The 144,179-nt window shown below is 43.8% G+C and overlaps 2 protein-coding genes across 2 annotated transcripts; both read left to right on the forward strand.

Annotated features, from left to right (window-relative positions):
• Positions 1 to 8,906: 8,906 nt before the first annotated feature.
• LOC311241214 (eukaryotic peptide chain release factor GTP-binding subunit ERF3A-like) lies at positions 8,907 to 73,511 on the forward strand. The gene is made up of 14 exons (XM_084329969.1): positions 8,907 to 9,382; positions 11,288 to 11,332; positions 23,819 to 24,073; positions 32,510 to 32,543; positions 32,796 to 32,873; positions 37,374 to 37,554; positions 50,895 to 51,049; positions 53,739 to 53,885; positions 55,816 to 55,909; positions 56,410 to 56,490; positions 57,520 to 57,693; positions 60,672 to 60,761; positions 69,004 to 69,172; positions 71,714 to 73,511. The coding sequence occupies exons 1-14, from the start codon at positions 9,184 to 9,186 to the stop codon at positions 71,764 to 71,766; spliced, it is 1,755 nt and encodes a 584-aa protein (XP_084186095.1). The 5' UTR covers positions 8,907 to 9,183; the 3' UTR covers positions 71,767 to 73,511.
• Positions 73,512 to 94,901: 21,390 nt separating this feature from the next.
• Positions 94,902 to 96,178, forward strand: LOC311240395 (transmembrane protein 238). Its single transcript, XM_084328982.1, has one exon. It carries the CDS (start codon positions 94,952 to 94,954, stop codon positions 95,507 to 95,509), a length of 558 nt encoding a protein of 185 aa, XP_084185108.1. The 5' UTR covers positions 94,902 to 94,951; the 3' UTR covers positions 95,510 to 96,178.
• The last annotated feature ends 48,001 nt before the right edge of the window (positions 96,179 to 144,179 follow it).

Below are 144,179 nucleotides of genomic sequence, written 5' to 3' on the forward strand. Positions count from 1 at the left end.
AATTAAATCGCTGTATACTGAAAAATGAAATATTCCTCTGACACCAGGGGCAAGAGAGGTCTGGAGAAATTTGCAGTATAATAAGTTTGTGTACAGTATATATAGCTATAATATTATATATATATGGCTATATAGTTTTCTCCAGATCTCTCAGCAAAGCCTGAGGTGTGGCCAGCAGTAGCAACCCCTCCCCTATACCCACTCAACTCCAACCCACACATCAGACCAAAGCAAATAATATAAACAAAGTACAATACCAAGAGGTGCACTTTGCCTAGAGGTCACCGTCACTGTTCGACGGCAGTACAGATTCTACCTTAACTGTGATATATTGTGATTTTATAATGTCAAATGACATTATATCATTATACATTATAATTACAAAGTCTTCAGTAAACAGTAAATGTATCTTTATCTGTTACAACATTGACATTTCATTAGTATTATCCTATTGCACCGTACTGTAATACTCGGTGGTCCAATCAATAAGTAAAGGCCCGGAAAATGTTTATCTATGGGGAAAGTTTCAGGATACCATGCGTATGTACAGTATTACGATACCATCATTATACCATACATATGCATCACAATACCATGCTGATGTATCACGATACCATTTGTATGTATCGTGATACCATGCGTATATGGACTCGGAGTACCATGTGACTGACGCACTCCATTACTGTAACTGCAGGGTTGTTTCAAATGAACACCGCCGTAAAATTGCTGTCAGCTTTTTTGCACTCTTACTGTAAATAATTACTTGACTACTTTATTTAATTTTTCATACATAGTGTGTGTCTTAATTTCAATATTTTTTAATGATTAATTTATTCCTGTTAACTAAATCAATAACTTTTGCTTAAACGAGAACTACTTTGATGATGAAGAATTGGGAATCTTGGCTCAATGTTCTGTACCTCTTATCGTTGATCTCGTTTTAATGTTAGGAATCTAACTGAACCTTTGTTAATGTGCTCAGTGCTGCTTCTATACCATTTATCTTCCAAAGGGAATGTTGTCTATGATTATAGTGCAGAAAGTTTATGACATATTTGTTGACATTCCTGCTCAACACTATGATTATCTGTAATTATTAAGAGTCGCCTGATCCCTGCGAGCCAATCACACTTCACAGTAGTCATAATGTCAGGCCGTGGATTTTCATGTTTAGATCATAGTTTGGAAAAACCTTCCTCCCTACTAGCCCTGGTGTTGTCATCAGTCTGAATTTTAAGGATAGTCACATTCTCAACCGTTTAAATTTGCTTCTGTAGATCTGCTAACACTGTGCCAATGCCATTGACATTTTATTTTTCATTTGCTTATTAGGAATATGTTGAGCAGGTATTACATGTGACATGCTTTTTAAATGGTACATGAACCCACTGGTCACTCAGTCACTACCACACCCACCTCTACCCCCTCCACCCTCTCCCACCCAACCCACTCAAACAGGGGATTGAGTACATTCATTAATGACAATAATCATTATAATTTTGAAGAGATTTCTGGCTATATTGATTATATTTTCATAAAGACAACAAAAATAGCTGACCAAAGGGAATATCATTTCAAGTAGACATGTGTCTCACATTTAGATTGATACATAAAGCCAGCTTTATAAAAATCAAATGGAGGCTGTACTTTATTAAAGTAATGTGCATTAGCTTGAGAAAATCCAACCTGAATAGACTACTATAGTTTCATCTTGTGAAGTTTATGCCTGCGGACATTTTTTCTTTATTTTTTGTTCTTTTATAAAGATGCTATTTCCCTTGGTTGAAAACGCTATAGCTGAACTCTTGAGCTTGTAGGGTTTGCCATGCCTAATGGCTTTATTTCTGACCACAAATTTATTAAGGTGATTTATATTGTGTACACAAAGGGTTTTTCATTTAAAGTAGATTATTATAAAAAATGTTTTATCTGTTGTTATTCCTGTGCAATATTTTAGATTTAATTTTCCATGTGAGAGAAAGTAACTGACAATTTGATATTTTATGGAACTACTAGGGATTATTTTTGATACCCTGTTAATTTGGTTAGATTTCTTATGTGTAACTATGTATGTAGGCTTAGAAGGCTATTATAATACACCCTATATGCCAAAAGATGGTTGAAGTGCACTAGTCGAATGTTAATGTTTAAAAACTGATGGAATAAAAAAAGAATCAAGTAATAGAAAGAAATGCAGATTGGTATGTTGGGAAACCAATCAAGTTTATTAAAACGTGATTAATCGGTTGTCCTTGTTTTCTAATCATTGACTTTATTATTGGCTCAGAATATGGGAAGAATGATGTGGCAAAGCAAAGTGACAATTTGTCAAATGTAATGTCAAAATGTAACTGAAATCTTTTAGTGATCTCATTCTCGGCTTAATTGTCTTTTGCGCTCCAATGAGTCCAATGAATGAGGCGATTACAATATGTGATTATGTAGCCCATAAATGCCTTTGAGGAATTTGGCAACTCTTGGATATTGTAAAGACTGCAATAGGTTGGAGGGCACTCAAAAAACTGAGCGCCCTCCAACCTAATAAGGCCACTGGCCATGACAATATCCCCTCCAGATTCCTCAGAGACTCAGCAGCCGCCATCACCCCAGTCATCACACGCATAATAAACCTCTCCATAAAACAGGGACACGTCCCCAAAGACTTCAAAATTGCGAGAGTGACCCCCCTGCACAAAAAAGGCAGCAAATTACTGCGGCATGATCATGGTGGACCTCCAAAAGGCTTTTGACACTCAATCACTCCATTCTGATTGACAAGCTAAAAGCAATTGGTTTTGATTAGGGATGCTCGATATTAGCTTTTTTACAGATACCGATATTCCGATATTGTCCAACTCTTAATTTCCGATACCGATATCAACCGATACCGATATATGCAGGGTTTCCCCCCAAAAAAACTGAATAATTTCAGGTAACTAATAATTTCACTGGATGCATTCAAAAGGCTTTCTAAATGTAAGCATTATCTGTGCAAAATATGATAATTAAAAAAGTTAAAATTAACATTACATATCTCTTGTTGTTGAATTAAACCAACATGCATACTTTTGACAATAAATAAAATAAGAATTGGTTCTTACTTGCTTGCCTGGGCAAATAAAGGTTAAATAAATGTAAAAAATATATATATATTGTTATTGTTTTTTTTGTTTTTGTTTTTATCGATATTTTTTTATATCACATTTTACTGCCGATAATATCGGACATCCCTAGTTTTGATAGTTTATCAGTGAGCTGGATGCAATCCACGCTGGAGGCGTGTATACTTTCCGCAACAGAGTTCGCTTTCCGGGTTCCTCTGATTGGCCGCGACCCCCACGTGACCCGCCCCCCTTATCGCTGCCGCTCGCCGCTGTGTTGCAGCGCAGAGCGCTCGCTTCCTGAGTCAAGAAACGCGCCACTCTGAAGTCAAGAAACGCGCTGTTGGTAACACCACCCACTTCAATGACAGAGCTCTCTTGTTTAATAATATTGTTGCGTCATCTTAATATGCTGCTTATGCAGTTATCAGCTGTATTTGGCATAGACGCCTGAGTCAAGAAACGCGCTGTTGGTAACACCACCCACTTCAATGACAGAGCTCTCTTGTTTAATAATATTGTCGCGTCATCTTCTGAGTCAAGAAACGCAGTCATCTTAATGTGCTGCTTATGCAGTTATCAGCTGTTCAAGAAACGCAGTCATCTTAATATGCTGCTTATGCATAAGCAGCACATTAAGATGACTGCGTTTCTTGACTCAGAAGATGACGCGACAATATTATTAAACAAGAGAGCTCTGTCATTGAAGTGGGTGGTGTTACCAACAGCGCGTTTCTTGACTCAGAGGCTTGACTCAGGCGTCTATGCCAAATACAGCTGATAACTGCATAAGCAGCATATTAAGATGACGCGACAATATTATTAAACAAGAGAGCTCTGTCATTGAAGTGGGTGGTGTTACCAACAGCGCGTTTCTTGACTTTAGAGTGGCGCGTTTCTTGACTCAGGAAGCGAGCGCTCTGCGCTGCAACACAGCGGCGAGCGGCAGCGATAAGGGGGGCGGGTCACGTGGGGGTCGCGGCCAATCAGAGGAACCCGGAAACCGAACTCCGTTGCGGAAAGTATACACGCTACCTGGAGAGGAGAGAACAGATGGTGGAGGTAAACTGTACACTCCCCTCCCAGTGAGCTGTGGTGTTCCAAGTGAAGGATTTGGGGTGCTTTTTCAATGTATGTGATGTATAGATTGGGGGGAGGTGACCACAGCTAAATGTTTGATCGAAATGTGCATGGTTTGCTTTAGAAAACGGTGATAGAAGAAGAGGCAGTAGCCAGCAGAATGTTTAGCAGCCAGCCGAATGTTTACATTCCTTGTAGGAACATCTGAGATAAGAGCGAGTGTCTCCCAGAGCAGGAGGGAGAGAGGTTCATCTTAATGAAACGTGAAATGTGTGTAAAGGTTATTAACGCAGTTGTCATGAGAACACGTCGCATGACAACCAGAAGGCGGGGCCGTCGTTGCGACGACGAACATCTATAAGTCGAACGGTGTTTCCGGGTGTAGGGCAGACTAGAATCTGACCAAGAGCAAGTAGGACTGAGATCACACAGAAGACACTCTCTCCTCTCATTGAGAGGAGGGGGGGGGGAGGAAGAATGCCACATCATCACTAGCTTCGGCTAACGCGAGGAGGGTTAGGCTAAAGACCAGGCCTGAACACTATTGGACTGAATAACAAAAGGACGATAGACGAACACACCGAAAGATCATTAGAATAGACTCTTCAAGGACGATACAATTTGATAACATCTGATAACATCTGATTATGAGGTTCTGTTTATAGCAATAAAACAACGCTTTTCCTCATAAGGTATTTCACGGTGTCGAAGTGTCGAATTCTTACGGAGGTGGAGAATTAGTATGGTTTATGGATTGCACTAACGGGGGAGATAAGGATCTTATCAGCCAGTGTCGGAGAGACGTCAGGACCATTAAAATGACACAACGCAGAGGAATTGGATGGAGAGCCAAAACAGATGAAGACGTGATACTGGCCAGTTTGATCAGGATCTTACACAAGGAAGCATACTAGGACTGTTACTGTTCCTAATTTATGCAAATTACATGTCATCAGCTTGTGACTGCTACTTGTTCCTGTTTGCGGACGACTCAGCCCTGCTGGTCTCTGACAGGAACAAGTTGCAGGTTGAAAAAGCCCTCAGCTCTGAACTCAGCAGAATCTGCAGTTGGCTCGCTGATAACAAACTATCGTTACACCTGGGTAAAACAGAGTCCATTCTCTTCGGATCAAATAACAAACTCAGCAAGACCAACGGCTTCAGTGGGTGACAATATTGTCACAAGGAAAGATGAAATTTCATACCTGGGTTCCATCCTAGAGGAAAATCTTTCCTGTGACAAAATAGCAACCAATGTAATAAAAAAAGTCAACCAACGAACAAGATTCTTGTACCGGATCTCCTCTCTGGTAAACAAGAATACCCTGAAGACTAACAGGAGCACTCCTTCAAGGGTACTACGACTATGCTTGCACATTGATTGTTTGATTGATTGAAAACTTTATTAACAGATTGTAGAATTGGTACAATACAGTACGGCTCAATACATAATTGTTAAGGGGATGCAGACCAGAGAAAGACTTTCGTCTTGTTTACATCAGGGTCCCCCATTTTGAATTCATAATGACATATATGACATACACCACATACAGATATATATCATGACATTTATGACATACAGGTATACAGTACTGTTACATTTGTGACATACAAGATATGCAAATATACAGTACTGTTAAACAGATCCTAACAGAAAATATATACATACGAGGGGGAGGAAACTGTACATTAGGAGGGGGTGGGAGGAAACTGTACGGTGGGAGGGGGGGGGGGGGGGTTGGACATTTACGGGGGCCAGTTTCGAGTTGCAGCCTCCTGTAGGTGCTCTTTGAGAGCGGTTTTGAAGGTGGGTAGGGATTCACATTTTTTTTACGGCTGTGGGTAGGGCGGTCCACATTGATGTGTGGCATAATTGCGAAACATGTTTAGTCCCTTGTTTGTGCCGAATCTGGGTTGAACATGATTTGTGGAACTCCCTCTGGTGTTGTGGTTGTGGTATAACCCTGACCTTTGGGAAGCATTTCGACATGTATTGATTGATTGATTGAAAAGTTTATTAACAGATTGCAGAATGGGTACAGTACAGCTCAATACATACAATTGTTAAGGGGATGCAGACCAGAGAAAGACTTTCGTCTTGTTTACATCAGGGTCCCCCATTTTCAATTCATCATAACATATATGACATACACAACATACAGATAGACAGTACCGCTACATCTATACATTCATGACATACCAGATTTGCAAATACAGTACTGTTTGTGATACAAAAATTGTCCAGAAAAAGAGTGTATATACATTTGACGTAGAAACTGTACATTGGAGGAGGTTGGGTTGGGTGGGGGGCTGTACATTGGATGGGGGGGGGGGCACACTGTACATTGGAATACTGACAAAGCCATACTTGGTCATTTACTGTACAACTGGGTTAGGACATTTACAGGGGCCAGTTTCGAATTGCAGTCTCCCGTAGGTGTTTTTTGAGAGTGTTTTTGAAGGTGGGTAGTGATTCACATTCCTTTACAGCTTTGGGTAGGGCGTTCCACATTGATGTGGCATAATTGCGAAACGTGTTTAGTCCCTTGTTTGAGCCGAATCTGGGTTTAACATGATTTGTGGAGCTCCCTCTGGTGTTGTGATCGTGGTATTCACTGACCTTTGGGAAGTATTTTGACATGTACATGGGTAACCCACCTCACCCCTGCCCACTTTGACAACCTAGGATGGCTTAGAGTAGACGACAGAGTACAGCAACTTGCAATGGGCCTGGTCTACAAGATACACTATACGACTAAGGTACCCATGTACATGTCAAAATACTTCCCAAAGGTCAGTGAATACCACAACCACTACACCAGAGGAAGCTCAACAAATCATGTTAAACCCAGATTCGGCTCAAACAAGGGACTAAACACGTTTCGCAATTATGCCACATCAATGTGGAACGCCCTACCCAAAGCTGTAAAGGAATGTGAAACCGCTCTTAAAGAGCACCTACGGGAGGCTGCAATTCGAAACTGGCCACCGTAAATGCCCAAAACCCCCACCACCTCCTAATAGACAGTCTCCTCCCCACCGCATGTATATATTCCCTCCCCGCCGTATGTATATTTCTCTCCCACCCACCCACCCCCTCCTAATGTACAGTCCCATCCCCATCATATGTATATACTCTGTCAGGATCTAGGGGTAACAGTACTGTATATTTGAATATTTATGTCACAAATGTATCAGTACTAAATACCTATATGTCATGTATGTTGTGTATGTCATAAATGTCTAGGGGAGAGTGGGGTGAGTAGTGCCAAGGGGCATGTAGTTCCACCCCTGTTATCTAGAAAACCATAGAAGAAGTTGGTCATGTGACAACATATTTTTGAAGAGGCATCCATTTCACTCAACCTGCAGAGAAGGGAGACACCTGGCTTGAGAGGTAAGCACATTTAAGTTCAAAAAACTGTTTTTTGCCCTCCAAAGTAAAATTTGTATGATCAAGGTTTTTTTATTGCTGTGTTTGAACAATTATAGACAACTTTGAAAACAGTTCACACATGTTTTAGTGCTTTAGTAAGCTACACCATGAGTATATACAGTTAGCATGATGCTAGCTCAAAACAGCTGGGGGATGCATTTTTTTCAAAATGGTAGGCTTGGGGTGATTTGTGCCAAAGGGCCTGGGTTAAGTTGTGCCAGATATTCTCTTTGTTAAGTTGCCCCAACTTATTTTATTAACTATATATATTACTTTATTGTATTTTATTGTTATTGTACATTGCATTCTTGCATTTGATCACTAAAACTATGTGATATTTATAATTTTAGACCAAAATCCATCATGCCACGTAGATATACAAATGGAAGACAGACAGGGTTTCAACTCCTCTTGAGAAGTTGGAAAGAGCAGTGAAAGAGGTGCAACAGGGGAAGACTATACGTCAGGTTGGAAAGGAGATGAAGATCTGCAGGATGCTTTTACCGCTTTTGAGATTAAAATGATCTGTTTTACATAAAATTATCAATGGCACAATTTACCCCAGTGTATTCTCTCTAATGTCACAACTTACCCCACACCGGGGGCAAGTTGTGCCACAAAACCACTTTTTTTTCTAAAGCTATATTTCTGAAACAGTTTATTTAAGATCCAAAGTGATTGTCCCCAGGGATGCACAACATCCTAAACTATATGTACATATTTTAGTTGGGGACATTACTGTAATCCCCTTGCTTTAAAGGCACTTTAAGTAAAAAGTGGAACTACTCACCCCACTCTCCCCTATATGAATTGAAAATGGGGGACCCTGATGGAAACAAGACAAACGTCTTTCTCAGGTCTGCATCCCCTTAACAATTGTGTGTATTGAGCCGTACTGTATTGTACCCATTCTGCAATCTGTTAAATAAAGTTTTCATTCATTCATTCATAAATCTAAATTAGATGTTTATTTTGTTTACGTGTATTGCACTTCCCCGTGCATTACATTAAAAACAAACTAGCATGTGATCGTATGAAGTTTATTAAACTGAGAAAATAATGACTTGTCTTGTCTCCCAACTGCTTAAAAAACGTTGAATGTGCGGTTCCTGAAAAGGTCAGGAGCCGCGGACGTTTCCGATCGTATTCGTACGCCTATGGAAATGTAGTTTTTATGATGTTACAGGGTCCCTAGTGTGAACGCGGTCGGCTTCTGAATAACACATCATATCCCAGCATCCACCGCGGCCCTGCTCACATCAAGTCGAGGAGAGTCAGAGCAGCACAGCACACGAGGACTGGCTGGGAGTTGCTGAGTCGAATCTCCCTTCCGCGCGTCCCTTTACCGAGAGAGTAAAGACTCAGAGCAAACCGGCTGTTTTATTTCACCTGAAGCGGAGACAAAAACATTAGACGTTGAGTGGGGGAAGTTTTATTCGTTTTTAGGGGTGACTTCAACATCGGGGTTTTCGGGCAGAGACAGTTAACGTAGATATCACCCAACTGCGTACCGCTGTGGCTCAAAGTGTTCACACAGTAGTAGTAGAAAATCCAAGAGAGCCCACGATGGACCCGACAGACACTGCGCCCGACTCCTGGGAACAAGAGGACGACGTGGAGGCCGGCACCACGGTCGACGGGGAACTGGACGCCGCGTTCATAGCCCTCAATGTGAACGCCAAGCCGTTCGTCCCCAATGTAAACGCCGTCGAATTCGTCCCGTCCTTCATTGTAAAAGGGCCCTCGGAAGATCCTGATTCCGGTGGTAAGTTCGCCACCGGTCACGTTAAGAAACGAGCTACGCTAGCTTAGCTTAGCACGGTTAGCTCGGTGGCTAGTTTTAGCTCCGCTAGCTGTAGCCGCTGGAGAAGACACGCGTCTCTGAAGCCGCTCAAGAGGAGTTGAGGCTGTGAAGCAGCACCACGCCGTGTTGTTGGCCGCACGACAACTGAGCAAAACGCCTCTTTAATGATAACCTCGTCGGGTCACCTCAACGGAGATGCGTTTATTCAATGAACCCAGTGGACACGATGGTGTTCTTCTGAACAAGTTAACTGACAGCCGGCGACGTGCTAACTAACTAACGTGAACGTTCATTCTGTATTAAGCTAACGTGTGAGTGAGTTAGCCGGCGGCACGTTAGTCGGGTTCACGCCTTTAGCCTCCAGCTGCTGCCACGACGGGGCTGGTTTTAAACTCAACGTGTTGTGGAAGTAAAGTAAGTTAGCCTGTTGTCTAGTTTCTCAACCCGAGACTGTTCGTTTTGAGAAACTGGACAGGCTCGCTAACGTTGAGTTTAAAACCAGCCCAGCCGGTATAACGCAGGAGAAGAGACGGCACTCAGCGGTAGTGTTATCTTGTAACTCGTCATGGTAAAGTGTCTGTTTGAGTAGGGTATATCTGCAGAGCAAGTTGCGGCTCTGCAGATATCCCCTATTGGTCTGTTTGGCTGAACTGTTGCTCTGTGTGACTCAGGGCTGCTTGGTGTGACGTGGTTGTTTCTCTCATAGATATATAGATATCTATGGTTTCTCTAACCTACTTGTAGTGGCTGCTGGTGGGAACAAACAACTGTCATTAGACAAACGTGTTGAAGCAAAATGGAGTAAAGGAGAATGGATTATAGTTGTACCGACGAGCAATTTTGTCTAAATTTGGAAAGTTAGGTCAGCTAAGCCCATGGCGGATTGTTTGTGATTCTTTAAGTGGAAACACCTCCAGTCAATTGGTCTGAAGTCAAACGACTCCAAAACTTCTTTGCCGTTAACCACCACAAAGCCACAGTGAATTATTATTATTTAACCAGCTATTTTATTTCCAACTTTAACCATTTGACATTTTTCTCGCTCCTTCTTTCGTCTTCCCTGGTGAATCAATGTCATCATTAATCTTCGATGTGAAACAATCTTTTGGCAACTCTTCCTCTGGCCTTTGTTTGGATTCAGTTGCCATAGATTAACCGTTAACTTAGCCCTATACTATAGACTGTTGTTTAGAAAGTGACAACATTCACATTCTAAAAGGGACCCAAGTTTATTTCCTGTTGCAATGATTGCTAATGCTAATAGTCAGGAAATACATTGTGGGTCCACTCCAAACTGTTACCTAGTAGCAACATAATTCCAGTCAAACCGTCTATAGGCAATACAGATAGTGGAACCGGTTGTTTGACACAGTATAAACTGTAATAAGTAAGATTGGTTTCTTCAGAGGTCCGTGAAGGCAACGATAGTGTTTTATGTTAGGAAACTCATCTTGCTGTAGTAATCACAAATACTCTCAGAATGACCACTTCAGGAATTAACAATGGTAAATATCGCATACATTAAAGCTTAAATCCCCACATGCCATCTAGTTTAATTGTTGAACATATACCTACTGCTGGTAGGCGTACACTTGTATGCCTATTTGTCAAGGTTTAGAACCAGTCTAGTCCTGTTTACACTGGAAAGCCAGATAATGGGCTAATCCAACCAAAGGACTATTTAGCCAACATATTCATTACACTTTAGTATTAGTGGAAGCTCAATATTAGTGCAAACTCGGTATTTGTGGAAGCTCAGCATTAGTGGAATTTCAGTATTAGTAGAAGCTCAGCATATTAGTGGAAGCTCACTCTTTTCTCATCTACATTACGGTAATAGCTTACCAAGCTTTCTCCCTTTTTCAGTTGCAGTTGAAACAGTGTCCACCATGGAGGTCTCCGAAACTGCTGGTATGTATAGTGTATGTGCATTTGGGTGTGTCACTGTGCGCGTGTTCTCGCTGTGACATGTGCTACAACCGCGGCATTACTACTCACCTCAGTGGTGATTGGCTACTGGCCTCCTACTTTGTCCTCGAATTGACAGACCCGAACAGAAAGAACACTCTCAGGTCAACAAAGCCCTTTGTGGTTACTGTCATGTCATGAACCGAAGACCCCCCCCCCAATTACAGAAATCCTCTTAGGCTTCTAGGCTATATTTTTCTTTGCACACATGGCCCTGTGTGAATGCATTTGTTAATGTCTGCCGCCTCATGTGTCTATCATACCGGTCCGTGTCTTCCTGATTGAATTTAGATAGACACACAGAAAAACATTGTACGAGGGTGCGCTCCCTAAGTGCATAGCCTGCTACGTCACACAGGTGTTTTTTTCCCACACTGACATCAGTCGTCTTACGCACCGTGCTGTCTCTTGCTTTGTATGTACAAACCGTTACTCGTGGCATCATGTGTTCTGAGTCAGTTATCTTGTCGGGTTAAGCAGTAATCGGAGGTGGTCTCCTGCCTTCTCTCGTAGCAAGCCTTCATACACCTATGCACATGAAAAACTGGTATGGTCCTTTAATGTAATTATTAAAAAAGTGCCTTATAATTGTTAATACTATTAATAGTCTGGTTATTGATATAGGGCATTTATGCCCCCAAATTACAAAGGTCTTATTTCACTTACATTAAGAACATTCTGAATGTGCAAGATTCTGAGAAAGCCCTTGAAAAAGGCAGGCACTACGGTTGGGGACCGACCGAATTATGTCTACTACAGAGTAGGGGTGCACCGATGTATCTGTCGGGTATCGGTATTGGCCGATAAGCTCGAATGTGCAGATGGCAGTAGCCGATAAATTCAGTTGCGTCCTGCACAACGGCGCCGCCCCCAGTCCCCCACACACACACACAAGCTACTGCATCAAAGTTACTACTAAATATTCAACATTCTCTTTTGAGACTCCGCTTCAGACTCTTATCATTTGGCACTAAAAGCTAAACATTGTCACCGATATGGCTGTCCGCAACATGTCATTAATTGTGTACGCGAGGTGGTCGCTCAGTGACTACGTTACCATGAGCTAGGTTAGCTAGCATGAGCTACCGGGAGGTGGAAGACTAACGTTACTGGTGAAAATGTGATTTACGTTGGAATACTCCTTTGCCAACTTGCTGTACTTTGCTTGCAGGTCTCAGCCATTATTGCTGGATTATGAATAGCCCCAACTTTAGCCAAGGTAACGTTATGGCTAAACCTTTAACGTTAGTTAACGCTAGCTTTCGGTTAGCTGTTCAATGCTATTAATAACACAACCAAGCGAACCCATCACAGCTCCCCGTCAACACCCCTCTCTCGGGAAGATGGCATTTAAGAAAGTATCTGCTGTTAAAATGACACAAACATTCGTTTTGTGGCATTAACGTTATATAGTTAGTGTTACACGTTCAATAACATCAGCATATTATTTACCCGAAGATGGCAAGTAAGCAAGGCATTACTCCGTTCATAGCTCAGTTCCATTCCGTTGCTCATTCCGTACCCAACTACCCATTCTGCAATCTGTTAATAAAGTTTTCAACCAGACAAATGTATAGAAAGGCATTGTTTTATTATAACATTTGTTGCAGTAAAATCATTGTGTCTCGTTTGGTCATCCTGTGGACTCTGGAGCGCTGGTCGGCGGGCAGCTAACGTATTAGCTTGTTGTGGTTCTCGCAAGCAGATCAATGGCGGCATGCCCGGAAGTAGAAAATGAATAAACGCTTGCCGATTGGTGGTAAGAACAGCAGGAGGTGGGTGCTAGCGGTGTGACGTAATTGGCCGAATCGACTGTCAATCAAAATGGTTCTATTGCATTGGTTTGAGAGCTCTGGTTGAGAGAATAGTAGGGCTGGGCGATATGGCCTAAATATGATATCACGATATTTTCTGACCTTTCGGCGATACACATCACGATGTTTTTCCTTTTTTCCCCAAACAATTCATTATGAGGCTTACCAAGACAGTATTTGAGTTTGCAAGCGAACATTAAAGACAAAAGACTCATGCATTTAGCATTTTTATATTAGATTTAGATTATTGGATTCTTAGATTATATATTTAGCATTTTAGCCTTTCGTTTTTTTATATTATATATTAGATTAGATTTAGATGATTAGATTACATATTGTAACTATTTATTTATTTACATGTATGTATACATTTATTATTTGAACGGCTTAAGGCTATATCTGTACTTGATAGGGATGTCCCGATCCGATCACGTGATCGGAATCGGCGTCGATCACGTGCTTTTCAGAGTATCGGGGATCGGGAAAAATAATAATAAAAATCGGCAGTCAAAAAAAGATAAATTTTATTCAACAAACATGACCATGTCCACGTCTTAAACTCATACGGAGGCCTTAGTTTTGGTTTTAAAGTACATATAATATATCATCATTAATGTATTTATTGTCACACAGAGCAGAATAATTATCCACAACAAACACATTCCCCTTTAATTTTCACCGTTGCAACAAACATTCCCTTTAATTTAGACGCTACACGCTACACGCGACCACAACAACAACACGTCGCTCCCGAAACACGGTTAATATCCACTGACTTGAGCAGCTAGACTTAATGTCAGAGGTTTGGAACTAAGCATTTTAAAAGAAAGTCAAGCCAGTTGCAATGTTTGCAAGGAGGAGATTCCGCGTGGAGGAAAAACTCATGAAGCAGCAGGCTGGAGGCGAAGTTTTCAGACAAAATTTTCACCTGGAGGATAACGTTACGTGACTGAGGTTTATCGTCGGCGTTTGAGACCAGAATGGACCATTACGTAAGTCGAACACTGAATGTATACTAATGTGCAAACATATATTGAAACTTTTAATATTTCTCATATGAAGCAGAAGCACATTTCTCAGGGTGAATGTAATAACAAAAGCCTCCGCTCTCGCGCCCCGGACTATTATAAGCAACAGATGGGCTTGTCTCGCTCTGCCAGTTTCTGACAAAAATGCGTCAAAATTGATTACTAATGTGAAAGATCGGATCGGAAACGATCGGATCGATAGATATTTAAAATCACATGCTCGGGATCGGATCGGAAGCAAAAAAAGGCGATCGGGACATCCCTAGTACTTGATGTTTGTTTGTTGTGTTGCATACTTGAAATAAACTTCAATCAAATCAAACCCCCCCTCTTAAAAACAAAAACCTGTGTTTAACCTAGCCATCTATAAAACATCATGCTAAAACTGTGAAACAAATGTCCTACTCCCCTAAAGAAAGAAATACATAGCAAACATGACTCAGTTATCCAATAGTGCTGCTGCTTTTTATTTTGTTAAAATCTTTTAGTTAATAAGACTAAAAGACTACAATATATATGACTACAAGGGCCAGAAGCCCACTTCATGACGGCTTCCTGTCCTCGCAATCCATTTCCGGTTTTCCGGTTAACGTTACATTTTCAACAACAGATTGCTGCTAATTAAACACTTCATGGAAACGGAGTAACGTTAACGTTATGTCGAGTTCATACTGTTAGATTGTGATCAAACTGGCCAGTATCACGTCTTCGTCTGTTTGGCCCTCCATCCAATTCCTCTGCGTTGTGTACTTTTAATGGTCCTGACGTCTCCGATACTGGTAGATAAGATCCTTATCTTCCCCCCGTTAGTGTAATCCATAAACCATAATACTTCTCCACTTCCGTAAGAATTCGACACTTCGACACTGTGAGATACCTTATGAGGAGAAGCGTTGTTTTATTGCTATAAACAGAACCTCATGTTATCAGATGTTATCAAATTGTATCGTCCTTGAAGAGTCTATTCTAATGATCTCTCGGTGTGTTCAGATTGTCCTTTTGTTATTCAGTCCAATAGTGGTCAGGCCTAGTCGTTAGCCTAAGACCATCCTCGTGGTAGCCGAAGCTACTGGTGATGTGCCATTCTCCCCCCCCCCCCCCCTCTCTCTCAATGAGAGGAGAGAGTCTCTTCTGGTTTCTTCCCTCTTAGTCTCAGTCAGATTTTGGTCTGCCCTACCCGGAAACACCGTTCGACTTATAGGTCTTCGTCGTAGCAACGACGGCCCCCCGCCCCTCTCCTGGTTGTCATGCGACGTGCTGTCATGACGACTGCTAACCTTTCACACCATTAAACGTTTCATCCACTGTTGCATTAAAGAGGTCACCCCTCTCCTCCTGCTCTGGGCCTACACTCTCTTATCTCTGTTCTTACAAGGAATGTAAACATTCGGCTGGCTGCTAAACCTTCTGCAGTGATGGCTACTGCCTCTTCTTCTATCACCGTTTTCTAAAGCGAACCATGCACATTTCATTACCACCGTTTTTAGCTGTGGTCATCTCTCCCCAATCTATACATCACATACATTGAAAAAGCACCGTTTTCTCTCAATCCCCCCTTGATTCTTATCACCCCTTCAGAATCATAAATCATTATTTGGTTTTTCAATTAATTATGCCAAAAATAGCCTGTGGTTGAAGCAAACCAACCTCGTCTCTCGTGCACAAGAAACGAAGACGGCCCACGGTCAACCCAGTGATCCTGCTGCCTGATGTCTGTTTGCGCCCCCCTTCGTGCACAAAGGGAACCGAAACCGACCACCAAAACCAACAACATCCAACGACTCATAACCATTGGAGCCCCCCTGTCTGCTCCCAATAATTATATCCTGTTGTTCTACTGTTCTCAGTTATATCTACCTTCTATATATATATATATATCCTTCTATACATATATCTTATATATGAATCCTCCATTTATATCTCATACTCCTAATCAATGAACACAGGACTTCTCGCTGTTGTCTCGTCTCTCGATCTCCTGATTGACTCTGAAAGGAAGTCCCCGTTTGTTCATGATTCACCGCCCGTGCTCTGTTGTTTCAAAACGCTCTCTAAACAGCATCTCCGCCGTGAAGGCCCCTCCGATGTCTGCCTCGTTCTCCCCTGGGCAACACCGCCTGCGACCGCTGGACTCCGCCTCGTCGGTCATCTCCGCCCTGTCGGTCATCTCCGCCCTGTCGGTCATCTTGGTTGAGGCTCATCTCCACCGCCGCCGTCTCCTCCCTCTCGTCGTGGATCATCTGTGTACCAGGCTGCGGTGCCTGGCCCCTGCGGCTTCCTCCTCCTCCAGTCTGTCTCCTGGCCATCTCCATCGCTGTCGGTGTCATTCCCCCCTTGAAAGCAGAAACACAACACCGGCAGTCTTTCTGTACACTCGACCCTGTGTTTTCTATTACTCTACCGTGGCTTTGGGCCTGCAGCTCGTTCTCTATATATTTTTTCCCTCTGCAAGCCCCTGCCATGGCCACGCCCTTTCAGACTGTTGGACGGTGTGAGTGTCCTACAGCCCATGGCGCTATTTGTTCTCTATTAGTCCCCCACCTTCTCAACACCCATATCTAATCCTACAGGGCTGTTCCCTGTTTTGTTGTCTTCCGGCGTGACACCAGCAGCTAAACGATACCCACTCGGCGCTCTACGTTTGTCCCACGGGTGACCCCCAGCGCGCGCCAGTTCTTTCTGGTGACGTGTCCCCTCAAGACTCTGCCTATTTATTAGGTGTGAGAAGGCCCCACTGGAGATCGAACTCCCTCTTATTTCATAATTAAACTTATTTAATTAACCTGTATATCGATCTTATTATTATGATAATAACATACAACCGAGCTCTAACATACAACAGAGCAGGTTGGTTCCCTGCTCCTAACTCACATACGTACTCGTACTATCATCTAACATACAACAGAGCTGTCCGTCGCCCTATACCCTACGGGGCTGTCTACCGTCGCCCTGGAGCTGTCACCGTTGCTCTATACCCTACGGGGCTGTCTACCGTTGCCCTGGAGCTGTCACCGTCGCTCTATACCCTACGGGGCTGTCTACCATCGCCCTGGAGCTGTCACCGTCGCTCTATACCCTACGGGGCTGTCTACCATCGCCCTGGAGCTGTCACCGTCGCTCTATACCCTACGGGGCTGTCTACCGTCGCCCTGGAGCTGTCCCGTCGCTCTATATACCCTACGGGGCTGTCTACCGTCGCCCTGGAGCTGTCCCGTCGCTCTATACCACACTTTGAGTTCCTTTACAAAGTTCTACATACACCACCGTGTATACACACAAGCAGTTGGTAATCTTGAAAAAATTAAACTCCTTAATTAACTTAAACTCTAAATATTCCCCTATGGGTAATGGAAACTCCCCAGCACTACCCCCCCCCTTCCGCAATTAAACTCCTTAATTGAATTAAACTCTAAATATTCCCCTATGGGTAATGGAAACTCCCCAGCACTACCCCCCCCCCCTCCGCCACTAGGTGGCGACCTACTCCTCCATTTGCCTGTATTAGTTGACGTGTCACTTCCTGGTTCTTTATCTGTTATCTCCTCGTGGTGCTCACGGCCATTTTGACTCGCTCATAATGGCTACTCTCTCAAACAAACAAACGCTGCCCTTCCTTCCACGGCCTAAAAACACAGCTGTTTTTCCTCTCTTTCCTATCCATTATCAGGGGACGCTTTCTCAGACTAATACTCTTGCCTGATCGGACATAATACACACTGGTACAATCTCCTTTCGACTTTCCTTCTGTTATGAAAACAGTCCCGCCATAACAATTTTTCGATCTGATTCAAGCGCCCCCCCCCCCCCCTTTCCTCATCTCGCATTTACCCTCCTTAAACCAAAACTGTGCAGCCTGCCTCGTTTGCTTTTCATTCTCTGTAGATAACACCCTCGATTTCCACCATGGCTCTCTGCTCATATTATCACAGCTGGCATTCTCTGTGTCGAACTAGAAATGTTTACGTTTACGGATTCACTATCTGTTCGTTTTTATTTGGCTTAAAATCAAAACAACCGTGTGCACAGTGAACTCACATTTTTGATCGGAGCGCTGTTTCCCCTACAGCGCTGGTTCGCCTCCTGACCGCTCGACTCGCCGCTCTCTCCCGGGGCTGGCCGGCCTTGCTTCGATCATGATTCTCCCACACATTGATGACTGTTGTCCACTGTCGCCCCATTATTGAAAAAGTCTTTATCCGTTGTTCTTATCTCTTGCAAATCCGGCTGTCATCAACAACCAACTGTTCCCGTTGTTTTAATCTCTTGCAAATCCGGGTCACGGCACCAACTGTTAGATTGTGATCAAACTGGCCAGTATCACGTCTTCGTCTGTTTGGCCCTCCATCCAATTCCTCTGCGTTGTGTACTTTTAATGGTCCTGACGTCTCCGATACTGGTAGATAAGATCCTTATCTTCCCCCCGTTAGTGTAATCCATAAACCATAATACTTCTCCACTTCCGTAAGAATTCGACACTTCGACACTGTGAGATACCTTATGAGGAGAAGCGTTGGTTTATTGCTATAAACAGAACCTCATGTTATCAGATGTTATCAAATTGTATCGTCCTTGAAGAGTCTATTCTAATGATCTCTCGGTGTGTTCAGATTGTCCTTTTGTTATTCAGTCCAATAGTGGTCAGGCCTAGTCGTTAGCCTAAGACCATCCTCGTGGTAGCCGAAGCTACTGGTGATGTGCCATTCTCCCCCCCCCCCCCCCTCTCTCTCAATGAGAGGAGAGAGTCTCTTCTGGTTTCTTCCCTCTTAGTCTCAGTCAGATTTTGGTTTGCCCTACCCGGAAACACCGTTCGACTTATAGGTCTTCGTCGTAGCAACGACGGCCCCCCGCCCCTCTCCTGGTTGTCATGCGACGTGCTGTCATGACGACTGCTAACCTTTCACACCATTAAACGTTTCATCCACTGTTGCATTAAAGAGGTCACCCCTCTCCTCCTGCTCTGGGCCTACACTCTCTTATCTCTGTTCTTACAAGGAATGTAAACATTCGGCTGGCTGCTAAACCTTCTGCAGTGATGGCTACTGCCTCTTCTTCTATCACCGTTTTCTAAAGCGAACCATGCACATTTCATTACCACCGTTTTTAGCTGTGGTCATCTCTCCCCAATCTATACATCACATACATTGAAAAAGCACCGTTTTCTCTCAATACGTGTAGTGTAGTATGAACTCCACATAACGTTAACATTACTCCGTGTCCACTGTTGCTGCCACTGTTGCGTCGCAGATGGATGGTACACTCTGTTAGCTCCGTAGCTAATCCGCTCATAAACTAACTTACAGATAGTTAACGCCGGAGCTTACTCCTGGGTTTCAGGGGGCATCCCTAGCACCGAGCCACCGCCTCTCTGTCTCTGGCTAGGTGTGTGCGCTTGCGTGCGTGTATGTGCGTGTAGATGACGTAATTTTGGCAAGTGTGTGTGTGACTGACTTTTTTTTTCTGCGAGAGGGAGAGGCGAGAGAGAGAGGAAAGCATTTAGCACTGCGCTTGTAAGTCTCATCTCAGCCGCGGCGGCCTCTAACGCGAGGGCAAAACATCACGATATCCGCGATACGTTTAAAAAGTGTATTGTTAATGAACTCTACCCGATATTTATATCATATCGCCCAGCCCTAGAGAATAGTATCCATCTGCAGGCCGCCAGACGATACTGGGAGAGGGATAGTGCTACATGGCATGGTGGAATTAATACCATAAACATATTTCTTGATGTTTACTTTTTTTAAGTAAGTAAAGAGGCCTACAAATACAAACATACACATAAAGATATACAGTAGTTTCATTAAAAAATATATATTAAAAAAAATTACAAATACTTATATTTTGCCACAAATATCGGTATCGGCCGATTGTGTTAGTTGAACAATCGGTATCGGTGGCCAATTTTCATATCTGTGCATCCCTACTACAGAGTACCGATTCATGCTAGATCAGTTGGTGCCAAATTTCAGTACCTTGAGAGCAGGTAGATTAGGACCCACCCAAGTAGAAAAAAAGTTAAAAGTAAAACCCATCTAAATTCCAATGACAGTAATTGTCATTTCGTAATGCACACAGACCAGCGCAGACCTTAAACTTTAGAAGCTATAATATCTAGATATTTAGCACTGTTTCTGTGTGCAGTGAAAACTTTGCTGTTTGTGTGAGCCACTCCACCAACAGCCACACCAGCAACAGGTCCAATGCGTCTTAACATGCTTTGCATTCTCATCATCCCTGTGTGCCCAAGTCACAGTAAAACTAAACTAACATTAGCTGCTAAAGTTAATTAAACTGTTCCAAAAACAGTTAAACTAACCCCAGAAGCAGTGCATAGCGGATGACTACGTTTTGTTTTTGCGGAGATAATGCTGAGCCCGAGACCCTTTCCTTCGCTCTTTCTCTCTCTCCCACTCTGCTGTCTTTCTGTACATTCAACTAAAAGATTAGGGGCCAACTTTCAGAATTTTCATACAAGAAATAGCTTATTTTGTCTGTTTTGTGATTCACTCACATTTGCTATTAAAATAGATGTGTGCGAGTAAAGATGATATCCTACAAGCTGACAGTTCAAATTACCCGCGACTTCATTGGGCTGCATAGTTTGCTTTCACTATAAATAACAACATTAAGGCTTTGATGGATTTAGCTGTATCAATATGTAAGTGCAGAGGTTGTTTTGTGTAATGCTAAATACTTAGCAGAGGTTTTCCGCTAGTAACGGACTGTTATCCAGTTATCCAACGTTTGCATTATGCCATGCGGCGCCCAATTCTCACACAGTTGCTGTTTACTTCATCTCTAGACAAAACAATTTTTGCTATTTACATACATTACATTTACATCAGCTAATTATCCGCGGTTCACAGCTGTTTTCTTTTATGTGCACTCCATAAACTGTCCGGGTGGGTGCTGCACTTCCACATTTCTGAGTTCCACCTTTTTTTGTTAAGTCAACATTACGTTCGATTTTTTTTCTTTTTTAAATTTGTGAATTGATTCAGAATCGTCCGCATCGCCATGCATCTAAGAATCAGAATTTACCCCACCCCTAGTTGCTCCTGCTCAAACATGGAGGAATGGAAGGGGGTGGGTGTCTTGAGTGGGGTGGGTGTCTTGAGTCTTTCTCTCTCTCTCCCCTCTCTCTGTACATGTCAGGATTTTAAGTAGCCAAACGTATACACTTCACTTCATTAGGAGACAATTAGCTTAAATCATTAAGTCTGACATAAGCCATTCTTCCCCTCTCGTGTGTGCAGTCATGTCAGTGTTGTATGTGTGTATAATTGTATATCATCTTTTTTAATATAATCGTATCTCCTGTGCTGACGAGCATTAACATAGCGTGGAGTGGAGAGAACTCATAATACACATATGGAGATATATTAAAAAGCAGCTATAATTTTTGGCTGGTAAAAACATCTGTCTGACTGGTAGTTGTTTAAATCTGGCTCCTTGACTCGTTAGACAAAAAGTAACTGTTGTTCCCTGAATGCGTGTTGTGTGTGTAATATGTATATTACAGAGAAGTTTGATAGTATTTACAGAAGATGGCCAGATAATATAATGTTATTTAAACATTTTAAAACATAATGCATAATTAATGTAATGTAAAAAAAATAAAACACTAATGGGGAGGATTGTGTTGCAACAATAAATAACAAAATGTTCAAAATAAATAACTGTTCATGTTGACATTGAGAAGTTTGGATTTTTTTTTTTTTTTTTTTTAATACAACTGAAATACAATTTGTGTAATGTAAAAGTAAAGTACAGAAAAAAGGTACCATTGAATACCGGTGTCGATTCAAGTGTGAACCATATCTGACCCTGGCAGGCGCTGCCGTAACATTCCCTCTCTCCAACCCATATTCACACCAGAGATTTTACCAGCTGGCTCATTGTTGGGAGTGGCGACCCCTGGTCTACTGTCAGCACATTTTGTCACCACTGCAGCCATTTTTAACCCCACTCATCTCTTTATTAGACTCGGCTCCACTTCCTATTGTGATTATGTTGTTGAAATGATCAGTGGGAACCGCTAACCCACTTGTTGTAGAAAGTGATCCAGAACGAACCACTGATTGACTGACTGAACAGAGTCGTGGTATTTTGACAGTGAACATTTTGTCCTAACTAGGGATGTCCCAATCAAGTTTCTTTTTGCCCCGTTCCGAGATGATACAGCTGCACAGTGGACACTTCAAGTAGATCTAAATTGAGCAAAACAAATCCAACGTAGGTAAGATATGCTTGGTAATTGAATGGTTATGCTTAAAGAAAGAAATTGCCTACAACAGAGCTTTTCCTTAACACATTGACTGCCAGCCATTGTACTCATCAAAGTACCCAGTCTGCCACCATTGAAAGCCTATGGAGATGTTTACCTTCTTTGCAGGGCTATAACTTTTTAAATTGTATTGCTATATTGACATTACTATGGCCCATTCAACATCGATTATCTATCGTTCAGGATGTGGGAACGTTATACTTTTTCATTCATACAAAAATACCTTCTAGAATATAAGTGTTTTTATTGTTTTCTGCAGTAATTCCTAGAACGTGAGTTATAGGCCTAAACGCATATATAGATTATCGATTGCCGTTTCCCCCCTATACACGCTATATTAAAAAATTTAACTATATGATCGGTATACGTTATGCTTCATCATGCATGGAGGAAAGGGGGGGAGGGTCTATAATTCCTTGATCGTCAGTTAATGCTTTATGTAGTATGGGTGGATATATTGATCAGATGGTTTGCAAACAAAGACATGGACAATTGGGTATTGAGCCGTCGTTGCTGTCACCTATAAGGTCCAGCTGGAGCGTCGCGGGTGTATATATGAATTATGAATGCCATGGCGAAAAAATGAAATAATTCAATCAATCAATAACGCTGTACAGCGAGGTCTGGCGGGCAATAACGCTCTAAACTTTAAAGCGTTTCCGGCGGAGGATGTGTTAATGGTTTTAATACAAAAAAAACTATTTGATTGGACTCAACATAGCCAATCACGATCAATTAAAATGCGCCACAATCTGCTCCGATCCCATTGGGGCATCCCCAGACCTAACTTGTTTGGCTCATTAGTGTAAATCAGAAATGGTGTGCGCTTGTCAAATTTTGTGCTAGAAAGCTATTGTCATTAGTTTATCTGCTTCAGAGAACAACAGCCCAGAGGCTGATGAACTTGTAAAGAGCTGTATGATTTTGTACTGAGGCCAAAGCAGGTCATTAGCGCTGCACCCAGAATAGCAGTAGTATGTATTATGGCACGTGTTGGACTGACTAAAATACAAGCTACTTGGGGGCGTGTTGGTAGTTCAGTACACTGGGACACGAGCTGTTTGCTCGCAGCGTTCTAGGTTTTGACTATTTGTTTATCCCCTTTCTCCTGTTTCTCACTTGATCTCTTCATTGTCTACCATCCTATAAAGCGGAGAACAATATGCTTGTTTAAACTACCTGTGATAAAACAATGTCAAAAAAGTACAACGGAAAGGCACATGATATTCTAGGATCTAGTCTTTGTAGAGAACGCTCCTCTCCGGCGCCCCGAGTCTCACGCACAGTCTGTCCCGTGCAGCTCCGCTGGAGAACGGGGACGCTGAGATGACCACAGAGGAGACGTGGGACCAAAAGGGGGCAGAGCCTAATGAGGAGGAGCCAGGAGGCGGGACCGACGGCGACAGGGGACCGGTGGCGGTGTCGACGACGGAGGAGAAGGTGGCCTCGGAGACGATGGAGGAAGAGGAAGAAGTGCCAACTCCCAAGATAGTTCCCGCCCAGCCAGACGCTCCCAAGAAGGAGCATGTCAACGTGGTGTTCATCGGCCACGTAGGTGAGTGGTCACTTATTATTATTTATTACATTTCTGGGCTGTCAAAGTAGTATTTTCCAGTGTGTGGCTGTGCCCTGAGTCTAATTTATTCTGCTAAAAGAGAAAAGAAACCATCCATTATTAACACTTTGAGTGCCAGCAACGCGTTTTGTCGTTAGTTCATGCCGCCAGTTGAGTGCCGGCAACGCTATATAGCGTTTGTTTGTCGTATTTTTTTTAATTGGCGATTTGAATTCATATTTCATCAATCGAGCCTCAGGTTAGTGTTGCAGACTCTCTGAGCTCAATTGGGAAGATACCGCCCCCCATCGTCTCTCCCTGTGTAACTGCACCCCATTACTTTAGACTGATGGGGGCCGCGTGTAGCTTATTCCCAGCGGAAGAGTGCGTCGCGTGCTTCCGCGTTTTCCCTGATTGGCTGCGACGCCCATGTGACCGCGGCAGCGCGAGAGAGCGGCAGTGCGAAAATAGGCTGTCTATTGCCATTCTCTAAGACAAACTCTAACCTTAACCAGCTCCTTAACAGCGCCTAAACTTAACCCTTCTAACCTTAACCAACTCCGAAACAATGCCTAACCTTAACCATAACCAACTCCGAAACAATGCTTAAAGTTAACATGCCTAAACTTAACCGGCGAAAGAATGCACGTTAAAAAAAAAAAAAAAATTAAGGGAATCGAACTTGTCACTAACGGACCGCAGGATCCACAGCACGGCGGCATACCAGTTGAGCTAAGCGTCGAATGAAAAACATCGGGGATTACGGCTACATAATGCCGCAAGCTCTGCCGCTCCGCTCCGCGGCTGCCGTGGGGCGTGTCGCAGCCAATCAGAGAAAACGCGGAAGCACTTGGCAGCACTCTTCCGCTGGGAATAAAGAATAGGCGGGCGGGCCAGTTTGCTCATTTTACTTTTTCCGTCAAGCCAACTGAGGAATCCATTGTGATTGCCAGCCCGGAAAATGTATGGATTATGTATTTACAGTACCCAACGCTGAATCATTAAAGGGGAGATGAAGCATAGCGATAAACACATAGTCATAGCATCAAATTAGTATTTAGATAAACCACAGAAAAAATCACATTATAAAAATAAGGCGTTTCTAAGAAAAAACTATTTGTAATGTCCATTTATGAACATGTGCGGCGCCATTTTGTTGCTGACGTCACGGTGTTGGTTTGGTGTATACACTGTGGGTTAGCTGCATAGTAAACATGGTCTGTCGGGTCAGTAAAATGTTGCCTACCAAACAACGGGACCGCGGTGGTTCTGTTTGTATTGCTCCTGGCTGTTCAAACTAATTTTACCGTGTGAAAGATAGGAAAGTTGGTTCATTTCCACAAACTACCAGTGAAAAGAACAGTGTTGTTGGCATGTTGGCTCAGGCTGGCTGCACTCAGGCGGCGTGATCAGCCTGTTGGACAGGGAATGAAGATCTCCAGCGAACACTTCATTGCCTCGGATTATGTTGTTGGGGGTGGGAGGTTTGTCCAGAAGACCACTATCAGCTGAAGCCTGATGCGGTTCCGGCGTTAGCTCTCGGGAGCGATGGCTAGCACCAGCCGGGGACCGGCGTTAGCTCTCGGGAGCGATGGCTAGCTAGTTAGCACCAGCCGGGGAGCGTGTTGCTTAATAACAGCGCAACAGTGCAAAAATGCTTCCGCATTCGTCACCGCACGCCAGTACGGTAATGCGCCTTTCATTTTCCTTCGCCCAGCGCCCAGGTGCGTGCACCGGCGGCGGCGGCGGCGTGCTCGCTCAGGTGCGTGCACCGGCGTGCTCGCGAGGTGCCCGCGCATGCGCATGAGATCCCGCCTTGGTTCGTGCACAGAACCAGAGCATTTAGACCTTTTACTGTGGTTCAACAGTTTTAGTAGCAGTGCACAGAACCAGAGCATTTAGACCTTTTACTGTGGTTCAACAGTTTTAGTAGCAGTGCACAGAACCAGAGCATTTAGACCTTTTACTGTGGTTCAACAGTTTTAGTAGCAGTGCACAGAACCAGAGCATTTAGACCTTTTACTGTGGTTCAACAGTTTTAGTAGCAGTGCACAGAACCAGAGCATTTAGACCTTTTACTGTGGTTCAACAGTAGTTCATACAAGACTTTCTTTGTAAAATGTGTCATAATGACTGTAGCATTTGTGTGTGTGTAACGTACACTGTAAAAAATAAATGTTTTTTCACAGGAAATTCACTATTTTACAGATTACTTTTGTTTTTCTACTTTAAGTGTAAATGCCATACAAATATAGTAAATTACCTTTTATCAAACTATTAACCATTAAATAAAGGTTGTAATTCCTTCATAGTTAAATACAGTACAGGTTGCATACTTCATTATCTAAAGATGGTAAGTTAGAGTGTTGTGTTCACTCATAGTTAAAGACTGTAGAGGTTGAGTACTTCATTATCTAAACATGGTAAGTTAGTTAGAGTGTTGTGTTCAGTCAGACAGTAGACAAGTAGAGGTTGAGTACTTTATTATCTAAACATGGTTTGATTGATTGATTGAAAAGTTTATTAACAGATTGCAGAATGGGTACAGTACAGCTCAATACATACAATTGTTAAGGGGATGCAGACCAGAGAAAGACTTTCGTCTTGTTTACATCAGGGTCCCCCATTTTCAATTCATCATAACATATATGACATACATGACATACAGATAGACAGTACTGCTACATCTATACATTTATGACGTATCAGATTTGCAAATACAGTACTGTTTGTGATACAAAAGTGTCCAGAAAAAGGAGTGCATATACATTTGGCGTAGAAACTGTACATTGGTGAGTTAGAGTGTTGTGTTCATTCATAGTTAAAGACAGCCGAGGTTGAGTAGTTTCTTCTGATATTCCATAGTAAAGTACACGTTAACGTTACAATGTGTTGTGTTCACAACACTGTTTAGTTAAAGACAGCCGAGGTTGAGTAGTTTCTTCTGATATTCCATAGTAAAGTACACGTTAACGTTACAATGTGTTGTGTTCACAACAGCGTTTAGTCGCCTCCGACGACGCGTCGCGATAATATACTATATTCGCGAAGTACACGTTACAATCGTCGCGATAATATACTATATTCCATATCCATAGTAAATTACACGTTAACGTTACAATGTTGCGTTGTGTTCACTCATAGTTAAAGACAGTTGTGTTCACTCATAGTTAAAGACAGCCGAGGTTTCAAGTGATTCGTTGCAATGTACGCGGAAATGCCATAGCATTTGTCTAAGCGGGCCTGAAAAGAAAGGCGCTTTTGCACTGTTGCGCTGTTATTAAGCAACACGCAGCCGGGGACCGGTGTTAGCAACCGGGAGCGATGGCACCAGCCGGGGACCGGCGTTAGCTCTCGGGAGCGATGGCTAGCTAGTTAGCACCTAGCCATCGCTCCCGAGAGCTAACGCGGGTCCCCGGCTGGTGGTAACTAGCTAGCCATCGCTCCCGAGAGCTAACGCCGGTCCCCGGCTGGTGCCATCGCTCCCGGTTGCTAACACCGGTCCCCGGCTGGTGGTAACGCTAGCCATCGCTCCCGGTTGCGAACACCGGTCCCCGGCTGGTGCTAACTAGCTAGCCATCGCTCCCGGTTGCTAACGCCGGTCCCCGGCTGGTGGTAACGCTAGCCATCGCTCCCGGTTGCTAACACCGGTCCCCGGCTGGTGCTAACTAGCTAGCCATCGCTCCCGAGAGCTAACGCCGGAACCGCATCAGGCTTCAGCTGATGGTGGTCTTCTGGACAAACCTCCCACCCCCAACAACATAATCAAACCAACACCGTGACGTCAGCAACAAAATGGCGCCGCCCATGGCGAAAACAGGGAAATTATAAGCAGGATTTCACATTTTATTATAGAACCCCGTCTTACACAAGGTACACAACAAACAAACTAGGATCACATTGTTCACTGCTTCATCTCCACTTTAAACGCGAATATTTGGAATGGCGATCAGGAATTGGAATAATCTTTTTGGATAACATCTGATCTGAGGTAAGGAATTTATTTGACCACTCTTAGGATAATCAGAGCTTTTTTCACAGATATATCAACGTGTCCCATATGTGTGTGTCTGTGTGTGCTCGCTGATCAGGAAATGAGAGAATCGATATTTCAGCCCGCTTCTATAGCGTGCATAAGTACACATATACTATCGATAATCTAGCATTTATTTGAAAACTATTCATAAATAGGCCGAAAAATGTCAGTTTTTGTGTATGCCAGAATATCACGGAATCTTTATATTTTCCTTAAACGAGGGCTTTTCAAAATGCTATAAAACGGAAATGAAGCGATTTATAAAAAAAAATCCGTTTCAACAATGTTGACTGCAAACAAGTCATTGATAAGCGACGGGCAGATTAGACACAGCCATAATTTAAGACAGAGATTATGCGTTCACAACCCTATCATTGAAGTGGGTGGTGGCATTCAACCACGTTTTACCATGTTAACCAGTGGCACTGGAAGTGTTAAAGCAATACATCACGCGCACGAGTGGGTTATGAGAATTAGACCATGCCTAGGCGTGGTCGTTAGACCCCCCTAGACATGGTCTAATTCTCATAACCCACGACTGCGCATGGTGTAATGGCTTTTATACAATGGCTGATGTCATCCAACCTTATTGCTATACAATAAACACACATTAATTGAAGATGTATTGACAACCATCCGCAGAAAAAGTAGTTCCCAAAAAACAAAAACAAAGAAGTTGCCTCCATGTGGAAGCAGCTCGGAAGTGCATCCAACTGTTCTCAGTAAGACATCCAACAAACTAACACATCCAACTGTCACATCCAATTATTATTATTTTTTTTAAACCTACTTTCTATAGAACTTCATTCTTAGATGCTTCTATAGAAAGTAGGTAAAAAAAAGTTTTCTTTGCCCTATAGGAGGGAATTTATTTATTATTATTTTTTAAACCTACTTTCTATAGAAGCAGCTGGGAGGTGCGCTGTTTTAAGTGAGCGTGGATTATTGAATTGATTGACTGATTGCTAATTTTATTACTGTCCGCCTTGTTTCCAACTGGTTAAGCTTGGCGACTCTTTCGAAGTCACTCTTTCGAAGTTGGTTAAGCTTAGAGTTTGGAATCAGGGCTGGTGGTCATCGCCCTGCTCTAAAGACAAACTCTAAGCTTAACCAACTTCGAAAGAGAGCGACTTCGAAAGAGTCGCCAAGCTTAACACTTTCTTCGCCAAAAACGTCGTACAACGGGTTTCAAGTTCATGCGAATTCTGCCAGATCACGGCGTACAACGTTATTTTGATCATATTTCATATTTTCGCCATGGTATTCATATTTCCCTCACGGAGCCTTGTCTGATGCTGTGGGACTCGGCACAACTCTGCAACGCTTCAATACTGCCACCTGGTGGATGAGCGGCGAGTTGCCAAACCGGAAATGCCGGTTGGATATCGGTGCGTCTCCTAAATACGTCCGGCCACTCGCTTATCGTTGCGGGACTCAAGACACACGTCCATGTGTAGCGATCGCTGCCATAACTCAATAATCGACATGATTTGGGCTATTATTATTATACAAACCGGAAATGGATCGCCTTGATCCCCATCAAATAACGGGGATCTTTTTGCTCCAGTGTCATTGCCCAACGGTAAGAGGAGGCTGCCGTGACTTTCAGCGTTTGTTTATTATTATCCATGCAAACTGCTCTGATCTATATATCACCCATACTACATAAATCATTTAACGACGATCACGGAATTATAAATGACCCCCCCCCCCTCCGTTCACCCGCGCATGATCAGTCATAACGTTTAGGACCATGTACAGTTGACATTTTTATATAGCGTGGATCGGTATCAAACGGCATTTGATAATCTATATATGCATTTATGCCTATATCTCACGTTCTAGGAATTACTGCAGAAAACGATAAAAACATTTATATTCTAGACTGTATTTTTGTATGAATGTGTGAATGAAAAAGTAAAGCGTTCCTACATCCTGAACGATAGATAATCGATGTTGAATGGGCCATAGTAATGTCAATTTAGCAATACAATTTAAAAAGTTATAGCCCTGCAAAGAAGGTGAACATCTCCATAGACTTACAGTGCTGGCAGAGAATGGTATAAGATGATCAAACTCCGTGGCAGTTAATGTGTTAACCAGTTGGAAACAAGGCGGACAGTAATAAAATTTGCAATCAATCAATTCGCGCAATTTTTATTTTGTTCCACAATGACTCATGACCCACCAATTACATAATCCAACATTGTTTAACACATTGACCGCCGGGCATTGTGCCCATCTCATACCCCTCTCTGCCACCGTTGAAAGCCTATGGAGATGTTTACCTTCTTTGCAGGGCTATAACCTTTTAAATTGTATTGCTATATTGACATTACTATGGCCCATTCAACATCGATTATCTATCGTTAAGGATGTGGGAACGTTATACTTTTTCATTCATACATTGTTGTGTTAATACCTTCTGAATCTAGAATATAAGTGTTTTATTGGCTCAGGCTGGCTGCATTCAGGCGGCGTGATCAGCCTGTTGGACAGGGAATGAAGATCTCCAGCGAACACTTCCGGTTTTTGCGAGTGTAACTCGCCCGACCATCCACCAGGTGGCGGTATTGAGCCGTTGCAGTCACATCTAGGGTCCAGCTAGGGCATCGGGGGTTGGGTGGATGAAAAATGAAATATTGACCTAAAAAAACGCTGTACAGCGATCTTGGCAGACAACGCATGGCGGGCAATAACGCTGAAATGTGATTTTGGCGACCAATGTGTTAAGAAACTAACACATTCGCTGTGACGGAATTGTTTTTCATTTAGTCTTTATGACCCTATCAACATATCCTTTCGTAACGTTTACTGTCTGCCATAATTGTTGATGAATCTTGAAGCCCCACCTCTACTTTCCCTTTGAACCCATTGTAGCAGTCTGGGAGGGAGGGGTTCCAGCGCTCATGGTTTGGTCTCATCAGATGCGTTGGGATACCGGTTTGGATATTTGATCCTTGTACCATGATATATGGGGTATGGCATTTGGTATATGCAGGACCGCTGCAGCTGAATGAAAGCAGGAGAGACCGTTCATTAGGGTTTGTCCTCGTATCCCATTTACACCGACTACTCATGGCCTTGTCTTGTTTTCTGCTCAGAGGGGGGAAGCAGGGAGATGTTTAATTTAGGGGTGCACCGATATATCTGTTGCGTATCGGTATCGGCTGATATGTGCCTTGTTGACTGCAATCGGCTTATCGGTGGATGAGATCAAATTTACTGATGGCAGTGGCCGATAATTATCCGTCAATTTCAGTAAAGTACCATGTGGTTTCAGTCAAACGAACTGCGCAACCCCCCCCCACACAAAATTTCTCATGTCCATTACAGCCAACATGATCACGCACTAACGTTATACTGTATGCGCTACTGCATCAACGTTATAATTAACAAAGGCATTAATGTTACATATATATTACTATTTATAAATCTAGGTGTCATTAGACTAGAATAAGTCAAATTAACTTACTATCTTGGAAAAGTGAGTAGAGGCAATGGCGGACTTTCCGGAAGTAAAAAAGCAAATAAGCACTTCCGATTGGTAAGAACAGCAGAGGTGGGTGCAAGCGGTGTGACATAATTGGCAGAATCGACTGTCAATCAAAATTGTTCCATTGTGATCTACTTGACATGCAAACTCATAAACGAGTCTTGAGCAAGACAAGTTAGTCTGTTAGGTTAGTTATAAGCCAGTGAGTATTGTATGACTCAGACTTCAGCAATAATCATGAGCATTATAAAATAAAACACACATGGCATGGTGGAATACCATAAACATATTTCTTGATGTTTCCTTTTTTTAAAGTAAGTAAAAAGAGGCCTATGTTCATATCAGTGAGCACAATTTGTAACACAAAAAAGAGATACGTGTAGCCTATTTATTTTATTCATTTTATTATTTTTATTAAAAAAATTTGTGCCATGCCTAAAATAATAGTCAAGCATAGGGCTAAACATTTTCTTAAACAATTTCTATACATTTGTCTGATTGATTGATTGAAAACTTTAACAGATTGCAGAATGGGTACAGTACAGCTCAATACAACAGCTGCTAAGACTGGAGGATGAAGACCAGAAAAAAAATACTTTTGGCTTGTTTACATAAGGGTCCTCTATTTTCAATTAATCAAAACAGAGACATACTAATACAGTACTATGTAAGAGAGAGAGAACTTTTTTTCCCAGGGTACAAATATCGGTATCGGCCGATTGTTTGAACTATCTGTATCAGCTGCAAACTTTCATATCTGTGCTTCCTTAGTTTAATTCATCCCGCCCCCTTTTCATTTATTGATGACACCATGTAATCAGGCTCAGCATGAATGATGTTTCCACTCTTATTGTTTTTTCCCCTTATTTGTTAATCAACTCCTACTGTTTTCTTTCCCCTCCAGACGCTGGCAAGTCGACCATCGGTGGACAAATTATGTGAGTAACTCTTGTCTCCCTTCTCTTTAAATCTGCCCCACCCCCCTGGTATTCCAGATGTGTTCACTGTGTCAGGTTGTGTGAATGAATGAATGATCATTGCATTTATATAGCACTTTTCTAGACACACTCTTAAGCCTTCTTCACCACCACTGTAGCACCCAACCTTGAGATCTACCCATGTAGACACGCTGCTTGATACATTTTGCTCATTTCTTTCTTCCTCTCTCTCTCCCTCCCCTCCTCTGGCAGGTATCTAACAGGCATGGTGGAGAAGAGGACCCTGGAGAAGTACGAGAGAGAAGCCAAGGAGAAGAACAGAGAAACATGGTGCGCCTTTTCCCGCCAAAAGAAATTGAGCATGAAATGTCACATTTAACAATTACTGGTAGACATTTTGTTAAGTAGAGTGGTGGTATTTAGGTCCCAAGCAAGTTTATTTCCCCCTGTTCCAATGTTTGTATTTTCCTAGATAATACAGCTGCGCACGGTGCACACTTCAAGTAGATTTAAAGTGAGCAAAACAAATCCAACGTGGGTAATTGAATGGTTCTGCTTAAAGAAAAAAAAGGAACCGAATTTGATCGGACTCACTCAACATAGCCAATCAATTAAAATATGCCACAATCTGCTCCAATTCCGATCCCATTAGGGCATCCCCAGTCCTAACACTTGTTTGGCTCACTATAGTATACCCATATACTCTGTATGCTAGCATGTACAGTGCTGTATATACCGCATATATATATATTAAGGCTGTCAATCGTTTAAAATATTTAATCTGATTAATCGCATGATTGTCTATAGTTAACTTGTGATTAATTGCAAATTAATCGCATATTTTTTATCTGTTCTAAATCTACCTTAAACGGATATTTTTTCAAGTTTTAATACTCTTATCAACCTGAGTCAACAAATGATTGCTTTATGCAGTCATTTAACACAACCTCATGCATTGCAAATTTGCATCAAATTCAAAACAGTGATGCACAAAATAACTTAATTTAACAATAACAATAATTTAACTAACAAAATAATAATTTAAAACTGAATAAAGGCACTGAAAGAGGATTTCACCCGTCTAATGAACACACTAGACCAGTGGTTCTCAAACTTTTTACACCAAGTACCACCTGAGAACGTAGCTGGCTCTCCAAGTACCACCATATGACCGGTGTTAAAATACAGTCTATTCAGCTATGCACAGTTCATGCAGGAGGCAAATGTATTCCTGATACCATTATTTATTGTTAACTTTTGTCAGACACAGCCACAATGTACAAAGAGATAGCACTAGAACTACGCTTCCACACAACTCATCCAATGCAAGGGGCATTGAGAACATAATAACTAACATTCTCACATAGCAAGTGAGAAAATTAAGAACAACTGTATTTCAGCAAATGTACTTAATTCTCTCTATCTCTCTCTCTCTCTCACTCTCTCTCTCTCACACAGCAAGCAATTGTCCGTCATTCTCTCTCTCTCTCACACACGCACGCACGCACGCACGCACGCACGCACACACACTTATTTTGTTACAAAAACTTAATTTCCTGCATTCTGGTGCAGGCATTTTTACCCTTTAAATGCCAGTGTTTGTGATGGGCATCACAAATTATTGTAAAAAAGAAGAAAACACATATTCAATACATTTTTGAATGTTTACCCTTTAAATGCCAGTTTGTGTGATGGCATCACAAATTATTGTTAAAAAAAACACAAAGTAAAATATTTTCAATATATCAAATGCAAAGTACATTTTTCTGGGAGAGATTATTACAGGCTAGGCATGTGTCAATGATTAGCAGCAACACATATTTTGATGGATTTTTTTGTAATGTCAGATTTAACACCAACTCTTTTCAGAAAAGTGGGAGTATTTCATTTTTTATCTGACATTACAAGAAATCTAAAAATAAATAGTTATGATCAGGGCTGAAGTTTAATTAAAGATTTATGACTGTTTAGACTGCATTACTCTCTGTCAGTGATCTCCTGGTTGTTCCCCACTTAGATGATCTAACTATCGCGCCGCCGCAACCAGAAACACTGGTTCAGTGGCCTGACTGCACAATTTTTTTTTTTTTTTTTTTTTTTTTTTTTAAAAGCTTTTTTGGAAATGTTTTCAAGTACCACTAGTGGTACGCGTACCACAGTTTGAGAACCACTGCACTAGACAAATATCAAGATGTATCCATCAGTGGACCAATTGCATGCTTTCGCAGAGGACAAGAAGCCTTCAGTCGACTCCTTCAGACATTAAGCACCCCCCACAGCCCAAGTGGAATAATATATACTTTTTTTTGCATTCGGGTGGCATATCGGGCATTCAATAGTCTACTAGTAAGTAGGGATGCACGATAATTATCGGGCCGATATCAGCAATTATGACGTCATCCCGATAAACCCGATAACGTTATTGATAGCTCCGATAATATATAATACATTTTTTGGTTAAAAGAAATCCGGTGTGGGTGGATTTGGATGAAGGGCGCTTGTTTTTATTATAGCCTCCTCCCGTTTTGCCAGTACTGTGGTACCACTGATAGCGTGTGGTTTAGGAACAGGGAGTTTTTCACAAATCCAGCGCTCCCTTTCTTGGCTGTGACGTAGTCACGTTACATTCGGAGGCAGACAGTCGATCTGCCAATTACGTCCCACCGCTTGCACCCACCTCTTCTTCTTACCACCAATCGGAAGCTCTCATTAGTTTATTTACTTCCGGATTGTCAGCCATTATTCTACTCGGAGCTAACGTTATCTCCCCGCCAGCCACATTGACAAGTACCAGCGCTTATACATTACTGGCAAATGTCTTGTTGCACTTGTGGCAACGAGCGTTGTCAGCATCGACTTTAGTAAAATAGACCCAGACTTTTGAACGTTTCGTTCTGTCCGCCATGATGAGAGCAGAGCTGTCTGTACTCGGCAGCACCCGTGTGTGTGAGTGAGTGTGTGTGTGAGCACCAGTGATGCCACAGATTACTTGTAAAAGTAATCCGATTACTGATTATTGATTACTCATTTAAAAAGTAATCCAAGTTACTTTACTGATTACTTGATTATCAGAGTAACTTAGTTACTTTGAAAGTAACTAGGTTACGAAGTCGTCGTCGTTCCCCCAACCGTTTTTTTTTAAACGCTTTATTGAAAGTGCATAAATAGTTTTTAACTTGTTTCTCTGCACATAACGTAAATTGTTAGTGCTTCAGCTTCTGTACCATCAAGTATGGTAAAGCAACAGTCTATGATGCTCACAGCATTAGAGCAGCCAGCCAGTGGTTTTACAAAACCAGTGTATCCATTCACATCTAACAAATGCAGGCTGAACTATTCAATTATATCAACTGTAACTATTAAATTGTTTTTATAAATGTCTCTCTATAAACATACAATCAGTCTCTCTTTAACATGTAAATTAACTGTAAATCTGGCAAATAAGAGCTTTTGCTCTGCCACCATCAAATATACATTAATCAAAAGGGAAAGAAACAATCTCTCTCTTTTGCTGTTTGGCTGGCCTCCGAGTCCTCCTGTACCTAGTCGAAGCGTCGGCTAGTGAATGAATGAATGAATGAATGAGAACTTTATTAACAGATTGCAGAATGGGTACAGTACAGCTCAATACATACAATTGTTAAGGGGATGCAGACCAGAGAAAGACTTTCGTCTTGTTTACATCAGGGTCCCCCATTGTTGTGATTCCAGATGCTTTCAATGCAATTGGATGTGCTGTTTTTAGCGGTAGACAGTATTTTGTTTCCTCCGCATATGAACGTGAAGTAGTGACTGAGGCTATACGAGCGTTTTGGGATGGAAGTCTGAACAGAAACTCACTTTTAATTTTGCCAAGCGTTTTGGGGTGGAATTCTCCGACGACGGAGCCCTGCTGTCACACGATTGGCGCATATGTCACATGACGTGCTGTGAAGACCCGCCCTACTCTGCCTCTGATTCGCAGACTGTGGATGGGGAATGTGATTGTATCAAAGCAGATGTCACTCACAGACAGAGTGTCCAGTCACGCCGCGGGACACATTCTTGTGTAACCCTTTCACTGCCACACTACGTCACTCCCAAAAGAAAAACAGCTCAAAATGTATTTTTGACTGTCAAACGAAATAAAATACTGCATTCCGCCTGCATTATGAATTTATGATGAGATAGTAACGAAATAGTAACGCACAGCCACTTGGACAAGTAACTGCAATCAGATTACTGGCTTTTAAAGATTAACGCGTTAGATTACTATTTTCGGGGGAAAGTAATCCGATTACAATAACGCGTTACTTAGTAACGCGTTACCGGCATCACTGGTGAGCACAGCACAACACAGCCCGCTCCTCGCGCAGGCAGAGACACCGAGGCAGGAGAGATATAGAAAACGGCCAACAAGATTAGTTTGCGACGTCTAAATTCCCCAAAAAAAAACTCCATAATGTCTCGAGTACCGATGGCAGTACAGATGACGTCGGAGCTTATAAATACTAAAAAAAAAATGTATCCATAAATATATATATATACATTTAAAAAAAATTAATACAATAAATATCGGCTTGAGGAGCATAAAGTTATCGATATCGGTGTCAAAAAATCAATATCGTGCATCCCTACTAGTAAGTTTTGGCCAATCAAAGTCGACTATACAAATCCTTAGTCAGGGACAGGCCTAGAAAATACATTTGCCAGATTTAATGTGACTTCCTTTAATCTAATTAAATATTGTTTCCATTTGATTACATCAGTTCCCATCATGTGTGTGTGTATGTATATATATATATATCTCCCCTGTATAAAAATGTGTAACCAGTAGTCTGTTCTTGTCAGGTATCTGTCCTGGGCCCTGGACACCAACCAGGAGGAGAGGGACAAGGGCAAGACGGTGGAGGTTGGCCGAGCGTACTTTGAGACAGAGAAAAAGCACTTTACCATCCTGGACGCCCCAGGCCATAAAAGCTTTGTTCCCAACATGATTGGAGGGGCATCGCAAGCCGACCTGGCTGTGCTGGTGAGTCCACAGGGGCCCGGGGGCCTTGACTGGGGGTCATTTAATCACTGATCAATATATATAACATGTCAGAGCTGATCATTCAGACTTACACAAAATAATAGATAAATCATTACTGTTGGGGATGTGCATAGTCATGCATTAAAGCGTTCCGTCTCTAGACCGATTTCCGTCAATTTGATTGGGGAGATCCGTCCATTTGATTTGCAGTCTGACGGAATTGGCTACCTGGTATAATATGATTTGTAGATGCATACACATTGAAACAAAATTGAGCCAATCAGAGGCGCCAAATATGAAAGAGAAAAAAATTCTATCGCGCCGCGCCAAGCAGAGTCATCACTCAGCGACTCGAGAGACATGATTATGCTGCTTGCTCCGGAGGCTCGCTCCGCGGTTGCAGCTGCAGGCTATTGGACGAGTTACACATTTGCGAGGTCTGAGAAGTAGGGCTGACCTTCGAAGCTTTTTTTGGCAATCGAAGCTTCGGGGCCGAGCTTCGATTTTAATTCGAAGCTTAAAAAAAAAAAAAAAAAAAAAATTTTTAAATATTTTTAATATATATATATATATATTTTTTTTTTAAATATCTTATGTTGTGGGACTTGTACAGCACTTTGGTAAACTTTGTTGTTTTTAAATGTGCTCTATAAATAAAGTGGATTGGATTAATTAATTAATTATGTAGCCCCTTTCGTGACTGTGACGCAGCCAACAAGGTTTCACTCGGCTGTGTGATTTCATTCAAGGTGGATCGCTGTTGTCGTTTGAACAGATTTCATGGGAACTACCAATCCCCCAAATCAAGAATGTTTAAGATGAATGAAGTAAGATTTTGATTATTTGAAATATGGCCTGTGTAGACTAAACTATGCACAGAATTATGTCAGTCTACAAGGTCCGGATTCTACATGGTCCGGCAATGTAGACCTTGTAGACTCCACTACAGACCAATTATCAGTGAATGTTCATGTATTTTTAAGAAGGGCTACTTCCACAAAAAAACAAAGAACTCACCAAAACATCTCAGTAGCATCTAAATGTTCTATTTCATATGGAGATTCATATTTATTTATGTATTGCATGAATTTTATTTCCTATTTTGTTTATTCATCCCAGTATCTTTCTTTTTTATGTGTGGAATTCTACAAGGCATGTAGGTGTATGTGTTTGAGGATGATATCCTTCAAACAGGCAATAGTGATATAATTTGGGCAGTGCTGAGCTGGGTTACTTTCCTCCAGTGTATGTGTCCCCCGGCCCCACCCAATGGCCCCATGCACACACACACACACGCACGCACACACACACGAATCGAAGTAAAAGAACATTTGAAAAAAAAATTATTTTAATTTTTTAACTTCGATATTTTTTTAATGTTCGAAGCTTTGAAGCGTCGAAGTATTTAAGACGGCCCTACTGAGAAGTCTGTCCGCCACATGGCAGGGTAACAAAATAGTCTAGCCTGTTTTGCAGCCTCGCGCATCAACTCTGCTTGTTGACCGACGTCACAGCCACCACGCTGCTTGCACTCGCTGCTATACCGATTAGCTAACGTTAGCTTAATAGCGTCGGTTAAATAGGAGTAAGCCGGCCACTAAAAAGAAAACCCACCGCGGGTTTCTCAGATGAAAAGGATCAGCGGGACCACCTAACAAAAGAGAGTTTCGAGAGGAGAGGACGTTTGAAGAGACTGGCTAGGCAGCGCTACTGGGGGCTGTAGTGGTGAGTTGTTAACTTGTTCTGTGTGCCACAACTATGTCAAAAAGAAAAACAGAAACAACACGTTTGTCATTGTCGTGTTACTTCACAGTACAATACGTGAGTCCCCTGCTGTGGTTGTGAGTATAAGTTTATTAGCTTAACTCCGTAGCAACATCACACAGGTGTATCTGTAGACAGTCTCTTCCCCACCGTATATTCTCTCCCCACGTATGTATCTTTTTTCTACCATCCCCTCCTAATGTACAGTCTCCTCCCCATCATATGTATATAATCTCTGTTAGGATCTATGGGTAACTGTACTGTATATTTCTCTCCCACCCACCCCCTCCTAATGTACAGTCTCCTCCCCATCATATCATGTATATAATCTCTGTTAGGATCTATGGGTAACAGTACTGTATATTTTCTCCCACCCACCCCCTCCTAATGTACAGTCTCCTCCCCATCATATGTATAATCTCTGTCAGGATATATGGGTAACATTACTGTATATTTGCATATTGTATATGTCACAAATGTAACGGTACTATATACCTGTAGACTGTAGTATGTCCCTATGTCATGATGTCAATGTCATGTACCGTAATTCCTCCAATAGTGACCCGGGCTTGTATTTGTTTCAACTGTAGCGGGTACCAGGCTTTTATTAGGAGGAGGCATGTATAAGAGAGAGGCCTATATTTCTAATTTTCAAACGGATCATAATTAATAAATCAACATTTTGTGTCAGTTTGAACCCAGTAAAATGTACTGGGTTCATTTATTGAAACCAAGTACTGTATGAAATGGTAAACAGTGCAATTACAGGTGGTCACTGGTCATTTCAACGTTTTCAAAGTGAAATCAAGTAACTTTACCTGATTAAAATAGTGCAATCACAATACTGGTATAAACAATTCTGAGGTAGGCTTATTCTCTTGGTAAACATTAACACCATACCATTTATATGGTATTTACTACACAGCCAGCATATAACTACAATAACAAAATATATTGCCTATGGTAAATACCATAAAAACATCAACACAGTGCAACAGTGTCAATTTAACTTGAAATATAACTTCAACTGAGGTAGACTACCACAATACTGTGGTCCATCCTATTTATTGTCCATTCAAATACCTGTATACAGTAGGTAGCAACGTTAGCTCTCATAACGTTAGCCAGTTAGCAGCTCCGGGTACATTAGGTAGCAACGTTAGCTCTCATAACGTTAGCCAGTTAGCAGCTCCGGGTACAGTAGGTAGCAACGTTAGCTCTCATAACGTTAGCAGCTCCGGGTACAGTAGGTAGCAACGTTAGCTCTCATAACGTTAGCCAGTTAGCAGCTCCGGGTTCAGTAGGTAGCAACGTTAGCTCTCATAACGTTAGCCAGTTAGCAGCTCCGGGTTCAGTAGGTAGCAACGTTAACTCTCATAACGTTAGCCAGTTAGCAGCTCCGGGTACAGTAGGTAGCAACGTTAGCTCTCATAACGTTAGCCAGTTAGCAGCTCCGGATGCTGTAGGTAGCAACGTTAGCTCTCACAACGTTTCCACTTGGAAAGTAGTGTCCATCTCCTCGCTCACTTTTTTGTCCCTCCTCCAGTTATGCGTGCTCTTTACCGTCCGCTGCTTTCAGCTCGGTTGTTGTGTTACGTGCTGCGCGCGACCCGTGTTCCATACGGAAGTAAGGAGAGGTTTGCTCACGCGTATATTAGTAACCCGGTTTGTATTAGGAGGTCTGCTTATAATTGCTTAGCTCAACAGCGCACCCGGACATTAATAGAGTCTGTTTTTAATTGAATACAGGTCACTATTAGAGGAATTACGGTATGTCATAAATGTCACTATGAATTGAAAATGGGGGACCCTGATGTAAACAAGACAAACTTCTTTCTCTGGTCTGCATCCCCTTAACAATTGTGTGTATTGAGCCATACTGTATTGTACCCATTCTGCAATCTGTTAAATATTGATTGATTGAACATTTTATTAACAGAATTGCAGAATGGGTACAATACAGTACGGCTCAATACACACAATTGTTATGGGGATGCAGACCAGAGAAATACTTTTGTCTTGTTTACATCAGGGTCCCCCATTTTCAATTCATCATAACATATGACACACATGCCATACAGATAGACAATACTGCTACATCTATACATTTATGACCTATCAAATTTACAAATACAGTATTGTTTGATACAAAAATAGTCTAAAAAAAAGAGTATATACATTGGAGGTGGTTGGGTAGGTGGCGTGGGGTAACTGTACATTGGATTATCGACGAAACCTTACTTGGTCCCAAGAAGAGGGTCTCGTGTATTAAATAAAGTTTTCATTCATTCACTCTGGATCTGGTAAATCCAGTAGCAATACACACAACTGTTATGGGGATGCAGACCAGAGAAAGATGTTTGTCTTGTTTACATCATCAGGGTCCCCCATTTTCAATTCATAGTGACATTTATGACATACACAACATACATGATGACATCATGACATTTATGACTTACAGGTATAGTACTGTTACATTTGTCACATATACGTTATGCAAATATACAGTACTGTTACCCAGAGACCCTAACAGTAAATATATACATATGATGAGGAGGAGACTACATTAGGAGGGGGTGGGTGGGTGGTAAAAAATATATACAAACGGTGGGGAGGAGACTGTCCATTGTTGTTGTGGCATAATTGCGAAACGTGTTTAGTCCCTTGTTTGTATGATAACAAGCCGTTTAGTTCATGGTTCAAAGTAATGGGAAATGGGTGCTAGCTCGCCATCAATCAGAAGCTAGCCACAAGACTTGCATTCATGCTCTCCAGCACACAGCCTCCCTGCCTGGCACAACAACCACAACAGTAGGGTATATAGTCAGTCAGGACCGTAGGCTCTACAAGTAGGCTCCCTTAACACTATGGCGTCCGTCCATGTATATATACGTGTTTCGAAAAAGAGCGTTGTGGACCAGAGCCACGAGTATATACGTGACGAGTTGTTATTGTTTTATTCCATATTTATAACGCTTCTTAGGTACCCGATCCACTAGCAGGATCTTTTCACATATTTGATTTTCGAAACATGCAGTACCGGCCAGACCCGCTTAGGGGCGCCATCGCTCCACTGCAGTATCATTATGTGGATTTAAAAAAAAAATGCAAGTACAGTTCTGTGGGCGGATCATAGATCCAAGATTCCATCTTGGATCAGCTTGCCGAGCGTTTTTTTCAGCGTGGAATAATGGGATTTATGATTAGCCAGTCATCGATCTACCAGAATCCGATGACTGGTGAGGAAATGCTGCCGGCGATCACATGGCCTGACGGTAGGATAATATTACCCCAAATTACAGCTGGATTGGACATTGTTTTATAACGTAACGTGATCGATCAATGAAAATGCTATATTGAACGCACACTGTATTGCTAATCAATAATAGTAATCGGCGTTCCCCGCCGCCCCCATTTCATCCATAGATGCTCTGTAATAGTCCGGATGCTACGCAGTTTGTTTTATTTCATTCGTATATATACAGCAGAAATGGCGTTTGATATAACGGCGCCAACGTTTAGCCTGTTTTGCAGCCTCCTGCAGAAAAGCCTAGACTAAAAGCGCAATATACCTTATATTCACGACGCTATAAAATGACAACCAACCGATGGATTTTTATTTTCTTTAAGCCATTATGAAGGCACGGTTTATGCACTCAAGTGACAATGAGAATGGACAGATAGCAATACTATAAATGATATATAAAGCTCTTAGAAAGTACATCGGTTTGTTTACAATCCGCTGTCCTCTGAGGCCTAAATCGCCGCGCCCCACCGGTCGCCATAGTGTTAAAATGCTAACGCTATTAAAAAAAAATACAGTGGAGATTAAAATAAGAATATGACTTGGCCTGAAAAAAAGGTTCAGTCAGGAGATTTTTTTTGCTTTAATCCCTGTGCATAGTGCATGTTCAAGCAGGAGGAGGGGTCCCTACCAAGAAGGGGAAAAAAGGAGGCCGCGTATAAACACCAAGCCATTCCAGTTCAGACACAGACGATACTGCCACCTGTTGATAGTCGATCGGCATTGCAGTTCTAGTGTATGTGCGAAAGTGATGCAGATCGTTAGAGTGGGGATCAAAGTAAAATATCAACCAATCCAAAAATGTAATATTACGTTATTGGCACCCAACGCAAGACGAGCAAACGCGTAATATTATGTGGATGGCACTGATTGAGTTAATATAGCATACATAAACAAATCGGTCTATCGATACTCTCATCAAGCGACAATCATGAAGTTTCATTATTGCTGATCAGCACGCCTTTCAGGTTAACTGGTGAAAAAAAAGGTTTAATTGGTAACATTTAGCAAGCTCACCAGACATGTTTTGGCCATTCAAGACAAATTGAAATGAAATGTTTTCAAATGTCCAATCTAACGAATTTTGTTTGCTCATAAAATGCTTAAAATGTTAAATATGGGGCGGCCGGGTAGTGCAGCGGACTAAGCGTCTGTCTACCACCACAGAGACAGTGGGATCGAATCCAGCTGTGGTGCTTCCGGTTTGGCCGGCCGTCCATACTAACACAATTGGCCATGTTAGCGGATGGGAAACCCGGCCAGGGTGGGTCCTGGTCGTTGTAAACGGCGACTCCTACAGTTCGGTCGGGGCGCCTGGACAGCAAGGGAAGGATCTAGGAGAGGTAGTGTGACCTTCCACGCGTTACACTCTCCCAGTGAGAGTCCGCGCTGCCAGGTGAAAAGAAGTGGTGGGCTGGGTACACATGTGTCAGAGGAAGCATGTGATAGTCTCCGCCCTCCCGGACCGACGGTAGGGGGTAGAGTCCGCAACGACCAGGAAGGGGATTGGGAATTGGCATAACGACTAACATTGGGATGGGAGAAAAAAAATCTGAAAAAGGAGGAAAAAGAGAATAATAATAAAAAAAAAAAATTAAATGTGACTAATAGACGACTGTTAACTCATTCAGCGCCGGAGCGATATGCCCGATATAGGTCTAGAACGCCACCGCTTTAATCAATGGGAGGACTGCGAGATTTGCGAGTGCTTAAAATATATCGTAAATTATAGCTATGGGTCTAATACACCCGTCGATTATCAGTGAGTTGCTTCCAGTCAACATGTACAAAACGGATAGTTTTTTCATCTGTACATTTCCGTTTTATACCGTTTTGAATACGAGTATAATTTTGGTGATTCTTAGTAATACCAGGAAAAGACGCAATAATAGCCCTTTAGTGGAATACACTAAACACGTTGTCATTTTTCGCCTGATTATCGAATCTTCCTGAAATCAACGCTAGATCATCATTATTATCCTTCCTCGTGCAAGAATGAAAATAGCCTCGTAGCGCGAGGCTCCCCCAGTCCCCTCCTGCACTGAACGGCACACAGCCACACACACACACACACACACACACAGAGACAGCGTCGATCGGGGTAGAAATAAATATCAGATCAACGATCAAATTTATATAGTGTTCTTACCTTGTATCTGATGTAATGCAAAAGAAATAATCCAATTATCTGATCGCCATTCCAAATACTGCTTGTGGAGGTCCGTACCACATTACCGACCGTTACACACTGACGGGCAGGCGTGGTTACTGTTCCATGTCATCGTTGTTGAGGCCTACCTCGCCTGAAAAACCGCCCGCACGGCTCAGATCGTCCCAGAAAAGAAACTACACCATTCCCAAAGGAGTGCAATACCAGCTGGAAGGTGTAGGCGGCGGTATTTGCCCTTTTGCGAGCTCAGACCCATTCCCAACGATGACATCAGGCTGGATGGATGAAAATGTATGGATATCGCTAATAAAAGAAATAACTATTAAAACCCGACTATACTCGTGATTGACGCTGAACGGTCGGTGAGTTAACCCGACTATCGTGTCTGGCATCCAATGAGTTAATGTATAGAGACGTGCACGGGGCAGACTGCCTGCAGACAGGCCGTTCAGGGCTGTACACTGCGACGAGATGGTCGCAAATTGCGCCCTAATTTAGTCCGTGCGAGTTTAAAATAATATCTGGGGGCAAGCTTGCGAGTACTGATTTCAACCCTTCATTCGCATTTCACTCCTAAATTAATCCATACAAATTGGATACAAAAGGCATGTAGATTTATAATATTTTAACTTAAAACTAGGCTACTTTTGCGTATACAGTCATTATATTCCAAATAAAATAAGTCCCGAGTCGAGACTCCGTGCTGCTCCCAACGAATCCCAATAGTATGCAACTGCAGAGCCGCAGAGCAGGGGCGCTTTCAGGTCCGGTCACAGGCCCGCTCAACAGCGCCCCCCACCCAACGGCTGAATTGCCAATGGCTGAATTGGAGTATTGCACTGTGCAGGCACAGAGGCCCCGCTCTGCGGCTCTGCAGCTGCATGCTTTTCGCAAAATCCAGCTTCCAGCTCCCGCTGCCCAGCCGTCGTTATCAGAACACTACACACATATCATAATGTTCACGGCAAACTGTAGTTGATCACCAGGTATGTTTTATTAACGTAGAATAATTCATATAAGAAAAACGATAGGGAAATCTCTTCCCTTTCTCCACTGTTTAAAAATGCCAGGAACTGAAATTGAAACTTGCTGTGCGCCGCAGTGATATGTGTTTATTATGAAATGACAATTGCGTGTTGACACGCCCACTGCGCGAAGCCTCCAAATAACTTTTTCCAGTTTGCACATATCTATTATCTATGACTAATTCTATCTATTTTTAGGGGCAAATGCAGTGAAATAGTCGCGCTGTGGTTACATGACGTCATTGCTATTTTAGAGCTACTCTACCGGTTACAAGGTATAGTCAAAAGTGGATAGAAAACACAGTATTGTGTAAAAGTCTTAAGGCACCCAGGAGTTATATAAATTGTCTTGGATGTAAAAAAATTTTATTAGTGTCAGTAGACTACTCTTAGTATATTTTCATTAAATAATTTTTTAAAGCATCTTCATGGTTTAATAATGCAAACATATGTTGCAGCGACTTATTATAATCATCATATTGGCGTGACTGTATGCATCAAAGGGTTAAATCAAGCATTTTTAAGTGCTTTAGAGGAAATGTCAAAATATCGCGATATCATTTAGAGGCCATATCGCCCAGCCCTACTATAATGGTAAAATAGTTATTTAAAAATGTGCCCCTAAAAAATATTCTTTGCCCCTAAATTTCTCATTTAGGGGCAAGTGTGCCCCTAGTGAAAAAGCTTAGCGTACAGCCCTGCCGTTGGAATGTTCATTTGGGATAAATAAATAATAATGAGTTGATTTATTTTCGTTGCTTTGGGCTTGTGCTGCATGATGACCTTACATAATCAAATGTGATCTAACTAATTTTGTTTGCTCATAATAGCCTACTGCTGAATAACATGGAGTTATGTTCCATGATTTTATTAAAACACAAACTGCCTATAAATGGTTATCGAGCTGAGCCCCTACGCAGCGTGAAGTCAGTTTTAACCAGTGTTGTGCTAGTTACTGAAAAATAGTAACTCAGTTACTTTACTAGTTACTTACACCCAAAAGTAATGCGTTACTGTGAAAAGTAACTACGGTATTTAGTTACTTAAAAAATAAAAAAAAGATTGCTCCCATGCCCTTACAGATACTCAAAATCGGTTGATCAACTTGACAGTTTCCATTCACATCACTGAACTCTGCTAAGCAATGTGGTCTATACAAACACAAACACAAATGTTGTCCCGAGTCCCGACGTAATAAGAAATGCGCCGTGCCTAATTGTATCGCCGCTTAGGTTGAACGAACAGCCTTGATGTCGCTGGAGCGTTTCATTATAACCGTCTTGCAACGTTGTTTAAGATATCAATCGTGCATTGCAACGTTGGAATAGTTAGGATATCAATTGTGCATGAAAGGACTATATTTATATTGTTTGATTAGTATTGATGAGATTCCCTGGCAGATTCGTACAGTCAAAATCCGTTGATCAACTTGAGTTTCCATTCATTTGCATTCACATCACTGCACTCACCAAAGTCTGCGGTGGTCGAGATGTAACATTAGTCCAGCCCCTCAAACATTTTCTTTATCTCATTTCCATGTTTTATATTCTCTCTCCAAGTAGTTGGAAAAAGTGTTCCGTCCCATTTGCTGTGTGTCGCCTGGTATCATGCTAACTACTGTAGATCCCTGAAAGCGGGTGGCGAGTGGCTTCGGATGAGTCCTGGTCGTTAACGTTAGACTCTGCTACTAGCTTCGTTGAAGCATGGACAGTAGATAGTATCTTTGAGCCAAAACGCAAATGACATTTAACTAAAACGTTATTTTCTTTGTGCTCGACAAAAGAGAAATAGTGAGAATATCCATGTGTACAAACGCGAGTAGCTGGGCGCTGCCATGACAGTCAGGAGGACTATAGTAAACAAAACACGCCCACAGCACAGCGTGTCCCCGCAGGTGAGTGACACACAGACAGGAGTCAGGAGGAATGTGCTCGATCACTACCGCTCGCTATCAATCTACATCAAAATAACGCAGTAACGAACCATTCAGTAACGCTAACGGCGTTACTGAATTTCAAGAGTAATGCGTTAGAGTACTAGTTACCGCCAAAAGTAACAGCGTTACTGTAACGCGTTAGTCCCAACACTGGTTTTTTTAACAAATTTTTTTTTGTAGCCCAGGCCATTTAACAGTATTTTTCACCATTTGTATTTTCACGATGCATTGCATCCTTTGTTTTTGTCACTATCTTTCTTCATTGCATTTGTTTGTCATTTCATCCCCAAATAAATAATTTTGAGCAGACCTGTCCATGGTGCTGTATCGGGGTTCCCACGGTACCTGGAAAACATGGAATAAATTTTTTCATTTTCCAGGTATGGAAAAGTCATGGAAACTGAGCAAAAGTGAACACTTACATGGAAATAGAAACAGTTGTCCTGGACAATTGTATTGTATGATGTGTAAAATAGTAATAAAATGAAACTATTGAGCACAAAATTAAGATGAGTTTATAAAAACCCTCTTGGCATCCTATATGGTATGTTGGAATTTGATGCAGGCAACTTGGTGATATGGACTTTAAAAGTATAGTTTCAGATTGGTGGACTTCAGGAATAATAACGTTACTCGCCATCTCAATAGAAGGCTCAAATACATGCATTTCCCAGCCAACACAGGAGCCTTGACATCTACAGTCTGTCTTGTTTTGGATGAATGAGTAGAAATGAAAAATGGAAATCTTGTTTTATTAAAGTAGTTTTGACATGTGATATAGATAAAGATATTGTTTCATTGTGTATTGATTAACTTTACATTTGCGCTTCATTACTTTACAAAAGTTATACTGGCACATGGGTCTAATACAGCAATGGATTATGGGTAAATGCAACGTTAAAGCAGTGCCAATGTAAGACTGACTTTACATTAAACAAATGACAATAATATAGTATAAAGTAGGGTATTATTTGGACTAAAGAATGGTGTTGTCTCACCCTACTCGCATGTTGAGGGAGAGCACCATTCATTATACACTGAGAAACCACGGCCCGAGAGTGAGCTCTCCGGGAACAACCCCACTTTGCCCGACATTTTCTTGGCAACTGTCTTCCGGTCTGACATCCTCTGCTAACGGTCTAATCTACACTGCTGCCACCTATCGTCACAGAGGGTAATTGCAGCCACTTTGTATAAATAAAAAGAAATGGGGGGAAATACGGGAAAATATTTTAACAGGAGGACGGCGGGAGAGAAGTTTGAAATACGGGAGAATCCCAGAAAAACGGGACGGTTGACACAGGTATGACATGGAGCGCAATCTTGCTAGCCAACATTCAGTTTGCTAACTAACTAGCTACTAGCTAGTGTTGGATAGCTTGCATTGCTAGCTAACTGCCAATACATTTTCACATTAGGCTGTGACATTACTTCTATACTAGTTGACATGAATAGTCTAGTCTTGATACATTTAGTAACATTCATTCTTATATCTACTTTTAGCTATTTTGTGATTTTTCGTTTTTCTTCTTAAAAAAGATTATACTACTAAATATGAACATTTGGGGTGAGACATTTTTGAAAAATCATTGATCATGCCTAGACTGATTCTATACATCTATACTGTTAAGCTAAGCTTACTAGTGGGGTTGCTGTACTGATGAACCACAGGGGAACCAGCCTTATGTTTTCCCTTTTATGTTCATTAGTTTGATTTACAAAAGAAGAGTAGGCATACTACCCCTTCTACGTAAGACTCATAATCTAATAAGACTAATAAATAAAGGAAAGAGGGAGGAGGAAGAGAAGAGGGGCGAAGATGAAAGAGGAGGAGAAGAGAGTAGAGGATGACAGGAAAAGGGAGTGGAGAGGAGTTGAGAAGAGTAGGAAGAGAAGACAGGAGCAGACACAAGAGGGGAGGTGTGGAGAGAAGAGGACAGGATGAGATAGGAGAGGAGTGGAAGAGAGAACATATATCAATCCCAATGCTCATGTGTTTCAAAGTTCCAGTTCAATAAATAGTTTTTCATCTACAGCTTGTTGCATTATTTCATGCATTGATATGATCAATAAGACATCTCTAAGCATTTACAATGTAGCCTTGACTGGCACATCTTTTAAATTAAGTAAGTAGTCAGGTGTCCTAGGGGGTTGTGTGTGTGAGGGGAGGGGGGCACGGATGGGGGCGGAAAGCTTCAGGGGCCTATAGATCATCACTCAATATGGTACCTGGAAAATCAGGAGGTAGCATGGAAAAAAATTTCAAGGCAAGTGTGGGAACCCTGTGTATCTTTAGACTGAAGTTAGGCACTGTGCCAGTGAGAAAGTTGTATTTAATGTTGAGTTAGTTAAGAGAATAGGACCCACATTAAAATATTGGTTTATTTTTTAGAAAATAAAAAAAATATATACTGGATTACTATTACGACTACCACCACTGCCAATACTACTGATGCATCCCTATTGGCAAACTTTATATTTCTAGGTAATTAATGGAAATAACTGAAATAAGATTGCATGGGATCTCTGGGTGGCTGGCTCAATATCATCCTTGATTTCATAGAGTAGATCAAGGTTGCTTGAGGTGGCAACCTGTGTCTCCGGTTGATTTCGGTCTTGCCTAAATCAAAAAGTGATATTCTCATTCGAAATATTTCACGAGCACGCCTGGCATTACGATGCCTTCACCCGACAACGATTATTGCTGTCATGATCACCCGAGACGCTGGCAATGACACCCCTTTTATAAATGCGCTTAGTTACCACCAAATCTCAAGACGTAAATAGTGTCACTTTAATTGCGTGGTGCAATTAGCACATGTTCCACCCATATTACCTCATTTAAATACCCGCAAATGCCACCGACGCACCGAGACGCAATGCTGATGGAACGCACTTAACACCTCATTTCACCTGTTGCGCTTCCTTTGTGAATAGCAAACTGCGTTTCAGAGCTATTTGCATCGGCATAGCGTCAGAAAAAGCTGCGCAATCACTTTGTGAATTTGCCCCAGAGTATGTTTCGGCCTGCATTGTGCCCATGTTCTGGCTGTTCTTGTCAGTCTAGAAGTCCAGTTGAAACATACATTTGGAACCTTTTTTAGACCAGGAATTTGACAGCATCAATGTGTCCCATTGCAGGTGATCTCCGCGAGGAAAGGGGAGTTTGAGACAGGCTTCGAGAAGGGTGGGCAGACGCGGGAGCACGCCATGCTGGCCAAAACAGCCGGGGTGAAACACCTGATCGTCCTGGTGAACAAGATGGATGACCCCACAGTCAACTGGAGCCTGGAGAGGTGGGTCATGGATCACAATGTCCAGATGCAGTCACAAACATCTTCTAATCAATCATTCACATTTTCAATTTCAATTATTTCTCATTTTATTATTTAACCCTCAGACCCACATACTCATTTTTGTCTTTTTAGGGGGGGACAAGGGATCTTTAGGGGGAGATCTTCTAAGGGTGACAGTGGCTCAGGAGGTAGAGCGGTCGTCTGGTAATCGGAAGGTTCCCGGTTCGATTCCGGCTCCTCTCAGCTGCGTGTCGGAGTGTTCTTGACACTTGACCCCTAACTGCTCCTGATGAGCAGGTTGGCACCTTGCATGGTTGCCTCCGCTGTCTGTGTGTGAATGTGAGGCATACGTTGTAAAGCAATTAGGATAAATGCAGTCCATTTATATAAAAGCAATCCATTTAGATGGCAGGTCAACAGTAGATGCCACATAGAAGTGGTGACATCATCTGAAAGCTGGGAACCTGAAGATTAGTTTAAATTGACATGCAGCTCAGCACTGTCAAGTTGTTCTAGTCACAAATCTGTAATAAACATTGTGTTTTGGTTAGGTGCCCATTATAATAAGTTTAGAGTCTAAGGGCTTAGAACATTAATTTAAGCCTATTTGGTACACTGATTTGGTGCAAAATGTAAATGATTTTGACCGCTCCCTCAAAAATACACCATAAGAAACACAAAAGGCTGATTTTGTATAAAAAAATCTTTGACATTTGGAGATTTCTGTAAATAAAAAAACAATGGTCATAAAGTTTCATGAGGCTGTGATTATCCTCAGACAAAATAGGACAAAACTAAAGGTATTTTTTTAATACAGTGGGTTCAAGTTAAAAAAAAGAAAAAGAAAGAAAAGTCACTGCAATGAAATTGCTACTATGGGCACTTAACATCATCACACATGAATGCAATTGGGCTCATTGAATTCTCAAGCGTCTCAGATTTCAATTTATGCAATTCCAACACTGTTTAGAGACCCCGATATTAGTGCTGCACCATTAATCTATCAGTCTGTGCAATTATATAAAAAAAAATTGTGTATGCTGAATGCATGAGAGTGGAAGCCCAGGCGAGTAAAGACAAAGAGACAGCTGAAAGCCGGCCTCACCCTGTAAGCCAAACAAAACAACACAATTACAGATGCGTTTGCGAGTGTTACACCATACAACAAGACCTCAGATGTAAAATAAACAGACTATAAGAAACTACTTGGCAAAATACATGGTGCTTATATTTACCATTAGCCAAGAGGGATTTTGGAAAATGAATTGATGTAAATTCAATCAAACTTTGCAATATTTGCGGTGGGCCATGCAATTTTAACAAAATGATCGCGACTTCTAAATGTAGAAATCCGAGCCATTAAAAAGCTGTATATATGCGATGCACATTATATATGTTACGCACATAACATGGCAAGTGCTGCGGTCACAAAATGGTTAGGGAAAGTAATCATGAGTACTTGCATGATGAAACAACATCTTTGTTGGCAAACGGCTCCTTCTTATCAACACTGCTATCCAACATTATTAGATATTTTTTTTTACTTTTCTAACATATTTTTTCCGAAATGACTATTTTTAAACTTTATGGCCAAAACATGTAAAAAGAAAAAAAAATTTAAAAAATATATATATTTTTTTATCTGCCCTATCTTGATATCGGACCGATACCGATGTGTAAAAAATACTGCCATATCGGCCGATATTATATCGGCGGCCGATATATCGTGCATCACTAGGATTTAGGAATGTAAATATTATTTATAATGTAATATAAAATGCATCAAAAAATTTATAAATTATTGACTCCGTATTTATTTATTTTTAACTTCTGATTTTTGCCAAGTCCCGCAATTTTAGAAATTACATCAAGGTTTTGATAAAAGCCGGAAACCATGGCAAAGGTTCCACTGTTTTAGCCTTATACTTCACCTTGCCATGCCCATCTGCCCTGTGGTTAAGTTTGAGTTGAAAAATACACATTTCAGTAATCTCCATTTTCCTTGATAACTAAGCAAGTAGACGCATGACACCATTTATTTATTATATCGCAATTGCACTCTTTCACCCAATCGTGCACCACTACCCAGTATGTAGAAATGGTCATACACTATTTTGTTTACACATTTGTACTGCATGCAATTAACTGCATGTTATTGCCCCCAACTGCATGGGATTAGCATAAAGCAGGCATGTATGTAAAGAGGAGACTCGTGGCTACCCATAGAGCACATTTTCATTTGGCTATCCTCAGTTGATGGGTCAAGGGATCCTTTTGGAAATGACCATGGCAGTTTTTCCCTTGCCAAAATATAGCTAGCATGACATAGTTGGTACCAATGGATACCTTAGGTTTCATATGCTACATTACCTCAAAGACTCCCATGGGTCTGAGAGGGTTAAAGCCATCCTCTGCATATTCTACCCAGCCTGCCTGAATGCAAATTTGTCTAGTTTGCATCCTATTCTTAAAATTCAAACAAGGGGCATTTGCAGTCAAATGTATTATGAAGTCTCAACATGATCATACTAAAACCATTCTCACAAAACTGCCTAGGGGGTCTGGTTTTTTCATACAGGAAAAGTGTTGTTTATTTAATACTTATACCTTTATAGAGATTTAAGGTTTTGCTGCCTCATAAGTAACATTTTGTAGAATTGCTTCACACCATCCCTCTCGATGCCTCCAGGTACGAAGAATGTAAGGAGAAACTAGTGCCATTTCTGAAGAAGGTTGGCTTCAACCCCAAGAAAGACATCCACTTCATGCCCTGCTCCGGCCTCATGGGAAACAACCTCAAGGAGCCCATTGAACCTGATCTGTGCAATTGGTATACGTAAGTACCTCAGCAACTCGTCCTGCTATTAACCTCATCTTTCTCAGAGTTTAAATAAAGACTTAGGGCAGATCCCACAATCCGGCACCTCGCTGCAGAGTGGTGCGTTAGCATGCATGCTTTTTTAACCCAGCCACTCCCCCCAAATCCCTAGTCTTCTGATGGGAGAGGTTGCATCCGACAAAAGTTTACTTGAGTTCTAATTTCTTGCGGAACTCCCAAACCCATTTTTGCCTGCATTGTCTGATCTGAATGTGTCCTTTTAGTTACCTATAAAAGGAGGAGCCAGCTTCTGTTGAAAGGCAGCTGGTTTGATACATCTGGCTGGAGTGGGGGTAGGTGACCAGGGACGTTTTGACGACATGTGCAGGTAGCACCGGGCGCCTGTGTAGTTTTGTGCTTGTTTAATTCTCACAAGATCATCGTTTTTCCTTAACCTAGCTAAATAACATTGTCATAAATAAATGCTTCACCTCGCGTGCATAATTCATCAGACGGTGAATTGGACAACATGAATAGTATGTCCCAACATATGCGCAGTAGAGTGGAGATAACAAGATTACCGTATTCTTGTAAGTAACTTGTGTTCCGCTGGGAAAGACTGTTAATCACTGCATACTACAACTTGGTTTAATCCAAACGTCCATTTGTAAACTTTGTATTATGAAATAAGAGTAGCCATGTGCAGTAATCGTGAGGCCAGTGAAGATTCACAGCTCTAATACAACAATATTTAGGTTCATGAGTTGAGGAGCCTTTTAATTTACCGAAACTTGTGGATCTTGTCCAAATTTGTCTTTCACAGATATGCGTCTCCTTGCATATTCCTATCAAATCATTGCGTTTGCTGTAACGTTACTGTGCTATACTCACGAAGTCGAGTCACAGGACTCGTTCTCACCTTTTGGCTAATTATATACAACGTTGCTGAGTTTGCTTTGCTGAGAAGCGGCACTCATGTTTCAGCAGTGGCGTAACACAGCTGCTAGCTGCATATAAGGGAAACACTATTACGGTTAATTGAGTGTTTGTCAAAGAACAGGGTTGCGTAACGTTCATAACCTAAAGTGTTGTTGTGATGACGTAATCAAAACGTGCAACGTGTAACATGAGCAGCTTGACGGCTCTTCCTGTGTTCTGCAGCCTGTGATAACTAACTCCTCTTGGGAGTTGCGCTGTTTCTATAAACTCCGCGAGCAACGCATCCAATAAATGCGTCTTTAACATGCTTTATATCCTCTCCATTACTATATGCCCGTCGCGGTTAAACGTTAGCGTTAAGCTAGCTCGCTTCCATTCCTCTTTGACCAGTCTCTCGTAAGCTACGTCATCCCCCGCTAAGAGTCATGGGAGATGTAGTTAATACAACAGTCCTGTGTGTGTGTCTTTATGCAGATCGTTATGCAGTTTTAAAGCACCTTGGCTTTGTTCTGAATGCACTTTGTTGTAGTTATCCTACAGAGAAAAGAAAATGCACTTGACTTTAATACACATTTTGTTGTATGCAAAGAGAAAATGTTTAAATTGTACAATCTTTCAGCAGTCAGTCTGGAATTAATGTATGCATTCAAAAGTGCTGAATAAATGTTTTATGGGCCCATAATAGTGATTATTAATATTATTTAAGTTAAGTTTTGCCATAATCATGTCTTTTGCCATAATCGGGTAGCTGAAAAAAATAAATAAACATTATATATATATATTAATCATTTTCGGCCTTTCGGCATTCGGTTTTCGGCCAACTGTTTCCTATTTTCGGTATCGGTTTCGGCCAAGAATTTCCCATTCGGTGCATCCATAATTTATTCACTGTTGAACTTCAGCCTCGGCATCCAGATTCAAAGTGAATGTTTTGTTAACCTTTTTTATGTACAAGAGATGCTACTGGTTTTCCTAACACTACCCTGATATCCTGCTCCTATGTTCGCAGAGGGTTACCATTCATTTCACATTTGGACAGTTTGCCAAACCTCAACAGATCGAGTGACGGACCCATTAGATTACCTATTGTAGACAAATACAAGGTAAGGACCGCCATCTTCTCTTTGGATTCTGGATTGTTGTGATTTTGTAACATTGGTCATCTAGAGATGGAGAGAGAAATAGCACTAGTCCGCTGCTATCAGCCACCATGGTGTTTGTGTCAGTGTAGTGAATTACAGCTGTTAATGGGCTACATCAGTGTACTGGACACAAAGTCTCAATGGAATCTTTTAGTCTCTAGGTGAATCACAGATATTAATCTGGCTACATCAGTGTGGTGAATCTTCTAGTTTCCAGGTGAATTATAGTTAATAATAGGCTACATCAGTGTGGTGAATCTTCTAGTTTCCAGGTGAATTATAGTTGTTAATAATAGGCTACATCAGTGTGGTGAATCTTCTAGTTTCCAGGTGAATTATAGTTGTTAATAATAGGCTACGTCGGTGTGGTGAATCTTCTAGTCTCCAGGTGGATGTAGTTACTGTTTTGTATTTGTAATCAATATATTATATATCCCCTCCTCCATCTCTCTCTCCATCAGGATATGGGCACCGTTGTCCTGGGCAAATTGGAGTCGGGCTCCATCGGCAAAGCACAGCAGTTGGTCATGATGCCCAACAGGGTAAGATTTCACAGGCCTCTGCCAGCCAGCAGCCACTACTATGGGTGTGGTGCTACTGAAGCCAGGGCTAATCTTAGCTAGGAATTAATTGGCAAAGGGCATTGTTCCCATTGGTCATTGCATTTTCGAGAGGACTTATACAGAGATGAGTTCTCTGGTGAAGTCATGGGATCTGAGGGTTTCCCCCAAAATAGATCAGTTTACAGCTCATCAAATCTTTTATATATTGCATGATTTGGTAGCCACCAGTTTTTAACACGCATTCATTTATCTATTTAGATCTTAGCCAAAAAAAAACAATGCTAACATGTCAGGAACATGAGGAATGTAGATAATGGAAGTTATCCACTCAGTCTTTAAAGAGATTGACAACCGTGCTTAAAAAGTTGCCTTTTCCAGTGTAGTGTCACCATCTGGGTACCATCTTAATCATCAACCAAGCTTATTAAAGCATCGCAAAATGTCAATGGCTAAACTAAAACAAAGCTTGTATTAGGGCATTTTCTGTTGAGGTACAGTTCAAGGTGAGCATTTAGGTGTTACCCTCTCTGGTATTCTGTTTTCTGTTCCAAGCGATCCCCTCTGCAAGCATGTAACTTCATGAAGAAAGCTTTCAAGCTGCTTAGCCTAGGTTAGCTTGTTGTATTACAACTCCTATTCGAGCTCCTGGGGGGCGGGGGGGGGGGGGGGGGGGGGGTCTTCTGTTCTCGCTCCATAATTGTGGAACAAACTTCCCACCACAGTCGGAACAGCTGAAACTCAGACCATTTTTTGCCGTCGACTAAAAACATACCTCTTCAAATATTATCTAAAATGTACTATTGTGCACTTTGCTACTAATTAATCTACTATACTCATTACCTATCATGCTAATATGTCTATATGCACTCAAGAGTGTAACACTCATGTTGACACTATCTGATGTCCCTTGGCTGCCAGAGTTAAATGTAAATTATTTAAAAGTTTTAGGTTTACAAACATACACATCTACCTAATTCTCCCGATCTTCTCTCTTCTCTGCCCCTGCAGCACGTGGTGGAGGTGCTAAGCCTGCTATCGGACGACGTGGAGACGGAGGACGCGGGCCCTGGGGAGAACCTGAAGCTGCGGCTGAAGGGCATAGAGGAGGAGGAGATCCTGCCAGGCTTCATCCTGTGCAACAGCGAGAACCTCTGTCATTCCGGACGCACCTTCGATGCTCAGGTCAGCATATTCCCCCTTCAGGGCAGTAGACTTGAATCCATACAGTACCCAGGTCAGTATATTCCCCCTTCAGGGCAGTAGACCCATATCCATACAGTACCCAGGTCGGCATATTCCCCCTTCAGGGCAGTAGATCCATACAGTACCCAGGTTAGCATATTCCCCCTTCAGGGCAGTAGACTCAAATCCATACAGTACCCAGTTCAGCATATTTCCCCTTCAGGGCAGTAGACTCAAATCCATACAGTACCCAGTTCAGCATATTCCCCCTTCAGGGCAGTACATTTTACATTTACATTTAGTCATTTAGCTGACGCTTTTATCCAAAGCGACTTACAAGTTCTGTACGACAAGACAGCAAGAAGGGTACAACTCTATCAGCTGAGTAACAATGTTCATCAAGTGTTGCGTGTTACAGTGTAGGTTAGTTTATTAGGACAAGTGCATGACAGGTTAGATTTTTTTTTTTTTTTTTTTTTTTTAATCATTTCAGATAATGGTTGAAGAAGTGAGTCTTTAGTCGACGGCGAAAGATTGGACGGGATTCGGCTGTCCTAACTGGGATGGGTAGTTCATTCCACCATTGTGGGGCAAGGACTGAGAATAGGCGGCTTCTCTTTGATGACCCTCCGGGAGCTTGGATAGGAGTAGGTCTGAGGCGGCCAGAAGATGCAGAGCGTAGGGGTCTTGAGGGTGTGTAGTTAGAGACCATTGACCGGAGGTAGGCAGGAGCGGTTCCCTTTGCTGCACGGTATGCTAGGTCGAGGGCCTTGAAGCGGATACGTGCAGCAATGGGGAGCCAGTGCAGGTCCCTAAGAAGTGGGGTGACATGGGCCGACTTCGGTAGGTTTGATATCAGGCGGGCCGCTGCGTTTTGAATGAGTTGAAGAGGCTTGGTGGCAGTGACCGGGAGGCCAGCTAGCAGTGCGTTGCAGTAGTCGAGGCGGGAGATGACTGTTGATTGGATGAGGAGTTGGGTGGCTTCTTTTGTCAGGAAGGGGCGTATCCTTCTGACGTTGCTCAGGAGGAATCTGCAGGTTCTGGTTGTCGCTGCGATGTGAGCAGAGAAGTTCAACTGGTCGTCGAGGACAACACCAAGGTTCTTGGCGGTCGGGGACGCGGTCACAGCTGCATTCTCGACTGTGATGGAGAGGTCGGTCAGGGGGGAGGATTTGGCCGGCAGGTGGAGCAGTAGACTCGTATCCATACAGTACCCAGGTCGGCATATTCCCCCTTCAGGGCAGTAGATCCATACAGTACCCAGGTCAGCATATTCCCCCTTCAGGGCAGTAGACCCATATCCATACAGTACCCAGGTCGGCATATTCCCCCTTCAGGGCAGTAGATCCATACAGTACCCAGTTTAGCATATTCCCCCTTCAGGGCAGTAGACTCATATCCATACAGTACCCAGGTCAGCATGCTCCCCCCTCAGGGCATTGGGGTGGAGAGAATGACTTTAAATTGTCATTTGTAAGGTATTATTACAAAAGTAGATGGTATAGGATGGATACTGTACAACAATAGTCAACATTGTGTATATAGGTACTGGATAATAAATAATAAGAGAACAAACCATTGGCAACACTCACTCTTTTCATGACTGAATCAAAGGTTTCTAACCTTAGGAGAATTTGTAATGCTGGCATTTCTGTCCCTCCATACAATGTAAAGCATTGAAACCTTTGAAATCAGGGACCCAAATGCACCCCTCCCCCTTCCGTGGGTAGGGCTAGGTAATAGGGTAAAAGCAATGCAGACAATAGAAATACAAGACAATAATCAGAAACAAGCAGCATAAACGACAATAAAATAGCTCTCATTTACAATACACGTTTCTTTATTAGTTGTCATACAGAAGTACAGAATACTTTTATACAAAATGCTTCTTTCTGTTACGCTCCAGAGACTGTGCTAGACAAAAGGATAAGTATAAAATAAAATAAGTATAGCCAGTATAAAATCAGTGAGTGCAAAGTGGCAGAATCCACCGGCTCATCATTAGGTTTCAGAGGGTTGAAAGTAGGCCAAGTTAACCAAGGTCAGGAATGAGGAGGAACTATCATTCTAATGTTAAGATCATGGTAATCAATGAGTCAGAACCATGAGTTATTGATTCTATTTTTACTATTTCTCATTTTGACATATGAGTTTAAATGCACTTTGGCATTGCGCAGGAGTGGTGGGTTAGCCCAAACCAATATTGACTCACTCAATGAATGAATGGAAGTGTAACCGTTGTTGATATAAAGTGACTCTTGGCGCAGGTTGCGCAGGTCTGACTACAACAGGACCAGCTGTCGTTCTGCTTATGCCAGATGATGATGTCGCATTTACATAACCCGTTTCTCAAACGTTTTGTACACTGTGCTATGACCGTTTTATTTTATTTTTTTATGGATAATGATGTTTAAACAAAGAAATGTACCGTAATTCCTCTAATAGTAACCGGGTCTCAATTACAAGCCGGGTCTCTATTAATGGCCGGGTGCGCTCTTGAGCTAAGCAATTATAAGCCGACCTCCTAATACAAGCCGGGTTACTAATATACTGAGCTGCATACTGAGCTAGTTACTTGATTTCACTTTGAAAACGTTGAAATTACCAGTGACCACCTGTAATTGCACTGTTTACTATTTCATACAGTACTTGGTTTCAATAAATGAACCCAGTACATTTTACTGGGTTCAAACTGACACAAAATGTTGATTTATTCATTATGATCCGTTTGAAAATTAGAAATATAGGCCTCTCTCTTATACATGCCTCCTCCTAATACAAGCCTGGTACCCGCTACAGTTGAAACAAATACAAGCCGGGGTTACTATTAGAGGAATTACGGTATATATATATATATCCCTGGGTAAAAAAATAATTAATAAACTTATATAATAATAATAATGGATGGGTGTGGGGGAGAATACAATACACAGGAATACACATTTTAATGGTAAACCTGTGATTTCTATCTCTCTCAGATTGTCATCATTGAACACAAGTCCATCATCTGCCCGGGGTACAATGCAATACTTCACATTCACACCTGCATTGAAGAAGTGCAAATTACGGTAAGGCCTTTCTCCGATAGAGAGCCCTGTTGTGTGAAGGGAGTAGGGGGTGTGGCCTATTCCCCTTGGAAGCAGTGTATTCTGGAACATGGAACTGCAGGTTGAATTTGCCTCGCTTTTAGCTATAGAACTGCCAGATGATGATGTCGCATTTACATAACCCGTTTCTCAAACGTTTTGTACACATTGCACATCTTGTTGCTCACTTAACAAATGACTTCAATGTCCTGCTAGCACTGGCCACAGGCACTGCATTCAAATTCACCATATTTATGGTGTGTTGCTTGGCCAGTCAAGGTCACATTTTGAGATTTATGCTGGTGGTCGATTGTTATGGACCCCGCCCCACCGGTTATATGTGAATTATGGTGGCTGGTAGCTCATATGTCAGACTGATATAGGGACACCTTTTGAATGTGGCCATGCCTATTTTTCCTGTGAAGATCTGACAACGTTGGATTAATATTTGGCCTCCTTTTGCGGTAAGCTAGTTGGTTGGTGTCTTATCTGCAGATTCCTTGTAGTCTCTAGGTGATACCTTGAGGCTGGGAAATATTTATTTTTAATTGAGCTTAAAGCTGCTGATGCCTCTGGGAGTCTGGAAAACCGCTGTTGTGCGTGCTTGGGAAGTAATGCTGAGCTTGCTCTATTTTTGCTGGGCAGGTAAACCCACTCTTGCTAATTTCTCTAAAGTTGCCAACTGCAGCTGTATAGAGTGTCGTCAAAACGTCTTTGAGAAAATCAGCTTCAAAGTTGTGCAGGATAATGCGCTGAAGTTTAACTATGTTCATGTTTTTAATTTCTCAATAACATTTACATACAATAAGACATTGATTATGAAAGCCCACACATTGTTTTATCAAAACAAAGGAGCAATATTCAACAACTCATGAAATGCAATGATCCATTGTGGCATTTGACAAAAAAGAAGAAAAAATAGAAGATGGTCTCTGGATGCACATGTATCTACTATCTGCTGACCTGACTGGAGTCCCACCAGACCCACTCCTGTTCAATGCTTTCCTATCACTCAGCAGGTGAAGGTTAATAAAATGTTAGCAAAACAAAATAACACTGCCAACCCTAGCCAAGTCTCCTACATCACACTGCATTTAGCACTGGAACATTAGCCCACAGCCTCCCAGAGAAATGACATGAGTGCTAGACAAGAAAGCACACAGCTAATTTACCTTTGCGAGGTCAAGTAAACCTGTGTATCTTCATGTGAAACCTCTCCAGGAGCTCATGAGAGGTGGAAACAAATCACCATCAATATTCCAATGAATATTCTTCTTATGTTAGCAAGCAAGGCTGCACCACAGAAACCTGTTGTCGATCTGCAGTCATCACAACAAGTTATATCTTGCCACACTCGGCTTTAAAAATAGCTTATTTCCCACAGCAATACGATCACTCAACTCCATCCCGTTAACTATCTACTTACCGGTATAAGGAATCGGATTGCATGTTGCTCTACTACTGTATGTCGTTTTGTGTGTGTTGTGGCCGGTCTGTCTCTTGTCAAGGGACTCATTAACTGGTTGCTGTTTGTTGCACTATGTCTATTAGGTGCAATGTGGTCGATGCACTTTATCTACGATGTGTCGATATGGACCGAGTGCATATTCCTTTTGTATCTATTTGGTCTATGTAACTATGATGCTGTGTCTTTAACATGTACCGACATCAAATACCACTGGCAGGGGAGGAAACTAACTTTTTGGCTTACCAGCCAACTGGCGAGTATCTGATTTTTTTTACCAGACAAACTGATTTTTTACCAGCCAAAAAAAATCGCTAATTGTGATAATTACTTCTTTGTATGTCTTTGTCTAAATTGATTTTCAATCATAGTAAAAATCACACTGTCTCTACTCTTTAAAATATTTATTAGCATAAAACATTAATAACAGTCTCTACTCTTCCCAATATTAGCATACAACATGTATTAATCACACTGTCTCTACTCTTCAAAATATTAGGATATCACATATTAACATGAAAGAGGGAACTATTCTGGACTGGGTTGGGCTGAACTAGGCAGTGAACGATGCTGGGCTGGACTGGACTAGGTTGGACTGGTCTAGGTTGGACTGAGTTGGGCAGTGAAAGAACCAAGCATTTCACTGTAATGTAATAGCTAAATAAAACAACTTGACTTGTTACATTTGCACTCTGGTTGTATGCCAAATGTATTCTGGTTGTACTGTACTTGTGCTGTAAGATGACAATACATTGGAACCGAATCGACAATGCTAGGGGTTCAGCAGGTGTATTCTGAATGCCAAGTATGACAACATCACCGTTGTGAAGGGCATATGGGCGATTGATTGATTGATTGATTGAGTGGTGATATGGGGGGGAAACCCGGTAATAATAAAATGTCACTCGGCTGCATTTAAGCAAAGCCGCTCAGTATAGTCCACTATGTTGAATGCGCGTTATGGTAGCTTGTTACATGCTAGGTAGCTAGCCGGCTAATGCTGGTTGACTTGTCATTCTCATCCGACTCGAAGGAGACGCGTCGCATGCTGTTGTTCGCCCCCATGTCAGACCGCACTGATATCCGAAAGCGACGACTCTACATGCAATTATTTTCATCCACTGATGTGTTTTTGTCTAAGTTTGTCTACGTTGCAGGGCTGTACGCTAAGCTTTTTCACTAGGGGCACACTTGCCCCTAAATGAGAAATTTAGGGGCAAAGAATATTTTTTAGGGGCACATTTTTAAATAACTATTTTACCATTATAGTAGGGCTGGGCGATATGGCCTCTAAATGATATTGCGATATTTTTTGGCCATATCACGATACACAATATATATCGCAATATTTTGACATTTCCTAAAGCACTTAAAATGCTTGATTTAACCCTTTGATGCATACAGTCACGCCAATATGATGATTATAATAAGTCCCTGCAACATATGTTTGCATTATTAAACCATGAAGATGCTTTAAAAAATAATTTAATAAAAATGTACTAAGAGTAGTCTACTGACACACTAATAAAAAAAATTATTTACATCTAAGACTATTTATATAAAAACTCTTGGGTGCCCTTTTTTTGCACAGTACTGTGTTTTCTATCCACTTTAGCCAAACACACACACACACACATATATATATATATATATATATATATACTACTGTGAGAAAATAATAATTACACACAAAGGGATAATGGCTTATAGCAGACTTAATGATTTTAGAATATTTCAGATAATGAAATTAAATGTTTATCATCAACTATCCAGTTAGTATTTATACTGTCTGTAACGTTTGGCTACTTTAAATCATTGAATGTAGAGAGAGAGCGAGAGAGAGAGAGGGGGCGAGAACGCACAAGAGAGCCAGCCCCCCCCCCCCCCCCCCCCCCGGGTTTTGTTCTAGGTTCGCGTTTTGATCGTCTAAGCTGCCGTAGGTGATGACGTCACACTCGAATGTAAACAGGAAGAGTCTAACACGGAGATGGAAAGTGGATGATATACAGAAACGAATAACTAATAAATATGAAGTTATGTTTAAACTTCTGTTGTCAAGCGTTGTCACTTGTCAATATAACCCACCCCCTTTCCTCACTTTTCCACCGTCCCTGCTTCACTCGGGACCACCAGCTAACGTTAGCCTATAGCTCCGCCGTCCCTGCTTCACTCGGGACCACCAGCTAACGTTAGCCCATTGCTCGTGTCAATTAAATTGCATGTTATTAAATGTCCGCGCTGGTCTGTCTAATGAAATTACAACCGCAACATTATGTCGCCTGTACAGCCCTGGTTGTAGGCTAATGTTAGTGTAGTGAAATGCGAATGAAGGGGTGAAATCACTATTCGCAAGCTTGCGAGTAGATATAATTTTTCATTCGCACCGGCCAAATTAGGGGGCAATTTGCGACGATCTCGTCGCAGCGTACAGGCCTGCGTTGTCAAGCCGGTGGCAGGAGTCTGTAGGTCCGCTCGCAGTGATCTGTCCACTTCCCCTAGATGGGCGGCATCTTCTAGAAAATGAGTGTTCATTGGAGGAGCTTAGAGCGCATCTGTACAACGATGATGTTCATTGGTTATGGTTGGATTGAGGCGCAAATGGGAGGAATCAAGGGGGGAGTCAGAGTTCGGCTTGTGCCAGTGAGCGAATCAGCAGATTTTTTTGTTTTGTAATTACTAGTACTCGCCAGACTGGCGAGTGCTCTTCATGAATTACTCGCCAAACATAAAAAAATACTCTCATTTGGCGAGTAAAGTGGCCTAATTTCCTCCCCTGCCACTGGCCTGGGTTGTGTGGCAATACATTTTTTATTAATTTTTTGTATCTACTTTTTCTAAAAAAAAAAATATTATCCCAATTTCGTATCGCCAATTCTCTCCTTCAATTCTCCCCTCCCCTGTCTTGAACGTTGCTAGACTATGCCTCCCACTGGTCGACTGTAGTGAGGATAGAAGCCTTGCATCATGTGTCCCCTCCGGTACACGAGGAGGCAGCCTGTCGCATCTTTTCACCAGACAGCGCGGACTCTCAGTGGCGAGGAGTAACGCGTGGGAGGCTCACGCTGCCCCCGATACTTCCTGTCTCTGCTGTACATGCGTCACCCAACCGACCTGTAGGAGTCGCTGTCCACAACGTCCAATCCCATCGACTTTCCACCCGCTACCTCTGCCAATTGAGATAGTATGACGACTGGCCCAAGCCGCAGGCAATGCCGACTCAGGGAGTCGAGACCGGAGTCTCTTGCATTGGTGACGAGCGCAATCTCCGCTACGCCACCCAGCCGCCCGGCAATTAAAAGTTCTATTCTTGTCCATCAAACAGTGGAGGGGGAGGGGCACAGCGGCACAGGGCTATGCCAACGCAGAACGAGCACTAAGCACACGCCAAGAAAAGGGGAGGGAGCGAGACCGTTATGTCCTGTAGATTTTTCTTTTTTTCTTTTTATATTTTCTCCCATCCCAATTTCGTATCATCCAATTCAACCCTCCCCTGTCACAAACGCTGTTTCTTGCCTCCCACAAGCCGGCTGCAATGTGGACTAAGTCATACATAGCACAAGTCCCCTCCGGTACTTGAGGTAACAGCAGTCGCATCTTTTCACCTGCGCAGCTCGATCTCTCAGTGGCGAGGAGTAACGCGTGGGAGGCTCACGCTGCCCCCGACACTTCCTGATTCTACTGTGCAGGCGCACCAACCGACCTGTAGGAGTCGCTGTCCACAACGCCCGATCCCCACCCATCAGTTTCCCACCCCCTAATACGGCCAATGTGTATTAGTACGGACGACCAGCTAAACTGAAAGCAAATGTGGAGCGCTGGGCTCGAACAGGCAAGCCCAGCGTCTCCAGATTTCGTGGCGAGCGCCTTGCCCACTACGCCACGTAGCCGCCTTATGTCCTGTAGAAACGTATATGCATATGACTAAACAAAGGCCTTTTTTTTTTATGCCCCCACCCACTAGCCATGTTTTTTGTGAGGCATCCACACGTACCCTGACTGATGCAGGACTGGTTTACGCAAACAAAACATAGTCTTAATACCTACATCCTTTTTTGCATAGTCTAATAGTGGAATAACGTGGCCAATCCCTAGACCATATTTGAAGATCTGAGGTTAATGTAACCTCTAGAGGCACATTGTCTGTTTTTAAGCTACTGAAGCCTAGTTCAGATTCTGAACTCATGAGTCAAACTTCCTACAAAGTAAGTCCGTTTCTGGATTTTTTTCAAGTTTAGTGATGTCTGTTGGTTTCATACTGCCACACTCAAAACCAAGCCCTCCTCTTATTGAATCACAGTAATACCAATACATATTACTTCTCCCCCAAAGAAATTATTGATTTTGGCGGTTCCAAAATGTATGTTATTAATGTTATGTATTCCCTCCCTACTTCCCATTTCCCCACGTGGAATACACCTGATTGGATAAACATGCTGGTGGTCTAGTCCAGGGGTTCCCAAACTTTTCAGGCCGGGGCCCAGAAAATAAGGCGTCAGAGAGCCGCGGCCCAATGCACATCGTCTGGCTTTTTTTTTTTTTTTTTTTTAGGCGACCGATTTTTTTAGCCAAATATCACTTCAATCCTATTAAGTTAGTTCAAGTTAGTTATTCATTTATATGTGCTATTTATGAGAGGGCTAACTTGTTGCAAAATAATAATGATAATAATAATAATAGCCTCATTAAAATACTATTGTTGCTTCGGTTGTTTTCAGCGTTTTATGTGCATAATCTGTTATTTAGTTTGAAATGTTCGTTGAAATAAGTAGATTTTTCGTTTTTGTTTATTTATTAAGTTAATATAAAACCATATAGTCACATTTTAGAATACAATAGAATAGAATTTTAGAATACAACTAGAAACACTGTCCTGGCCTACTTCTAAGTTCAGTGACATGACAAAAAAAATAAAAAATAAAAAAAAATAAAAAAGAAAAAGTTATTTTTTTATTTTTTTTTTATTTATTTTTTTAAATCATCTCGCGGCCCATCCGTGGCTGCTTGCGGCCCACCTTTGGGTCGCGACCCCGACTTTGGGAACCACTGGTCTAGTCAAGTGGGCCATCTAGTGGCTTAGTATTATCTATAGCAGGGGTTCCCAAACCTTTCAGGCCGGGACCCAGAAAATAAGGCGTCGGAGAGAATGCACATCGTCAGGCTTTTTTTTTTTTTTTTTTTGCCATGCGACTGATTTTTTAAGCCAAATATCACTTCAATCCTATTAAGTTAGTTCAAGTTAGTTATTCATTTATATGTGCTATTTATGAGAGGGCTAACTTGTTGCAAAATAATAATGATAATAATAATAGCCTCATTAAAATACTATTGTTGCTTCGGTTGTTTTCAGCGTTTTATGTGCATAATCTGTTATTTAGTTTGAAATGTTTGTTGAAATAAGTAGATTTTTCATTTTTTGTTTATTTATTAAGTTAATATAAAACCATATAGTCACATTTTAGAATAGAATAGAATTTTAGAATACAACTAGAAACACTGTCCTGGCCTGTTTCTAAGTTCAGTGGCCTGACAATTTTTTTTATTTTTTTTTTTATAAATCATCTCGCGGCCCTCCCGCCGCTGCTCGCGGCCCACCTTTGGGTCGCGACCCCGACTTTGGGAACCACTGATCTATAGCACCTTAAGTTATAGTAACCCAAGGCTATCGTCTACCTCACATTTGTCTAGCTCAATACGAAAAATCTTTGGCACAGTTTTTCTGTCTGTGAAACGAGATGAATTAAAGGATAACTCCACTTTTTTTTTAAATTAGCTTATTTAACATCTTCCCTGGAGTTAGACAAGAAGATGCATACCTTTTTTGTCTCTGTGCGTGCATTTTAGCTTTGGGAATAGACGCTCCGTTAGCATAGCTTAGCTTCATCACTGGAAGTGAGGCAGGACAGTAGCCTTACAGTGCCTTACAGTGTATTGCAAGGTCTGACATTGACCAAACTTGATATGCATGACCTTGGTGGGCTCTAGGTCAACTCCTGAAAAGGGGGTCAATGTCAGACCTTGCAATCAAAAGTTAGGGGCGCACTGAAATTATGGCAAGGGTTATTAGCCCCCTAACTTTTGATTGCAAAGTCTGACATTGACCCCCTTTTCAGGAGTTGACCTAGAGCCCACCAAGGTCATGCATATCAAGTTTGGTCAATGTCAGACCTTGCAATACACTGTAAGGCACTGTAAGGCTACTGCCTCACTTCCAGTGATGAAGCTAAGCTATGCTAACGGAGCGTCTATTCCCAAAGCTAAAATGCACGCACAGAGACAAAAAAGGTATGCATCTTCTTGTCTAACTCCAGGGAAGATGTTAAATAAGCTAATTTAAAAAAAAAAAGTGGAGTTATCCTTTAAACAAAGGTAATGATCAAACCTAAGTGCTATAGCACATAGATCTCAGTACATACAGTACTAGGCCTGTGCAGCGCTGTGCCATTCCTCACAGAAGTCCTCATTCACATGCAACTTCATGTGACATGATCTGATTTGCATTCAATCAGCATGAACGTATATGCATCACAGTTGGGGCTGGGTGATATGGCCAATGTATGACTATCATTAATATTTTGCTTAATTATATTTCATTTTCTAGTACAAATGAATTTTTTTACGTCTATCTTTTAATACAAATGGCCTATTCTATTCACAGGAGCTGCCTGCCTGCAGTCAGTCTTCCATGTTGGATTCATGTCCCTCTGTATTCTCATCTGTATGGTTTAGCTGACATTGACCTACCTGCTCCTCGTATCCTAGGCCTTAATCTGTCTGGTAGACAAGAAGACGGGAGAGAAGAGCAAGACGCGACCACGTTTTGTGAAGCAGGACCAGGTGTGCATCGCCCGTCTGCGCACCGCAGGGACCATCTGCCTTGAGACCTTCAAAGAATTCCCCCAGATGGGACGGTTCACCCTACGGGACGAAGGTAGATGGGGCAGAGGGCTGGACTAAAGAGACGGGAGGTGGTAGAACAACGGGGGGGGACTTAACAGTTTGGGGTGTGGGAAAGCTTGTAGTCTCCTGGAGTCTCCGCGTAGTCCTGGAAAAGTCATGACAATTAGATGGTGATGGAAAATTAGATATCAAAGTATTTGAATGTCAGGGGAAATTGGTCAAACCATTTGACAAGTGGCAAGCTTCCCGCAGGGTCGTCTTACATTTGAGGATCAGAATTTTTGGTCTTAAATATGATTTTGAAAGTAAGCAGTACGTTAACAGCCTAATAATCAATAGCTGTGAAATGGGTATTCAATTCAGTGGTTTTATAAAAAAAAGTCTTGAAAGGAAACCGGCAGGAACCCTGAGTGGGGACATTTTTATTGTTCATTTATAATCCATAATGGCAAAAATAATTACCCTTTTCATTTTATAGGTATAATAGGTATTTCATTTGATATTATTGTTGCATCCCTCTGCCTCAAGAGGGCACCAACGCACTATTTTCCGGCACCTTCTCTCTCTGCTGTTTATTACCAGAGTTTGGACAGCAAGGTTTATATAAAAAAGTGTCAGTGGCTTATGACTCACATGGCATCCATACTAACCAACCTGCCCAAAATCTGGTAATATATGGCTCTTGGGTAGAGCCTGGGTGTGCTCATAAGATATAAGATATATACACTAGAGCTCCTGCGGTATTGATTTCCCCCCCCTTACCACACAAAGTAGTGAAGCCATTCTAACAGTCACATAATTAACAATAATAATTATAAATACAAATAGATCCTAGATTCACATGTCTTTTTATTCCTGAAGTATAGCTCAGAATTATGGCTTTTCTACTGTCTGGAAGGGCATTTCTCACCCCTCCGTTTTCAAAAGAATTCCTGTACGGTGTTATGTGCACCATGCAGGGATCTCTCCATGGTCCTGATTGCAGAGAAACCAAGCAGACAGAGAACAGACTAGGGATGTTTTGTGTACTCTCATCCAGAACAGTGTAGGGATGCAAGGACTGGGGAGATGTGGTCCTTCATCTTGGTGCCTGACACGAGCCTGGATGCTGCTTTCTGGACGAGTTGAAGGTGGTTGATGTTTTTGTCTGCCACACCAGAATAGAGGGTGTTGCAATAGTCCAGTCTTGTGGACAAGTTGCCTCTGAGACTCTAAATGACCTATTGCAGAGCTGGTGCCTCCGAGGTAGATGAGGTGCCTCTGTGACTCTAAATGACCTAGTGCAGAACTGGTGCCTCCGAGGTAGATGAGGTGTCTGTGACTCTAAATGACCTAGTGCAGAACTGGTACCTCCGAGGTAGATGAGGTGTCTCTGACTCTAAATTACCTAGTGCAGAACTGGTACCTCCGAGGTAGATGAGGTGTCTGTGACTCTAAATGACCTAGTGCAGAACTGGTGCCTCCGAGGTAGATGAGGTGTCTCTGACTCTAAATGACCTAGTGCAGAACTGGTGCCTCGGGGGTAGATGAGGTGTCTGTGACTCTAAATGACCTAGTGCAGAACTGGTGCCTCCGAGGTAGATGAGGTGTCTCTGTGACTCTAAATGACCTAGTGCAGAACTGGTGCCTCCGAGGTAGATGAGGTGTCTCTGTGACTCTAAATGACCTAGTGCAGAACTGGTGCCTCTGAGGTAGATGAGGTGTCTGTGACTCTAAATGACCTAGTGCAGAACTGGTGCCTCCGAGGTAGATGAGGTGTCTCTGTGACTCTAAATGACCTAGTGCAGAACTGGTGCCTCGGGGGTAGATGAGGTGTCTGTGACTCTAAATGACCTAGTGCAGAACTGGTGCCTCCGAGGTAGATGAGGTGTCTCTGTGACTCTAAATGACCTAGTGCAGAACTGGTGCCTCTGAGGTAGATCATGGGCTTCCTTTCACTAATAAATTGCATTTATTTCACATAACAACAATTGGAACATACCGTAAGCAATGTGCCCAGCAGTGGGTGTGACGTGACGTTTATTATACACACTAACTACCTAATGTTAGCTAGCAAATCATGGTGATAAATGGATGCCTATCTGATCATTTGGGTGTCTACGTTCAACCATGGCGATTGCAAAACAATATTAATGTAATGTACATTATATACAATTCTTATGGCCAGAATTGCGACAGGTGGTAATCAGTCCATACAATATAACGTCGGATGTAACATTAACTAGTTTTGATATCCCTATCTGATTTGGGATTTCATAATGAAAGATGAGTTATTCTGGCACCCCTGCAAGCTAACATCATGACTGAATAACAACGTTACTCGTGTTATGAAGTGTAGAGAGTTGGGCTTTTCTAGTGTTAAAAAGTTGTGATAAAATGTAACCGTAAAACTATAATATCTTGCCGTTCATGTAAAATCTTCATCAGAAGTCTAAGCATCGGCTAAATGTTTATGTTGCAGACCGGATGCTCAGTGGAAACGATGATCATCGTTACCTAGTGACTGAAAATGCCTCTACATAAAACGTGTAATAGCTTTTGATTGACTCTGTGTATGTGTCTGACTCCCCAGGTAAGACCATTGCCATCGGTAAAGTGTTGAAGCTCGTCGCCGAGCGGGACTGAAGAGGCGGCAGCATGGGAGTTTCCCCCGGGCAGCAATCCGGCGAGACGGTGCACGGGGGGGCGGAGCTTCGTCGTGACCCCGCCAACGACACTGTTGGGCCAGTGGTGATGGCGACCTCCCTCTCACGCCTCTCTCCCCCCTCTGCCTGCCGAAGATCAGCTTAAAATAAACTTCTGTGAAATAGAAACCTGTTTTTAAGCAAATGAAAAACCAAGATCAAGTCCACAAGGAGTCAGCTTTCTCATATTGAGAGCTCAGCTATGCCATTTCTGGGTTAGGCCCCCACCCCTCGCCCGTATCCCTGCCTACCTACTCTGGTCTGCTCATGATTATATTAAAAAAAAAAAAAATTCTCTTCCAATTGTTTATTTCTTATTTTTATTTTTTTGTTTACTTTTTATTTTCCTTTGTTTTTATTTTGAATATTTTTCTTGCTTCCATCGATGAAAATGAAAAATGGCAGCAGTTATATCTGTAACCAGATGTGGACCAGGATTCGCTTGGAATACAAAAAAATTATTTACCAAGAGAAAATAAAAAGATATGTGGAAAAAGAAAATGTTGTGAGAGAATTGAACCAGAAACCAAAATGTTAATATCTTGGTTGTACATGTCTCCCATTGCTTTTACGCTTGGTTTCTCGTCTCATACGGTGTTCTGGCAGTGTGCTTGAGCGCCTTCACATGTTATTAAAGAAAACTACTATGACAATAAAATATTAAATTGGGGAAACATTTTGTGGTGTTTTGCACATAGAATTCTGTAATATTTTAACTGGATGTCTTCTTGCTTTAAGATAGGGGATTTGATTAACGAAAAATCACACTGCTCTCGTTTTAAGTTTTCAGAGGAGCAATGTTTTCAAACTTTATTTATCTAAGTTAGTGTTGTATTCAGTCATAGTTGGGCAGCGTAATCTTCTTACCCAGAGTGCCATCTATCCATCCAGAGTTTTGGACATATCTTCGTTGTAGAGATGTCTGCAGTCACTCCGATACAATAGAGCTGAATGGCACCCGGTTTGTGGTGCTCTTGAGTAACTTGTTATTTCTCCAAAGACTACAGACCAGGTGCCTCAGCCCCATTGTATTGGAGTTGACAGCCTTGTTCAAAACAAGGCAATTAACTTGGAGATTATCTGAATGGATGGATGTAGAACAATTTATTTTTATTAATATTTTGGGTGAACTGCCCCTTAGGTCCCATTATAAGAGTTGGCTGCTATTCCACAATTGTCCAGATCCTTTATGAAGGACCTTTCAGACTGCGAAGGTGTCAACAAAGGTCCACCAGCATTACATTTCTTGTGCACAAATGGAAACTACTTTTTTATTTCTTAACCAAAACGAGGTATCAGGATATCCTGGATTCACCCCAACCGCCAACACAGATCCACGTGATTGACGACTGGAATACTTTTCATTACAATCTTTATAAATTTGCTGTGAACATGCATGACCCCTAGGAAGGAAGAAGCCAATTGACTTTGTTGACCCAATGACCTTTCCTCCAGCACCCTCATCAGGCAAAATCTTCAGATGAGCGAATTTCATGCCCCATTAATCGTACAGTCACGGAAATGATGCGTGCAGATGTGGCTCATTGTTGACAAGTTGCCATACATACCTACCTGTATGAAGTCCACCATATTGGATTTTCCACCATGTCGTTTTTTTTTTTTTGCCATACTAAGTTGTTCCATAAAACGTCTTGTGTTTAATCATAAAACCAGTGTTGAATTTCAGGGCCAATGTGTTTAAATGTATTATTTGGTTAACGTTCATTGAGAAGCCATATGGCCACCAGATGCAATGGAAATGTTAATCAGGAAGTGATGTTACAGTACTTGTTAATGCTTTGTTCTGATTTCCACCAAACTTGACAAATGTCTTATGATGGCATGTGAAGTTTTAAGTAATTTAACCTCACAAACTACTCTGGCTTGCCTGAGCATGATGACAATTTCATGGAACACGCCAACATTATGGAAAATGCGCTTACTGTCTTTTCGAAGACTGATGGATGGATACCAATTTCTTATGTGCTTTCAGTAGAAAGCTATATCTGCAAGCTAGCCTATCTTGACACAAATGAATGGAAGCGGATACGAATCCGCTAGCTTAAAACTCCAGGAGAGGTGTTCTTGGCCAACAGCTAGCTGCTCTATGCGCTTCCATTAATTTGTGCTAAACTAGGCTAGCTTGCAGCTGGATAGCTTTCTACTGAACAGAATTTGTATCTTATCTTGTCTTAATTTGGGAGAGGCCTAATGCATTTCCCATAATGTTGGCGTGTTCCTTTAAATGTGCTGTCCCTCATATCCTGTTGCAGTCATTTTGAGTGACCTGACCACGTTCCTTCTCCTAAAGCAGTTAACTTAATTCTTATTATACTTGTATGGCATCTAGGGACCAGTTTTAAAACTTGTATAAAGAAGAGTTGGTAGGCCAAACCGTGTGACCGGATTAGTGACATGATGGTTAAAAATGTGTCATTGAGGAAATTTGACAATTTTTTGTTCTTGTATCACCTGGCCTTAAGAACGTGTGCTCCCATCCTCTGGCTCCATAGCTTGGCCTGTATTTAGGATGAATCACTTAAGTTTAACTCTTCATTTTAAATCATTGCAAACCGCAAATTGATGAGATTCATTGCTGTAAAGTTGTGTTCGAAATGTCAATGCAACCAAAAGCTTTAAAAAAAATAACATTGTGATATGAATTTAAGTCAAATGTTCTTCAGATTAAGCTCTAGTAATGTTACACAATTCAGATGAACCCCTAGTAATGTTGCACAGTTCAGATTAAACTCTAGTAATGTTGCACAGTTCAGATTAAACTCTAGTAATGAATGAGGCCTTACTTAATGCACCATTTATTGTATCCCCCCACTTAATAAAAAGAGAACATTTAATGCTGAGAAGTAAAGGCATCAAGTTACACATATATGCAGAAATATGTATACAGTTGGCTACTGAAATAGAGTAACATGAACAGGAATATACAGTTATACAGGCGGCTATTGAAATAGAGTAATGTGTAAAAAAATATATGCATATGACTAATCTACAGGTGGCTACTGAAATAGAGTAACGTGTGTAGTACTTTTACTTGTTTTAATTTAGAAAATCTGACCAAAGCCAAATCTGAATACAAACTTAAATAACCATAGTAAACAAAGGTCCTTCTCATATTAATTGTTATGTAAGTAGTACTGGACAGCATAATGACCTGAGGCGTGTTCCAAGATGCAGCGGTACTCAGATAATGACTATTATAAGTGTTCATGAGCGGTCACAGCTCTGTGTGGCTACAGAATAACCAGTATCCATGGTGAGTTTGTTAACCAAAGATCCTTGGCTGCTGCAACCAGCAGGTCTATACCTCGCTCTGTTAGTTGGTGGGGACACTTTATAGTTGGTTGGTCCACTAAAGTGTCCCCACCCTTTAGCGGCCGCAGTTTTCGCTCTGGGAGGCTGAGATTTGACATGAAGGTGTTTGTGTATTCTCCTACGCAGAGAGTTGGACGGTGTTCCACTGTCACACTGGCTGTGACGTAGAGGCAGCTCTGCGTGGTGTGTGTGAATGCGTGCACGTACACGGCCCCAGCTATTGCGGAGTCATGCTTGTTTTTTTCAGTTGCCTGTTAAGTTTTTATATAATATATATATATATATAATTAATATTATATATAAAAGCGGGAACTGCTCAGCCAGAGAACTAAAGACTATGCTGAAATAACTTTGAAGTTGTATATAATGACTGATCATGGATTGGCACGGTGACTATAATATTAGTTATACCTCCCTCTTTTTAGTTTTCTGGCTAACTTAGCCTCCTGCAGTTATTGTAGAAAACATCACTTGTGAAAGGCTTATTTTCATTCCACAAATGCTATGTTTTAATCACCTGTTTACCCCTAACCAAGTTGCTCAAAAAGCTCCAGATTTGGGCCTACAATTCAACTCTGGGAGTGGGTCCGGCCACTGGGAATGCCTTGACTTACTGCCAGCAGGTGGAGTCCTAGACACCTACTCCCCAGGCCGGCAGCCTGCAGCATCACCACATACTCATTAGTTGCATTACTCATTGACAAAATGAGGATTAATACCATGGCAGCTAATGGATTGGATATGCCCCTTCCCAGTTTCACTCAAAAGACTCATAAACCACCCCCCTGTGTGACATCACTCAGACCCATTTTCATCACATGGAAGCGACAGGCAGAATGTACTGTGTATGTCAGTTCCATGCTCTAAAGAGATATGGTGTGGTATAGATGTGTGTCAGGAGGACACAGAGGACGCACAACACATTGTGACGACTGCGTCACACACATGATGCACAGGGGGCGGGGGGGGGGGGTCATTCCACTGGCTGGCTGGAAGGGGGTGTGGCTTTGGCTAGAACGGTGTTTTTGCCAGCTGCAGGGTACAGAGGCTTCGTTTTTCTGAGCAGAAGTCCTGGGAGCCGGACAGAGAGACAGGAGACGCAGGCAACAGACCTCCAGGTAAGATGGGAGCGGAGGATTGTATGTTTTCTACTTCAGACGGTGGTGCTGGTGGGGGATTGGGAACTGGCACTGCACCTGGGAGCGTAGGATGGACATGAAAACCAGTTGTCCCTCATTTTCTGATTGAAAAATGCTGACAACTATATTTTGTAGTGTGTGTGTTTATGGGGGGGGGGGGTGTTATTGTTGTGTCTGTGGTTGTTGTTTGTTGACGTGGTGGTTAGAAGTTATATCCTCATTGAACGTGTCCTCCCTACCCCCCCTCCCACACCCACCTGCAGGATGCTCTCCACAGCCGTCACCATATCTCACATGGAACCGTCCTCCCAGGAGGGGGAGGAGGCCGAGGCGTCTGCCCCGCTCAACCCTCACCCCGACGGGGAGGCGACCCGTCGCCGCGGCAGCCCATCCTGCTGGTTCCAATTCCGCAAGCCCCTCCTGGCCATCCTGATCGGCGGCCTGCTGTTTGGCACGGGCACCGCCCTCTCCTTGCTCTACTTCACCCAGGTGGGCAACGTGCCCTACCTGCTGGGGCCCCTCTTCCTCTCCGTGGGGCTGATGTTCCTGGTCACCGGGCTGGTGTGGGTCCCTGTGGTCAAGCAGAGCTTGGAGCACAAGGCACTGACCAAGGTCAACCACGGCAAAGGGTTCCACGTTGAACATCAACGCCACTGACCCACTGAACTGGACCGGACTGAGAACAAACCCAGTTGTCTCTTTATTACTTTGTGGAGGACGATGGACCCCTGCATAATGGGGGCCGCCAGCCCCAGTTAAATTGCTCTGCGATATTGTGCACATCCACTGTATTTACATATCTGCATTGTAGACCATTTTTAAATAATTGACTATCTGCTCTTAATCGGTTACCAAAATATTATGCAAAAAAGAAAAGTTGCTGACTTTATTGTAAGGACATAAGAATCCCTTGCTTTTATTATGTGTATGTATCTGCTATTAATGAACGTGGCAAACAAAATGCTCCATTTTCTAAAGAGGCCATGGACATCCTGTGATTTAGCTCCGACTGACTGTCGGCAAAATTTTTGTTTTGTTCCCCGTCTGTGTCATTGTGACCTGAAGGGGTTCGCGTTTATGTTCCTTCCTTGTTATTTATTTATTTATTTATCTTATTCCCCATAAGCCGCCCGCTATTCTCATTGTGGCTGCTGTCGTGGTGCGGATCACTAAATCCTTCAAAACAGGATTAACGAGGCAGTGAAATGCTACCAGACGTGACTATTTGTGATTGCTGCGAGGTCAACACGGGCCCTGGCTGGAGAGCCCCTACAACGATCCACCCCACCCTTCCTCCTCCTCTATCTACCCTACAACCCTGCCTCATTCACCATACTCTGTTGTCTTTCCCAGCCTACACACTGCTGCATGACAATGTCTAACCTTTTAAGTTCTTGGGTACAAATTAACGAACCGGTCCATCTGCCAGTGTTTAAATGCAACCCAATGATTTCTTGCAAGACGGATTAGGAGTGGCCTCAGTGAATGCTGTTTAAAGAGGAAACCATGTGTTTCTGTTTTCATCCACATGCGTCGTCTGTCTGCTTGGTGGCCTGAACTGCGGCTTTTAACTCCACTTTAGATAATGACAGTAGCTGTTGTTCTAATGTACGTTCTGTATGTCTGTGACGTCCCAGACTTCTCCCAGTGAAATATGTCACATACTGATATAAAAACATCATACGCCACAATGTCATTTTCATGTCATTTTGAACACTGAACCGTCCCCCATAATACCGTCTGACTTCTGTTTGAACTGTTGATAATATGAGAGGCTTTATCGTTGAATGCACATAATGATCTTCACTCAAAATAAAGCAGTATTTGATACGAGGAATGGGTCTCAACTTAATGGGAGACTTCATTTTGGCCTTGTGGAAACCGTCATGTGGTTTTCCTCTGTTGGGACGAATACGACCATAGAGGCTGTAATCGTGGTTTACTTGTTCATGTACTTCAGTCAGAGAGGGCTTGCCAGCTGAATAATAATGTCAAATAAAAGTGTTTCCTTTGTCTTGTCATAAACCCGTTGAATTGGCCCTGGGAGACCCCTGCCTCCTGTTACTGAAAGTGAAAAATTAAAGTGACGGGTTGGGAAGGGTGCATTTCTTCTTAGTAGGGGTATAATGATCTCAATACAGAATCGAAAATCTGACTATCGACGGTTCTCCTCTCGTTCTTTCCCTTAGGTCTCTAGTTTTTTACTCTCAGTTTAACTGGTGGTATGGTTACTGCTATTAGCATAATGTTTAACTGGTGGTATGGTTACTGCTATTAACATAATGTTTAACGTAAGGTTATGTATATAACCAAGTTCTATGAATACTGGTGACGCTCAGCGTCATTCTGCACTAACCTCACTTCGTGCACAGCACTGAATAAAAAACTCCACAATGTACCTTTACATACCGACATCCGTCTGGCCACACCCCTATCCGCTTACCTTCATAAGCAGGTGTGTGGTCACCTACTCGCCTCCTTCCCAAACTTTCACCACAAGGCGAGGTCAAGGGCCGCAGTGGCGTCCTGACGCTGAGCGTCACCAGTATTCATAGAACTTGGTTATATACATAACCTTACGTTCTATTTCATACTGGTTTCCGCTCAGCGTCATTCTGCACAACAGGAGCTGAGCGGAAGCCAGAAGCTCGACAAATGTACCCCGCTGAGGCCCCCCACAACCATCAGACCGGAGAGGACCGAGCCCCCCGACCCTCCCTAATGGAGGGATACCCTCCCTATTGGAGGACGGGAGGGAGACGGATCCGACCGTGCGAAGAGGAACTCGAGCAACTCAACGCACAGGGTGAGCAGACCGTGGCTTGACCCCACAACTACGCACACGCACAACCCGCATGCCACCAGGGAACGAACGGAAGGAACAAACCTCGTTACTGCCCCCAAAATCACGGAGTCAAGAGCAAACTCAACCCCATGGCAAGGCCGTAGCAGCGGAGCGCGAAGGAAGACCCAGACCCACTGAAGGGACTGGATCCCCTGGAAAAAGGGGGCCCGGAGAGGTCAATGACGCCAAGCATCAAGACCTCACCAGGCGGTCACTTAGTGACACCGCCCCCCACATCGCCAGCGTATTCGGACAGGGCCCCTCCAATAGCGGGCCCTTCCCCCCACTAGTACGCCGCCTGGCACACTGACCCTGCAACACAGGCAGTCAGCATGGCCGTAACTTGAAGCACTCAAAAGGCTAACCATAACGGAAGCAGGCAGCGCACCGGGGAAACCAGGCAGCAGGCTTTAGACCCGAGCCTGGAGCACTGCGGACGAGACAGGTGCCAAAGGGGTCAACTGAAAACAGCACCCCGGCGGAAGGGGCGTATGCTGGCATTGTTGCGCACCATGACAAAGCCTCCACAAAAAAAAACCACCCAGAGGGGTCGAGGCAGAGAAGGCTGACACGATTGGCAGACGTCATGAACGTGCAGGGGCACACTCAACCGGGTAACCCGGGAGTTGACTCTGCTCCAACACACCAGGGAATCAACCACCCTCTTGGTACCACATGCGGTGGTTGTTCCTATAACCCCCAAGAAAAAACTCCAAAACACACCTGCGGGTATACACCAGCTATACCGCAGTACAAGTGTTTCAGTTTCCAAAAAGGGTTATTCCAGGCCTATGGGTCAACGAAACATTACTTCGAACCAGGCCCGGCGGCTCGGGAAGCACACAGGGCTACCAGAAGAGGTCCAGAAGACCACCCCAACAGCCCCCTCTTCGCCATGCGTGAGAGAGGAGCGAAAAGAATGGAGAACCAGCCCCTTTATGATAGTGCAGAGTACAACATGTACCCAACAAAGGGTCTCCATAACGCCTAACCCTGTGACACCCGGGCCAACCCGGCATTTTTCCCCCCGAAAAAAGCACAAGTCCCTCAGAGTACCAGAACAGCAGATCTGCGTCCCCGGCGGACAACGGGTTAACTGACCTGGACCAGCGCGACCAGAACCAGTCCCGTGCCCTAACCACACGACATGCCCACTCCAGGAGAGGGGGTAGGTATGCGTGTCGATCTAAAACATGAAAAGAGGGCACCACTCAGACGGTCCCATTTGTACCGCGCTCAGTGGCCCACCCCAAGGGCGTGAGACCCCTCTACCTATGTTCTGATCTATTCCGTTAACATCCCCCAGATATGAACGAGAATCCGTCGAGACCCAGTAACAGGCACTCGGAAGAGGAAAAAATCCCCCATCCCAGTTGCCCTATAAAAACGCTGTTTTAATAACGAGCAACTAAGGCGTACTAGCCTCCTGCATGATTCTTATCAGAAAACACCACGAGCCAGCACTATGTACACGTCGAGACCCAAACACATCAATGGATAGTCTAACCAGACACCAGACATTGGTCCTTCAAGTCGCCTGGGAGAACGACAAGAAGTTGTCGTGCTTCATATTCTTCACTCTTTTTATTATTAAAAAGAAAGAAACACCGACTGACATGAATCCCACGTGACGCGGCCGAGGGTACATTTTTTTTACATTTTTACATCCCGCCACCCTCACCACAGAGAGGAGATGGGAATCCTCAGAGAGACTTCCCACGTGAGCCATAGATTGAAAAGTCACGGTAACATTGAGTCATGTGACCAACAGACTCAAGTCACACGTATATCGAGCGTAGTAGAACAGTACGTTCCTACACTCTGCCCCGACAACTTGACAATAACAGACCCTACATACAGGTCTGAAAAAACTCACGGAAGCCGTCGTCCAATAGAAACGTGCCTAGTGACGTTTGCTATGACGGGGGGAAACCCATGACTAAACTGCCTGTGATAGGTGCGGAGTCAGGGAAACCCCCCCCCCCCCGTGCCAAGCTGCCTAACAGCTTGGCCCTGACCGAATGAAAAGAGAGTCCCAGAAACCCCCTGACCAATCAGAAGAGGGAAGGAGGGGTTTATCCGGTACCCCCTCGCAAGCCCAACCCTTGCATACGACAACAACAAACAGCCATATGATACCTTAAGTAGCCAATATGCTAATGAACAGCGCAAAGCTAATTCAATGCACGCTAGCCAGACACATCTGTGAACAGGGTTTATAACAAGGCCAAGTTATATATGTGTGAACCCGACACCCGTATCCATGTTGTAAGACACAGAAAAATCTGATAGAGAGAGAGAGCGGCTGAGCCGCGGTACTTTTTCATACGAGCATTACTGCAGACCAACACAATAGTGTTGCGGCTCAATATCACTGTTTAAGCAACAGAGCACACAACTAACCTCTACCTTTATGTGAAGATTCAGGTTGAGGCAGAAAAAAACCTTTTCAACCGAGTGAAAGCTGCAGGCCTTGCTTAAGCTCTAACATGAATGTAGCATCTAGTCCTCCTATCAAACCCATACTAGCGAAAGATTCACACGTCGTATCCCCATCATATGTTTGGTGAATAAACACACAGTTTGTAACAAAAAATACCTTTTAGGAGGGACTCTTTATTTTCTAAACAAATCATATTTGGGCCGGGAAGGGAACAGGGGGGGGGGACCACAGAGGGAAAAAGTCAACTTTTTTCAGCGACGCCTGCCACGAGCCGCTCGGGACTTGCCACCCCGGGGAGCCCCGGAGGGATGGTAAACGATCGGAGGCTGGTCATGACGATCCCTACCGTCACCTCCGGGCGTAGATGGGCCGGCTGCAGTGGCGGAGGCACCCTCTCTCCTCCTGGCCTTCTTTGCCGAAGGTCCAGCAGTGGCAGTGGTAGACTACCCACGTGAGCCATAGATTGAAAAGTCACGGTAACATTGAGTCATGTGACCAACAGACTCAAGTCACACGTATATCGAGCGTAGTAGAACAGTAAGTTCCTACACTCTGCCCTGACAACTTGACAATAACAGACCCTACATACGGGTCTGAAAAAACTCACGGAAGCCGTCGTCCAATAGAAACGTGCCTAGTGACGTTTGCTATGACGGGGGGAAACCCATGACTAAACTGCCTGTGATAGGTGCAGAGTCAGGGAAACCCTCCCCCCCCCCCCCCCGTGCCAAGCTGCCTAACAGCTTGGCCCTGACCGAATGAAAAGAAGAAGAAGAGTGGCGGCAACGGCGGCGGAACCCCGACGACAAGCCTGCCGTCTGACTCCACCAGCGACATCGGGCGGGGGGAAATGAGGCTGGAGCACGGAACGCTCCTCCTGCATCTCCCTGCAGGTTGAGGTCATCAATTGCAGTGCCGACCCCCGAAAAGTCCAGCATCGGAGAGGGGTGCCGTCAGAAGTGGAGTCCTCTTCTTCTCCGGCACACGCGCCTGCTCCAGCCAAAGGTGGCGCTGGACTAGAGTGGCCAGGGCGCGTACTTTCCCAGCGGCTATGGCCTGCGGCTGGATCAGATGCAGGATGGCTCCTGCCGACTGGGCGAGCTGATCATGTTGCAAATCAGTCAGCTCCGTACCGCCCGTCAGTATCCCGGACATGGATCTCGCCAGCTGCGCAATGTTAGAAGTGGCAGCCAGAGATTGCGTCGCGGAGATAAATGACTGGTCACTCCAGAAAGCCAACCTTCTCGCCGATTTCCCTTGGGGAACCGGCTTCCGTAACGGCTCCCACACCACCTCAGGACAAAGGAGCGCCGCCATCGGCCTATCAAGCCGAGGCACGCCCTCCTTCATGCCTTCTACCAAACCCACCACCCTTGTGACTTGCACGTAGGCGGGGGTAAGGCCCATGATGTGGGAGACCACCTGTCCCTGACGCGTGAATATTAAAGGCAACCAACTTGTGTTCAGCGTTTCTCTGATTGGCCACACGGCCACGTGACCGCCCTAGCACACGCCCTTTTCCGCTGAGAGACGCGGCAGAAGCGCTGGTCGAACCAACACGCTGCTCGAACCAGTTCAGACAGAGGTGTTTATTTATATTAATAAACATATCTACTAGAAACACTGGTGTTCTGTTGTGTGACTGTACTAAACTCTTCCACCACATGACCGACATTTGACATACAGTACACCTCCTATCTATGTTGGGATTATGTTTGGTCATGACAAAACAATAAAAATCGCTACTGTCACCACCCACTTCAATGACAGAGCTCTCATATTTGCGAATGCATAAACTATATCTTAAATTATGGCGATGTGTCTAATATGGCTGTCGAGAAGTCATTGATAAGCGACAGCCATATTAGACACATAGCCATAATTTAAGATATAGTTTATGCATTCGCAAAATATGAGAGCTCTGTCATTGAAGGGCTTCTACAACGGAGCGCGGCCGCTGCTGCTGCTGGAGCTGGATCAAGCCGCGGGCGGCGCACGGAAGCCGGGGAAAAAACAACCGCGTCGCCCCGCTCGCGCTTCAGCAGCCTCCACGGGCGAAATAACATATAACGTTACAGCGTACAGTTCCACACTGATGTACAGTGAGTGTTTAATATGGCTGTCGCGAAGTCATTGATAAGCGACAGCCATATTAGACACATAGCCATAATTTAAGATATAGTTTATGCATTCGCAAAATATGAGAGCTCTGTCATTGAAGGGCTTCTACAACGGAGACCGCTGCTGCTGCTGGAGCAGGATCAAGCCGCGGGCGGCGCACGGAAGCCGGGGAAAAAACAACCGCGTCGCCCCGCTGGCGCTTCAGCAGCCTCCACGGGCGAAATAACATATAACGTTACAGCGTACAGTTCCACACTGATGTACAGTGAGTGTTTAATATGGCTGTCGCGAAGTCATTGATAAGACACATAGCCAGATATAGTTTATGCATTCGCAAAATATGAGAGCTCTGTCATTGAAGGGCTTCTACAACGGAGACCGCTGCTGCTGCTGCTGGAGCTGAAGTGATGTACAGTGACGAGTGAATCTGGTAGTTGGTTGTTAAAAACGCGAAACATAATAACGTTACGCTTTCTAGTTCAGCGCATTTCATAACTGTATGGGCTTTGTTTATACTTCAGAGGTGATGTACAGTGACGAGTGAATCTGGTAGTTGGTTGTTAAAAACTCGAAACATAATAATCAGTCAGCAGCGCTCCACTGCTACCGCAGCTGAACACAAGTTGGTTGGTAGTGGTACACAAGTTGGTTGCCCGCGCTGCCGCTCGCTCCCTGGATTTCATTTGGGACGTTTTGCGCTTGCCTGCGCGTGGGGGCGGGCGGTCGCGGCCAATCAGAGAAAAGCCGAACACAAGTTGGTTGCCTTTAATATTCACGCGTCCCTGACGGACGTAGGCCTCCATTGAGGGGAAAAATGGACAGACAACATCCACCCCTCTCACCGGACGGCGTTGCCATAGATGACCTATAAGATAGTCAGGAATAGGAACAGGCAGTGGTGCGGCAGCGGCACGCCGTTTGCGACTGCCGCCGCCATGAGCTCGGGGAACAAAGCATGCAGTTCCCCCTGCATACTTTCCCCCACCGAGCTCGCGTCCCTCACATGCAGCAGACTACTGGTTAAAGAGCCACATTCTGATGTGGCTGATAGCAGGGTATCCCGCCGCCGAGTCGGAGGTTCTAACCCAACATCCGCGTACGAGGAATCTCAAGGAGACATCTCACCCCCCTCCAGTGTTACCTGGACGGGCGGGGGACATGTCTCCACCGGGGCTTCGAACAAGAACCCGTCCGCTTCTACCATGTAGTCCTCTGTTTCCATCGGCCATGGAGAATCAGACGCATCCTCATCCGGCTCCAGCAACTCACCAAAACCAGGCCGTTCGCGTCTACAAGCCACCATCTTGCGACGGGAGCGAGCTGACGCAAAAAGTTTGCGTCTCAAATCCCCCGCAACCAGAGGAGCCGGCCGCCCAACAGCGGACGACTCCCCGGAGGCAGAGGAACCAGAGCCGGAACCAGGCCATCGCACAGGAGACGGCGCTGGTGCACCAGCTCCTTGGAGAGGCAAACTATCCATCGGACGCCTACCGGGCGTGGCTGCCGACCACGAAAGAGGCCTCAACCCCACTTCAAGACGCACGACAGAGGAGGCAATGGAGAACCGCTGGTGAAGGGTGACGTTGCTAGCGCGACCCTCCGAGGTAAACATTATGACTTAGCTTTTTTCTTTTTAAATATATGAGAGAAGAAAAAAGCAAGAAAAAATTTAAACACGTATCAACTTTCTTCGACTAAACAACCTCGTCAAGTGTGGGTATATACCAAGGCACTTCCTTGTGGTGAAAGTGAAGAAGGAGGTGAGTAGGTGACCACACACCTGCTTATGAAGGTAAGCGGATAGGGGTGTGGCCAGACGGATGTCGGTATGTAAAGGTACATTGTGGAGTTTTTTATTCAGTGCTGTGCACGAAGTGAGGTTAGTGCAGAATGACGCTGAGCGGAAACCAGTATGAAATATAACTGGTGGTATGGTATGGTGTGGTTACTGCTATTAGCATAATGTTTAACTGGTGGTATGGTATGGCTACTGCTGCTATTAGCATAATGTTTAACTGGTGGTATGGTATGGCTACTGCTATTAGCATAATGTTTAACTGGTGGTATGGTATGGCTACTGCTATTAGCATAATGTTTAACTGGTGGTATGGTATGGCTACCGCTATTAACATAATGTTTAACTTGTGGTATGGCTATTGCTATTAGCATAGTGTTTAACTGGTGGTATGGTATGACTACACTACAGCTTTAAGTATACTATGTAAGGCTAATTTCCTTTGGTTACAAACTTAGGGGAAAAAACTAAAAACAAGCTGTATAGTGTGTGTGTAGCCTAAATATATATAATTAGAGCTCTGTAGTATGAATGCATTTGACGCAAGAATAAAAAGAACATTTTACCGAGACCTCAAAATCTAAATTCTAAGAACTAAGCAAATTTTAATTGCCACACTATAGCAACACTATAATCACTGACCCTGAGCGATGACATTTAATTGTCCCACAATGGCACGGTGTCGCCCTGGGGTTGTATCGTATGATAATGATATCTGCCATGTGCCAATTGAGACTGCAATAGAATGGAGTAAATGGTAAATGGTGCATTTATATAGCACTTTTGTCCAATGCGCTTTACAATCTTCCTCACATTTTACCCATTCACTCACACATTCACATACTGATGGCGGAGGCAACCATGCAAGGTGCCAACCTGTACATCCGGAGCAATTAAGGGTTAAGTGTCTTGCTCAAGGACACATTGACACACTTCCCTGGAGGAGCTGGAATTGAAGCGGGATCCTTCTGACTACCAGATGACTGCTCTACCTCCTGCGCCACTGTCGTCCCCCTGGGGTCTGAGAAAGCATTTAACTATTTAATCTTCTCTGCCATCATTTATATTGTGGTGTGTGGGGGGTTGCAGATAGATTCAGATTCAGATTCCTTTATTGAGCCATTTGTGTAAAAACACATTGGTAATTGTTGCAGCAATACAGTGTATGCATTTTCTTTTCTTTTTCCACAGTAAACAACACCAACACAGACACATGACAAGAAACGAAACAGTGCAGTGGAGGATTAATCAATAAAATACATATATATATATAAAGTGAAGAGTGCAGAGTTCCAGTACGGACTAGTGCAGTGCAGTACGTGTCATTGTGCCAGTGTCACTTGGGGGCAGAGGGGGGGGGGGGGCACCTGAGGCATTGATCAGCCTGAGGGGAAGAAGCTCAGTCTGTGACGAGCTTTCACAGCTTTTGGCATCCTCAGCCTTCTCCCAGAGGGGAGCAGGGTGAAGAGGCTGTGACCGGGGTGGGATGGGTCGGCCATGATCTTCCTCGCCCTCTTCAGCGCCCTGGAGTCGTGCAGGGACTTGAGGGAGGGCAGGGGACAGCCGATCACCCTCTCCGCGGAGCGAATCACCCGTTGCAGCTTGGCGAGATCTTTTGCCGCTGCAGCGGGGAACCAGGAGATGATGGAGTGGGTAAGGATGGACTCAATGATGGCCGTGTAGAATTGGGCCATCATGGTCCTCGGAAGTTTATATTTGTTTAACTGCCGGAGGAAGAACATCCTCCCCTGGGCCTTCTTGAGCAGGCCCGTGATGTTGAGCTCCCACTTCAAATCCCGGGAGATGGTCATGCCGAGGAATCGCGCCACCTGAGTGCCTCCCAGTATGATGGGAGGGGGCAGGGCTGCTTTCTTCCTGAAGTCCACTACCATCTCCACTGTCTTTTGAGCATTGAGCTCCAGGTTGTTGCAGCTGCACCAGCTCTGCAGCCTCTCGATCTCCCTCCTATAGGCCGACTCGTCCCCCCTGGAGATGAGACCCACCAGGGTGCTGTCGTCAGCAAATTTTAGGAGTTTGACCGAGGGGTGTAGAGAGGCACAGCTGTTGGTGTACAGGGAGAACAGTAGTGGGGACAGGACGCAGCCCTGCGGGGAACCGGTGCTGGTGGACCTAGAGCTGGAAATGCTCTTCCCCAGCCTCACCCGCTGAGACCTGTTGGACAGGAAGTCCGTAATCCACCTGCGAGTGGAGGCCGGCACCTGCAGCAGGGATAGCTGGTGCTCCAGGATGGGTGGAAGGATGGTGTTAAAGGCCGAGCTGAAGTCCACATACAATATCCTGACATAGTTGCTCGCGTAGTCCAGATGTTCCAGCATGTTCCATGTTCACAGCATCCTCTGTGGATCTGTTGGCTCTGTACGCGAACTGCAGCGAGTCCAGCACAGGATCAGTAATGAGCTTCAGGTGGGACAAAGCGCTCCAGGACCTTCATGACCACAGAGGTCAGGGCGACAGGTCTGTAGTCATTAAGGCCCGTGACCTTGGCCTTCTTGGGGACGGGGATGATGGTTGAGGCCTTGAAGCATGCTGGGACGTGACACAGCTCCAGCGATGCATTAAAAATGGTGGTAAACACCGGTGCGAGCTGGTCAGCACAGTGCTTCAGGGCAGAGGGGGAGACAGAGTCCGGGCCGGCCGCCTTCCGGGGATTCTGACTAGAAAACAGCTGTTTCACTTCTCTCACACTGACAGAGAGAGGGGGGGGGGGCACTGGGGTAGGGGGATGGAGGTTGTGACCGAGTGGGTGAAGGAAGAGGGCGGGGGGAACCTCTTTCTCAAACCTACAGTAAAATGTGTTTAGCTCGTTCGCCAGGGGGAGGTTATCAGGCGCCTGTGGTGACTTCGGCTTATAGTTTGTAATGGTCTTGAGGCCTTTCCAAATGGAGGAGGAATTCCCCTCAGAGAGCTTCATGTTTATGGAAGCAAGGTTGGGACCAAACGATTGCCAGTTATAATTCCCTGATCAACAAAGTAAAACGACAAACACTCTATTGTCTCAACAACTCTGCACCATCTACCATTAGAGAGCCATCACTGAGGTTATGGTCAGTCTTATATGCTTGTGTTTCCTAGCTGCTGACCAGCCCTGTTCATGCACCCACTGAATTCATCTGAAGTCATCTTTTATGCAAGCACTATCCATCAATCACCTGATGTGAAGCACACTGACCAGCAATCGGTTTCAAATCCTAAATAAACATAGTGGGTTTAATTTTTTATTTACATGCACATGTGGGCCCTTTTTAGGACGATTTGCCCACCGGCACTTTGGAGACAACTAGTGGCTTGGATGTGCATATTTTGTAATACAATCTATATATCGAATTGAAGGCTTATTTGTTGCCTGTCGATAGCCCTTTCACGTGACAAAATCCGTTCAGCGGTTCTCAAGTTACATGCCGGTATTTGAGGCTTGTGCAAAGTACACGGTATTGCGCAAAATACCACTCCCAACTCTTGGGGCTCTAGTTCCGTCAATCATTTGGCGATCTCGGAAATGATTATGGAGGGTTGTAGCCAATGAGTGTGGCTTTCCAATGATACCCCACATGGGGATATATGAATCAGGGATCTAGGTGAAAAACTAACGAGCGAAAACAGGAAGAGAAAAACAGCCGAATGAATTGAAGTCTATGAGAAAACTGAGTTTTTCATTGTACACAGTTTACCAAAATCACTCCTAATCACTCATTTCTGAATGGATCTTTATGAAATCTGGACATGTACTACATAAGGCTTCGTGCTATGTAAGCCATACCACCTTCAGGGGAAATACTACCTCTGGACTACTAACTACTTGTTACTCAAGTTTTTCTACAACTCAAGTTCAGACCTATGTTACTCTATTTCATTAGCACTAAAAGTGATCTTTCTTTATTGTACCATGAACTTCAGAGTGTTATCTTTCAAAAGAGACCAGGCTCATTTATGTGCTATAAGGATAAAGTATAGTATTTTGGTTTGCAAAAAAAGTATGCAGTCCTCAAAAACTAAAATGGCCACTTTTGGGGGCGCAGGTTAAGAGGTTAAAGGAACACTCCAACATTTTGGGAGATTCACTTAGTTAGATAATATTTATATCAATTTAATCTCTGTGCATCAGTTTTGGAGTTGTTTCATTTTTGACGGCACTAGACTAGCTGCTTCCAGGCCTCATGCTAAACTAGGTTAGCATGCACCTGGACCTCTCTCTGGGGCTACTGGACACGTAGAGATGAAACTGATATCACTCTTCTTGTCTGACTCTGGGGGAAATGGCAAATAAATGTATTTCCCAAAATGTTGGAGTGTTCCTCATGTCAGCATCTAGGGGGCAACCCATAGGCGGCGGGTGGGCTTCAGGTCCGGGTAGGCTTTATAGGGAACGCCCCTCGCGCGCGGCGTGAAAAATTTGACCTTTTATTTTTGGTTGCACGCAAACTGTCCAGGTTCTGATTTCATATACACACACACACTACTAGGCTATACTACAGCGAGCCCCACTCATTTATATATAGTGCAAATTAGGTGTTCAAATGAAGGCATCCAATAATATATGAACCATTGTCTTACCTTAATGCAGATAAATGCGACGTTTCGTCTTGGTGAGAAAGACCGTTGAAAACAATGTACATACAGTAGCTCTAAAAAGTTTCCACGATTTTATGAACTCGGACTCTCATCATGTCCTCTTAGAGCAAGCCCTTGTTTGCCAAGATAAAACAACATACAGCCTCAGGTGATCGGTATAGTTATGCCTCTCCTCGCTTCTCTACAAAGCGATCGGCGGGCTGAAATTCAGAACACAGATGTTTGCTTTACTCTGCCTGCGGGATCAGGATGATCATGTGAATGATGTGATTGGCCACATTATTTAACCTGAGCCTATGCGTGATTGGTTACTGCCTGTACCTGGAATGTTAAACGCTGCCACCGATTGACACCTTCGTCGTTGACACCTCGGCCAGCCGGCTGCAGCACAAGACACACACAATAGCCAGCAGCCTGCGCATATATTATATACATTTCAAGATTCCGAGCATAATATTCTGGGTAGGCATAGCCCCCCCTAGCCTTATATACGCGCCGCCTATGGGGCAACCCCCCCCCCCAATAAAAACCCAACCATTCAACAGAGAAAATAAAGATAAAGTGTAAGAGAGAAACTGAAAGAAGACCTGATTACAATTACTCTTTACAAATGTATGTTAAATACGTTTCAACTATATTTCACCAGGTGTAGCATAACTGTGTCTTTCCAGTCTTTTGTTACAAAACCTTTATTTATATATTTATTATTTCCAACCTTACAACCTCCAGTTGTGTTCAAGTAGTTAAGATTAGCCACATTACTGTATATTAGGCCACATTACTGTATATCAGGCCACATTACTGTATATTAGGCCACATTACTGTATATCAGGCCACATTACTGTATATTAGGCCACATTACTGTATATTAGGCCACATTACTAGGCCACATTACTGTATATTAGGCCACATTACTGTATATTAGGCCACATTACTAGGCCACATTACTGTATATCAGGCCACATTACTGTATATTAGGCCACATTACTGTATATTAGGCCACATTACTGTATATCAGGCCACATTACTGTATATTAGGCCACATTACTGTATATTATGCTACATTACTGTATATCAGGCCACATTACTGTATATTAGGCCACATTACTGTATATTAGGTTACATTACTGTATATTAGGCCACATTACTGTATATCATGCCACATTACTGTATATTAGGTTGCATTACTGTATATCAGGCCACATTACTGTATAGATTACATTACTGTATATCAGGCTACATTACTGTATATATCAGGCCACATTACTGTATATCAGGACATATTACTATCTAGATTACATGACTGTATATCAGGCCACATTACTGTATATTAGGCCACATTACTGTATATTAGGTGACATTACTGTATATCAGGCTACATTACTGTATATATATCAAGCCACATTACTGTATATTAGGCTACATTACTGTATATTAGGCCACATTACTGTATATTAGGTTACATTACTGTATATCAGGCTACATCACTGTATTATATATATCAAGCCACATCACTGTATATTAGGCCACATTACTGTATATTAGGCCACAGTGCCATCATGTGTTTAAATTAGGATTATTTTCTAGGGATAGTATCAGGTTAATACACTGACCTTGAGATCTGCGTCCTGCAATGTGACCTATTAGTACAGTTGCTTGTATCCCAAAAATGGGGTTCAGTGCAAACTTTATTTTAGAGTGTTTTTGAGACCTTTAGGATGTCAGCAAACAGAACAACCCCCCCCCCCCCTTTTTTTTGCGCTGTGAACCCCACCCGCCAGGTGCCCAAAAAGGAGATCATGAATTGACATAGACCATCTTAAGGGTTTGTGGGTCCAGGGATTCCAGTGGAGGCATTCTTTTTTAGATTTGAGGTCAAAGTCATGTGTAAAGGTCAAGTCATCTTTGCCCCCCAGAATATAGTAGTTACTTGTATAGCAACAGATTCGTGCTCTGAGACCCTAGAATCACTGTCTCCCAATTTAATGATCTTGACTAGATACTGAGAACGGTGCATCCCCCCCTACTTGTTTCTTTCGGTATTTAAAAATCAGGAACTATGTTCGTTTAAATCTTCCAAAATTTGAAATGTATGTACTGATTGCTGTGATATATTCCCTCATGACCACAGAGCCCAATACCAAGAGCCCGGTATCCATGTTTGTAGACTTACAGAGCACTGTATTCCATCACAATCCCTGAGGGTGTCTTGGGAGAGAGGTATTCAGGTGGACATTTCAAAGGGGATGGCTGCCTCCTCAGTGTTCACTCTTGTTCCATTAATTCCAGACTTCAGTTAACTCAATTTAAGGTGATACATAGACTTCACTATTCTCGTACTGGATTGCACTCAATCTACCCCTCAGTCTCACCACTCTGTACCAGATGTAGGTCTGCTGAGGGCTCACTGGGTCACCTCTTTTGGTTTTGCCCGAAGCTCCACAGGTTCTGGAGTTAGGTGTTCCGATGTTACTCAAATATTTATACCCATGACCTTCCCCCAGATCCAGAATTGGCTATTTTCGGCTGGTCACAAAACATGACAACACTCAGTCACTCTGAAATACAGACTGTATGGTATGGAATGGTAGTTGCAAAGAAATACATTTTAATGGTGTGGAACAAAGATACTGCTTTTCCAAACCCATGGTTGACAGAACTCATCAATATGCTACACATGGAGAGAATAGGTTATGAGAATGCAGGGATGCCCAGTAAATTCAAAGACATTTGGCAACCTAACCCTTTCACTTCCGCGCGACAGAAGATTAACCCTTTACTATCACACAACCGACGGTCACACAACCGACGGTCGGAAAGGGTTAACCGGCTGTCGTGTGGCAGTGAAAGGGTTAACATTCTGTGAATTGTCGCAGTGAAAGGGTTAACCGTTTTGGTAGTGCGGGAAAGGGTTAACAAGTGGCGGCACGTATACGTCCCGTTTTGCACTTGCGCACGCGTCACGGCACTTTGCGAGTGTCTACCGGCTCGGAACTGCATTTATTGCTGAACACATAATATACCGTTCGAAATATCTATTTGCTGCCGTTCGAGCGCCACCTCACTCGACCAATTCCGTGCCTCGGTTCTCGAGTTACATGGCGATATGTCAGGCGAGCATCTTTTTACGCACAACGTGTCGGAGTGTCCGCTTCCAACGATACCCCACGTGGGGGGGGGAGATGCGAATATAGGAACTAGGTGAAAATTGGATTGGATTGGATTTTCTCTTTTTTTTGGCGTCGGTTTACTAAAACGTCTCTCAAAGACCCATTTCTGAACAGATTTTTATAAATTTTGGACCTATGCTACAAAAGGCTTCAGGCTATGGAACCGCATTGTGTTTTCCAGCTCATACCTATATGCTGGAATAATGGAATATGGAATCTTGCAAACACTAAAGAAAAATGTGAGTACACAAGTTCAACTCAAGTTCAGACCTCTGTTACTCTATTTCATTAGCACTAAACGTGATTATCCTTTTTTGCATTAGTAACCTCAGAATGTTATCTTTCAAAGGAGACCAGGCTCATGCATGTGCTATAAGTATAAAGTATAAAGCTAAGCTTTGCAAAAAAGGTATGCAGTCCTCAGGTTCAAGTTAGAAAATGGCCACTTTTCTGCCTGCTATCTCAAAACGGATGTAGACGAGTGATCTGATAGACTATTGCTGGGCCCTTGGTGAGAGGAAACAGGTAAGCCTCTTTATGTAACCCAGTGGAGGGTTTAAATATGTGTAGTTGTGGAGTCGATCATTTGAAGTGTTAATGTGATGAATCACTCAGAAAACTCAATCTATGCTGTTTTATGCTATGAATGGCCAACACTCCAACTCGTACATTTAGATAACTAGATTTGAAAACCTCTATACCCAAGGCGGACTTGCTTTCTTCGTTTAAAGGGCTACATTCTTGTTCTGTGAACAAGCATTACAATATAAGATGTACTGTAGATGTATATAGGACAATGTGAATACCTCAGACTCTGGGTCTGCTATATGTACCTGTCAATCTTTAAGACATGATACGTTTAACATTGATAGGAGGGACGAAAGAGTGACTGGTTGTCTTATCTTTAATTTTTTATTTATTTTTTTAACACTCCAAACAGCACCTTCAAAAGGTCTTCTGATGTCAGAAATGTTACATTTGTGTTGAATGAAAGGCTAGTTTGTTACATTTGTGTTGAATGAAAGGCTAGTTTGTTACATTTGTGTTGAATGAAAGGCTAGTTTGTTACATTTAGGTTGAATGAAAGGCTAGTTTGTTACATTTGTGTTGAATGAAAGGCTAGTTTGTTACATTTGTGTTGAATGAAAGGCTAGTTTGTTACATTTAGGTTGAATGAAAGGCTAGTTTGTTACTTTTGAGGGTCAGGTTGACTCGGTGCTATAGCTGGAAGGAGGGCCCCCCATAAGAATGCCTGCTCCCAGGCCCAATGTGACTTATGCATAATGCGGGTGAGGAGAGTGGAGGATGAAGGAGAGACACAGTTTTCCACTAATGCTGAACCAAAATGAATTCTATTGTGCTCTGTTTTATAGCCATGCTTTCATGTTTCTCTAATCATGAATGTGTGAAACTGTCCCACTCACTTAGTCTGGCCTGTGTTGTCAACACCGCAGCCTCGCGTCCCCTCTGCCCCGCCTCTCACCTGTCTGGCTACCATGCCACTCCTCTCTGCACCGCGACACTCACACCAGGTAGGACGCCTCACCTGTCTCACCTTACCTGTTCAAACAAACGGCCCTGAAATCCAACGCCACGTTCGAGTTCCACCAGGGAGAACGACCCGCAGATTACTTTTTAGAAAACCGAGATAAAATATAACGTCACTTTTAGTTTTGGGCCATATGGTGACATGGAGTCGACCTACCGGGGTCTGGGCCGCTGTGCGTGCGCTTTCTGGCTGGCCGTAGCCTGTGACATTTTCGGACTGCTTATTCTTCTCATTGGGGTGTTTGCTGATGTCTTTTTCTACGACTTTCTAATCTACGCCGGCGCCATCATCATTTTCCTCAGCCTCATTTGGTGGGTGTTCTGGTACACGGGTAACATCGAGGTGCCACCGGAGGAATTGGAGGATGATGTTGGATTGTTGAAAAAGGACAGGGGGGGCATCGCGGCGGTGGTGAGGCGATTTTCGAGCCGCGTGTCGAGCGGAATGAGGAGCTCACTGCGGCGGAACGGCGGGCCACCCCGTGGGCAGGCAGGCGCGAGCGCGCAGAGGACAGGCACCGGCTCGAGCGCGCAGAGGACAGGCACCGGCTCCAGTGCGCACGCGAGGGATGCCCAGCAACCGGAGAACCCACCTGTCGCTCTGGCGATGGCCGCGCACGAGGACGTGCACACCGTCTCTGCGGCAGTGGAGAGTGACATCCCCGTCCCTCACACGGCTACAGAGACCTCGCCTGTATGATTAGTCATATGCGTAAATGTTAGCCTACTGGCAATTAACTGCATCTCACTTACATCTAATCAATATATTAAAGATAACAACAACAACATCAATAATATAGTTATGAACATGTTATGCCTGACTTGTAGTTTTGACCTGTGTTTGTTTATTTCCTTTCGTATTCTACATAATTTGATCTAGTTTGACTAAATAAGGAAACAAGCCTTTCGTGTCTGGAGTAGAAAACGTTCTTATCGCTGATTAACCATTAACTATGGTGAACGCAGCTCACTTAAAGGCAGGTCCTGCCTGTTCAAACAATACAGAGATATCTGAGAGAGGCTGTGGCCCATATCAGCCATACCTAACTTAACTTTGAAACATTAAAAAGTATAGAAATCCTAGCTAAGATTGTCCCCTGATAGTGTAGACAACCCTAATGATTATCTTCCCCTTTTCCCAACAGAGGTCAACTTGTTCCCCATAGCACTGAATGGAGGAGGCCTTGTGTTGTGCCCCATTCTCCAATGTAAACTTACAGGCTGTCTTCACTAGACTCTTCTCTTCTCTTTGTTTTTGTGTAGCCTAAGCCTATTCCCTTTGAGGAGAACCTGTACTTGTATTTCCGTGTGTGTGTGAGCAATTTGTTCATACTGTAACTGAAAAAAAAACTGGAAAAAAACAAAAAAGAACCAGGGTTTGTTTTAAATATAGACTAGGTTAAATTATTTTTCAATAATAAAACAGTGCAGCACATTCATAGCTTTCCATTATTTAACCTTTTTCAACTGAATAATAATAACTAAAGTGGGGTCTGTGTAGGCTGTTCCTGTTTTTATCCTCTTTGTGCATAATTGATAGTACAACACTTTCATAAAATAATGTTTATTTCCCCCAGTTTGTTGGTTAATTGATGTTAGCTGTGAGAGAATATCATCATGGTGAACATTGCATGTACATTGACCCTGGACTCCACCTGTGGTGATAACAAGCCTCCACACCTATGCAACCTTTGAGACCTGAGGGTTTTACTGTGCTTTTATTTCCTCTACCGTTTAGCCCTGCTTTACGTACAGCTGACTTCCCTGTGCTATCTGATACTTCTTTATTTCACACACACACACACACACACACACACACACACACACACACACACACACACACACACACACACACACACACACACACACACACACACACAGTAGCTTGATCAAAAGGTTGAGGGATATTCTTTGTTATGATGTTTCTCATATAGTTTTTATTCTATATATATTCACACGCCTGCTCCACTATTAGCTTATTCTTCATAATGATAACCCCAGATGTATTTAAAGGAAAACGCCAACATTTTGGGAAATTAGCTTATTTGCCATCTTCCCTGGAGTTAGACAAGAAGATACATACCCTTTTCTTCTCTGTGCATGCATTAGGCTTAGGGAACAGCCGCTCCGTTAGCGTAGCTTAGCTTCATCACTGGAAGTGGGTCAGACCTTTACCCTGACATTCCCTACAGTCACGAAATACACTCCAAATACAACTCCAAAACGTTCCTGTAAACATGTTGTGACATGTGTATTTACCACATGGAGAAATAAAAAATAATTGAATTAGACAATTACATTTTTTAAGCAAATATACTCGGAACTATTTTTTGCCGAACCACTCCTCTCGGGGCGCAGTCAGTGATACTTTCTAACGTGACGCCAGTTTGTTTACGTTCTCATTTCATTCAAAGGATCCGAACCGATTGAAGTTTATGGATACCATGACTTAAAATCCTCTTACCTTGACGATTAAAAGCCTCCCCAATTTAGAAAACAGTATTCCCATATGCTGCTAGCTAACGATAACCAAAAACCGGACACTTAAGCAAATAACGAGGGTAACTTCCGGACGGGGGGTTCCAAAATAAAAGAGGGACGTCTATAGCACCGGAAATACGTTTATTTTGTACATTATCTAACGTAAACACGAACCTAAACTAACTTTAGGTTAGTTGTAACGTTAGTTTAGGTTCGTGTTAACGTTAGATAATGTAAAAAAAAAACGTATTTCCGGTGCTATAGACGTCGCTCTTTTATTTTGGAACCCCCGACTGGAAGTAAAAATGTACCCTCGTTATTTGCTTGAGTGTCCGGTTGTTGGTTATCGTTAGCTAGCAGCATATCAATACCAGCCATGGGAATACTGTTTTCTACTGGTATCCATAAACTTCAATCGGTTCGGATCCTTTGAATGAAATGAGAATGTAAACAAACTGTCGTGCCGTGCCAGTCCTATATACCCCGTTGCGTGCCACCGCCCTATTCAATGACAGAGCGCTCACATTTGTGAACGCATAAACTATATCTACGACCGTCGCTTATCAATGACTTGTTTGCAGTCAACATTGTCGAACCGGATTGTTTTTTTAATCGGTTCATTTCCGTTTTATACCATTTTGAAAAACGCTAGTTTTTTAAACTTAAAAAAAAAAAAAAGGATTCTGCAGGAATCGCACTTTACTGTAATACACAAAACACGGTGTAATTTTTCGGCCTATTTATGAATCGTTTTCAAATAAACGCTAGATTATCGATAGTATATGTGTACTTATGCACGCTATAGAAGCGGGCTGAAAAATCCATTATCTTATTTCCTGATCAGCTACACACACTCACAGCCACACACACACATATGGGACACGTTGATATATAGGTGAAAACAGCTCTGATTATCCCAATACTGGTCAAATAGATTCCTTACTTCAGATCAGATGTTCTCCAAAAAGATTATTCCAATTCCTGATCGCCATTCCAAATATCGATCACGTTTATTGATCCAACGCTGGGTGGTCGAAAGACATATTCCATGCTGTTCTGATGGTGGGCAATGACTGGGATCGTCTCCGGTTACTTGCCTGACAAGTAAAATGTGGAATCCTGACTCTTTTTTCCCCATGCGTTTCATTCAATCCAATCCAATGGGGTGCAGTACCATCCGGAGAGACGATAGAGGGCGGTATTTTCCCGGTTCGAGCTCAGAAAGATCCACACTGGTAACGTGAGACTATTATTGATGAAAACTGTATGGAAATCGATAATAAAAAAAATTACGATTAAAAACGAGATTTCTCGTCGGCTGGCACTCAACGGTTGGCATGAACTAACGAGAAATCTCGTCGGTGGCACTCAAAGTGTTAAGCATCTTTACATCCGTTGAAGATTATTCTAGGTGGGGCGGTGCCATATTCAATCAGTTTCAGTAACTACATATAACCACACCTGCAAACTGATAAGAGGTGAAAAATGTGGGAGGCTAAGTGGCACAGTGGGCAAGGCGCTCGCCACTAACGCAGGAGATGCTGGGTTCGAGCCCAGCTCTCTGCGTTGCTACCAGCTTGGCTGGTCGTTCATACCAACACAATTGGCAGTGTTAGGGGTGGGAAAGCTGGTGGGTGGGGATTGGACGTTGTGGACAGCGACTCCTACAGGTCGGTTGGTGCGCCTATACAGCAGAATCAGGAAGCATCGGGGGCAGCGTGAGCCTCCCACGCGTTACTCCTCGCCACTGAGAGATCGCGCTGTACAGGTGAAAAGATGCGACAGCTGCCTCCTCGTGTACCAGAGGGGACACGTGATACAAGGCTTGGTCCTCACTGCAGCCGACCAGTGGGAGGCATAGTCTAGCAACGTTCGAGACAGGGGAGGGGAGAATTTAAGGGAGAATTGGCGAGGCGAAAATTGGGATGGGAGAAAAATAGAAAAATAAGGAGAAAAAGTGGATACAAAAAAATAGGTGAACATTTTTATATCAATTGGCTGTGTTGCGCGATGACGCCCAGTCAGTGGGCCGATATTTCTAGCGCCCCAGAAGAGAGGGGATGAACAGGATGCACAAACAATGATTTATATTTGATATATTACACGTTATTGTGCATTTTAAACACAAACATACTTAAAATGAGTAATTATGATTTATTTTAAAAAGATTTATTATATTTTTAGCGGTCGAAATCTACTATTATAGAAAATCCAAAACCACTTTCCACCATCGGAGACGGTGCCCTAGCGCCCCCCTATGGACCAGCCGCCACTCTTATCTGACTCTGAAGAAGATGGTTTCTTATCCGACTCTGAAGTGCATTTCCCATAATGTTGGCGTGAGGACAGGGGATCTTTTGAGGTGGTTGTGGGGACAGGGGATCTTTTGAGGTGGTTGTGGGGACAGGGGATCTTTTGAGGTGGTTGTGGGGACGGGATCTTTTGAGGTGGTTGTGGGGACATGGGATCTTTTGAGCTGCCACTTATGACAGTTTCATATTGTCATTTTGTATTGATAACCTTGACATCTGAAGATGTCTGCAAATAATTGGCCATTACTTAACACTTTGAACTTTCTTTGAATCCCCTTTTGTTCTCAATGTACTTAGACAAATACTAATCTTAAACAAGATGATGTCCCTTTCATGGTAAGCTATAGCAAACAAACTATACATAATTTTAACTGGCTAGCTTCTTTTAGAGTTTACAGCAAGACATCTGAATAAATGGTTCCGACCATGACTGATTATTGAGTAAAGCGCATACTTTTTCTTGCCTCTAGCGTGACTGGACTATAACTGCAGGATTAGGCAGAACTGCTCACATGTGCTTACAAGCACCACAGTTTGCATGAAGGAGCGCAGGTCATAGCATCCGGCTTCAACATGGACGGTCGCATTTTACGTAGCTCCCGTAACCAACGCAACAGAGCAACAACAACAAAGTACTTTGCGCATTTTCTACTTTCCCTCCTGTGGATTATGGATTTGTACCTGAATTCACAACTCAAGCAGCAACTCCAGACAGAAGTGGAGGATAGCGAAAACGTAAAACAGCAGTCCCATTGCGACTTCTATTTGTTAACGGGCGCGGAGAGGAAACATCCAGCCTTCGGAGCCACGACCATCCACACAGTACTTACTGCAAATCCGGAACGAAAGAAATTACCCCCCGCAGGCAAGTGTAATAAGAGATCAATGTTTTTATTATACCTGCTCATGTCGGGTGACATTCATCAGAACCCTGGTCCCGTAATGACACGGAACCAGAGACTACAGTCAAATCTGCTGATCCAAGAAGCAGCAGCCAGCACAACAGATCAACGGCTACCCACACATACTGCGGCTAACGACATGATCAACGGCAACATTCCTCCTCTGCCACCCCTGCAAAAGAACCCACGAGAGGCCACAGCGAGAGGGAAGGAACTGGGGTTCACAACCGAGGCGCCCAGCACGTCGCGGGGACAAAACAGCGAGGCATCGCTCCTCACACCGGCGCCGGAGATCAACAGCATCCACGCAATTGACGCTTCAGCCAGCAGTTGCACCAGCCGACCAGCAAGCGGCGACACACCCTCACAGAAGCCCCAGCGGACTCGGCGAGTGGCTAAAGGGAGAGCGGCGCGGGACATCGAGACCACCAAGGACCCGACGGTTAGCTTGGCTGGCCCCGCCAAGGCCGCCATGCCAGCAAGTCTACCCGGGCCGAGGCCAGGACAAAAGGCACCCCCCCTCCCCCACAATGGAGTACATTCAGACATATCTGTAATCAACCAGCCCCCCCCCCCACATCGCGGGCTTTCACACAAAGGAATACAGACACCAGCAAAGGACAAAGCATCACCCCTCCCCCCCCTCCCCACCCACGGCACAAACAGCAACAACGCCCCCCCTCCCCCCACCACAGGACAGGACACAATTGAACAGAGTTGACGACATCAAACTTATTACAAGCAAAAATGGACTTCACATATTTCATCTGAATACAAATAGCCTGAGACCGAAACTGGCTGAAATCAAACAGTTGTTTTTAAACGGTAAGGCTAACATATTGTGTTTCACAGAAACAAAATTAGACTCATCTGTACAGGATCCAGAGATTGAAATTGAAAACTACTCAATAGTCAGGAGGGATAGGAACCAGTATGGAGGTGGCGTCTGTGTGTATATACACAAGGATACCAAATACATCAACCGTACTGACCTTAACCATGATGAAATTGAAACTGTTTGGATTGAAATCTTATTAGACAGGGCGAAACCGGTACTAGTAGGCACAATCTATAGACCACCAGAACAGAGTGGGTTTTATGACACACTTGATGGGTGTTTAGCTGGGGTGGAGGGGGTAGAAAAAATTCTTATTGGGGACTGGAACACGGATATGCTGCGTAAATCAGCACCCGTCTTCAAGGCCTTCAGTAGATTTTCTGACCTGCACGGTTTCAGCCAGCTAATCACACAACCCACAAGGGTATGCGATTCGACACAAACCACCATTGACCTCATTTTGACCTCTGACAAGTCCATGATCTCCAGTAAAGGGGTGATAGCATGCGGGTTAAGTGATCATTATATGATTTTCTGTACCCGCAAAAAGCTAAAACAGAAGGCCGGCTGTCACAAAACAGTCACATCTAGAGACCTCAAAACTTACTCTAGAGAGGCCTTTAACCTAGAACTGGGGAGCTTGGACTGGTCAGATGAGCTCAGTGGTACACAGGTTGAAGAAACATGGCTTGGATTCAAAACCAAATTCACAGAAATACTCAACAACATGGCACCGATAAGAACCACCAGGGTTAAAAATCGCGCTGAGGCATGGATGCACACTGAAATACTGGCCGCTATGAAAACCAGAGACAAAAAATGCTCTGAACTTCATAAAAGTCAGACAAAGCTTTCCAAAAGCTCAAACAGTGAACTCCAAGCCCACGTGGTTGAACTAAAAATCCAAAGAAACAGACTAAGAAATGACGTAAACACCATGATCAGAACCGCAAAAAGAAATTTCATCAACGACAAAACTGAGGAAAACAAAAACAAACCCTGCGAACTTTGGAAATTACTCAATAATCAACTAGGCTGCAGTAAAAAACTTAAAACCAGATTCTCAAACATAAACATAAAGACGGACAACACGCTCATCACAGACAAGCTGGATGTAGCCAATTACTTAAACATCTTCTTCACAAACATAGCCACAACACTGGTAAACAAACTACCCTCCCACTCAGGGCATTATGGGGTAGAACACATAGTAGCATACTACAAAAACCTAGGGGTCCACAAAGACGACTTCAAACTTGAAATGGTAACAACCGATGAGGTACTCAAAAAATTGAGCGCCCTCCAACCTAACAAGGCCACTGGCCATGACAACATCCCCTCCAAATTCCTCAGAGACGCAGCAGCCGCCATCACCCCAGTCATCACACACATAATAAACCTCTCTATAAAACAGGGGCACGTCCCCAAGGACTTCAAAATTGCGAGAGTGACCCCTCTACACAAAAAGGGCAGCAAATTAGACCCAGGCAACTACCGCCCTGTTTCTATTCTTACCTCCATCTCGAAAGTCATGGAGAAAATAGTCTACGAACAGGTCGAAAAGTACCTGGCGGAAAAAAACCTAATCTACGAATTCCAATCTGGCTTCAGAACGTCCCACTCCACTGACACATGCCTCCTCTATTTGAACGACCACATCAAACAAGAGGTGGACGCTGGCAAATACTGCGGCATGGTCATGCTGGACCTACAAAAGGCCTTCGACACTGTCAATCACTCCATTCTAATGGACAAGCTAAAAGCAATTGGTTTTGATAGCCTATCAGTGAGCTGGATGCAATCCTACCTGGAGGGGAGAGAACAGATGGTAGAGGTAAACGGTACTCTATCCCCCCCCCTCACAGTGAGCTGTGGTGTTCCACAAGGAAGCATACTAGGACCGCTACTCTTCCTAATTTATGCAAATGACATGTCGTCAGCCTGTGACTGCAACTTGTTCCTGTTTGCGGACGACTCAGCCCTGCTGGTCTCTGACAAGAACAAATTGCAGGTTGAAAAAACCCTCAGCACGGAACTAGGCAAAATCTGCATATGGCTCGCTGATAACAAACTATCATTACACATGGGCAAAACAGAGTCCATTCTCTTCGGTTCAAATAACAAACTCAGCAAGACCGACGGCTTCTCAGTTACAGTGGGTGACAATATTGTCACAAGGAAAGACGAAATTACCTACCTGGGTTCCATCCTAGAGGCAAATCTTTCCTGTGACAAAATGGCATCCAATGTAATAAAAAAAGTCAACCAACGAACTAGATTCTTGTACCGGATCTCCTCTCTGGTAAACAAGAATACCCTGAGGACTCTGGCAGGAGCACTCATTCAAGGGTACTATGACTATGCGTGCACCTCATGGTACCAAAGCACCTCAAAGGCGCTTAAAACAAAATTACAAACATCACAAAACAAACTGGTCAGACTACTACTTGACCTGAACCCCAGAACCCACCTCACCCCTGCCCACTTTGCCAACCTAGGATGGCTTAGAGTAGACGACAGAGTACAGCAACTTGCAATGGGCCTGGTCTACAAGATACACTATACGACCGGGGTGCCCATGTACATGTCAAAATACTTCCCAAAGGTCAGTGAATACCACAACCACTACACCAGAGGAAGCTCAACAAATCATGTTAAACCCAGATTCGGCTCAAACAAGGGACTAAACACGTTTCGCAATTATGCCACAACAATGTGGAACGCCCTACCCAAAGCTGTAAAGGAATGTGAATCCCTGCCCACATTCAAAACCGCCCTTAAAGAGCACCTACGGGAGGCTGCAATTCGAAACTGGCCACCGTAAATGCCCAAAACCCCCACCACCTCCTAATAGACAGTCTCCTCCCCACCGCATGTATATATTCCCTCCCCGCCGTATGTATATTCCCCTCCCACCCACCCACCCCCTCCTAATGTACAGTCCCCTCCCCATCATATGTATATACTCTGTCAGGATCTAGGGGTAACAGTACTGTATATTTGAATACCGCCTATGTCACAAATGTATCAGTACTAAATACCTATATGTCCCTATGCCATAAATGTCATGTATGTTATGTATGTCATAAATGTCTATATGAATTGAAAATGGGGGACCCTGATGGAAACAAGACAAACGTCTTTCTCAGGTCTGCATCCCCTTAACAATTGTATGTATTGAGCCGTACTGTATTGTACCCATTCTGCAATCTGTTAAATAAAGTTTTCATTCATTCATTCATTCAAGGTTCTTTTGGGTCTACTTTGCTGAAAATAGAATGTTAGAGACACTTGGAAATCCAATATGGCTGCCATTTGTCAAGATGATAGGTATCTCATCAGACATCTCAACAGGTGATCGCAGGTCAGGCCTCATCTATCTTGCTGTAAAAAGGAACGACTTTGTAGACAAAATGAAAGAAACATTTCATATTCATATTTGTCAAATGTTACTAGCAATGTAAATAATTATTCTTAGAGATGGGGTTTAATGTTGACAGTTGATGAGCCAACTTTCTTAAGCTAGCACACAGTTTATGGTAGCATATGAAATGGCATTCATTACCAAGCTTGTCACTATACTGTAGCTTATCGGGAAAGGGGCTAAATAATGTTCCATAGTTAGGCTAAAAACAAGACAAATATAAAAAACATTAGTCATTTTCAGAACAGAAGTGCTTGCCATCCAATCCCAGAAAAATGCAATTCTTGCAGAAATCTCCAAATGTTAAAAGGTTTTCATATCAAATCACAGCATGAATTTTACTATGGTGTTTGTCAATATCTTGGTGTCTTAAAGGGGAACTATCTTATAAATGGCCCTTTCCAGTGTTTAGCATTGTTTTCTACATAAAAAATAGGGAAACAATGTCCAGGCACGCACTCCAGGTTTTTCCAAATTTATTGGCAGCCTGTAATCATTTGACGTTTCGGTGTGAACACACCTTCCTCAGAATGGCTTGCATGAAGCATGAAGGGTAAGTGACCCTAGTAAATACAAGTCAAACAGGAAGTGACAACATAGGAAGTGACAACACATTCCCACAAGAGATCTGCAAAAAAGTACAAAATACCACTTACAAGCACAACCTTTTCAGAATTATGTAAATCAAAAAGAAGCATGTAAATAAAAATCAAAAAGAAACAGTAAATCACAAAGAGATATATCTATATATAGTTATATATATTTTATACAGAGTAGGCCTACATCTTAAACTCTAAACATAAACACTCATGATCATGACCCATATAAGCCATCTTTCAATTATAAAGAATGATAAATGAAAATAGTAAACAATCGAATGAAATGAAATAATCAAATGAAACAGGTCAAAACATTTTCCTCATTGAGGCCTCTAGGCTCTAGACAATCTAGAAAATGAATATAGAAGCATTCCCTTTGTAGCAAGAGCCTGTCTCTGTCGCCACCTCTTGGTGGTCTCAAGACCTGCTCTATACCCATGTATTTTAAGCCAGAAATATCATGTCCTAACTTATTAAAGTGCCTTGCAACTGAAGACTTCTCGTCATTTCGTCTTATAGAACATTTGTGCTCCGAAATTCGATTTTTAAAACGTCTTCTTGTTTTTCCAACATAGTAAAGGTTGCAAGGACATTTAAGCAAGTAAACAACAAAATCAGAATTACAGGTAATCCGGCCTCTAACAGCGATACTCCTATACCTGTACTTGGTTGTAAATAAAATTTCTCTTTAATCATGCCATGACATTGGGTACAAGACAAACATGGAAAATTGCCATTTGGAATATTAGCCATAAAATTGGTCAATTTTTTGGGAAAATCTGTTTTAACTAACTGGTCCCTTAAGTTAGGTTGCCGTTTGTAGAAGTATTTGGGTGGTTCCTGGAACACACCTCCGATCTTAGGATCTGACTTTAAAATGTACCAGTATTTGTTCACAATATCACGCATATCTCTAGAAATAGGGCTGAAGGTGGACACCAATGCTACTGAGTTGCTTTTTACTTTGTCTTTATGTGTAAAAAGGGATTGTCTGTTTATCTGTTTAGTTTTATTAAGAGAATTCTCAATAAGGGCCTCACTATATCCTCTAGATCTAAAGTTCTGACAAAGCTCCTTGGCTTGTGTATCAAAAATGTCATCTGTATTACAGATACGTTTATATCTCAAAATCTGACTAAATGGAAGGCTCCTCTTGAGCTCTGGTGGGTGATAACTGCTATAATGGAGAAACGAATTTCGACCAGTCTCTTTTTTGAAAACTTCGGTATGGACAATATTGTCTCTCTTTTTCACCAATACATAGAGGAATGCTATGGAATGTGAATCATAATTCATAGTAAACTTAATAGTCTCTCTCTGAGAGTTGAGAAACAAGTGGAACTCTTCCAGAGCCTCTTTAGTGCCTGACCATACAAAAAATAAATCATCAATATACCTCCAATAGGCTTTAATGTGTCCAACATATGGATTATTATTGAAAATACATTCAGACTCAAACTTCGACATAAAACAGTTGGCCATATTAACCGCTACCGGGCTGCCCATAGCTAGGCCTCTTTTCTGTAAAAAATATTGATCCTGAAAACGAAAATAATTCTTATTAAGGACTTCCTGAGTCAATGATATTAATGCCTCCGTAGAGGGATGTAGATCTATTCTCTGATCCAAATAATATCTACATGCACTTAACCCATCAATATGTGGGATGCTAGGATATAAACTAGAAACATCCATAGTACACAAAATATCAATAGCTTCTATACTGCACTCATACAGCTTACTTAGAAAGTCGGTAGTGCGGTTAGGTGGCCGAGCGGAGATTGCGTTCGTCACCAGCCCCGGAGCTGAGCTGGATTTGCCTGTTCGAATCCAGCTCACAGCTCCGGGGTTGTCACCAGCTTGGCTGGCCGTCTGCACTGATACAATTGGCTGTATCAGAGGGTGGGAGAAGCTGGCGGGGTGGGTCCGGGTCGTTGTAAACAGCGACTCCTACAGTTCGGTCGGGGCGCCTGCTAAGCGCGGATTGGACGTGAGGGGGATAGTGTGGTCCTCCCACACGCTACGCCCTCTCAATGAGAATCCGCGCTGCCAGGTGAAAAGAAGCGGTGATTGGCTGGACGTGTGTCGGAGGAAGCACGTGGTAGCCTCTACTCTCCCAGATGATCTGACTGTGGGGGGTAAGTGCGCAGCGACCAGGAAGGGACTGGGAATTGGCATACGACTAACATTGGGATGGGAGAAAATCGGAGGAAAAATGGAGTGGGAAAAAGACCAATAAAAAAAAAAAAAAAGAAAGTCGGTAGTGTCCTTTAAATAACCAGGTTGTGCTGCAGCCAATTCTTTAAGGTGTGAGTCAACAAATTTTGAGATAGGTTCTGTAAGTGACCCGATACCAGCCACAATAGGTCGACCTGGTGGGTTATGAAGATCCTTGTGAATTTTGGGCAAAGTGTAAATAATAGGTCTTACTGGGTTATCATTCACCATGAACTTAAATTCCTTCTCAGAAATCTCACCCTCCTTAAGAAGGCGCTTTAGAACCTCTTTGATCTCAAAAGAGAACCGAACAGTTGGATCTGTGCTTAAAGGAATATACACATCTGTGTCTGCTAATTGTCTATTTATTTCAGCAACATAGGAACTCTTATTCTGTACCACTAAGGCCGAGCCTTTATCGGCCTTCCTGTACACCAGATTATCTAACTGCATCAATTCCTTAAGTGCTAGTCTCTCTGACTCAAGCAGATTAGGGAATAATCTAGTTTCATTACTTTTCCCACATAGAAGCATAACTTCATCCTCCACTAGTCTACAAAATGTGTCAACTGATGCATGATTAATCTGTGGAGTGAACGTGCTACGAGGCTTGAACAGTGTTTTAAATGGTCTATCAGCCGTGTCCAATGAACTGACTTCTGGCAGCACTGTGCTTCCAGGAGTAGAATAAACAATATTTTTGTCGACATCTCTAGAATAAAAAGCTTTAAGCTTAATGTTCCTAAAAAACTTAAACAATTCAACCTTTGTAGTGAAACCGTCCACCTTACGAGATGGTACAAAAGAAAGTCCTTTGGACAGTAGTTTACATTGGGAGTCACTGAGGTCTACCTCTGAAATGTTGACTATGTTTGCCACCTCCCCCTGCGTCTTCGGGTTGGAAGCTCTCTTGCCTCGTCGGGTCTTCCTGTGCCTCCTCTCCCTGGGCCCTGTTTCTTGTACGTGGTTCAACTAAGTCGATCAAGATGTCATTATCCAGCTTCAGTTAACCCGATGTTTGAAGCCGGGATTTTCCTGTTCCAAGAAGGTGGATTCAGTCTCGTTAACTCAAGCCAGACTTGATTCTCAGGATCAGTGCGCGCGCCCGCCTCAGCTGAGAAGACAGCAGGTGTCGATCGCAGAAATCCTGATTCTCTAGCGGCATTGATTGATTAATTGATTTAAAACTTTATTAACATATTGCAGTACGGCTCAATCGCCTCGCCGACAAGTTAAATGCGTTATCTATAGGCTAATTTTAAGTCCCTCATTACCTCAATCAATCAGATTATATTTCTTTAAACTTGCCTGCTGGATTGAATAATCAAATGAGATCTTGCTAGCGAAAATAATTAGTTAACTGTTATACAGAATTACGATACGGCTCTCTTACCCATTGATTGATGTATAGTCAATCTTTAACTTATCTCCAATGTGGTCTAACGGGTTGTTCTTTTGACTTTCACACAGACGACCGGGGTTCAAGACCCTAGTCGTCTCCTTCTTTTTGCAATATAGGAATAATTAAATTTGGTGCACGTTGAGAGCTATATAAAGAATGACATCCTCAACGCATGTAGATTTATAATATTTTAACTTAAAACCAGGCTACTTTGGCGTATAATCATTAATATTATATTCAAAAAAATCATATTGGAAATACCGGGTTTTGAACCCCAGTCGCTGGGTTGGCAGGCTTGAGCACTACCGCTGAGCCACTGTGCCAGATGGGATAAATTCATTGTTTATACATTAATGAACGAGAAACCCCGTGTTTAGAATATCCTTTGTTATGAATGAAGTTTATCTCTTTATCCTCATTCATTAATGTGACGTCAACGGCTCATTCAATTTCTCAAATCCGTCAAACAGCGCATCTCATCAGACATCTTAATCCCAGTTACAATTAAAATAACCACATAATGTGTACATCGCACGAGCGAGCGCCACCGTCGCCACGGTATATATAACGTGCATTATTTAGGACAAAGTGAATTTAGTATCAGCATTTTGGGTCTATTTTACATTTCAAAAGCCCCCTCTGGAAGAATGGAGCACAAGAACGTAATTCAGAATGGTATAATGCAGATCGTAGACTGTGGGAATAGTTTCAGGAAACGGGCCGTCACTTCTTTGCGGGGGCGTGGCGATGGTTCAGGCTAAGTTGAACTTGAACTCTGCTTTCGACCAGGCTCAAACTTTTGGATATGTTGTCATGGTGATTTGGAAAATCCACGTACATGGAACCCGAAAGTCCGGCTAACTCAGTTATCCAGTTCTGTATCGTTAGTGGCTTAGCTTGGCATCGCTACTGCACTATCTCGCGTACGTGCACGCGTACTGAATAAACCACAAATGTACCTCTAATACCAGTATTAGTCTGACCACACCCCTCATCAGCTTACCTTCATAAGCAGGTGTGTGGTCACCTGCTCTCCTCCTTCTCGCTTTCACCACAAGGAAGAGGTGCCTCGGTAGATCCCCACACTTGACACCATGATGGAAGAAATTGGATTAGGAACAGCTTGGGAAACAAGGATACGTTGACATCATATCTTTATTTTCTCTCTCACTATTTTCGAGAAAATACGGCGATATTGTCTTCGTACTGGAGTGTCTAGAAGATGATGATCATTCTACAAACCCTCCACCGGTTTTCGTATTGGGAGCACGCCGCTGCATGCTTCTCAACTGCAGTTCCTTGCTGTGTTTGTTGGGGTGAAACCTGTCAGGCCACAGCTGAACTGTCGGACATGCCGCTGTTGTGAGGAGCGGTGCGTTCCAGGTTGGGTGAGTAGTGTTTGCTGGCGGGCTCCACTTGTCTGTTAGTGCTATGGGGGCTACTTGACAAAGTTTATGGAAACCGGCCCCAGGCTAGGGTCCTTTGTTTAGCCGCCTAGGCGACAGAAGGCCTTGGTCTGGCGACCATTATAGTTTTAACTAGTGGGCCGCGACCATTGACACTGGTGATCCCTGTGTGTTCTGGACGAGTGGATTCTCTCTGTCACCGTGTTAAGACCCCATCTTTCATATCCAAATGAGAGTATTCCTTCACGAGGGGATATGTGCATGTAATGTGCGATAGCGGCAGATTCATGTTCAAAGTCAGCTATACAGGCCAGTTGGTACTGTGCTGATTCCGCCGGACGTGGTAATGTCACCGTTGTGAAGCGGTGTTGACGTCTTGTTTTCTCTTTTCTCTTAAAAAGTGAGGAGGGGTTCAGAACGGCGGCCTGTCTGGGTGAGTGTTATGTCATTGTTTACATGTTCATGGCTTACGGTTAGCCGGTCAGTGGCCTGGCGCGGGGTAGCTTAGCTTCTCGCGCGCCGCCGGGAGCTCGCTTCTGATCGCGTGCGTCGTTAGATCGGCGTCTCGCGAGCGGAAGCAATAGCACCCGAACGGTTGGAGCAGCCGTTAGCTTGATGCTATTCTGTTGAACGTGCTTTGATTTTAACATGTTTTACACTCTTGACCACGACGTCATCCTTGACAGGGGATGTTCGTCGACCCTGCCCTGTGCCTGGACGGGGATTGCGTCAACAAAGAGGACTGTAGCGACTGGTTGGAGCGGCGACGCTGCCCGGATCGAACAACACAGGACGGCTGTGTTCTACGGTGTCTTGTGACTGCACTTCGCTGATCTGCGTTCCGGGTAGGTACGGGGTTGGCCAGACCTCATAACACGTCTTCTGGTTTTACTTTGCTAAATGTATTGTGAATAACGGTGTTTTTTCCCAAAACGTGTGTTGTTGCAATGCATTTGGGATACGTTGCGGGTTATGTGTGAGCTGTTTTTGTCACTGGCAGTTAGCTTCTCCGTGCAGATCGTGATGTATTGATCTGGTTGTTGTGTGAGGAACATCATGGTGTTTATGTGTACCGTGTACTCACTACTAAGGCAACTAACCTATGAAGCTATGCTTGGTGACAAGTGAGTAAAAGAATGTTCTTTCTCAGACTGTAATGACAATGAACAGTGAGTTCACACATTAACAGGTTTTCCTGTTTTAACTGGCCGTATTGAGGGTAAAATAGGAGGATTGTGTTTTCCCCCCCGGTTCCCTGGGGACTTTATCACCTCCTATCAGACATGTTGTGCATTAATTGTGTCTTTTGTGTGGTAGGGATACGATGTAACTCTTAGCTTGATTGCTGAGGTTGTGCTAAATCTGCTGGAGAAACTTATTTCCTAAAGGGAAATTGGTTTGGTTGCTGTCATGTGTGCTTAGCAAGGCCTGTGGTCGATACTAATCAAGAATGATGTATTCTCTCATTGTGAAAAAAACGGCGTTCCTCTGTTGAGTGTTTTTGCCATTTTTTGTAGGTGATGATGGGTTGTGTGTGTCATGTGACCTACAACTGGGTTGTACTGGCCACAGAAGCACATGTGTATGTTGGACCGGGGTTCTTAGAGCCCTCTCTATTCTGTGTTTTTCCTTAGTAAAAATCAGATAGCAGGTTAGCTCGTGCGCTGTGTGGAGCTGTGAAACGCTTCATAGAGCTGACTATGACTGTGTCATATTCTCTTTTTGTCGTTACGTCGTATCATGGGTGTGGGGTCGTAAAGGGGTGAACTGGTAACCTTTCCTCTCCCCATTGTTCTGTCGGTCAGGGGTACACCCCCTGTCCTTCAAGGTTCCCGTCACGTGGCGGTTCGGCACGTTACGGGGGGGGGGGGGGGGGGGGGGGGGGGGGGAGGGAGTTCCTGGTCCCACGGCCTGGTATATTGGGCGTGTGCACCGCAGGAATTCCCCCGCCATAGAGTACGTCACCGTGCGCGTCTCTGTTGGTAGGACTTCCGTGTGCTGTTCAGGTCCATGTGATGGATCTGTTTTCAGGGGGGGTGGTCAGGGCTCCTCCTCACCAAGCGCCTACTCAGGCCTTCTGTGAGTTCGGACTCCTTCTTCCATGTGAGGAAGCCTCCATCAGAGTACAGAGCCTTCCTCCTCAGATTGTCAAAGTGAGTGGACCCTCTAGAAGGGTCCTTTTCTATTGTATGTATATTCGATTCAATTCGTTTATTGAGTGTGTATGGGTTCGGTGCCTCTTCCCCGGAGGCCCTAAAACCAGTTTTTTACATGGCTCAAGGTGCAATATATTCTTTTCAATCTGTACAGCTCGCGTGGGAAGTCTCTCTGGGGATCCCCGTCTCTTTCCTATGGGAGGGTGGTGGGATGTAAAAATGTGAACATTTTTTACCCCGGCTGTGTAGACTGGGATACATACTGTTGATGCTTCCTTCTTTCTATTCCAGAAGTGTTGGAGTTAGGGAGTATCACACCCCTCTTGTCGTTCCCCTGGGCGCCTTGGGGATTCAATGACAGGTCTAAATAGCCTGTTCATTGATGGGGGTGTGTCCCGACGCACGTATAGTGCTAGCTCGCTGTAAACAGGCGATTGACTGGCACGCCTTGGTTGCTTGTGGTTGAAACAGCGTTTTTATAAAGCAACTGAGATGGGGGTTTTTCCTCTTCCGGCGACCACATCCCATGACCTGGGTGGGTTGTCGACGGATTCTCGTTCATGTCTGGGGGATGATGACGGGATGGATCTGAACATATGTAGTGGGGTCTCACGCCCTTGGGGTGGGCCACCAGGCGCGGTTCGTCCGAACGTCTGGGTGGCGCCTTCTTTTCATGTTAAGGTCAACACGCATATCTGCCCTTCTCCTGGAGTAGGCATGTCGGCGTGGTTAGGGCACGGGACTGGTTCTGGTCACGCTGGTCCAGATCAGTTGAACCCGTTGTCCGCCGGGGATGCAGATCTGCTGTTCTGGTACCCTGAGGGACTTGGGCTTTTTTCAGGGGGAAAAATGCCAGGTCGGTCTGGGTGTCACAGGGTTAAGCGCTATGGAGACCCTGGTTGGGTATGTTTTTACTCAGCACTGTCGTCATGGCTTACAGCCATGCCATTCTGTACGCGCTCGATCTCATCGGATCTCGGCCGCTACACAGGTTGGTCCTGGTTAGTACTTGGTTGGGAGACCGCCGGGGAATACCAGGTACGGTGTGCTTAGGGGCTGGTTCTCCATTATTTTTCGCTCCTCTCTCACGCATGGCGAAGAGGGGCCTGTGGGGGTGGTTTTTTGACCTCCTCTGGTGACCCTGTGCTTCCCGTACCGCCAGGCCCGGTCCGAAGTGATGTTTGCGACCCGTAGGCCTGGGTTAACCCTTTTTGGAAACTGAAACACTTGTACTGCGGTATAGCCGGTGTATACCCGCAGGTGTGTTTTGGAGTTTTTTCTTGAGGGGTTATAGGAACAACCACCGCATTGGGTAACACCGAGGTGGTTGATTCCCTGGTGTGTTGGAGCAGTGTCAACTCCCGGGTTCACCGTTTGAGGGTGCCCCTGCACGTTCATGACGTCTGCCAATCGTGTCAGCCTTCTCTGCCTCGACCCCTCTGGGTGGGGGTTGTTAAATGGAGGCTTGGTCATGCAACACCGCCAGCTTACGCTCCTTCCGCCGGGGCGGCTGTGTTCAGCTGTCCCCTCTGGCGCCTGTCTCGTCCGCAGTCTCCAGGCTAGGGTTAACAGCCTGTTGCCTGGTTTTTCCCCGGTGCGCTGCCTGCTTCCGTTGGTTAACCTTTTTGTGTGCTTACGGCCATGCTGACTGCCTATTCTGCAGGGTCAGTGTGCCAGGCGGTGTACTATTGGGGGGACGGGGCCCGCTCGGCTTACGGCCATACCGACCTGAACACGCCCGATCTCGTCCGATCTCGGAAGCTGGGCAGGTTCTGGCCTGGTTGGTTCCGCCTGGGAATACCAGGTGCAGTAACTGAGGGGCCTTTGTCCGAATACGCTGGCGATGTGGGGGGCGGGGCACTACGTGCCCACCTGGTGGGGTCTTGATGCTGGCATCATGGACTTCTCCGGGCCCCCATTCTAGGGAGTCCAGTCCTTTTGGTGGGTCTGGGTCTTCCTTCGTGCTCCGCTGCTACGGCCTTGCCACGGGGTTGGGTTTGCCCTTGACCCCGTGATTCTGGGGGCAGTAACGAGGTTGTTCCTCCGTTCGTTCCCGGGTGGCATGCGGGTTGTGCGTGTGTGTAGTCGTGGGGTCAAGCCACGGTCTGCTCACCCTGTGCGTTGAGTTGCTTGAGTGCCTCTTCGCACGGTCGGGTCCGTCGCCCTCCCGTGACGTCCCTAATAGGGGGGCTACCCTCCATTAGGGGGGGTCGGGGGGGCTCGGCCCTCCCTGTTCTGATGGTTTTGGGGGGCTGTCAGCGGGGTGTATTTGTCAGCCAAGTGGCTCCGCTTGGCCTCCCTTGTGCAGTAGCGATGCCAAGCTAAGCCACTAACGATACAGAACGTTAGGTTATGACTATAACCAAGTTCTGTTAGTTAGGGGCGATGCTTGGCATCGGACGGCCGCTGCAGCCCTTGTCCTCACCTTGTGGTGAAAGCTTGGGAAGGAGGAGAGCAGGTGACCACACACCTGCTTATGAAGGTAAGCTGATGAGGGGTGTGGTCAGACTAATACTGGTATTAGAGGTACATTTGTGGTTTATTCAGTACGCGTGCACGTACGCGAGATAGTGCAGTAGCGATGCCAAGCATCGCCCCTAACTAACAGAACTTGGTTATAGTCATAACCTAACGTTAAAGTTATCCGGCTAACTCAGTTATCCAGGTACAAGAAACAGGGCCTAGGGGAGGAGAGGAGCCTGGCTGAAAAACCTTCCGGCTCCTCGTGTAAGGGCCGATCCTTTCAGGTCCTGGTTGTGTCTCATCTGAGCTCAGAGCAGAGGAGGAAGAGCCAGGATAGGGCCGAGCCCCAGCCTGGTGTGCTTGCCTGCGCATACGTGTGTGTATGAAAGTCTGTGAAAGCCAAGGGTAAACCCTATTGGATTCATAGTCCTGCGTGTCTCTTCGGCGTTTAGCCTGTTTATGTTGCTCAATGTCACGTTTATATTGTTAAATTTTTGCTGCACAAGCCTCCTTAATGGCTTGCAGTTCCTCTGTGGGGATTGACTCACACATGTCAACCTCCAGTGCAGTGATCTCCTTGCGTAAACTGTCAAGCTTTGTGCTTTCATTTTCGATAATTAAAAGCATCAGATCTAAGGAACACTTATTCAGAATAGTACACCAAGTATCACAAAAAGCAGGGTTCTCTCGACCCAATGTGGGTTCCTTAATGATACGCAAACCTCTAGGAATGATGCTGTCCTTCCAGTACTGTGACAGTGTGGTGCCGTGCAATAAGGAACGAGTCTCTCTCTGTCTCAGGCGCAACAGAGAACTGGACATGGCGACGCTCCCTCTTGTAGTATGGGAGCCAGTCTCTGAAGGGGGAAACAGACCGCAAATCCGTCTAGAGTCCTCATTGGAAAATGCGAAGGTCTTGCCGGCAGCCATTTTGTAGAGGCCGAAAAGGACCAAACAATTCACCCTTGTGGGCAGAAAAAAGTATATATAATATAATAGAGGGAGCTGCGTATCTCAAGTGTAACAAGTGAAAAAAGTAGTAGAACGCGCTCACCTCACTAGACTTGACACTGGGTGCTGTAACCTCTGATATCATACATAAAAAATAGGGAAACAATGTCCAGGCACGCACTCCAGGTTTTTCCAAATTTATTGGCAGCCTGTAATCATTTGACGTTTCGGTGTGAACACACCTTCTTCAGAATGGCTTGCATGAAGCATGAAGGGTAAGTGACCCTAGTAAATACAAGTCAAACAGGAAGTGACAACATAGGAAGTGACAACACATTCCCACAAGAGATCTGCAAAAAAGTACAAAATACCACTTACAAGCACAACCTTTTCAGAATTATGTAAATCAAAAAGAAGCATGTAAATAAAAATCAAAAAGAAACAGTAAATCACAAAGAGATATATCTATATATAGTTATATATATTTTATACAGAGTAGGCCTACATCTTAAACTCTAAACATAAACACTCATGACCCATATAAGCCATCTTTCAATTATAAAGAATGATAAATGAAAATAGTAAACAATCGAATGAAATGAAATAATCAAATGAAACAGGTCAAAACATTTTCCTCATTGAGGCCTCTAGGCTCTAGACAATCTAGAAAATGAATATAGAAGCATTCCCTTTGTAGCAAGAGCCTGTCTCTGTCGCCGCCTCTTGGTGGTCTCAAGACCTGCTCTATACCCATGTATTTTAAGCCAGAAATATCATGTCCTAACTTATTAAAGTGCCTTGCAACTGAAGACTTCTCGTCATTTCGTCTTATAGAACATTTGTGCTCCGAAATTCGATTTTTAAAACGTCTTCTTGTTTTTCCAACATAGTAAAGGTTGCAAGGACATTTAAGCAAGTAAACAACAAAATCAGAATTACAGGTAATCCGGCCTCTAACAGCGATACTCCTACCTGTACTTGGTTGTAAATAAAATGTCTCTTTAATCATGCCATGACATTGGGTACAAGACAAACATGGAAAATTGCCATTTGGAATATTAGCCATAAAATGGGTAAATTTTTTGGGAAAATCTGTTTTAACTAACTGGTCCCTTAAGTTAGGTTGCCGTTTGTAGAAGTATTTGGGTGGTTCCTGGAACACACCTCCGATCTTAGGATCTGACTTTAAAATGTACCAGTATTTGTTCACAATATCACGCATATCTCTAGAAATAGGGCTGAAGGTGGACACCAATGCTACTGAGTTGCTTTTTACTTTGTCTTTATGTGTAAAAAGGGATTGTCTGTTTATCTGTTTAGTTTTATTAAGAGAATTCTCAATAAGGGCCTCACTATATCCTCTAGATCTAAAGTTCTGACATTGTTTTCTAGCAATGTGGGGTTGTACCAACATGTCTCAAATTCTCATTTTTGCGCATTCCTCCAGTTCAGATGAGACAAGGTCCTCCCTTAGTGAACTAAGCCATTCTGAATTTAGCGTATATGTGACGTGTAAGAATTCTCATCTGCATACCTAACCCCTTCTGTGGTTGTAACCAGGGGCGTAGCTGGGGGGGTAGCTTAGGATGATTCCAAGGGCCCAGCATTGGGGGGGGGGGCCCCAATTTTTTTTTTTTTTTTTTACTAGACATCACTCAGGTGTATTATTGATGCTCTCATTGATACTATGTTTGTTTCTGAAGTGTGTGTGTGTGTGTGTGTGTGAGATATATATAGAGAGAGGGGGGGCTTTGGTAGACTATTGCATTGGTCCATTCATTGAAGATGAACGCAATGCGACATCCTTTACTAGGCTCACCCACCAACAGTGCAGGTGCTGAACTGCTGATCCGAATGTATAGGTAAAAACCATATTATGCGTTTTCATCAATAAAAAAATGGCCACAAAATTTTTCATTCACTGGGGGGCCTACAAATACATTCTTTCATGGGGCCCAGAATCTGGAGCTATACCCCTGGTTGTAGCCACCGCCCACAATCAACAATGTCCAAAACGGAGCGAGTGGAAATAATGCGGAAGCGGTTTTCCCTGTCAGACACTTGCACTTCCCCAAAAGAGAGAAAAAGAGAGGGAGAGACAGGGAGAGAGAGAGAGGCTCATACGGAGCGATCTCTCCTCTGTCTCTCCCCCTGCATTTGACACAGAGACTCGCGATTCGAAGCGTGCACACGCGTATTCCGATCCGTGCAATAATATTCACAGGGGGTGTATATTGTCATTTGAAACAAGTTACCAATGCATTGTCCCATGGGATTATGCCCCCCCTGCGGCAAAATTAATTAGTACCTCTCTATCTCTCTCTCTCCCCCAAAAGGTATATCTGCCAGTGCAGTGCAGTGGGTCCTCTGCAGTCCTCTGCCAAAAACAGCTTGGAATCTTGAAGGGCAGAAACTGCTGCTCTACAGTACTTGATTAGAAATACAAAACAATGAATCTTTTTGAAAAAAACCTTACAGATGTGTTCCATAGACTCACAGGAATTGAATAGTGGAAGAAGTAGTAAGATAGTTCCCCTTTAATGGGCTATTTTGGAGGGATTTCTGGCCATGTTTATCAATTCTCGAGTGGTCAAAATGGTTACATTTGGCACCAAACCTGTGTAACAAAAGGTGTCAACCCAAAATTACTACAACAAGTTATGAGAAATAATTGAGAATGGCAATCGCTGTAATTAGACATAGATATAATGTCCTAAACCTCTATACCGTCAGGGTTTTCATGATCAATAGCCAAGATTCAAAACAGAATTTCTATTGCATATAATATACATGAAATATTGACATACAGTGTTAAACTGCATCTCAAATAGTTCATTAAGGTCCCAGTTCTCCTGTGGTGAATGTCACTTGTATGTGGCACCTACGGCTGACTTTGACCTTGAGCTTTGAACCACCCTGAAAAAGTATTATGGGTTAAGGGGGCTGAAAGGGGTTAAATTAATTCAGCCATTTCAATATTTCAATGCTTTGAAGCATTCAAGCCTTGGTGCATTGACCTAAAATGTTATGACAAAGTGGTTAGTAGTCCAGTTATGTTGAAAAGTGCATAGGTTCATCAGCTTACCTTACGTTTTATGTGCAGGCACTTTATCTTCAAAGTAACTAAAGGGTTCAGATGTAATACAATGTGATGTACTGTATTCTTGTAATAATGAAATGTAGCAGTGAATGTACTTAGGTACTATCCACCTATGAATGCCATAAATGAAGAGACTGTCTTTAAAGGGATATTGGCCTATATGTACATAAGAAAACAGACAAGATTAAATAAAAGCTGAGCCAAATGGTCCTTGATTAATGCTGTCTTTATTTTCTTTTTTTTTCAGCAACATACATAGACAACATTCATAGACAATACATTTCAACACCTCAACAGTACATAAATATAAAACAAATAGACAAAATTTTTTTAAGAAAAAGTGTGGCATGGGTCCTTCGGTCCATTCTATATTTGCATTATTTATTTACATTTTCATTAATTTCCTTGTATCCCTTTCAAACCTCTGTGATGTCGTTACTTCCCCTCCTGTATTCTTCCCACTTTCCATACAATTTCCTATCCATTGATCCTTTGTCGGCACTTCTACCTTGTACTACAGTTTAGTTAAAGCTTTTTTGGCTGCCACTATCAATATCTTAATCAATTATTTGTCTTCCCCTTGGATTCCTTCTTGTGACAGATTCCCCAAATACAACACTTGGCCTCCCTGGGGTATTTTGTATCCTATTATTTCATTTATTATCCCTCCTATCTCTTCCCAGTAGTGCCTTATCTTCTGACATCCCCAGAATATGTGTGTATGGTTCGCCCCTCCTGTCCACACTCCCACCAACATGTTTTCTTTGCTGGTGTGTAATTGCCCTGTATTTCTGGTGTTATAAAGTATCTAATTATGTTTTTCCACCCAAACTCCCCCCATATCCTTGATCCTGTGGTTGTTTGTTGTGTCTTACATGTGTCATACCATTCCTCCTCTGTTATCTCTATTTCCAACTCTTTCTCCCACTTTTCTTTTACATACAATGTTGTATTTCCCTTACTGTCCATTATTGCCTGATATAGTGCTGATATCACCCTTCCCTTCCGTCCTTCGTATGACTTTACCATTATCTTAATTACCCCATTCTGTTCTTTGTCTCTGTCTTGCTTTATTTCCTTGTTATAGTAGTCCCTAATCTGTAAATATCTAAAGTGGTCCCTATTCTCTAGTCCGTATCTTTCTTTCAATTCTTGTAGAGTCTGCATCTCCCCTCCTTCTGTCATTGTGCACATTGCTGTTATACCCCCCCCGTTCCCACCTCTTGAACCCATGGTTTTCTATCCCTGGTCTAAATTTGTTGTCGTGTGCTATCCATCTCAGTATCTTAGATTCTTTTTTTTAGCTTGTATTTCTTTACTATTGTGTTCCATATGTTTATAGTGAATTTGGTAATTGGGTCTAGTAGTTGTTCCTGTCTTCTGAACAGCTCCCTATCTCCTATCAGTGCCTGCACTTTGAATCCCTCTCTTTTGGTTTCTATATCTTTCCATTTGGCTTCATAATTCACATTGCACCAGCATGCTACTGTTCTAAGCTGTGCTGCATAGTAATAGCGTTCTAAACTGGGTACTGCCATCCCTCCTTTCTCCTTTGGTAATTGTAGAGTCACATATCTGATCCTTGGCCTTCCCCCCCCCCCAAATTAATCTTGATATCTGTCTATCCCATTCCCTAAATAGTTTTTGTGGTATTAATATAGGTAGGGATTGAAATAGGTATAGTAACCTTGGTAATATGTTCATCTTAATGATTTCGATCCTTGAGCTGAAATCTAGGGGCATTACCGTCCATCTTTCTAGGTCTCTCTTGATTTTCTGATTTGTCTGTGTATAGTTTGCATCGTATAACCCCTCCACCCCTCTTGTGATGTCACCCCATGTCCCATTTGATTTTGTATTTTTCTTTGATCTCTATCGTTGGTGTGTAGTTCAGTGCTAATGCCTGTGTCTTCGTCACATTAAGTTTATACCCTGAGTAATATCCATATTATGTCAGTAGATCCATCAGTGTCGGGAAGCTTGTGTCTGGTTGTCTCATATATACTATCACGTCGTCTGCGAACAATCCCAATTTATGTTCTGTCCCCCTTATCTAAATCAAATCAAATCAAATTTATTTATAAGGCCCAACAAACACACGTTAATGTCCCCATGGGCCGTACAAGTCTTCTTTAAACAAGTCAAGAAGAAAACATAACAATAAGTCAAGAACAGAACAAGAACACCATAAGGTCCAACAAATTAAAAATAAATGAAAGAATGAAAGCACTCCCAGACATACCCCACGCGAAGGTAAGGAAAAACTCACTAAAACCTAACAATAGGGAAAAATGCTCCACAGGCAGTGTGGAGGAGAGAAACCTTAGAAGGGCCATTCAAGGGGGGATCTCCCTTCTTAGATGTCGGTGATAGTAGTGTTACAGACTAACAGTTGGTAAGCATGCACTCAAGTGTGTAGTGAAACACAGATGAGTGCATGCAATAGCAACTGAACATTTTGAAAGATTGAAAATAGAGCTGATAGCGAATCTATTTGAGGCACAGGGGCGGCGCAAAGAGGGTCGCGTCCTCCCCGTCTTAATCACGGGACATTCAACACTCCGGTCATTGCTCAGGGACAGCCGGAGACAGGGAGATAGGGGGCGGCGCAGAGAGGGTCGCGAACTCCCCGACATCATCGCGGGACGTCCGGCACTCCGGTCACCACTACAAGACCTCCGGAGACAGGAGGGCACGCAGAGAGGGTCGCATCCTCCCGGCCTTCATCACGGGACGTCCGACACTCCGGTCAGCACTCCAGGACAGCAACTCACAGGGGGACAGGGAGACGGGACAGGCGTTAGACAGCTCATGTGATTGTAGTGGGCGGACATAGCAATAGATACAAGTGGTAAGCATATATGTGAATAGAGTAGATATATGAAGTAAGCATATTATGTGAATAGAATAGAAGTACTTAATCCAGCAATGAAACCGCGTTGACACATCAGTTGACAGGACCACGGACAGACGACGGTAAGTAACTGATCCAAGGCCTCGTGGTGCATGTAGAGCAGTCACTGCAATCTTGGCCAAGACTCCGAGGCATCCATCACCTTAGTCAGCGCTAGGAGACGGGCACTCAGAGAGATGGGGGAGGGAAGGGGGGGGGGGGGGAGGGGGGGAGGGAGGGGGGTGGGAGTTAGAGAGTTCCCATGTTTGTGGTGCTGCAAAAAAGCAGACATGGGGGAAAATAAACTTCCTAACTAAACTAGACAGATTAATCTAAAGGTCAGTCCCCGACCAGGTGAGATCAGGGTAGGTTGAAGGAGAGAGAGAAAAGATGGGTCTTAAGCAGGGATTTAAAAGCTTCGACAGAGCAGGCGCCCCTGATGACAGCAGGTAATTTGTTCCACCCCTTTGATGTCTTTGGTCTGTCTAATTAGTTGAGCCAGTGGTTCGATGAATACATCGAAGAGCGTCGGCGAAAGACAACAACCCTGTCTGGTAGCTCTCTCTAGTTCAGTGGTTCTCAAACTGTGGTACGCGTACCACTAGTGGTACTTGGTGGTACTGCTGGTGGTACTTGAAAACATTTACAAAAAAGCACAAAGTCAGGCCACTGAACTTAGAAGCAGGCCAGGCCAGTGTTTCTGGTTGCGGCGGCGCGATAGTTAGATAACCTAAGTGGGGAACAACCAGGAGATCACTGTGACAGAGAGTAATGCAGTCTAAACAGTCATAAATATTTAATTCAACTTCAGCCCTGATCATAACCATTTATTTATTTTTAGATTTTTTGTAATGTCAGATAAAAAATGAAATACTCCCACTTTTCTGAAAAGAGTTGGTGTTAAATCTGACATTACAAAAAATCCATCAACATCTGTGTTGTTGCTAATCATTGACACATGCCTAGCCTGTAATAATCCCCCCCAGAAAAATTTACTTTGCATTTGATATATTGAAAATATTTTACTTTTTGTGTGTTTTTTTTAACAATAATTTGTGATGCCATCACACAAACTGGCATTTAAAGGGTAACATTTAAAAAATGCCTGCACCAGAATGCAGGAAATAAAGTTTTTGTAACAAAATTGTGTGTGTGTGTGAGTGTGAGAGAATGAAGGACAATTGCTTGCTGTGTGAGAGAGAGAGAGAGAGAGATAGAGAGAGAATTAAGTACATTTGCTGAAATACAGTTGTTCTTAATTTTCTCACTTGCTATGTGAGAATGTTAGTTATTATGTTCTCAATGCCCCTTGCATTGTATGAGTTGTGTGGAAGACTTTGCTAGTTCTAGTGCTATCCCTTTGTACATTGTGGCTGTGTCTGACAAAAGTTAACAATAAATAATGGTATTAGGAATACATTTGCCTCCTGCGTGAATTGTGCATAGCTGAATAGACTGTATTTTAACACCGGTCATATGGTGGTACTTGGAGAGCCAGCTACGTTCTTAGTGGTTTGAGAACCACTGCTCTAGTTTAATCCGGTCCGTCAGACTACCATTCACCTTAATCCTAGCCGTCGGTTCTTGATATAATGCCCTAATTGTTTTCATAGCGTTTTTGTCTAGTCCAAATTTCTCCAATACTTTATATAGAAATATCCAGCTTACACTGTTGAAGGCTTTTTCTGCATCTAACTAATACTGCACTTCCTCCTTCCTTTTGTATCTCCTCTACTATCTGCACTGTCTTCCTTATGTTATCCTGTGTCTGCCTTCCTTTAATGAATCCAGTCTGGTCTTCGTCTATTATATCTGTCATAAATGTCTCAAATCTTTTGGACATTATTGATGTATACATCTTGTAATCTATGGACACAGGTCTGAAACTGCTACACAGTTCTCTATCTTTCCCTTCTTTTGGAATTGTAGTAATTATGGCCTCTTTCCATGAAGGTGGCATTGTGCCTTTTTCCATTGTGTGTCTGAATGCTGCCTCTAATATGGGGCTCAGTTCCTGCCTAAATGTTTTGTAGAATTCCGAGGGGAACCCGTCGCTACCCGGTGATTTACTACTCTTTGCCCTACTGATCACATTCCAAACTTCCTGTTCTGTGATTTTTGCATTTAATATTTCATTCTGTTCCTTCCCTATTGATGGTAAATCCAATTTTTCTAAAAATGTTTCTATCTCCTCTTCTCCTGCCGCTATCGGTTGTGTGTATAGTTTCCTATAATATTCTTCAAATGTCTTCTCTATTTCCGCTGGCTCTCTCAGTATTTTGTTTGTGTTTGTGACCCTTATTGTGTGTATTGTGTTTATTTTTTGTTGTGTCCTAATTCGTCTAGCTAACAGTCTGGTCCCCCTTCATAGTATGTCTGTTTCATGTATCTAGCTTTCTTCTCTATTTCTGTCAGCAGCTCTTTGTTTATTTTTCCTCTAACTTCCTTGACCTCTCTAAGTGTCTCCTGGTTCTTTGAGCTTTGGTGTTCTTTATCTAATTCTTTCAGTTTCTTTATCAAGTTCTGGTATGTCTCTATTCTAGCCTTCTTGAGTAATGCCGTCTTTGCTATACATTTTCCCCGTATTACTACCTTTAGTGCATCCCATAAAATGTTTGGATCTACCTCCCTATTATCGTTCTCTTCTCTATATCTAATTATGTCTTCCTTCACTTGGCTAACCAAACCTTTGTTGTTCAATAGTCCTACATTCAGTCTCCAAACTGTATTTCTCCATCTACTTTTAAGATTTACTGTCAGATATATTGCGCTATGATCTGAAATATCCGTCACTCCTATCCTGCATTCTTCCACCCTACATCTGTCCCCTGTTGTCATGAGAAAATAGTCTATCCTTGAATATGTTGTGTGTGGGTGTGAATAGTGTGTGTATTCTCTATATAGTGTGTTCATTGCTCTCCATATGTCTATGATTCCTAATTCTGCCATTTGTATATTCATATATTTGCTAATGTTTGTCCTCCATTTCTTTGTGCTAGTCGTGTCTATGTCATAGTTCAGTACCACATTGAAATCCCCTGTACAGATCAGGACCCCCTCCCCTTCCAACGCTATAATATCAAAGATCGCTTCAAATAGATATTTCTCACTGTCTGGTGGAGCATATACATTTATTAGTGTTACCATTTGACCTTCCATTTTCCCCTTGACCAACACATACCTTCCCTCTTTGTCCCTTATTTCCCTGATAATTTCAAATTTCACTGTGTTCTTAATTAGTATAGCTACTCCTCTTCTAAGGTTCTGTTTAAAAGAACTATAGAACAGATTTTCATATCCGAATCTCTTCAGCTTTTCATGTTCTTGTGATATTAGATGTGTTTCTTGTAAGAAGATGACCTGCGCCTCCTCTTTTTTAAGTTTCGTCATCACCTTACTCCTCTTGATCGGATTATTCATACCATTCACATTTAACGACATAATTTTCATACCCTTAACTTGTGTCATATTTCTTTTCCAATTGTTCCCCCGTTCTACCCATGTCACATAAAATAATATTTGTGGTTGTAGCCTCTGCTATCTCCATCTGATTTGCATACATATATACATAATAAACATCAACATCAAAACTATCTCTATGAACTTCCATGCCATTTGAGGGTCTTACTCGTTCCCCTCTTTTCCCCACTGTTGGGTGGGGAGTAGTGGCTCTCCTAGTGAGAGGGCTCCCCCTAGTGGCTACAAGCGCACTATATATGTCCAGCTCTCTCTGTGTGTGACCTGTACCGAGCCCCCGGTCAAAAAGCTCTGCTTTAGTCACTTTCATGTTCCCGTCTAATTGTGTTATGCGACATGTGTATTCCTGAGTTCCTTTAATGTCCGTCTCCATATATCTCTTGAATGCACATGTCCTTTTTTATCACTTTCGGTTTAATTATCTTGCATGTGTTTTGTCATCTTCTTCCTGCATAACAAGTCTTTTTCTTTCTTGTATTGTGTGCGTCATATGTATATCAGTTTAATGTGTCTCGAATCTCTATGCCTTCCTCTCAAAATTTTGGTTTAATTATAATTATCTCATATGCAATTTACTATCTTCTCACTACATCAGTCCTTCTCCTGTTTACCTTAATCTGTATTGTGTGTGTGTATTGTACTCATCCTCCCTTTGATCACCATGTCTCCTCTCCGCCCCCTTTCTCCGTGTCTTTGCGTCTTTCTTCTCCGTTGATTTGCTTTGAATCGATTCAGATCTTTCACCTTCCCGTTCTCCTCACCTCCTCCTCGTCCCCCGCCGACCCTGGTCCATCTCCTCGCCTTCTCCAACCTCTGCAGCAGCGTCGGTCTTTCGTCTCCTCCTCCCGGCACCTTCTATCCTCTCTGGTTCATGTCCCTCGCCGCCTCCCGCACGTCGCCGTACACCTTTGCGCCTTCATTCCAATGGACATTCAGCGTGGTCATTGGCGATTGAAATCTGATTCCGCCTTCCTTCAGAGTTTTTTTTATCTGAACGTAGCTCCGACGCTTTACCGCCACCTCCGTTGCATAATCATGGTCAAAAGTTACTCTCTGTCCCCCCACCTCTATCTTCTTCTGCCAGGCTGCTCTAAGAATGTTCTCTTTTACCTCGAATTCCAAGAAGTTGACTATAACTTCTCTCTGTGGTTTGTCCTCCCGCGGCATCGGCGCCAGTGTCCTGTGCGCTCTTTGAATCCTTGTCTTGTCGAGGGCTGTCATCTTTAATTCTCTTTGAATTAGGCTGTCCACATATTTGACCATCGAATCTCCTCCATCCCCTCTTTCAGTCCCCATATTCGTATGTTGTTTCTCCTCGACCTCCCCTCCAAGTCCATTAGCTTTCCTCTCAGCATGTTCTGTTGTTCGAGCGTCACCTTTAGAATATCATGCATTTCTGTATTCCATTCTTCCGTATCAGCCGTCCTTTCTTCCAACATCTTTAAGTCTTTCTCTTGCTCTTGTATTTTTCCATTCATTTCCTCGAGTCCTTTATCCACTTCCCCTCTGAGCTCGTCTTGTCCCCTCTTCAACTCTTCCCTTAATCCATCAATGCTGTCTTGAATATTCTGCGTGCTCGCCTGGTTAGCCATTGCGCTAGCTTGTATGCTAGTTTGTAGCTCTTGTTGGCTAGTCAGCGCGCTAGCTTGCATGTTCCTCGTGTTAGCTTGTGCGCTAATTTGTATGCTATCTTGTATAGCTTGGATAGCCTTTGCGTTAGCTTGCACATTAGCTTGTAGCTCTTGGTTAGCCTTAGCTTGTAGCTCCTGGCTAGCTTGCATATTAGCTTGTAGCTCTTGGTTAGCAGCCAGTATGGTCGCTTGTATCCTCGCTAACCAAGATATATATATATATATATATATATATATATATATATATATATATATATATATATATATATATATATATATATATATATACAAATATAGATAAAACATAAAACATTTAAACATGAAGAAAATTTAAAGAAAAAATGTAAACACCCATGAATGTTAAATCTCTTCCCCATCCCTGTACCTCGTGAAAATAATTTCTTTATAACTCTGTTTGAATTGTATTATATTTGGACATTGCTTAAGCACAACATTCAGACTGTTCCAGTTTCACTCCACATAATAATGCAATGACTTTTCAATAGTTATATTGGGCTTCCCTTTAAGCAGTACCCTTCCTTGACCACCTGTATAGAATGAATATGCTGCGAATGGGGTGGAAGGGTTGAATAAATATACCACAGTCACAAGTATTTACCCGGTCAACAAGGGTAGCATATGATCAGAAATAGACACTCACACCGTGCTCTCATTTACTTCTACTTTATATAAGCCTGGTCAATTATCAGTTACAAGTTGTACTTTATGTGGTTCATATGGCATGTATTCATATACGGCACCGGGTGCTCTCACTTGTATTATAGGGGAACACTATTCCCAACATAGGCACCTCATGCTCAATACATTAATAGTAAACCCCGCTTGGATTAGGGCAGTGGTCGGCAACCTGCGGCCTCGAGGCCGCATGCGGCTCTTTAGCCAATCAGCTGCGGCTCCCTGGCCCAATTTTTTTTTTTTTTTTTTTGGATATCGATGTCATACTGTGACACTTAAATGAAAAAATATTTCATCAACTAAGATATTTAGTCAACAAAAGGCTTACCTGTATGCCTGATATGTGGTGCGAAATTTGCGAACAACGAAAAATGTACTTTCTATTTTATAGATTTTCCACAAATAAGGGAAGGACTCTAATAGAGCTGCATAGTTCAGGGTTTTATTTCAAAGTAGGTTTACAGATGCAAGTATTTTTTCTCCTTTTCTGTGTTTTATTTCAAAGTAGGTCTACAGTACACATGGTAGTCTTTTTTCAAAGTGGACTACTTTTATTTTATAAATGTTCCACAAATAAGGGAAGGACTCAAATATACCTGAATAGTTCAGGGTTTTATTTCAAAGTCGGTCTACAGACACCAGTGTTTTGTCTCCTCTTCTGTTTTTTATAAAAAAATAGGTCTACACAGCCAGTATTTTTTCTCCACTTCATAAGAGTTTGAGGTTTTCCTTTGTTATAACAGGTAAAAACAGCAATTAAAAAGTCAAAATTTTTCTTTTTGTTGCTTTATAATCCCATTAATGCAACAAACTGTGTGCTATAAGTATAAAGTATAATAAATCGCAAATTACTTTGGGTATGCAATTGTCAGGCGTTTTATGCTAAATGTGGGGTATGCTTGGGGATATATAAAATGTTATACACTGTGTTATCTTCATTTTAAGGGTAAATAGGTTGTGCGGCTCCCTGAGCATTTTATTTTGTGGGACGGGGGAAAAGTGGCTCTTTTGATAGTAAAGGTTGCTGACCCCTGGATTAGGGGAAGACCCAGGCACATGGTAAGTAGTCCAATGGGAATTCAAGAACGTCACAGTGATGCACAAATACAAAAGAAATCATTTACATGTGGGCCCACGTTACCAAATAAAACCTACTCTAAAGCCGGCTTATAATGTTTGGGGTACCCCTAGACACTGGTCGTTAGCGTTCGCTCGAATGGATACTGTTGTGGGCACACGAGGTACCGTTGTACTTAGCCAAGATGGCGGACCCACTCTCATCACCTCTCGCCCGGGTGACAAGATGGCGTCGGGCGATCCCGCGAGCACAGCCAGCGGGCTGGGGTAGACAGCATGGGCAGTGGTGAAACTGGAGGAGCGTGCTGTGTTGTGGCGACCTCTGCTGGTGGGGAGAGGTGTCCTCTGTGGCGTCGATGAGACGTCCACTGCGGGCTGTTGACTGGGCTGGCACGCTCTAAACTGTTTGGCTACCTTAAACACAGCTAAACTGTGGGTCTTAGTGAACCCTCCTGCTATCGTCTGTACTACTAACGTAACGTGGCTGTATGCACCACCGGTCTTCAGCGACGCTCGCCTGGTAGTATACTTGAGTCACTATAGCCGTTAGCAGCATGCTAATACACCACACACACTGCTACTATAACACGTTATCTATGGACGTTGGTTCTTCTTCCGTATCGCTTACTCACACACTTCACTATCGCTTGTACTTCTAGGATAACACGTTATCTAGCAAGTACTCTCTATCACCCGTCGCTCTCCAACGGGGCTCTTCAACGGGACTCTTCCAACGGGGCTCTTCCAGAGCACACGCCCGTTGCGACCGCTCATGTCCGAGTTCACTGTCAAAGAGGGCTTCCTTGTGTTCCGCCCTCCAGGTAATCATCTCTTGCTCGTTGCTTCTCTCTCCTCCGCTCCACCTGCCACCACTGCCCCCTGCTGGCAACCGCAACTTATCCCACTATAGGACCACTCCAGAAAGGGCGAAAGATGCTTCAATGTCATGTTAGTGATCCATATCGAAGCCGGAGAAATAGGAGCACCTCGCATCATTAGTAGTCCGGGCGAGATATCAAAAGGAACACTGTTTATCACACTTTATACACACACAGGGGAAGTAACAAGTTAGTCAGCACTTCTGAAGCACTTACCGAGACGTGGCTCCAAGTTGGCGAGCTACTGCCACTCTCTGAACTTCTCCCCCCCGAATGCACTTTCTTCAACACTCCTCGCCCCTCGGGCAGAGGGGGTGGAATAGCCTCGGTGTTCAAATCCACGTTCCACTGCCGCCTGTCACAGCCGGCAGCGAAGTACACTAGTTTCGAAGTTCAATCTTTTGAACTAAACTTGTCATCCGTCGTGTTCTGCGCCGTCATATACCGCCTGCCTAAATACAACAAGGACTTTTTAAATTACTTCATGGACTTCCTCTCCGGACTGATGGTTAGATACGATCACATTCTCCTATGCGGCGATTTTAATATCCATGTGTGTTGCGAATCACATCCCCTGTCGCGAGATTTCCTAAATCTCATTGACTCTCTCAACCTCACCCAATCTGTCACAGTACCAACGCATGAAAAAGGACACACACTTGATCTCGTTCTGTCATTTGGGCTATCTGTCAATATAATTGACATATGTGCTGCTGCTTTTTCTGACCACTCACCTATTGTTTTCTCCATTAAAATCCCCTGCTCTGCTATTTCCCCTCATGTACCTACAAAACAATCCCGCACGTTTACCTCTGACACTGCTGCCCACTTTTCTGAAGCCTTCTCCAGCTCCCCAATTTGTGTCCTAAATGCAAACAGTGTCCCAAATATCGATGACTATCTCTCCATGTTCAATGAGTCATGCACCGATATTTTAAATACTGTAGCACCTTTTAAAACTAAACGCATAAAACCCCTCCCCACACCCTGGCTAAATGAATCCACGCATACTCTCAGATGTGCATGTAGACGTGCCGAGAGGAAGTGGAGGAAGGACAGGTTGCATGTATCCCTCCAAATCCTACACAGCGCTCTGTCCATCTACCAAACGGCTGTCAAAACTGCAAAAACAGCTTACATTTCCAACTTAGTCATAGCAAATTCAAACAAACCCCAGGCCCTGTTCAAAGTCCTAAACTCCCTCACCAACCCCTGTGCCACCCCCTCTATTGTACCTTCATTAGCTCTATGCGAATGCTTCCAACACTTCTTCATCAGCAAAGTCTCTGCCCTTAGATCTCTTTCCCCCTTGCCCCCCTTGTCCCCCCTCCTCCCCCCCCCCACCCACTGCCTGCTGTTTTTGACCAGTTTGCCCCGGTCTCCCTCTCCTCCCTTTCCGATGCCATTAAACACCTGCGACCAACAAATTGCCCCTCAGACGCACTCCCCTCACGCATTCTAAAGGAAGTACCTGACCCTGTCCTCCTCACATTACTACCACTACTAAACGCTTGCCTCAGCACTGGATGTGTCCCGGCTGCCTTCAAGCATGCTGTGGTCCAGCCCCGGATAAAGAAGCCCAACCTCGATCCCTCTGTCTTCGCCAATTTTAGACCCATCTCACAACTACCATTTTTATCAAAAATCCTGGAGCGCATAGTCTACATACAGCTACAATCATTCCTTGAACACAACAACATCCATGACAAATTCCAATCTGGCTTTAAACCACGACACAGCACTGAAACGGCTCTCCTCCGTGTCTTAAACGACCTGATTACAGCTGCTGATGCAGGAAACTCATCCCTACTATTACTCCTTGACCTCTCAGCCGCCTTTGACACGGTAGACCACCACATCCTTATAGCTCGCCTCAAGCATTACGTAGGCCTTAGGGGCCCCGTCTTAGACTGGTTCCGGTCCTACCTGAGTAATAGGACCTTCTCTGTCCAACTCGGTGATCTCACTTCCCCTGTGGCCCCCCTCACCTGCGGGGTGCCCCAGGGCTCGATATTGGGTCCCACTCTCTTCCTCCTATACATACTCCCCCTAGGCCAGATCTTGGCAAAACACAATATCTCATTCCACTGCTTCGCCGATGACGTGCAGGTTTACCTCCCCTTAAAGCCCACCCAAGGGAAGACATCAATAGAACCACTGCTTGACTGCCTGGCAGAAATCAAGTGCTGGATGTCCGAAAACTCCCTGACATTGAACGAAGGGAAAACCGAGGTCATTGTTTTTAATAGTGCCCCCCCGCCCCCCCTCATTGACGCACTTGGTCCCCTGGGCCCAAACCTCTCCACCTCTGTCAGGAACCTCGGGGTCATCTTCGACAGTAATTTTAAATTCTATAGACAGGTCAGCGCCGTAGTGAAAAACAGCTTTTACCACCTTAGACTCCTGGCGAAGACAAAGGCATACCTCTCCCAAAGTAACCTGGAGACGGTGATACATGCCTTTGTCACCACCCGCCTCGACTACTGCAATGCTCTGTACACGGGCATCGACAAGTCCCTCCTCCGCCGCCTACAACTGGTGCAGAACGCAGCCGCGCGCCTCCTCACCAAAACAAGAAAACACGAACACATCAGCCCAGTTTTGGCCTCGCTCCACTGGCTGCCTATTAGCTTCAGGATCGATTTTAAATTAGCACTAAATGTTTTTAAATCATTAAATGGCACGGCTCCCTCCTATCTGTCCGAGCTCCTGCACCGCCACACCCCCCACCGATCCCTCAGATCAGCTGACCAGATGCTATTGGTGGTACTTAGAACCAGGCTCAAGACTAGGGGAGACAGAGCTTTCTCCACCGCAGCGCCTAGACTGTGGAACAGCCTCCCCCTCAGCGTACGGACTGCCCAGACCGTACAGGCTTTTAAATCACTCTTGAAAACCTACCTGTTCTCCTTGGCCTTCCCCCCTACTTAACCACCACTAGACCCCTGGCCCCTCTATCCTCTTTGTTTGACTGTGTCCTACCAGTTTTTATTACTTTCATTGCTTTATTATGTTTTTAATCCTATATCTTGCACCATATTGTTTTGTTTTTGTTGCTTTCATTGCTTTGCTATGTTTTTTTCTTCTTTCTTTTAATCTTATACCTTGCCTCACACTAATTTGTTTTTATCAACTTGCTTGTGAAGCACTTTGGTGTCAGCTGCCGCTGCCTGGAAATGTGCTATACAAATAAAACTGACTTGACTTGACTTGAATACTTAGCAGAATATTCAGGATGCTACATTTCCCCCCACTTTAAACTTGCCAAGTCCTCTGCAAGTTACTTCAATGAAACCAGTTTAATCACATGAAAACGGTCCTTAGACCAACAGTTTCACACATTGTTTCATTAATTGTACACATTGTTCCACAAACACACTCTTTAGCACATAGTCCTGGCGATACCGAGCGGGTAGCCGACCTCTGGTGCTCCTCTGGGGCCGGGTTCGCTCAACCCCCCTCGCGTCTGACTCCGTGTCAGATTCGTCCGTCCCTGCCGGCAGGTCATCGGCCATGGCTTCGCCCTCCGAGGCCTCTGAGGGGCCGCCAGCGGCGCCCTCCTTGCCCCTGTCTTCGCCGTCCTCTCCTGAGGGGACCAACTCTACCTCTCCTCCCTCGTTCGGCGCTGCTTCAGCGACGACCCGCGGGGCCCTAGGTGGGTTACACGCCCTAGGGTGTGGTTCTCGAGGGTAAACGAAGGCACCCCCCACGTCTGATTCGGATGAGCTCCGCGATCTCATCGGGATCCTCCGGGGAGCCCTCGTCCGCTCTTCCGGGTCGGAGGCCGGGAAGGAGCAGATCTTGAGTTGATCTCTATGCACGGTTCTTTCGGGGCCCCCTCCTTCGGGACGAACCGTGAACACCGATGTCCCTTCGTGGCTCTGCTTAACCACCATGTAGGGCGTGGGCTCCCACTTGTCCTGTATCTTGTTACGGCCCTTGGATCGGTGGTCGCGGATCAGGACTCGGTCCCCCGCCCTCAAGAGTGCGCCCCTGGACTTCCGGTCGTATATCCGCTTGCGTCGGTGAGACGCGTGCTTTGCAGTGGCATTCGCGGCCTCCGCGGCGGCCTTCAGTCCCTCGTGGTGTCCCTGGACCCATTCGTCTAGGTTCTCTGCACCGTCGACGACGACATCCCTGCCCCCCATGACGTCTTGGGGCATCCTTGCGTCCCTCCCGAATAGCAGATAGAAGAAGGGGGAGTATCCCGTGGAGGAGTGTATGTGGCAGTTGTACGTGAGTACCAACTCCGGCAAGTGTTCCTTCCAGTCCCTCTTCTTGTCCGCGGGCAGACTACGTAGCATGTCGTGCATGGTTCGGTTGAACCGTTCGCACTGCCCATTCCCCTGGGGGTGGTATGGCGTAGTGCGGCTCTTTGAGATCCCATAGAGCCTACAGAGCTCCTTGATCACACTGGACTCGAAATTTTGCCCCTGGTCGGCATGGAGCCGGGCGGGGCAGCCGTAATAGACGAACCAGTGTTTGATGATCGCGACGGCGGTGGTCTTTGCGGTCTGGTCCTTGGTCGGGATGGCGATGGTGAACCGAGTGAACATATCTGTCAATACTAATACGTTCTCGTACCCGCCCGCCGACATCTCTAGTAGGGTGAAGTCCATGGCTAGGACTTCCATGGGCGCCGTTACGTAGGTGCAGGTCATCTGGGCCTGTGCCTTCGGGAATACGTCCCGGGCCAGTGCACACCGCCTGCACTGCTGCACCCAGCTCTTCACCTCTCCGGCCATCCCGACCCAGTAGTAGCTCCGCCGCATCAGCTCTATGGTCCCCCTTCCACCGAAGTGTCCCCCGTCTTCATGCTGGGTCTCATAGATCCGCCGCCGCAGGACCACAGGTACCACCAGCTGTAGGACCCCCTCTCCGTCGCGGGGGTCGCTGACGCGTCTGAACAACACCTGTTGGTGCAGACGGAACCTCTCCCACTGTCCGTATACCTTACGGAGACCTGTGTCCATCTCCTGTAACTGGGTCTTAGAGGGCTGGACTTCCCGGGTCACCGCCCGCCACACCGGTCCCAGTTCGGGGTCGTCTGCCTGAAGTTGCCGTAACTCCGCCCAGCTGTATCCGCTGTTCCCCTTCTGGGTCACGATCTGTCTTGCGACGACTGTCGGAACCCCCCGCGGTTCGGTCCGTCCCTCAGGGCTTAGGAGAGCCCGGACTTCGTCCGCCGGGATCACCACATAGCCTTCGCGTTAGGGGTGGGAATCACCAGTTTCATCACAATACGATACGATATCGATTCTTTGGACAACGATACGATATTTGCCGATATCACAAAGTCTGCCACGATACGATACGATACGATTCAATTCAGGTGCCTGCGATCGATATGAGGCGATATTATGTGCCCATTTAACACAATCAGTCACATTTAGATCAACTAAAAAAAGGCTACGGAAATATCAATTGATATTTTTGAGCTCTTCCAGACATTTAAATGAAAAACAATCTATTGTTTTTAATACAAATAGACCTCCTGTTCACTTTTGTTTTTATATATTGAGCTTTAACACACACACAGACACACACAGACACACACAGACACACACAGACACACACACACACACACACACACACACACACACACACACACACACACACACACACAGTCCCCCACAGCCCCCACCCCTCCTCCTTCCAAGTCCCCTCTCTCCTCTCCTGTTCTCTCTCACGGTTAGCTGCTTAGCTTTTAAGCAGCCAACGCGACATTCATTTAGATATTTAACGTGACGTTGGCATAAAGGAATGGCGACGATGCAACGCCTGTTATATGCATTTGACCCGTTGCGGGGAAAAAACTGCACAGACTTATATCGGCTCGCAAAATAGACGCTCTGAGTGCTTTACAGCAGACGCAAACACTGCTGTAATGTCTACACGGAGTTTCACAATACTGGGCGCCGGCGGATATGACTCGCGGGGATTTTCAAAATAAGAGTATCGCAATATGAATCGATCTTTTTACGTTGCGTCGATCCTATTTGATTATTGATAATATATCGATCTGGATCGATATATTGTCCCACCCCTACTTCGCGTGCGACTAGGGCGGGGGCCCTTGATGGGACGGCCTGTTCCTCGGGGACCAGCCGAGTATGGGTGCCCGTCGAGTACGGTATGGGTGCCGTGATCGTGAGGAAGTCCTTCTCGGTGTCCTCCACTTCCGGTTCTGGCCTCATCGGCATGCGTGACAGGGCGTCGGCGTTCTGGTTGAGCCGGCCGGGCTTGTAGTGTACCACGAAATCATACTCAGCCAGCTGAGCATTCCAACGCTGCTCCACTGCCCCCAGATTGGCCGTGCCCAGGTACCTCAGCGGGTTGTGGTCGGTGACCACGGTGAACTGAGCGTATAGCAGGAGGTCTCTGAACTTTTCTGTGATCGCTCCCACTTCAGGGCGAGGAGCTCCAGCTTGAACGTGCTGTAGTTCTGGTCATTCCTCTCAGACCCTCGTAGACCTCTGCTTGCGAAAGCAATGACACGCTCCCGCAGGTGGTCGAAAGCCTCTTGGCACTGGGGAGTCCACTTGAATGCCTCGGTCCGTCCTTTAACGAACCCCTTCTTTTCTTTCCCCATCAGGGCATGCAGGGGCTGGGCTACTTGGGCGAAGCGGGGCACGAACCGCCGGTAGTAGGACAGGAACCCGATCACCTGTCGCACCTCCTTCGCCGAGCGTGGCGCCGGCCAGTCCTCTAGCGCCTTTACCTTGTCGGTGTCGATCTGGACACCGGCCGCTGACACGATGTGTCCCAGGAATTTCACCTCTGTCTTGAGGAGAAAACACTTCCTGGGCTTGAGTTTGAGCCCATGCTCCCGGAGGTGCCCAAACACCAGGTCCAGTTTCTGGCAGTGACTCTCGAAGTCGCTGGTGAACACCAGCACATCGTCCAGGTATACCAACAGGACATCGAAGGCCAGGTCCCCCAGTACCGCGGTCATCAACCGCTGGAACGTCGCCGGGGCGTTGCACAGCCCAAAGGACACACGGGTCCACTGATAAAGGCCGAAGGGCGTCGTGACGGCCGTCTTCTCTTGGTCCTCTTCTTTCACAGCCACCTTAAAGTAGCCTGCCATGAGGTCGAGAGAAGAGAAGATCCTGGCCTGCCCCAGGGCGTCTAGGGACTCCTCTATACGGGGTAGAGGATACGCATCTCGGTGCGTCACATTGTTCAAGCGGCGGTAGTCGCAACAGAACCGCACAGAGCCGTCTTTCTTAATGACGATCACTGCCGGTGAAACCCATGGGCTACAGCTCTCCACGAGTACACCTTGGTCTACCAGGTCCTGCACGTGCCGTTTCACCTCCTGGAAGACGTGGGGCGGTATCCGGCGGTGCCGTTGCTTGACGGGGTGTGCGTCTCCGGTGGGGACGTAATGGGTGACCGTGGTCGTGTAGCCGTAATCTCTGTCATCGACGGAGAACACCGTCTTATGTTTCTCCAACACCTCATTCAGTCGGCTCACTTGGGCCGGGGTCTTGGAGATTCGCCTGGACGGGCACGACGAACTCCCGGGTCCTCTCATCGGCCGCCGCCGGTGTCGGTTTGTCTCGGGTGTCAATCGCCGTCACCCTAACTTCCCCGTTGACTTCTTCCACGGTCACCCTCTCCTTGGGCCGTACTTGCCTGGGGCAGTGGAGTTCCGCCAGTCGGGACCGGGGCCGGAGCACGATCTCGGCGTCGGTCGGGTTCATTAGACGCACGGGTACTCTCCCATTCAGGGCGTACGTCACCACGTTTGCTAGTAGTAGGCCGGGTGGCAGGTTGGCACTCGGAGTGCTCTCGACCATCACGGGACGGCGCATCCCCGCCGACGTCTCGCAGCGGCCTGAGACGATCATCTCGCTGTGCGGGGGGACAACCACCGGGTCTCGGCCGGCTACCTTCACATAGCCCATTTTTCCGGGGCCGTACACTCCCGTTCTGTCTGCCTCATCGGGACTGGAAGGAGCACCTACCCGAGTTGGTACTTACGTACAACTGCCACGTGCACTCCTCCACGGGATACTCTCCCTTCTACCTGCTCTTCGGGAGGGACGCTAGGATGCCCCGGGATGTCCTGGGGGGCAGAGACGTCATCGAGGAGGGGGCGGCGGACCTAGACGAGTGGGTGCAGAGTCACCATGAGCGACTAAAGGCCGCTGCGGAGGCTGCTGAGGCCACGGCGAAGCAGGCGTCTCATCGACGCAAGAGAATTTACGACAGGAAGAGCAGAGGTGCACTCCTGCGGGCCGGAGACCGGGTCCTGATACGCGACCACCGAATCCGGGGCCGTAATAAGATACAGGACAAGTGGGAGCCTACGCCGTATGTGGTGGTTAGGCAGAGCCACGAAGGGACACCCGTGTTCACGGTCAGGCCCGAAGCAGGGGGTCCAGAAAGGACCGTGCATCGAGACCAGCTCAAGACCCTTCCCGGCTTCTGACCCGGAAGTGCGGGGGAGGGCCCCTCGACAGATCCCGGTGGCACCGCGGAGCTCGTCCGAATCAGACATCGGAGGTGCTTTCGGGCACCGGCGGGAACCGCATCCTAGGGCGTGTAACCAGCGTTATTCAGAACTGCTGACTGTGGTTTTAATATCCCTTTTGTACACAAAGACATTCTAACTAGTGTCATTGATATTCACACGAACAATGACACAAGCGTCCCCTTCCGAAGAGCACTGGAATATGGATTATAAATGACAGTACTGAATCATATTCTACAATGCGTCTCCCCTTGTGACTGGCAGGCGGGACCAGCAGGGGGCGGTAGCAGGCAGAGAGTGGCGGAGAGAGTTGGGAGATGATATATGGAGGAGACCAGCGGAAGCCGTTCTCTTCGGCAGTGAACTTGGACAACGAGTAGTCGCAGCTAATGGGGGCTCTGGATAGCCCTGTTGCTGACGTTATGCCAGAGGGCCCCGTGAGAGGACAACGGGTGAAATCAAGTACTGGCTAGTGGACACGATATCCTAGCAGTACCAGCGGTAGTATATGAGCAATAAGTGCAGAGCCAGGCACTAGCAATCGGGTTATGATAGTTACTGTGTGCGGTATAAGTACAGATGAAGCTTTTAGTATTCCAGGGCGCTTTGCCGCGACGTGAGCACGGTTATATCACGTCGTGGAAATGAATTAGGAACCCAGGCTGCTGTTCTATTTTATGCCGCCAGGAGGCGCAAAGTCATTAGACGGACGCTACAACGTCCTACACAGTATACTGTATAACGATCTGTATGTTTTGTTGTCTAAAATAAATACCATACCATGTCTAAAGCAATGTTGCTGAATAAAATAATTAACCAGTTAAAACCTGTCGAATGGAGCAGTCAATGTGTATATTTTGTGTAGATAGCTAGGTGGGCTCTATTTATAATGATATATTTTGTCTAGTACCGTGGTCTAGTGGTTTATCCCCATTCCTTTCAAGCCGACGCCCGGGGTTTGATTCCCAGCCTGTCAAATATTTATATATATTTTTTTATTATTTATAAAATGAAATTGCCCGCAACGATGTGTGCATAATACAATAGTAATAATATATAATAAGAATCCAACCAATAGAGCGACATTGTGCAATAAACAAGTAAACAAAGTAGGGCATATCGGCATTTGTACATGAGTTATTCTGAGTCAACTTATTGTCTGTTGTTGCTACGCAACTTCACTTGACTTGAAAAGACTTGATACCTCCCCCCATGCCCAACGATTAAAAATTAACGTTATTAAATGTATATATATTAATTCATTTTGCGCGAATCCACACTTCATTTCCCAGACCCACTTTGTTTTGAAACAACCAATCACGTTGCGCGATAGCACGAGCGATCCACAGTCAGTAATAATGTTACAGCTGAGTTCACGGCGAAATGTAAAATGCTACCCAGATTGTTGCGTTTCGTTATAAAAACTATGCGGTGATAAACAAAAAACGAATCGCAGTATGCAAAACCTGCAGTTCGAGGATCACAGATGAAGATGCGCAACGTCCAACTTCGTTCGACACTTGAACTAAGCTGCACAAATATCGGTAAGTGAATGAACGAATGAATGAAAACTTTATTAACAGATTGCAGAATGGGTACAATACAGTACAGCTCAATATACACAATTGTTAAGGGGATGCAGACCAGAGAAAGACTTTCGTCTTGTTTACATCAGGGTCCCCCATAGTAACTTGGCTTGCTACAGTAGAGTTAAATCAATGAGCCAGTGTGCTAACGTTATCATATACTCTCTTTTTTAGACTCTTTTTGTATCACAAACAGTACTGTATTTGTAAATCTGGTATGTCATAAATGTATAGATGTAGCAGTACTGTATCTGTATGTCATGTATGTCATGTTATGATGAATTGAAAATGGGGGACCCTGATGTAAACAAGACGAAAGTCTTTCTCTGGTCTCTTCGCTGGACTGAGACGTGACGTGATTTTAATTATAATATGCATGATGTTTTGTTTTGTACAGGCAATAATGAAGAAGTTCCCTGGAAGGAAGGATGTCTCTTTCAGGAAGGGTCCATCTGGACATCTACGGCAGGACCCCGCTGAGGAAGCAAGGGGATCAAAGATCTTCTCCTCTTCTCTTCCTCCTCTGCACCAGCCCAGCCTGCCTCCACTGCACCGCTACCTGCAGCCTCCTCTGAACAAGCCCTCATGAAGCTACAATGTGAGAGCAGAGTATTTAGCTTCATTATGATAAACAGCAACCTAATTATCTGCACCTCTACCTGCAGCACGTCTACCTGCAGCCTCCTCTGAACAAGCCCTCATGAAGCTACAATGTGAGAGCAGAGTATTTAGCTTCATTATGATAAACAGCAACCTAATTATCTGCACCTCTACCTGCAGCACGTCTACCTGCAGCCTCCTCTGAACAAGCCCCCATGAAGCTACAATGTGAGAGCAGAGTATTTAGCTTCATTATGATAATTCATTTTTTTTGATAAACAGCAACCTAATTATATACTTCAGGCTAAGTTTTGCCAATAATATTACTCAGCTCAATGAGCTTAGTACAGCTCAATACATACAATTGTTAAGGGGGTGCAGACCTGAGAAATACTTTCGTCTTGTTTACATCAGGGTCCCCCAACAATTAGCATTTCAATGGTGTGTGTGGGGGGTTGCCAATCCAATGTCACACCTACTGCAGGCTAGTCTTTCTCTGCTCTGCATGCCCTTAAACATTTTGTGTGTATTGAGCCATACTGTATTGTACCCATTCTGCAATCAGTTAAATAAAGTTTTCATTAATTCATTCTGTCCATCTGTCTCTCTCACTTGTTTAATCTTTCACTGCAACACTGGTTCTCTCGCAAAACCCCAAACGTTACAATGCCCGCTACGATTGTGCAATAAAACAATAGTTTCGTTTGAGTTTACTCAGTTTATTTGATCAGGGACAGTGCATATCAATCAACAGTTATACATTTATAAATGAATACAATTACAGAAGAAAAAACATTATTATCAAACCAGATTGGAGGAGTGTAAAGGGGATAGTAAGAGACTATGGAAAACATTGAATGAACCATTTGACATTGCAACTCATTTCAACAATTACTTTGTTTCCAAGGTAAACACAATTATAAATCAAATGTTGCCAATGAGTGGTAAGCTGTCAGACTCTGTAATTAAGAAACATATAATGTATGACAAGAAATGCCGATTTAAATTTAAATGCACAAGTCCAAATGATATTGAAAAGCTCCTCCTATCACTTAAACCAGATAAACCTTGCGGTGTTGATAATCTGAATGGAACACTGCTACAAATCTCTGCAAAATGTGTGGCTAAGCCACTATCACATATATTTAATTTATGTTTTGAATCGAGGGTCTTTCCTCAGCCTTGGAAAACGAGTGAAAAACCAGTAATAGGTAAGTTATTGGAAGGAATTGTGTTCAAGCAGTTTCAAAAGTATTTCAACGAAAACAACATTAATTCTGATTTCCAGCATGCATACAAAGTAGGATACTCTACAGGAACTGCTTTAACATCTCTTACAGATAGCTGGCTACAACTGATCGATAGGAAGTTAGTTGTGGGTACAGTGCTCTTGAATTTCAGTGCAGCTTTCGACATCATAGATCATGGCCTATTATTATTGAAATTACACACATATGGGCTTGAAGACACTGCCATGGAATGGATGAGAAGCTACTTGTCTAATAGACAACAATGTGTTGTATTTAATGGTTCCATGTCAAATATGGTAACACTCCAGTGTGTTATTCCCCAAGGAAGTTGTAAAGGAACCCCTCCTTTACTCTATATTTGTAAATAATAATAATAATCTTCATTTATATAGCAATGTATAGAGCCATAACATACTGGAATAGGATCCCATTACATATTATACGGACGGAAAACAAGGACAATCACAACAAGTTCTTTTCTTAAAGTGCGTTTGTGTATGTGCGAGTGCAGAATGTTATCGCCCTATTTCCAGATTGTCTGTAATGGCCAAAGTCTTTGAATCTCTTGTAAACAAACTGAAAAAGTTTCTAGCTGACCATAATATTCTTAACGAGTTTCAGTCAGGCTTCAGATCCATAGTACTTCAGTGACTATGCTAGTCTCAAATGACATAATTGAAGCACTAGACAAGAAAAAACTGTGCAGCATTGTTTGTTGATCGGTCTAAAGCGTTTGACTCTGTGGATCACGCATTATTGCTGATGTGATTATGCTTCTTGCGACTGCACAAATGGCCTTCTGTATTTGTATTTGATTTGTATGTTTTTTGTTTAATGCCCTTGTTTTTATGTTGAAACTTGTTGTGTGCCGTGTTGGTCAGGACTCCCTGGAAGAAGATATATTGTATCTCAATGGGACATTCCTGGATAAATAAAGGATATAAAAAAAAAAATAGAAAAGAAAATAGCTGACACTTTTATCCAAAGCGACTTACAAGTTCTGTTCGACAACTTGTAACTTCTCAGTTACAGTGGGTGACAATATTGTCACAAGGAAAGATGAAATTACCTACCTGGGTTCCATCCTAGAGGCTAATCTCTCCTGTGACAAAATGGCATCCAATGTAATAAAAAAAGTCAACCAACGAACTCGATTCTTGTACCGGATCTCCTCTCTGGTAAACAAGAATACCCTGAAGACTCTGGCAGGAGCACTCATTCAGGGGTACTACGACTATGCTTGCACCTCATGGTACCAAAGCACCTCAAAGGCGCTAAAAACAAAATTACAAACATCTCAAAACAAACTGGTCAGACTACTGCTTGACCTTACTCCTAGAACCCACCTCACCCCTGCCCACTTTGACAAACTAGGATGGCTTAGAGTAGACGACAGAGTACAGCAACTTGCAATGGGCCTGGTCTACAAGATACACTACACGACCAAGGTACCTAAATACTCTGCTCTCACATTGTAGCTTCATGAGGGCTTGTTCAGAGGAGGCTGCAGGTAGACGTGCTGCAGGTAGAGGTGCAGATAATTAGGTTGCTGTTTATCATAATGAAGCTAAATACTCTGGGCCCCGTTCCATGTACCGGGATAACCGAGTTAGCCGGATAACTTTAGCTGGATAACTGGGTTAGCCTGACTTTCCGATTTCATGTACCTGGATTTTCCAAATCACCATGACAACATATCCAAAAGTTTGAGCCTGGTCGAAAGCAGAGTTCAAGTTCAAGTTAGCCTGAACTATCGCCACGCCCCCGCAAAGAAGTGACAGCCCGTTTCCTGAAACTATTCCCACAGTCTACGATCTGCATTATACCATTCTGAATTACGTTTTTGTGCTCCATTCTTCCAGAGGGGGCTTTTGAAATGTAAAATAGACCCAAAATGCTGATATTAAATTCACTTTGTCCTAAATAATGCACGTTATATATACCGTGGCGACGGTGGCGCTCGCTCGTGCGATGTACACATGATGTGGTTATTTTAATTGTAACTGGGATTAAGATGTCTGATGAGATGCGCTGTTTGACGGATTTGAGAAATTGAATGAGCCGTTGACGTCACATTAATGAATGAGGATAAAGAGATAAACTTCATTCAAAACAAAGGATATTCTAAACACGGGTCTCTCGTTCATTAATGTATAAACAATGAATTTATCCCATCTGGCCCAGTGGCCCAGCGGTAGTGCTCAAGCCTCCCAATCCACCGACCGGGGTTCAAATCCCCGTGTTTCCAATATGATTTTTTTGAATATAATATTAATGATTATACGCCAAAGTAGCCTGGTTTTAAGTTAAAATATTATAAATCTACATGCATTGAGGATGTCATTCTTTATATAGCTCTCAACGTGCACCAAATTGAATTATTCCTATATTGCAAAAAGAAGGACCCCGGTCTTGAACCCGGGTCGTCCGTGTGGAAGTCAAAAGAACAACCCGTTGGACCACAGTAGAGATAAGTTAAACATTGACTATACATCAATCAATGGGTAAGAAAGCCGTCTCGTAATTCTGTATAACAGTTAACTAGTTAT

Source organism: Notolepis coatsorum (assembly GCF_963971535.1).
Source record: "Notolepis coatsorum genome assembly, chromosome: 14".
NCBI lineage: Eukaryota > Metazoa > Chordata > Actinopteri > Aulopiformes > Paralepididae > Notolepis > Notolepis coatsorum.

Bases quoted from the DNA above. Each gene is read 5' to 3' on its own strand.
- LOC311241214 (XM_084329969.1), top strand. From the start codon at position 9,184: ATGGACCCGACAGACACTGCGCCCGACTCCTGGGAACAAGAGGACGAC. The intron at 24,074-32,509 runs GTGAGTGGTCAC...TTTCCCCTCCAG, and splicing joins GGTGTTCATCGGCCACGTAG to ACGCTGGCAAGTCGACCATC. The intron at 69,173-71,713 runs GTAGATGGGGCA...CTGACTCCCCAG, and splicing joins GTTCACCCTACGGGACGAAG to GTAAGACCATTGCCATCGGT.
- LOC311240395 (XM_084328982.1), top strand. From the start codon at position 94,952: ATGGAGTCGACCTACCGGGGTCTGGGCCGCTGTGCGTGCGCTTTCTGG.